Source organism: Schistocerca gregaria, chromosome 9, assembly GCF_023897955.1.
Source record: "Schistocerca gregaria isolate iqSchGreg1 chromosome 9, iqSchGreg1.2, whole genome shotgun sequence".
Taxonomy (NCBI): Eukaryota; Metazoa; Arthropoda; class Insecta; order Orthoptera; family Acrididae; genus Schistocerca; species Schistocerca gregaria.
In genome coordinates, this window is record NC_064928.1 from 239,146,841 (window position 1) to 239,278,232 (window position 131,392).

At 42.0% G+C, this 131,392-nt stretch overlaps 1 protein-coding gene across 1 annotated transcript; it reads left to right on the top strand.

Moving 5' to 3' along the window:
• The first annotated feature begins 8,133 nt into the window (after positions 1-8,133).
• LOC126291813 (delta-like protein 1) lies at positions 8,134-116,345 on the top strand. Its single transcript, XM_049985509.1, has 7 exons — positions 8,134-8,266; positions 76,844-77,021; positions 83,068-83,187; positions 92,723-92,914; positions 94,464-94,524; positions 99,457-99,587; positions 115,380-116,345. Exons 1-7 carry the CDS (start codon positions 8,165-8,167, stop codon positions 115,613-115,615), a joined length of 1,020 nt encoding a protein of 339 aa, XP_049841466.1. The 5' UTR covers positions 8,134-8,164; the 3' UTR covers positions 115,616-116,345.
• The last annotated feature ends 15,047 nt before the right edge of the window (positions 116,346-131,392 follow it).

Below are 131,392 nucleotides of genomic sequence, written 5' to 3' on the forward strand. Positions count from 1 at the left end.
GAAGGAATCCAGCGGCGTGAGGTCTGGAGAGCGTGTAGGAAACTCGATTCGTCCCCTGCATTCTATCCACTGGCCTAGCACATTGTGTTCCAGGTATGCTCGTACGTCCCTATGATAGTGCGGCAGGGCGCCATCTTGTTGGAGATTATCATTACCGTATAATGCACGAATGGCAGGGAGTATGGAGTCAGCAAGCATTGTTAGGTACGTTTCTCCAGTAACAGTACCTTCAAAGCGGAAAGGCCCAATGAGTCCCCTTGCAGACAAACCACACCACACATTTACACCAGCAAATTCACAGCCTTTTCAACTGTAATGTGAGGATTATCTTCAGCCCAGTACACACAATTGTGCCTATGGACAGTTCCATTGAGTTTCAATTGGGCTTCATCCGACCAAATTATGCTACCCACAAATCCCGGTTCACGTCTATCTCCTGAACCCATTCACAAAATTCGAACCTTCGATCTGGATCGTCGTCACTTGGCTGTTGCACCAGCCTTGCAATGTACACACGAAGCTTGCCTTTCTTCAGAATGCCTAGCACCCTACTAGCACTTACATTACTCTCACGTGCCGCTTGCCTTGAAGATTTTTGAGGCGAACGCTGAAACAGTTCCAAGACCGCAGTTGTGGAATCATCACTTGTAGCTGTACGAGGTCGCCCTGATCGACATTTAAGCACATCACACACTGTTCCATGAATTTCGAATTTGTCTCGTAGACGTGTAATTGTTAACCTTGAAGGGGGTTCTGTGCCATACTCACTTCTCCACTGTCTTCGAACCGCAGCTACATTCCCAAACTTCCAGTACCACTTAATTACCTGCTTCCGCTCTTCAAAGCTCAAACGCACATCCGCCATGTTGCACTTACTTCCTTGCCACCTGTTGAAGAAACATAACATTACTTTCTCACAGATATTTAAAAATGGTTCAAATGGCTCTGAGCACTATGGGACTTAACATCTATGGTCATCAGTCCCCTAGAAATTAGAACTACTTAAACCTAACTAACCTAAGGACATCACACAACACCCAGTCATCACGAGGCAGAGAAAATCCCTGGCCCCGCCGGACAGATAAATAACCTTGTAGAATGGGAAATAAATTGTCTATGACAGTTCAAAGTGTGTATACATTTTTTTTACGCACCCTGTATTTGTACTTAAAACATTATTTAAAACACTGAGATGCTTTTGCCTTAATGAAACATGCGTATTCAACAATATTTAGGCCTTCTCCTAAATTTTTTGCAAGCCCTGTAATTACTGACCGATTTCAAACACGAAAAATTCTCTTAAAACGTACCCATTAACAGGTATAATGCTATGTTAAGGATTTAACACAATAAGTATTACAGCTATCAACTGTGTATATTCAACTGGTATTTGATAACGCGATCACTTAAGGACTTTCAATGAATTCTATACATAATTTTAAACCTGTACGGAATTACAGACATAGACACGCACACGCACGCACACACAAACACACGCACAAATTAATGAAAGGAGAAAAGTTTATTACTCTTCATGCATAACGATTTGATTTATCAGTTCTTTCCCACTAATTTTATTCCCAAGACATTTTGCAGACGGAAACCACTCGTACCACTTAATGTGGCTACAAAATTATGTCACCATACAATACGTAGTTCAGAGGATGTGGCGTCATAAACATTGAGATGCGTGGAAAACTGGCATCTAAATGTGAGATGCTATTGATGTGTTTAATAAACGTTTTACGTAACTTTGCAACAGAACTGTTGCATTACTGAATAATTTAGCGTAGATATTATTTAATCGTCTGTAATGGTGTTCTGTTACTACGAGTCCATGCTGACTGGTAATAACTCTGAATTTTTTATGTGAAAACTGTTAAGATTTTCAGCAAAAAATTATCGTTATTAACATTATATATCTTTATTATTCGTGTTTACATATTTGTAGCCCTCTTCCGCTATACGGCTCTGAATTGTAGAGTGTAACAAGGCAATGTGTAATGTAGTTATTTCGATGCTTAAGAAATATGTAGAAATGAAAAACAAAGAAATAGATTATTAATAACGTTTGTTTTGTTTAAAAAACATTAAGAGTTTTCACATACAACATTCGGAGCAATTACTTTTCAGCCCGCAGATGTACAAGAACGAAGAGATGGCTAAGAGTGAAGTGCTGGTATTAAAAAGGGTATAAGACAGGGAAGCAACCTTTCACCCCTACTGTTCAATGTGTACAGCGAAGAAGAAATGAGGAAATAAAAGAAAGGTTCAAAGAATGGGATTAAAACTCATGGTGAAAGGATATAAATGATAAGATTCATTAGCGACATTGTTATCCTCACTGGAAGTTGCGAAGAATTGCAGGATCTGCGCCGGCCACTGTGACCGAGCGGTTCTAGGCGCTTCAGTCCGGAACCGCGCTGCTGCTGCGGTCGCAGATTCGAATTCTGCCTCCGTCATGGATGTATATGATGTCCTTAGGTTAGTTAGGTTTAAGTAGTTGTAAGTTCTAGGGGAATGATGACTTCAGATGTTAAGTCCCGTAGTGCTCAGAGCCATTTGAACAGGATCTGCTGAATGGAATGAACAGTCTAGTGGATACAAAATGTGGATTGAGAGTAAACCGGAAGATGGCAAAAGTAATGATAGGTAGCAGAACTAAGAATAGTGTGAAGCTTGATAGCGGAACTGGTGACCATGAAGTAGATGAAGTTAAGGAATTCTGCTACCTCGGAAACAAAACAGCCGCCCCTACACAGAGAAAAATACTTACGCCCTTCATTTCGGCATAAATGTACCACCAAGTAACTTAAATCTATCTGCTAATCGTAATAACAATAATAATAAATAGATGCATAGCGAACTCACGACACTCTGGCAGAGGTGTTTCTTTGCAGCAGATTCGTCGATCTCACCTTCTTTCTTAGTGTAGTTGCTGTCTTATGTCAGACAGGGCGGCGATCCTTCTAGAAAATCTGCACTTCTCAGCGAACTACATTTTACCTGGAAAAATCAGATTTTCATAAATATCAGGGAATTCTGCATTTTGAACATAGCACTGACACTGAATTAAATTGAGTTTTATAAATCACTAATTATAAAATACTTAATATTGCAAAGACTGTTAATTATATGTTATTCCATATAAATTACCGATTTTGAAAACTGCAGTTAAACGTCTATGGCTAGCGTATAGCTTAACTGAAAGGAGAGAAAAATCATTATTATCGTATGCTGCATCCCCCGCACACCATTAATTTTTTTTTTTATTTTTTTTATTTTTTTTTTTTTTTTTTTTTTTTTTTGGACGTTTGGGCAGCCAGCGTGGTCGGCGGAATTGATGGACAGGTCGGCAAGAATGTTGAATCGATGCAGGGGCATGGATGACCACAAATAATTGCTGAGTCTTTTGAGGAGAGTGAAACAGCGCTCGCCCGATCAGGCGGTTGCAGTGGTTGACAAAAATTATTCGTAGTGCAATCTCCAAATTAGGAAACAATTCTTGGACGCGGTTTCCACGCAACACTCTATACAAAGTACTTAGCGAGGAGGTTTCTACTTCGGTTTTATGTTATTCATATACATTTCATTGTGCTTTACGTTCACATTCTCTTTTCAAGAAACAAAACAATAATGGCTTATAAGCCACCTTCTAGAATCTGCGGCTGGTCGCAGTGGCGAAGCGGTTCTAGGCGCTTCAGTCTGGAACCGCGCGACCGCAACGGTCGCAGGTTCGAAACCTGCCTCGGCCATGGATGTGTGTGATGTCCGTAGGTTAGTTAGGTTTAAGTAGTTGTAAGTACTAGGCGACTGATGACCTCAGATGTTAAGTCCCATAGTGTTCAGAGCCATTATTTTTAAAATCTGCCGCCCCTTATTATCCGCCGCCGTAGGCAGTTGCGTAGTCTAAACACATGTCTGTATAAAGGATGAAGCAAGAAGGACGTAAACAGTGTACTGGCACGGGCAAAGAGGGCATTCAAGTTAGACAACAAAGTATATGGAGAGCAGCGACCTGGTGCTATATTTAGCTTAAAATCAACAGTCGAGATCGCAATAATGTTTGTTTATTTACCGGTTTCGGCTTACTTAAAGCCATCTTCAGAATTTTTGGCTGGTGCTAGGCAAGGGCCGTGCCGCAGTGGATACCCCAGTTCCCGTGAGATAAGCGAAGTTAAGCGCTGTCGGGCGTGGCCGACACTTGGCTGGGTGACCATCCAGGCCGCCATGCGTTGTTGCCATTTTTTGGGGTTCACTCATCCTCGTGATGCCAATTGAGGAGCTACTCGGCCGAATAGCAGCGGCTCCGGTCACAGAAAACCATCATAACGACCGGGAGAATGGTGTGCTGACCGCACTCCGCGCCTATTCTCTACTAAGGATGACACGGCGGTCGGACGGTCCCGATGGGCCACTTGCGGCCCGAAGACGGAGTATTTATGGCTGGTGCTGGCGCCCTCTCGGTGGTAGTACGACGAGAAAGCTTTAATTTGTTAAAAAAGGGCATTCCTGATAATACTACTCCACTGGTGTCAAACATAGGCCTTTTATTTATTTATTTATTTGTTTATTGTTCCGTGGGACCAAATTAAGGAGAAGTCTCCATAGTCATGGAACGAGTCAGTACATGAAATTATAACACAGTAGGAGAAACAGATAAAATGAAATATAAGTAAAATATTCAGGCGACAATTCGTAAGTTTACATAAAGAAAATCAACAATGTAACACTGGAATTTGTTTAATTTTTCAGCTCTGCCAGAAGCTCCTCGACAGAATAGAAGGAGTGAGCCACGTGGAAACTCTTCAGTTTAGACATAAAGGTGTTTGGGCTACTGCTAAGATTTTTGAGTTCTTGTGGTAGCTTATTGAAAATGGATGCAGCAGAGTACTGCACTCCTTTCTGCAGAAGAGTAAAGGATATGCATTCCACGTGCAGATTTGATTTGTGCCTAGTATTAACTGAGTGAGAGCTGCTAACTCTTGGGAATAAACTAATATTGCTAACAACAAACGGCATTAAATATATATATATACTCTGAGGGCAATGTCATAATTCCCAGACTATTGAATAGGGGTCGACAAGATGTTCTTGAACTTACACCACACAGAGCTCGAACATTCCGTTTTTGAGCCAAAAATACCGTTTTTGAATCAGAAGAATTACCCCAAAAAATAATACCATATGACATAAGCGTATGAAAATGTGCGAAGTAGACCACTTTTCGTGTTGAACTGTCGCTTATTTCAGATACTGTTCTAATGGTAATTAAAGCAGCACTTAGGTTCTGAACAAGATCCTGAACATGGGCTTTCCACAAAGCTTACTATCTATCCGAACGCCTAGGAACTTGAGCTGTTCCGTCTCGCTTATAATCTGCCGTTCTGTCTGATCAAAATATCGGTTCTTGTTGAATTGTGAGTTAGAAACTGTAAAAATTGATTCTTTCAGTGATTTAGCTACAAATTATTTTCCACAAGCCACGAGGTTGTTTCATGAACTACATTACTTGATACTGTTTCAGCATTACACACAAGATCCTTCACTACCAAGCTGGTGTCAAAAGCAAACAGAAATATTTTTGAATCACCTGTAGCACTAGAAGGCATATCATTTATATAAATAACAGCAGTGGCCCTAGCACCGACCCTTGGGGAATGCCCCACTTAATAGTGCCCCATTGGAACTGAACATCACTACCACTCTCAATCATATACAACCGCTCGCTCACCCGCAGATCTGTACCTACAGATTGGAAAATTGCGCAGGTCGGAACAGTGTTTAACAAGGGTAGTAGGAGTAATCCATCGAACTACAGACCTATATCATTGACGTCGGTTTGCAGTAGGGTTTCGGAGCATATACTGTATTCAAATATTATGAATCACCTCGAAGGGAACGATCTATTGATACGTAATCAGCATGGTTTCAGGAAACATCGTTCTTGTGCAACACAGCTACCTCTTTATTCGCACGAAGTAATGGCCGCTATCGACAGGGGATGTCAAGTTGATTCCGTATTTCTAGATTTCCTGAAAGCTTTTGACACCGTTCCTCACAAGGGACTTCTAATCAAGCTGCGGGCCTATGGGGTATCATCTCAGTTGTGCGACTAGATTCGTGATTTCGTGTCAGGAAGGTCGCAGTTCGTAGTAATAGACGGCAAATCATCGAGTAAAACTGAAGTGATATCAGGTGTTCCCCAGGGAAGGGTCCTGGGACCTCTGCTGTTCTTGATCTATATAAATGACCTGAGTGACAATCTGAGCAGTTCTCTTAGGTTGTCCGCAGATGATGCTGTAATTTACCGTCTAGTAAGGTCATCCGAAGACCATTATCAGTTGCAAAGCGAGTTAGAAGAGATTGCTGTATGGTGTGGCAGGTTGCAGTTGACGCTAAATAACGAAAAGTGTGAGGTGATCCACATGAGTTCCGAAAGAAATCCGTTGAAGTTCGATTACCCAATAAATAGTACAATTCTCAAGGCTGTAAATTCAACAATGTACCTGGGTGTTCAAATTACGAACACCTTCAGTTGGAAAGACCACATAGATAATATTGTGGGGAAGGCGAGCCAAAGGTTGCGTTTCATTGGCAGGACACTTGGAAGATTCAACAAGTCCACTAAAGAGACAGCTTACACTACACTCGTTCGTCCTCTGTTAGAATATTACTGCGCGATGTGGGATCCTTACCAGGTGGGATTGACGGAGGACATCGAAAGGGTGCAAAAAAGGGCAGCTCGTTTTGTATTATCACGGTAATAGGGGAGAGAGTGTGGCAGATATGATACGCCAGTTGCGATGGAAGTCATTAAAGCAAACACGTTTTTCGTCGCGGCGAGATCTATTTACGAAATTTCAGTCACCAACTTTGTCTCCCGAATGCCAAAATAGTTTGTTGAGCCCTACCTACATAGGTAGGAATGATCATCAAAATAAAATAAGAGAAATCAGTGCTCGAACAGAAAGGTTTAGGTGTTCGTTTTTTCCGCGGGAGTTGAATGGCAAAGAGATAGTATGATTGTGGTTCGATGAACCCTTTGCCAAGCACTTAAATGTGAATTGCAGAGTAATCATGTAGACGTAGATGTAGATGAACTTACACCACATATAACTCTAACAGCCAGTTTTGAGCCAAAAATACCCTTTTTCAATCAGAAGAATTACCCCAAAAATAATACCATATGAGATAAGCGTATGAAAATATGCGAAGTAGACTACTTTTCGTGTTGAACTGTCACTTATTTCAGATACTGTTCTAATGGTAAATAAAGCAGCATTTAGTTTCTGAACAAGATCCTGAACATGGGCTTTCCACAACAGCTTACTATCTATCCGAACTCTACCGTCTCGCTTATAATATGCCCATTCTGTCTGATCAAAATATCGGTTCTTGTTGAATTGTGAGTTAGAAACTGTAAAAACTGAGTCTTACTGTGATTTAGCATCAAATTATTTTCCACAAGCCACGAAGTTATTTCATGAACTACATTATTTGATACTGTTTCAATATTACACACAAGATCCTTCACTAGCAAGCTGGCGTCATCAGCAAACAGAAATATTTTTGAATCACCTGTAATACTAGAAGGCTACTGGCAAAACAGCACTGGCCCCAGCACCGACCCTTGGGGAACGCTCCACTTAACAGTGCCCCATTGGGACTGAACATCACTACCCCTCTCAATATTGCGGAAAATTACCTTCTGCTTTCTGTTCTTAAAGTAAGAGGCAGTCTTAATTCGAAAAAGAAATTTCTGAGAATAGTTGAGGAGGTAGGTCGCGAGTGCTGCTCTGAGATGAAAAGGTTAGCGTAGGAGAGGAATTGGCACCGGGTGTCTCCAGCCCATGCAAAAGCCTGGTGGAAAGCGTAAAAATATCTAAAATCTGACAAGAGCAACTCCGTATCAGTGGAGCACTAAGGATAAGGAAGTAGCTGAACGTATGTGAAAGCGCCGCTAATTACGCGCTGTTGTTCAGACTGGTGTAGCTTCGCCAGCCGCCCGTGTCCCTGCCCTAGGCTGCGTCCCAGTATTCTGGCCGACCCCGCCGGCGCTGCAGCCGGGACAGTGACCCCGCTAAGTGTGCCAGCCGCGAGGTACAGTTAGGCCGCGGGCGCGCAGTCGCCGGCTGGGGGGCAGCGACAGTCTCGCGCAGACATGCCGGCGAGTCGCAGCAGCTGCCTCCTGGTGCTCGCCCTCTTCTGGGCCACCGCCTGCCTCGCTGCCGCCGGCGGATACGTGCCCAAGTGGAAGAAGCAGGTACTGTCGCCACCGCCCCAAGAACACAGCGGAAGGTCGTAACATGCCGTACACTGTCACAAATAAGCGTAGACCACGCTAGCTTGCCTAGTAGCTATGGTCACTAAAGGCCTTAAGCCGTCGGCACACGGACCGTGGTGTCGAACGTGAACGTTGAGCGTGCCAAATTCAACGTGCTGCTGGACGCTCAGGAACGATGCGACTCGTGCATACGGTACGTGGGCCCCAAAGTGGTATACTCGATCGCAACGCACTCCAGCGGCAGTTGAGGGATGTTTCTACCTCATAAATCGCACTGTTTACTCAACGGGCGCGCCTACAACACCCACGTTAGCTCTACAAAAAACGCACGTTTCCTCCATTGTCCACATGCTAGTCACGTTGTACTGTACGTAATACACACAAATAAAAACTTCACTGTCCATGAACATGTTTTAAGACGAAAAGGAAGTGCCACGTCCAAACAATAAGAAGAAACACTTATAAACGTTCCACTACAAACAGTGCGGTACAAATTTGGAATACTTCTCCGCATAAGATAAACATTACTTCATCATTCCCACATTTTAGTAAAACTCCAAGGTCACATGATCACTGTTTCTACCCAGTAGCAGAGTCTTTGCAACATGTGAATTACGAAACGTAAAAGAAAAAGGAACAATATATATTTATACAAGCAACGCCAGCTGTCCTGTAGATTAAGCCAATCGAACGGACTCAGTCGTCGAAAAAAGGTGAACTTATATTTACATAACATCATATACTATAATATATACTTACATTAAATTAATAATAAAGTATCAGAAGCCAATAAAAAAGCAAATGTTAGGAAAAAACATTTAGATCTTGCGAGACGTGAACCACCGCCCTGTCATGCATCTCGAGACGGATCAGTGACGTTACTCACTACCCTAAACCAACAATATACTGTCGATCTCCAAACCCAGCATTTTGCCGCTTGCTAAAAGCTTTAATCGTAGCTATGTTACTAACTGAAATTTAATTTTATCAAATTGTACCACAATACGCAAGTTACAATAATATGATGCTCAAAAGCCCGCATCTCGTGGTCGCGCAGTAGCGTTCTCGCTTCCCGCGCCCGGGTTCCCGGATTCGATTCCCGGCGGGGTCACGGATTTTCTGTGCCTCGTGGTGGCTGGGTGTTGTGAGTTGTCCTTAGGTTAGTTAGGTTTAAGTAGTTCTAAGTTCTAGGGGACTGATGACCATAGATGTTAAGTCCCATAGTGCTCAGAGCCATTTGAACCATCTGAGTTTTGATGTTCAAAAAATGTTCGAATGTGTGTGAAATATTATGGGACCTAACTGCTAAAGTCATCAGTCCCCAAGCTTACACACTACATAACCTAAGTTATCCTAAGGACAAACAGACACACCCATGCCCGAGGGAGGACTCGAACCTCCTCCGGCACGAGCCACACAGTCCATGACTGTAGCGCCGTTGACCGAATATGATGGTTCTCAGTATTTTATTGTAACGCATCACACAGTTAACATCGGGCTTTCAAGTGATTCTCAGTTTTCCGGTGCTCAGAAACGACATATATACACATAGGCTAAACTGAATGCCAATATGGCATCTTCTAACTCTGTGCTGAAGATAGATGGCGTGCATGTGACGTAGGTGGCGTTGTGTCAACGCTCAGAATATCTGACATGCTAGATCTTGCTCTGTACGTACGGAAAGCGTGTTATTCCACGCTATGACGTTAGAAACTCGGAACGCTAGACGTTCGGATGCACGGTCCGTGTGCCCACGGCGTAAAGCCGTCGGCACACGGCCGTGCTGTCGAACGTGAACGTTGAGCGTGCCAAGTTCAGCGTGCTGCTGAACGCTCAGGAACGATGCGACTCGTGCATACGGTACGTGGGCCCCAACGTGGTATACTCGATCGCAACGCACTTCAGCGGCAGTTGAGGGATGTTTCTAGTTCGCACTGTTTACTCAACGGGTGCGTCTCAAATTCCCAAGTTAGCTCTATTAAAACGCACATTTCCTCCATCGTCACGAAAAGGAAAGTACCATGCTCAGTCAATAACGACACAGGGTTGTAAAAGTTCCATTACAAACAGTGCGGTACAAATTTAGAATACTTCTCCGCATAAGATAAACATTATTTCATGATTCCCACTTTTTAGTAAAATTCCAAGGTTACTCTTATTTCATCACTGTTCCTACCCAGTAGCAGAATCTTTGCAACATGTGATTTACGAAGCGTAAAAGAAAAAGGAGCAAAATATCTTTATACAAGTAGCGCAAGCTGTCCTGTAGATTAAGCCAATCGAACAAAGTCGCGCCTCAAAAAAAGGTGAACTTATATTTACGTAAGATCAAATATTATAACATATATTAAACTAATGACAAAGTGTCAGAACCTAATAAAAACTCGAATGTCAGGAAAAAAATTTTCGATGTGTTACGACGCGAGCCACCGCCCCAACCTCACTACGATGGTTCAAATGGCTCTGAGCACTATGGGACTTATCATTTTAGGTCATCAGTCCCCTAACTAACCTAAGGACTTCACACACGTCCATGCCTGAGGCAGGATTAGAACCTGCGACCGTAGCAGCCCTGCAGTTCCGGACTGCAGCGCCTAGAACCGCACGGCCACCGTGGCCGGCCAACCTCACTACAGGACAAAGACGCTACCCATTACGCTAAACCAACAACACGCTCTTTGGTCTTAGCCATATTGTGTTACACCAAGCTAAAAACGTTAATCGCAGATGATTATGTTGCTAGTTGAAATTTAATTATAACAAATTGTTCCGAGAACAATGCGTTTTGGGTGGATCTCCAGTGTGTTGCTGCCTTCAAATAGCACACTCTCATAATAACCAAGTTACAATAATTATTTTGCCACGAATGTGATCTTTCTCATTATTTTATTGGAATGAATAACACAACTAACAACGGGTTTTCCAGTGATTCTCAATTTTCTGGTGCCCAGAAACGGCATATATACATATAGGCTTGAAATGAATGCCAATATGGCGCCTCACAACTCTGTACTCAAGGGAAGCGGCGTGCGTGTGACGTAGGTGGCGTTGTGTCATCTCACTGGTCAACGCTCAGACGGACGCTCAGAATATCTGAAATGCCAGATATTGCTCTGCACGATCGGAAAGACTCCCGAAGGGGCTATTCCACGCTATGACGTCGTAAACTCGGCACGCCTAACGCTCAACGTTCGGATGCACGGTCCGTGTGCCGACGGCTTTACCAGCGGCACGTGTACGTTACGTGTGTTACATACCTGTCGGGTGTTACCTCATACATCACACCTTCTTTTCGCACGTAATAAGTGTGTTACTAGATTACTCTAAAAACCGGATATTTTGAACCGCGGCGGCCCCTGTGGGCGAGCGGTTCTACGAGCTTCAGTCTGGAACCGCGCGAACGCTACGGTCGCAGGTTCGAATCCTGCCTAGGGCATGGATGTGTGTGATGTCCTTAGGTTCTACACTACTGGCCATTAAAATTGCTACACCAAGAAGAAATGCATATGATAAACGGGTATTCATTGGACAAATATATTATACTGGAACTGACATGTGATTATATTTTCACGCAATTTGGGTGCATACATCCTGAGAAATCAGCATCCAGAACAACCACTTCTGGCCGTAATAACGGCCTTGGTACACCTGGGCATTGAGTCAAACAGAGCTTGGATGGCGTGTACAGGTACAGCTGCCCATGCAACTTCAACACGATACCACAGTTCATCAAGGGTAGTGACTGGCGTATGGTGACGAGCCAGTAGCTCTGCCACCATTGACCAGACGTTTTCAGTTGGTGAGACATCTGGATAATGTGCTGCCCAGGACAGTAGTCGAACATTTTCTGTATCCAGAAACGCCCGTACAGGACCTGCAACATGCGGTCGTGCATTAACCTGCTGAAATGTGGGGTTTTGCAGGGATCGAATGAAGGGTAGACCCGCGGGTCTAACACATCGAAATGTAACGTCCACTGTTCAAAGTGCTGTCAATGCGAACAAGAGGTGACCGAGACGTGTAACCAATGTCACCCCATACCATCACGCCGAGTGATACGCCAGTATGGAGATGACGAATACACGCTTCCAGTGTGCGTTCACTGCGATGTCGCCAAACACGGATGCGACCATTATGACGCTGTAAACAGAACCAGGATTCATCCGAAAAAATGACGTTTTGCCATTCGTGCACCAAGGTTCGTCGTTGAGTACACCATCGCAGGCGCTCCTGTCTGTGATGCAGCGTCAAAGCTAACAGCAGCCATGGTCTCTGAGCTGATAGTCCGTGCTGCTGATAACGTCGTCGAACTGTTCATGCAGATGGTTTTTGTCTTTCAAACGTCGGCATCTGTTGACTAAGGAATCGAGACGTGGCTGCACGATCCGTTACACGGCTACAGCCATGCGGATGATATGCCAGTCATCTCGACTGCTAGTGATTCGAGGCCGTTGAGATCCAACACGGCGTTCCGTATTTCCCTCGTGAACCCACTGATTCCATATTTTGCTAACAGTCATTCGATCTCGACCAACGCGAGCAGCAATGTCGCGATACGATAATCGCGATAGGCTACAATCCGAGCTTTCTCAAAGCGGGAAACGTGATGGTACGCATTTCTCCTCCTTACGCGAGGCATCACAACAACGTTTGACCAGGCAACGCCGGTCAACTGCTGTTTGTGTATGAGAAATCGGTTGGAAACTTTCCTCATGTCGGCACGTTGTAGGTGTCGCCACCGGCGCCAACCTTGTGCGAATGCTCTGAAAAGCTAATCATTTGCATATCACAGCATCGTCTTCCTGTCGGTTAAATTTCGCGTCTGTAGTATATCATCTTCGTGGCGTAGCAATGTTAATGGCCATAAGTGTAAGTTCTAGGGGACTGATGACCTCAGATGTTAAGGCCATAGTACTCAGAGCCATTTGAACCAGTTGAACCGTTGAACCGTTGAACCCTCAAGAAACAGTGAGGATATACTCTGAAGAACCAATAAACTGGTACACCTCCCCAATTTCGCACAGAGCCCCGGCGAGTACGCAGAAGTGCTGCAACACGACGTGACATGGACTCGACTAATGTCTGAAATAGTGCTGGAGGAACTGACACCATGAATCCTGCACGGCTGTCCATAAATCGGTAAGAGGGGGTAGGGGGGGGGGGGTGTAGAGATGTCTTCCGAACAGCACGTTGCAAGGTATCCCAGATATGCACAATAATGTTCATGTCTGGAGAGATTGTTGGCCATCGGAAGTGTTTAAACTCAGAAGAGCGTTCCTGGAGCCACTCTGTAGCAATCCCGGACGTGTGAGGTCTTGCATTCCCCTGCTGGAATTACCCACGTCCGTCGGAATACCCAAAGGACATAAATAGATGCAGGTGATCAGACAGGATGCTTACGTACGTGTCACTTGTCAGAGTCGTATACACGCATGTCAGGGCTTCCATATCGCTCCAACTGCACACGCCACACACCGTTACAGAGCCTCAACGAGCTTGAACAGTCTCTGCTATTTAATTAGAGAGAAGGTCAGCGTTGGCCGTAATATTGATGTTTTATTAATAGCAAAATCGATTTTCAATGACATAGTGATCATCTTCAGTGCTGTGGTGTACAAATTAAACTCATAGGCACTGGTGTCAAGTTATTAAGGCACTGGTGTCAAGTTATTATCAGTAACCAAAGCTTACGAAACGATGGTTTCATAAGCTTTGGTTACTGATAATAACTTGGCACCAGTGCCTTAGAGTTTAATTTGTACACCATAGCACTGAAGATGATCACTAAGTGATTGAAAATCGATTTTGCTATTAATAAACCATCAATATTACAGCCAACGCTGACCTCCTCTCTAATTCCACGTGTATGGTCGTAGCGCACACAGCACTCTATAGAGTCGCCAATCAATAAGTCTATGCTACATCCAGGGAACATGGATTGTGAGGTTATCTCCACACCAGTACACATCCATCTGCTCGATACAATTTCAAACAAGACTTGTCTGACTAGGCAATATGTTTCGAGCCATCAACAGTCCAATGTCAGCGTTGGCAGGTCCAGGTGAGGCGTGAAGCTTTGTGTCGTGCATTCATCAACGGTACGTAAGTGGGCCTTCGGCTACGAAAGTCGATATCCGTAACGTTTCGTTGAACGGTTCGCAGGCTGACACTTGTTCATGGTTCAAATGGTTCAAATGGCTCTGAGCACTACGCGACTTAACTTCTGAGGTCATCAGTCGCCTAGAACATAGAACTAATTAAACCTAACTAACCTAAGGACATCACACACACCCATGCCCGAGGCAGGATTCGAACCTGCGACCGTAGCGGTCGCTCGGCTCCATACTGTAGCGCCTAGAACCGCACGACCACTCCGGCCGGGTACTTGTTGATGGCCCAGCACTGAAATCTGCAGCAGTTTGCGGCAGGGTTGCACTTCTGTCACGTTGAACGATTCTCTTCAGTCGTCGTTGGTCCTGTTCTTGCAGGATCTTTTACCGGCTGCAGAAATGTCCGAGATTTGATGTTTTACCGCATTGCTGATAATCGCGGTGCATTCGTAAAATAGTCGTACGGGAAAATCCCCACTTCATCGCTACCTCGCAGATGCTGTGTCCCATCGCTCGTGAGCCGACTACAACCCACTTAAATCTTGATAACCTGCCATGTAGCAACAGTAATCGTTCTAACAACTGCGCCAAACACTTGTCGTCTTATATAGGCATTGCACACCGCAGCATCGTATTCTGCCTGTTTACATATCTCTGTATTTAAATATGTATCCCTATACCGGTTTCTTTGGCGCTTCACTGGATAAAGGGTCACGTAACCTACAGAACGTTTTTGTATAGTGATCCTCCTGTCTGTTACTTAAAAATAAGCAGTTTTTATAACAAAATGGATATTGTCAATTATTTATTCGAAAATTGTTGATTTGTAGTGTGTAACACACGGATGTTGTGGTAAAAGTAAAGAAATCACTACAGATTTGTCATATAGCGCTAGAAAACGCAATTTAGTCAATAAAAGGGAATGATGTCCGGCTCTAGATATATGGAATAAAAAAGCAGAGAAGTTTTGGTAGAGCGGAACTCTCTACTCAACACTAATCTAGAAACTGCGAGACGGCATTTCATTGGAACAGCGTAAAGTTGGGGTGCCTCAGAGATCTGTGCTGGGACCGATACTGTATCTCATACAAAGGGTGAGTCAGCTGCCCCTATCGTTTTATGCAACCCGCAATGTAATATCTCGCCTTCATAAACCACGTGCGAGATTTTCGTATTCTCTCGCTCACTACTCGCACTACAGAAAAAGCAAACGGGGACTTTTTCTAGGAAATTCAGTAGTCAAATTTTGTACAGGGATACGTTTTAGCTAGAGACCGTAGTTTTTGACTTATTTAAGAAAAACGTACCCCAAGTGACCTTCACACACACCTCCATTCCCACAATCAGACCCCACCATTTAGAATTTCTAGCCTGATTACGCAACCGACTTATTCGAGCACTTACAGATTGTAAACTGAGATTTTTGCAAATTTTACCTAACAATTTTGTAAATTTTAACAGCGTAAATTAACAATTACATAGTTGTAATCGTCTGCCCACCTGACTACTAAACTACTTTGCTTGTAAGCAATAATTTTGGACTGAGTAGTGTAACATCTACAAAAGTCGGTTTTCTGTCATTACAAACATGGGCACATGTTAGCGAAGTAGCTGGCTGTGCTGCTAGCGTAATAGCCCAGTCAGTGGAGTCCAAAGAAGGTCGAATATTGGGAAAGGTTCGTGCAGTCGGAAATATTTGTACTGTGGTAGGAGGGAGCGTCACGAACAACATACTAGTAATCCTAACCGGTGGGATCTGAGTGTGGAAGTAGGCGTGTGTGTGAAGATCACTTTTGTACGTTTTACTTGAATAGCTCGAAACCTATGGTCCCTAGCTAAAAGACACACCGGTCCAATATTTAACTATATTACATTTCATAGGAAAAAACCCTGCTTACTTTTCCTGTGTAATTAATAGTTCGCACTTATCGAGTGAGGGAATATGAAAATCTCGCTCGTGGTTCATGTAGCCCAGGTACAACATGGCGGGTTGCATAGAATGACAGCGGTGAGGGCAGCTAAATCAAATGGTTCAAATGGCTCTAAGCACTATTGGGCTTAACATCTGAGGTCATCAGTCCCCTAGACTTAGAACTACTTAAACCTGCCTAACCTAACGACATCACACACATCCATGCCCGAGGCAGTATTCGAACCTGCGACCGTAGCAGCAGCGCGGTTCCGGACTGAAGCGCCTAGAATCGCTCGGCCACAGCGGCAGCTAAATCACCTTGTATACAGTCTGTCCCATGAGGAATGGTTAATATTCAGCGATAGCACGGCAGAATTCGTTTGAACCAAAACACTTCGTACGAAAATATGCCCTATTACGAATTGTTGCCAAAGTAGGACTAATTTAATGTCACTTCTGTATGTTTCTCTTAAAATGCGGCAACCACGGGTTCTGGCAAAGAAGTGGCCCAGTAAAAAAATTAAACTACATTCAGTTAACTACCAAAAAGATTATATTTACTTTTTTTTCTCTGAGACTAGTAGTTTGCGTGAACAGAGCGATGTTGTTCTTGTGATCTTCAGTCCTGAGACTGGTTTGATGCAGCTCTCCATGCTACTCTATCCTGTGCTAGCTACTTCATCTCCCAGTACCTACTGCAGCCTACATCCTTCTGAATCTGCTTAGTTTATTCATCTCTTGGTCTCCCTCTACAATTTTTACCCTCCACGCTGCCCTCCAATACTAAATTGGTGATTCTTTGATGCCTCAGAACTTGTCCTACCAAGCGATCCCTTCTTCTAGTCAAGTTGTGCCAGAAACTCCTCTTCTCTCCAATTCTATTCAATACCTACTCATTAGTTACGTGATCTACACATCTAATCTTCAGCATTCTTCTGCAGCACCACATTTCGAAAGCTTCTATTCTCTTCTTGTATAAGCTATTTATCGTCTACGTTTCACTTCCATACATGGCTACACTTCATTCAAATACTTTCAGAAACGACTTCCTGACGTTTCAATCTATACTCGATGTTAACAAATTTTTCTTCTTCAGAAACGCTTTCCTTGCCATTGCCAGTCTACATTTTATATCTTCTCTACTTCGACCATCATCAGTTATTTTGCTCTCCAAGTAGCAACTCCTTTACTACTTTTTACTTCGACTACATTCCATTATCCTCGTTTTGCTTTTGTTGTAACAGAGCGATAGAATATCGAAAATCTCGCGCGACGTGCATGTGCTGTAGCTTAGGTGTTCTTATATGCCAGTTTGAGGTAGTTTCCCGACTTGGTAGGCTACAAGTGTCTTGTATCAGAATGTTCGATTCGACTTCCTCCTAGTGTGGTACGTTGCAAACAATTACAATGTGCCCAATAATAGAGAAAATATGTAACAATGTACACACGATAATTCCTGTCATATATCTGAATATTGACGATTCATCCTGGGGCACCCTGTATATGTGGATAATTGATCATTGCAGTTCACAAAATTTCATGTAAAATGTACAGTTTAGGTCATTCTCATCAGTATGGTCAATGGCTCTGCCTTGGAGTGTGACTGGAGCATTGTTCAGCGGGCGGGAGGGGGGGGGGGGTGGTGGAGGGGTGGCGTTCTTCCTCAGGGGTCATTGCTGGGACCGCTCCTGTTTCTTATATGTTATAAATTATTTTTTTTAATATGACAGGTGATTCTAAAATATTTAACCCGCCAGGGTAGCCGAGAGCGCTAACACGCTGCTTCCTGGACTCGGGTAGGCGCGCCGGCCCCAGATCGAATCCGTCCGGCGGATTAACGACCAGGGCCGGTGTGCTGGCCAGCCTGGATGTGCTTTTTAGGTCGTTTTCCACATCCCGCTAGGTGAATACTGGGCTGGTCCTCCACGTTCCGCCTCACTTACACGACTCGCAGACATCTGAACACACTCGCATTATTCCATTAATTACACTCGACGCAGACAGTTGGGGTACACTAATTCCGTCCCGGGGGGTACGAGGTGGCGATAGGAAGGGCATCCGGCCACCCCTTTCCAGTAACCTTGCCAAATCCGTTCCAGCATCAGCATGGGATATAGCACCAGTGAAAGAAAGTGATTCTAAAATATTTCTGTTTCCTTATGACAGTAGATTGGCAGAAGGGTGCTATGTAGAACATAGACAGTGCATCAAATATACTGGTATCCAAAATTAAGGTAACAAATGGAAATTTCGCAACGTTGCGTTTATTTTACCATACAACAGTACAAACAGGTGACAGTGAAGTAGAAATAATGTAAAGAATAGAGAATGTAAACTACTGCAACATGCATAACTGTACACAAAAATGTTCTTCGCTTCTTCTTTCTTAACGAATTTGAACAAACATTTCGACAACTGGTTAAAACGCACTGTATGGAGTGTGACCTCCTCTGGCAGCAATATAGGCCTGACAACGACCGTACACGCTGTCAGTGATGTCGTCAGCCTCACGTTGAGGCAATAACGGCCATTCCTCCTGCAGAGCTGCTCACAAGTCTTGGAGAGAGGACGGTGAATCCTGTCGTGATGGAAGCCCTCTCCCTAGTGCATTCCAGACATGCTCTGTGGGATTGAAATCGGGAGAGCGAGCAGGCCACGCCATGCGTGCAATATCTTCCGTTTCCATGAAAACATCAGCCACCTATGATGTCGAGCACTATCGTCTGGACCCACAGCACCTCGCAACAACTGAACACGAGGTCCCAAGATCTCGTCTGATACCGGACAGCAGTTAAACCTTGCCGATTCACCCCTACAAATTTCATGAAGAGGGGTTCGAGTGACAAACGTAGTCGCTGCCTATGCCATTAGGGATCCTGCTCGATATCGGTCTCTTTCCACAATGTTTGGGTCCCGAGATCGTGTTCCACGTTCCCTCCAGATGCGAATTCATCGAAAATCACTCTCCAGACTAAATCGACACTCATCTATGAAAACAACATTGACTCACTCTTCGACCGTCCAGGTGGCATGTTCGTCACGCCACTCTAGACGATCCCTTCTTTGAAGACGTGTCACAGGTAGACAAACAGCACTCTGCCAAAGCCTTCTGTAAACCGTTTGTCTGGATACAACACGACCAGTCGATGCTGCGACCTCATATGCCAGTTGCCGTGCAGTACTAAGGCGGTATTGTCGTGTCCTTACAGCCAAATAACGGTCTTCTCTTATGAAGTCACACTTGTTCGGCCCTGCCCTGGTCTTCGGGCTATAGTTTCGGCCTCTAGAATCTGTCATCAAAACCGAGAAACAAAAAAACGATTCACATTAAGCCATCAAGCCAAATCAGTTTGCGAGTCCTGCTTCCTTTCTTTTTATGGCCGTTCACCGCAGGGAGTCTGGTAGGTACTTCTCTGTGCCACACTACACCGTCTGTGACTGCGTGCACAGCAGTTGTGGATGTAGGACTACCTGGCAAACGCTACCTAGTTTCATAGGTGCGCTGGCGTCATCGTTGGCATGGTTGTCCGTTGTCCAGAATGGCATCTACCGTGCAGAAGACGATCGACGAAGATCTCGTTGACAGCTGACATTATTATATCGCGAATTAGTTACACGACGGGGAAATAGCGGCTTGTTGCTTTAATTTTGAACATCAGTGTAGTAAAGTTCAACAAATAACTTCATAACTTGTAGGAAGTAAATTCATGCTAAATTACAACAAGATTCAGTCTTTACGGATTCTAAGACGCAGTCCGACTAAAAGTGAGAGCATATGATTAGTGAGCCTAAACAATTAAAATTCCAAGGTGTCCAATTGGATAGAAAGCTGTCGCGAAGAGTCTGTGCTCAGGATCTTGTTCAAAAACCGAATGTTTCTGTATTTATTGTTAGAACTGTATGCGTTAGTGAAATTAGTCTACTTTGCATAGCTTGATTCGCTTATGACATACGGATTTACACTTTGGGGCATCTCTTTCCATTCACGAAGAGTATTTTCGGATCAGAAGCGGACAATTCGAGCAGCCTTCTCATCACAGAGTAGCAACCGCAATGCCTACATTATCTATTATTTGCTGTGCTGAAATATAGTTTTTACCCCTATTGTTCCCTGTAATAGCAAGGACGTTATTGCCTGATGTGTAAACAGATGTCCTATCATCCTGTCCCCTCTTTTTAGTGTTTTCCATATATTCCTTTTCTCGTCGATTCTACGGAGAATGCCCTCATTCACTACCTTATCAGTCAACCTAATTTTCAACGTCCTTCTCCCACATCTCAAATGCTAAGATTCTCTTCGGTTTTCCCACGTCCATGTTTCACAACCATTCAATGCTGTGCTCCAAACGTACACTTTCAGAAATTTCTTCCTCAAATTGATACTTATATTTGATACTAGTAGATTTCTATTGACCAAGGATACCTCCTCAGTACATATTTTCTTTAATTTCGTTTGTTGTTAACACCTTTCATTCAGCTAATAATAGGCAGAAATTGAATCTGCAGTTGGATCACACCTCCTTGACTCTTGTGCAGAATGGCGTGTAGTAGACTGCTGCATCCATTTTCGATAAGCTATAAGCAGTACGTAAAAAAATCTTAGCACTAATTCTCTCAATTTTATGTCTAAATTGAAGAATTTATTCATGACACTCTTTCACTGTTATGTCGGAGAACTCCGGGGGAAAAGATTAGCTAATTCTTGAGTCATATTGTTGATTTTTTAATATACATTCAACAGTTTGTCGTCTGCATGGGATTCGTAAAATTTTTATCTTATCTATTATTAACTTTTCTGATGTCAATTTCATGCACTAAATCGTTCGATGACCAGAAACATTTGCTCCTCAGTTTGATCTTATGCAAAGGGACGCTTGAAATAAAAATAAAATGAAATCAGAGCTCCAGAAATGGTCACCTGTTAACAGCGTCTCGTTGTTACCCGTCTGTCTCATGTGGTTTCAGCCAGTTGTCTTACAAAAGCAGACCTCCACTCTGCAAAGCATTGTGAAGCGAATGGCGTTGTAGCATTTATTACGGTTTCTTCCAGTTGCATTCACGCATGGAGCGCGGGAAGAATGATTAGTTAAGCGCCTCCTTACCGCTGTAATTAATGTAATCCTTTTCTCACGATCCCTACGGCAGCGATACGAACGCGGTCGTTTGAAGGCTCTTCGAAAAGTAAGTTACACAGTATTGTGGCAAGCCAAACTAAATTAATCGAATGCTCCGGAACATGAGTGGATATTGTTCAAAAGGCCATTTGCAAGTCTTGATTAAAACGATAGACTAGAACAATTTACTATTTATCCTGGTAGTCATCGATCTTCTGAAAGCATCTGACTACTGGACTTACAATTCTTGATAAAGAAACCATTGACTTACTACTGATAATGTACTGAATAATATATACATCATTTTTACATGTTCCATTAGACTTGACCAGGACAGTGAGATATATAGGACTGCTCGAAATCACACAGATATGTGACAATGCTTTTAAGCAGAGACTCTAAGTACCTGTGAACAACGGTAGGAGCGTTCTACCAGTCGTTCAGTTCCTCGACGACAGGGATGCGCTCCTCAGTCACGGAGCCATTCGAGAACTGCTGTGTGAAGGTCCTCATCATTGGGAAATCTCATTCCGCTCGGATGTTCTTTCAGGTCGCGAAAGATGGAAATCGTTTTCCGCAATATCTGGACTTCCCACTCAGCATCATTCACCCGCGTCTATGCGGCCTTGGCCAAATTGTCGGCACCATTTCACTGCGGCTGGGTGCGACTCTGCGTTAGGTCCACGTACCTCCAAAATCTCACGGTGAATATACGTGCAGTTTAGATGTTTTTCTCACAAGGATCACAGTGCTCCGAGTATAGCCCAACAGAATGCCACAGCCAGTAGAGGCGGCACGGCACGGCACGCGTGGGGAGAGCGGTAGTGGTGGGGGTTAAGGGCAGGCGCTGTAGGGGGAATGCTGAGTGCTGGAGGGGAAGTGCTGTTCTAAACCGAAGCCCACACTCACATTTTTTTGTTGTTGTAAATATTAAGTGGAACCCCACCGCATGGTGAACATTCAAAAAGTTCTACTGTCACCTCTGCTTTGATTACTATCTAAAAATAATTCCGCCGAAAATGTAGCGACTTATTTTCACCTGGATCATTATGCATTTGTAACTTTCAGAGAAGCCTCACGAGTGACAAGTTCTGAGTAAAACCTACACGTTTCTCTGGTTGCCATGTTACAATTTGCTTCCTTTGCCAAAACACAGTGGATTTCACAGTCTCAAATGGCTCTAAGCACTATGGGACATAACATCAGAGGTCATCAGTCCCCAAGACTTAGAACTACTTAAACCTAACTAACCTAAGGACATCACACCACATCCATGACTGAGGCAGCATTAGAATCTGCGGCCATAGCAGCAACGCGGTTCCGGACAGAAGCGCCTGGAACCGCTCGGCCACAGCGGCCGGTACAGACAGTCTCACCTCACAAACATGTCATGCAGATGCAACTCTGTGAGAGAGTTTTGAAACAGTGGTTTATTAAGTTCATGAAGTGGGGAACTGAGGAAAATTAACGTCAGTAGCTTATGAAAAAACGCGTCCTCGGTACAAAGAAAACGTGTAATGGCTTCACCTGTGTTATTCCAAAACACACGGTATTTCTCGTTTCAATAGCTATCGATGGCTCTTAAAAATTACATTTATCATCGAAAAAAGTGTGAAGGTAGTGGAATAACACGGTACATAATGAAGTTTTACATAATAACGATATGGCAAAATACTCTGCTCTTTGCCGGCTATCATTTGCCAAAATCTCATTTCGATATCTGAAACCGTTTCTGACACATGAGGAATGTTGTGGATTTTGTAGCTGGCGTTGCGCGATCGCAAATGAGTGTGCTACATTAGGTCAATTTTCTCAAGATTGGTCTACCCAAGTCTAAAGAAAAATTCAAACTGTTAGTTAAGTTAGATACGCAACAACATATTATGTAATATGCACCAAATGCAAAATCATACCGACCTCCATTTTTCGTAGCAAGCTCTTGAGAATTCCTTGTAGTGTCTTACTTTCACATAAATATCACTATAACTATGACCATTAACGAAATGATGGGCACATCTTCGGGAACCTGACATATAAAGCTATAAGTAAAGCAAAAATGAAATTTGTTGCCGATTAGTTTCTGCAGAAACGTTTGACAAAGATTTCAATGCATGCGGCTCAATTCTGACATCGAAGATCGGTCGGAAGGTGGAAGAGAATTGTCAGCCTCCTCTTCCAAACAAACAAATGAACTCGCCCACCGCTTTGCACGAAAACTGAGGTTGCCACGCCGTTTCATTCACACACTGCGGTGCACCTGTTATCCGCATCACAGAGAACTGTTTCTCCAGGAAACCCAGAACGTATAGTCTCTTATGAAAAGGTGACGCTCTTGTTGCAGAACGGTTTTAGTATGTCTAACTTACTTTGTGAAGTCCGTATGTAGTATATTCCTCGATTCATCACTTAATACTGCTTACTGAAGCTTTGTTATTGGCTATTGCTGAAAAGTGTGGGTCTAGCTTGAAATACCTGCCACTTCGCCCTAGACAATGAGCTAGCTCACCTTTGTCTGTCAGTTAAACCACACCTTGCAACTGATTCTTTTGTAGTAATGAATCTCCGTGTCAAGGGTACCAGCATAGGGAGGTTTGTTTAGGTTAGATCTGCATCTACATCTACACGCTGAACCCAAACTCCACCACCAAATTTTGAAGCTGTTTTCTGGATATTTTCTGCATATTTTGATGTCTAAGAACAGTGGCTTCTGATGACTCGTTACAGAGAAATAATTTACTTGTGGTTTATTCCATTTGATATCTCAATCGCCTGAAGGTACCTTGACTATCGTGAAAAATTGACCAAAAGTGAGTAGGTTAACCACTTTGAGGGTTCCATGCATACTTCATTTTGTGTATAGGTAGTTCATCCAACCCACGGATTGAGAGTCTCAACATTGTTTGCCTGTTTAGGTATTGACACTGGCAAGATGTCGGTCCTAGGAATTTCAAGATTTTTGTGCGATATAGTGACAAATTAACAATTTTCGGATTTTTTCCTTTACTTATACTGTAACACCTTGCTTCTTGCCAACTTTCATGATGGTAAGTCGGTGTCAAGCACCCTATAGGTTTTAATAAGCGAGTTTGCGAGTATCAAAATATGTGACATGAATGGCTGAATCTTTTGACTGAATTGGCGTAGAAGCTAAAGTTTTTACAATGACAAGGGTCCGCAAACCATAGTATGACGACATAAATATGAACTCGATTCGTCTATCCGTTCTTGAGAAAAAGACTTCCTAACAGTCGGACAGGCGGACGGCAAAGTCATCCTATAACGCTTCCATTTTTACCTACTAAGACACAGAACCCTAAAGTATCCTGTGATATGCAATCAGCAAAACGCACAACACAAATAAATGCAGCAAACCTGACATGGAAAAGTCAGACTGAATTTTCACTCTGCAGCGGCATTTTCGCTGACGTCAAACTTCCTAGAAAATTGAATACTGTGTGCTGAACTTGGTAACTTTGCCTTTCGTGAGCAAGTGCTCTGCCGACTGAACTATCCAAGTACGACTTAATATGCCCTAACGGTTTCGCTTTCTCCATTACCTCATCTCCCACCTGTTAAATTTCGCAGGAGATCCCTCACATATGGAAATTTGGGTCCTCGAACCGTCCTCTATTGCCGTAGTTGTAAAGTTGCGACGGAGGGGAAACCCGGTTTCGCGTCCTGTTGTAGCACGAATTTCCATGTGTTTCCAGTAAATTGTACAGCTGCTGTGGTACCGTATTGACAATCTGCGAATACATGTCGTGAAATACTAACAGACCACCGGGGACCAAGAGCTACTTATACCAAAATACCCAGAAAATATAGCTATTTCACCACAATTGCATCCGGCGCCCCTTGGACGTGTCACGCGATGGGAACGTCGTTGCATCCCCTCTCACCCACATTTCACGCCTTCTTTCGATGCTTCTATGATGAAAGTCAGAATTGTGACGCCCAGTGTGAAAATCACGCAGTTTACTTACAGGTGGCCGAGGAAAACATTTCTGACAAACTGCCGCTCAGAATCGACGCAGATAGGTTTTAGGGTGCGGCCTAAAGGGTGTCAATGAAGCACCCCTTCCCTTGGAGCGTTGTCGAAAACGACAGTTCGCAGGGCAATGAGCAACATGATGACATTCTTGACAACCTCTGACCCAGCTGACCCGCCCCCCCCCCCCCTCCCCGTACCAGACGAATCAAAAACTCAATTCAGACATTATGCGTCAGAAACCCCACTGAACGTGATCACGCCCCTTTGGAATGCAGTGTGACTGCAAGTTTTGCTCTTGTGTACGGGGTAGCTCTACTAGGAACCATTTAAAACAATTGGACACAATCTAAGCACTTTCAAAATGTACCTCTTAAGAGACAACCCGTGACGAGAGACCCAGGTTGCCCACAGGGAGGCTGCGGTGCAGCTCTTGGAGCTGCTAGCAACCATGTGGCATCGGAGGGGTGTCCAGGGGTAGCTAGTCTGCAAGTCGCTAGGACTCCGCTACATGTTGTATTTGTGATGGCACATTTTTTAAGTGGGTTGGAAAGAGGAGGTGGGATGCACCGAGGTTGCTTATGATGAAACGCACAAAGTTGTATTTCAGCTGGATTTGGACAAAATTGATTGGTAAGAGTAACAGAAACTCCACTTTCTCAATGCATCTGTCGGGTGGGCTTCAACGTCCTTAAAAAGATCTCTCCTGATTCGCTAATGCGATTCTCAGCATAAAGGAAAATCGCTGTGTTCACCAGAAGAGGTTGATTGTTGTTATAGATGGTAAATACAAGGTTATCATAAATGATCATAGCTGTTTCACAGTCTTGCCCGAGCTATATTACACTGAAGAGCCGAAGAAACTGGTACACCTGCCTAATATCGTGTAGGGCTCCCGTGAGCACGCAAAAGTGCCGCAACACGACACGGCATGGACTCGAATAATGTCTCAAGTAGTCCTGAAAGGAATTGACGCCATGAATCCTGCAGGGATGCCCGTAAATTCGTAAGAGTACGAAGGGGTCGAGATCACTTCTCGACAGCACGCTACAAGGCATCCCAGATGTGCTGAATGATGTTCACGTCTGGAGAGTGTGGTAGCCCACGGAAGTGTTTAAGCTCAGAAGAGTGTTCCTGGAGTCACTCTGTAGCAATTCTGGACGTGTGGCGTGTCGCATTGTCCTGCTGGAATTGCCCAAGTCCGTCGGAATGCACAATGGACGTGAATGGATGCAGGTGTTCAGGCAGAACGCTTACTTATGTGGCACCTGTCAGAATCGTATATACGTATCAGGGTTCCCATATGAGTCCAACTGCACACGCCCCACACAGTACCCCCAGCAACCTGAAGAGTCCCCTGCTGACATACAGGGTCCATGGACTCATGAGACTGTCTCCATACCCGTGCACGTCCATCCGCGCTTAATGCAATTTGAAACGAGACTCGTCCGATGAGGCCAGATATTTCCAGTCATCGATACACCAATGGCGGCGCTAACAGGCCCAGGCGAGGCTTACAGCTTTCTATCGTGCAGTCATCAGGAGTACACGAGTGAGCCGTTGGCTTCGAAAGTCTATATCGACGATGTTTAGTTGCAAGATTCGCACACTGACATTTGTTGATGGCCCAGCATTGAAACCTGCAGCAATATGCCGCAGGGTTGCACTTCCGTCACGTTGAACGACTTTCCTCAGTCGTCATTTTTCCCGTTCTTGGAGGATCATTTTCCTGCAACAGCGATGTCGAAGATTTGATGTTTTATCGGATTCTTGATATTTACGGTACACTCGTGAAGTGGTGGTACGAGTCCCCACTTCATCGCCACCTCGGAGATGTGTGCCATTTCTCGTGCGTCGACTATAACATCACGTTCAAACTCACTTAAATCTTGATAACCTGCCACTGTAAGCACCAGTAGCCAATCTAACAACTGCGCCAGACACTTGTCTTATATAGGCGTTGCCGACCGCAGCGCCGTGTTCTGCCTGTTTTAGATATCTCTCGATTTGAATATGCATCGCTACACCAGTTTCTTTGGCGCTTCCGTGTATTTGATATTTTGTCACATGGCTTTGCAAACATATGGAAAAACTAAACAAAAGTTCATTTTTGAGATATCAAAAGCACTCGATATGTCCTTCCCTACTGAGCCTGCAGATATATAGCCGATAATTAAGTTCTTCCCAGGCCCTGGGCAGCATGTTCCTATCAATCTGTTCAAAAACACTGTTGATGTCAGCTCACAGTTCTGGTAGGAATAGAGGAGTCTATCAACTAGCTCTCGTAGGTCGAGAAAGTGTGGTGACCATGACATCAATTGCTGATCATCAATCGTATTGTGACCGATCCACCCGTTTTTCAATTTCCTGGCTAAGAATTCACGAAGATCATGATGGAAGTGGGGTGGAACACCATCCTGTTGGAAGATAAAGTCCATACTGTCATTATCTAGCTGTGGCATGAGGCAATTTTCCAACATGTCCAGGTACATGTGCCCTGTAAATCTCTTTTCACAGAAGGGAATGGGACTGTAAAGTTTAAACCATGAGATTGTACAGAAGATATTAACTTTTGGATAATCTTGAATGTGCTGCATGATAGTCTGGGGATATTCTGTCCACCACGTTCGCAGATTGTGCCTCTTCACTGTCCCATTCACAAATAAAGTTGAGTTTCACACAAATCTGATCCTCTTCCATGAGCTGGTGCAACTGCACTGAAAATTGAAAGTGCTTGACTTCGTCATTAGGAGTCAGGGCTTGTAGCATGTGCTAACGCTTCAGATTCCATCGTTTCCTTAAGATTTTCAAAACGATCAGTTGTGGTATATTTGAGTCCTCTGCTTCTTCTGCTCGTGGACTTCTGTGGGCTAAGTGCGAAGCTCGCCCGCAAGCGGTTAACCGTTTCTTCACTCACTGCAGGCCAACCCGTTGACTTCCCTTTGCAGAGGCATTCTGAATCTCTGAACTGTGCTTACAATCGCCAAATCGTAGATATTTATCTAACTTCGGCCTGAAGTGTCGTTGCAGTGTTGAATGCATTTCAAGCACAACATACGCTTTCTCGGCGCCTGTCGGCATCAAGCCTACCTGCTCACTGCCGCGCCCTCATGGCAGAAATCTGAAGTGCGGCTACAACACTACAAAATTTTGAGTTTTTCCATAGAATGTTGAATTTTATGATAACCTGTCAATTAGCGTAGATACTGCGAATTTATGTTGGTTAAAGCCATCCTGTCAGCAATTTCTTTAAAGTCCGCATCGACTACACTGATTCAAGACGTAAACACAAACTCTCCAATTTTGGAGGGAACTTTGAATAAGTTTGGTGAGACCATGATCTTTTGTTAACCTGTGGATCTTCTGCTCGGTGACTGATAGTACCATAAGCTGCAGTCATGTCGATAAAAGCTACTCCTGTAACTTTCCGAATTTGAAAGCCTCAGTTCGAATGTAGACTTGAGCACATGATACAACAAAGATACTGGCCTGTAATTTTCGGACACAGCTGAAGATTTTTCAAATGTCAGTATAGAAAACACACGTGATCTTCTCCATGTTTGGAGAGAATTACATGCTCTTTTTTGCAGTTGACAACAGTAAGCACATTCAAGTTGGTGTAGGTTGCGACAGTTACGCAGAAATGAAGAGAATTGCACAGAATAGACTATCGCAGAGAGGTGGAGTCAGTGGACTGCAGCGAGAGCAAGTGCGAAGGAAGTATGGGGAGGGGTTCTGGGCGGTAAGGAGCGCCTGGTCCCCGGCTCGAATATGCCCGGCGGATTTGCGTCGAGGTACGGTGAACCGGCCAGTCTGTGGATGGTTTTTAGGCGGCTTTCCATCTGCCTCGGCGAATGCGGGCTGGTTCCCCTTATTCCGCCTCAACTACACTATGTCGGCGATTGCTGCGCACTTAAGTTCTCCACGTACGCGTACACCACCATTACTCTACCAAGCAAACATAGGGGTTACACTCGTCTGGTTGTGAGACGTTCCCTGGGAGTCCACCGGGATCCGAACCGCACAATAACCCTGGGTTCGGTGTGGGGCGGCGGAGGGGTGAAGTGAACTGCGGTAGTCGTCGTGGGGTTGTGGACCACTGCGGCTGCGGCGGGAACGGAGCCTAACCGTCGTTTCTAGAGCCCCTGTTAACATAGAATACAATACATAGTCAAATGGTTCTAATTGCTCTGAGCACTATGGGACTTAACATCTAAGGTCATCAGTCCCCTAGAATTTAGAACTACTTAAACATAACTAACCTAAGGACATCACATATATCCATCCCCGAGGCAGGATTCGAACCTGCGATCGTAGCAGCAGCGCGGTTCCGGACTGAAGCGCCTAGAACCGCTTGGCCACAACGGATGGCGGGAGGGGGGGGGGGGCACTTGTATAGGGGTTATTAACGGCGGGCTGCGAGAGGCGCCTCCGTTACGATAGGCTAGGCTAGGCCGGGCTTGCATCAGCAGTGACCGCGGCTGTGGGCCGTGGGCTGGCCTCAGGTAACGGCATCCTGGAAAGCAGGACCGGGAAGGCCGGCTACGTCGCGGCTGTGCAAAGCACCTCAGGCCCGTGGTTGCTTTGTTTCGTCGTAGGCGCTAGTGGTTGTTTTGTTTCACCGTAGACCCTAGTCGCGTTTTTAAAGCAAGTACCGTATTAAAATAAAAGTTGAAAAAGCAGCAACGAAAATAAAGGTATAAGACTGACCTGCTGACAGAAAAATAATTAGAGTCAACTGCCTGGCCTTTGGGATGACTGAGCGATACAGTTAGACCACGGACTTAAGCGATAGGTGAAACCTAGCGATAAATCGTGTAAGTCGAATTCGTTTAAGTCGGGGTCCAATTTTGCTTATAAATACATGCAAATTAGCCAACAAATTAGATTGCAGTACAGTATTATGCACAGCAAATATGTAAACCGACTTTATTGTGACGCAGAAGGCTTCATAAAATCTAACAATGTTGTCGAATCAGTTCCTTTTTCTTCTCTCGAAATATTTCCTCATAGCACGCTAGTAAAATTACGGTATATTGATAATGTTTGTTTTTTGGACCGTCTGACAGAAACTAAATGAAAAAATTTTCGTGCCATACGCGTTTCGCCTTTATTTTCTGCAAGCCATCTTCAGTGGCCTGGAATATGTACATATGTTTGCTATATAGTTTACATTTTGGTCACTGTACCTGTAGGTTATAAACAGTTTTGGTGGTTGGTTTTTGCTATTATGAAGTAATATTTTGAACTGTACTTACAGCTTACGTAAGTTTTTTATATATTACGCTCCTGTTACATTTTTGGTGTTGTTCTTCTTCTCATAAATGCCAATCTGTGGTCCATAGTGCTGCGAAATGTGGAAAAAAACACAAATTGGCATTAATAAAAAAGAAGAACAACACCAAAAATGCAACAGGACCGTAATATATAGAAAATCGTCCACGCAACCTGTAAGTACAGTTCAAAATATTACTTCATAATAGCAAAAACCAGCCACCAGAACTGTTTATAACCTATAGGTACAGCGACCAGAATGTTAACTCATTTTTACAGAAATGCGTATTTCGTTGGAGTCCATTTTTTCCTAAAATTGTAGCCCATTTTCAATTGAACTGAGGCGCTGCGTCAACTTTGCAATCGTCATTTGATCTTCTGAGTGAACTGGATGTAAACAATCAGGTTCGCCTCGGCCAATTGCCGCCCGAGTACAACCCCACCAGTGGCCGGACGACAACGAACAGAGGCCTGCTAGGGAGATAGGAGAGCAGTCCTCGCCCACTTGCTTGTAGATCATCGTCCAGAGCTGACTTAGACAGGGAATGTCGTTTACTCAACTCCTAGAAGTAAAACTGCTGTAAATTGCATTTGCTATCTGCTGTGATGTTTACCTACGATTATTAGCAGTTAGGCACTGAGGAACTTTTCTTGTGTTACATTACAAGCAGTGTTGCGGGCTGCATATTTCAGCTAGTCACAAAGACAAGTAAACCTTTTAATTCATTTGTGTGACTTTCATAGTAATTTGTTGGAATGTTGTAGAACCTCCGTTCTCCTATCCTGTTACGTGACCCTGGGGCATAGCTGCATAATAGTGGCAGGAAAAATTGACTTACCGGTGCACTGCACCAGAAGCCGTTTCACGAACCCACAAACTCGACCTACCGTAACAACAGTGCCAACTCGGTCTCCACAGCAGTAGAGACGAGGCCTTCACGAAACTGGGGTTGGGGTTGTTTTGAGGGGGGGGGGGGGGGGGGGGGGGGAGCTGACAGCAAGGTCATCGGTCTCATCGAATTGGGGAAGGAAGGCCGTGCCCTTTCAAAGTAACCACCCCGGCATTTCTCTGGAGAGATTTAGGGAAATCACGAAAAACCTAATTCAGGATGGCCGGACGCGGGATTGAACCGTCGTCCTCCCGAATGCGAGTCCAGCGTGCTAACCACTGCGCCACCTCGCTCGGTGCAAAACTAGCAACGAGGGTTTATTAAAGTGCGAATTCACTATTTCTTTAACGTCATAATCATCCACCTCCAAATTTGTCTTGCAAGATGGATCACTTCTTCATTCATAGTATCTGGCGCTGATTTCCCCTGAGTTTCAGTGAGATTACATTCCAAGATTGTCCAATGACTTGCACAGTATGTAAAACATCGAATTGGTTCCAAAAATCTTTAACAGAGCTCGTTGTTTAGTTTCAGAGCTTCATGTAGACGCGCAAAAATAATCTCGTATAGTAAGCTTAAAACAATCTAATAACTCCCTGGTCCATTGGTTGAAGCAAACAGAGTAACGGGAGCATGATTTGGTGCATTGTCGATAAATAGCATCACTTTAAATGAAATTTGTTTTAAGTTGGAATAACATTCCAACTTCATGTATGACGTGATGACCAAACCTGTCCTCAAAAGGGGAAGCTGCCACCGAAGCTTTAGCATTCCACTTGCAAATCAAGGGCAGCCAGCTTTAGATGTATTTTTTTATTAAATCTCTTGGATTTTCTCAGAGAAAAATTACGAGGTATGAGCTGCATTCGGCCAACCACTATTTGCAATCTATCTTTGGCGGCTTAAAGTCCTGGTAAGCTTCTCTCTTCACGAGCAATTAAAGTTCTTTTCACGCGTTATGCCAGAACAGACCAGTTTCATCTACGTTGAAAATGGTTTACCTGGCATAGCAGTCTCCTTCTATCATTGCCTTGAGTTTCTCTGGATAGAGCGACGCAGTAAAAAGAGGGAGATTGTACTACAGACTTACGTTACGCTGTACATTGTTTTGAAGCCAGAGTGGACAGGACCTACCGCCATCTTAAACAGCTCAAAACATTAGTAGACTACTATTTACAATTGCTTCTTGTTCATTATTTCTGTCATATACACTCGGCAGCTATCTTACACAGTAAAAATTACAGTGCTTTCGTGAATAAATAGTGCCAGGGAGGCAACTTCGAACGTTTTTTCTGTTCTTGACTGCGTACTTACTCTAGTGGTACGACACATTTGGCTTCGTTAATGTATCGTGTTTTTTCTTGATGTATTTCGAATAACCAAGAAAGTGAAAAGGATGCTTTCGTAATCAATGTAATTCCACTTTTACGGTATTTGTATCGGTAACAAATGAAGCTTCAACTCCTAAAACCAATGCGTGTTTGCTGAGTGGTACTGCTTCTTACATTTTCATCTTTCAGCTCGTATGCACAACATTTTTTATGTTCATATTTGCAAAAAGCGTACATTCACCGACACGCAAGTCGCCTAGTGTGGCGTCAGCTGAAACAAGACTTGCGACTCGGTGGTCAAACTCCCCCAGAAGGGGCCTCCTGGCCAACAATGCCACACTATCCTCCTCATTACCTACAAGTTCTTTGTTAGCTCACACGTTGAGGAACGGATCAAGGCATGTTGTAGTACCGGGTGATCTAAAAGTCAGTAGAAATTTGAAAACTGAATAAATCACGGAATAATGTAGATAGACAGGTACAAATTGACACACATGCTTGGAATGACATGGGGTTTTATTAGAACAAAAAAAAATACAAATGTTCAAAAAATGTCTGACAGATGGCGCTTCATCTGATCAGAATAGCAATAATTAGCATAACAAAGTAAGACAAAGCAAAGACGATGTTCTTTACAGGAAATGCTCATTATGTCCACCATCGTTCCTCAACAATAGCTGTAGTCGAGGAATAATGTTGCGAACAGCACTGTAAAGCATGTCCGGAGTTACGGTGAGGCATCGACGTCGGATGTTGTCTTTCAGCATCCATAGAGATGTCGGTCGATCATGATACACTTGCGACTTCAGGTAACCCCAAAGCCAATAACCCCACGGACTGAGGTCTGGGGACCTGTGAGGCCAAGCATGACGAAAGTGGCGGCTGAGCACACGACCATCACCGAACGACGCGCGCAAGAGATCTTCCACGCGTCTAGCAATATGGGGTGGAGCGCCATCCTGCATAAACATCGTACGTTCCAGCAGGTGTTTATCATCCAGGCTGGCGATGATGCGATTCTGTAACATATCGGCGTACCTCTCACCCGTCACAGTAGCAGTTACAAAACCAGAATCACGCATTTCCTCGAAGAAAAACGGCCTGATAACGGTAGTGGTGGTAAATCCAACCCATGCCATGACTTTCTCGTCGTGCAATGGAGTTTCCACGACAGTTATAGGATTTTCGATAGCCCAAATTCTGCAGTTTTGGGCGTTGTCAGACCCTCGGAACGTGAAATGAGCTTCGTCGGTCCACAACACACTACTCAACCAATCGTCATCTTCCGCCATCTTTTGAAACGTCCAAACCGCAAATGCCCTCCGCTTCACTAAATCGCCAGGTAACAGTTCATGGATTTTGTACGGATAGCATCGGAGGGTACGCATAAGTGCCAACCAAACAGTAGTGCATGGAATGCCCGTGCGACGTGCGACTGCACGAGCGCTGACTTTCCCGTGCATAGACGAACCCGCTACAGTCTCCATTTCTTCCTGAAATGTCTCAGCACCATTACGCCTTGTGATGGTCGGCCACTACGGGGTCTATCGTCTAAACAACCCGTGGCTTCGAACTTCGAAATCATTCTCGCCACAGCTGCATTTGTCAACGGACCTTTACCCGCTCGAATACCCTTCCTATGGCAATAGGATCGTAACGCTGAACTAGCACATTCCGCATTCTGATAATACAGCTCCACTAAAAGCGCCTTTTCAGGTAACGTCAAAACGCTGCGACTGCTGGCGCATCTGATTTTCTCTCTCTCTCTCATTACAGCTCCTTTTATACACGACTGTCATGCGCTGTCACTGACGTTTTGCTGTCCAGCGCCATCTGTCGGACATTTTGTGAACTTTGTTTTTTGTCGGTTCTAATAAAACCCTATGTCATTCCAAGCATGTGTGTCAATTTTTACCTCTCTATCTACATTATTCCGTGGTTTATTAAGTTTTAAAACCTATACTGACTTTTTGATCACCCGGTATATTGTGCAGGTCAGGAGGAAGTATCACCGCTGTGAGCCATGGATGTATACATGCGGTGAGTCTAATGTTTTTTGGACTACATAAGATGGCGGACGTCGGCATCACGTTTGTGACGTAATGACAACCCCCTTCTTTTTTTACCTCCATGTCTTGCTAACTCTCCACTTTCTGCGATGCTATGCCAATTACAAAGCCTTTTAAATCACCGAAACCAACCGTTAGTAGCTTTTAAACATTTCATCTTTGGCCGCCTTCCCAACTCTTTTCAATCGATCAACTTGAGAGAGCGCACCGTCTTCCAATCAACAGGACAATGTTTCATTCTTACGTGATTGCACACCATAATTTTAACATTGTTTCCATATGAGCGAACTTTGGGATCAGGCAAAGTATGCAGATCGCAAAGCTCCAACTGCCATATTTCAAAACGGTACCTACTTACAAACGCGCCTCGTACATCCATACTCTGCAAACCATTGTGAAATAGATGGAACAGTCTTATTCTCAGTGCACCACGCGTTACGCAATCTTCCCATTCAGTTCCGTATGCAGTGTGTGAAGATGATTGCCTGAAATCGTCTGTACGATTTGCAATTAATTTAAGCTTGTGTTTCCGTTCCTTGCTTGAGTAAGAAGCAACACGTTGGGGCTTGCAAAGTATTCCTCTCTTAACACTAGTTGTTAACAATTTATAGGAAGGTGTGCTGGAAAGTAATGTCCCCGACTTTTATATGTGAAAAGTCTTAAAGCTTTTAAAATAAAACGAACATTATTACTATTCTACATCGTTATTCTTCAGGTCTAAGTATTTATTTCTCAACACAGTCATTCTGATGACGAACTTGTTTCTTCCAACGAGAGACCAGTTTGTTGATACAGTCACTGTAGAACGTTTGACTATTGATGGAACCACAACTTCATCTCTGATTGCACCGCTTCATAACTGTCAAAGTTAAGTTGTCTAAGGTTTGGAAACGGATGGGGCCAAGTCGGGTCTGTATGGAGGATGAGCGATGACAGTGAATCCAAGCCTCGGGTTGTTGCTGATGGCGCAGCGGTCGTTTGTTGTCTGACGTTGTCTTGCTCAAGGAGCGGGTGCTCCATGGGTGGGAGAACTCTTTGAAGTCGAAACTCGATTAGAGCACGTTGTTTCACACGCAGCGAACTCTACACACCGCCATGTCACACGCTCCAATCCTGAGCCCTCTAGCAAAGCGGGAAAGTCGACAGAGTAATGTGAGTGCATGTAATACCTCAGCCGATACTGAGAGCAGAATAAAAGATTCAGAGGCATTACTTTTCAGCATGCTTCTGTAAATTCTCTTTCGAGGGAGTGTTGCCGTCTACTAAATCAGATTGTGACGCTGTCGCTTGTGTCAAGCCAACCTGAGACCATTTGTGCTGCCCATCCCCTGTTACGGCTATTCGGTTAGTGTGAGAACACTTTACCAGTGTTCCATGATTGGTCAGTGGTATGCTTTGTAAGGAGTCTGCTCTGCACGGTAATTGCGTACCCCAGTATCCTGCCAACGAATCGTAGTCAGCCCTTGTTTTACAAGAGAGCCTGTTTGATGATCCAAATTCGTCTCGCTACAAACTGTGAAATGCATGTATTTGTATGAGATGACTATTTCCAAATGTGACATTGATATTGGAGTCATAGGATACTATGTTTCTCCATTTTGTGAAGTCGACAATTTTACATTTCTGAACATTTAAAGTAAATTGCCTCTCTCTGCCCCAGTTTTAAACTATCGGCGTCTGTGCCACTGTGGCAATTTTCATATTTCATAACAGATAACTGCACCATATGTGAAAAGTGCGAGTTTACTATTGATACCGCCATGTGTTTATACGACATGACCAGTAACCGTCCCAACACACTTTCTTGGGGCACATCTGAACTTACTTGCACTGTACGTCCTTTGATGAGTCCTCTGAGAAATTCTCAATTGAGTAACGAATTTCGCCTCATACCCCCTATGATCTTACTTTTGTTCACAAGCGTTAGCACGTTTCTGGGTGAAATGCTTCCCGGAAGTGAAGAAATGCTGTATAAAGACCCTAACACCCTCTTTCCTATCTATACTAATAACAAATCTGTAAGAGCGTCGGCCGGCCGATGTGGCCGAGCGGTTCTAGGCGCTACAGTCGCAGTTTCGAATCCTGCCTCGGGCATGGATGTTTGTGATGTCCTTAGGTTAGTTAGGTTTAAGTAGTTCTAAGTTATAGGGGCCTAATGACCTCCAATGTTAAGTGCCATAGTGTTCAGAACTACTTGAGCCAATATGTAAGAGCGTCGTGTTTTCTGTTTATCTTTGAACACGCTAATCTCCAGAACTATTAAGGTTTTTTTTTTTTTTTTTTTTTTTTTTTTTTTTTTTTTTTTTTTTTTTTTTTTTTTGCAGGGATCTTGTGCATGGCTCGGGGCACCGTGTAGTTCATCAAAAACAGATCACAGAAAGAGCACGACGTTGGGATTGTGGATTTACTTCAAACTTTTTACACCTTTACTGCACCATTGAAACAACATGATGTGCACCTAGTAAGTTGCACTATTCTGACAAATGGCTCTGAGCACTGAGGGACTTAACATCTCTGGTCATCAGTCCCCTAGAACTTAGAACTACTTAAACCAAACTAACCTAAGGACATCACACACATCCATGCCCGAGGCAGGATTCGAACCTGCGACCGTAGCAGTCGCGTGTTTCCGGTTAGAGCGCCTAGAACACTATTCTGACAATTCCAAAAAAAATTGCAAGAGAAGTTTTATGCGTCAATTATGACCTGCATGTATTGTGCGAAGGCACCAGTTGTCAGAAGTCGCTGTGATTGAGTGGTTAGCTTTCGTAATTTGGTGGAGTGTCGTGAACGAGGAGACGGTGCGAATCCTGCAGACACTTACCTTATAGTCTATACGTTTTTTCATCACTGGCCGCATTACTTAATTTATATGACATTTGAGAGGTAACACAATGAAGAAGAAAACGACTCGCAGTTTCATGAAGTTGTGGTGAAATTCACGTTATTTGACTATTTATCTATAATTACATTTTCAAGGTCGAATCACAGGCTTGGAAAGCCCATGTCAAACCTCGATAAATAATTATGCGAATGACATTATTCACGTTCAGTAATATAGTAAGTCACAATGTGCCAGACCACAACAATAATGCTCTATTATTTGTCGGATGTGCTCCCCACATCACACTTTGCAAGATCGCATTTGCCATTGGACATGCAAAATATAAATTGAAACTTCATTCAGATACACGTGGCCTTTTTAATTATATTACCTCTAAAAGGTCATAAATTAAATAAGATGATCAGTGATGAAAAAACAGATTAATAATTAAATTTGAGCGCGTGTCTAACCGTAATGAAAGCATCGTCTGCAAACGGTGTAAGATGGTTGCTCAGATTGCCTCTTTTATATAGACGAGTAACAGCAGAGGGCTTACAGCACAATCTTGGAGGACGCCAGCAATTACTTCTGTGTTGCTCAATGACTTACCGTCAGTTACTCCCAACTGTGATCTGTCTCACAGGAAATCACGAATCCAGTCGTCCAACTGAGACGATACTCACTAGGCACGCAATTTGATTAGAAGTCTCTTCTGAGGAACGCTGCGAAAATTCTTCTGCAAATCTAAAAATATGGAATCAGTTGCAGCGTTCTGTATTTCACTCAACTCGCAGCGACGCGTCGTTGTTCTTGTTACGTACTGGACGGGAGAACCTTTGCGTACACTCTTCTCTTCTTCAAAACATCTGGCCGGCGTCTTGACTACTTGATTTAGAGATATTGGACATTGCCATTTGCGACACAGTAAGGTTGCCATAGTAGGGCCGCACGTCCACCGCCTAACACTGCCTGCTCGCAAGTGACTCGTCGAAAGCATGCAGGTGTTCGGAAGTTCCCGTTGCAAAGTTATTGGATTGGTATAGGCGAGTGAGTAGATAATATTTTAAATTAGAACCCATGTCCGTAAAAATACCATTTCCGTGCTACAACGATTTGCAAACGTGCACTCCAGCATGACACGTGAATGAAGTTCGAACCAGCTCAGAGAGGTAGAGCAGACGTCAAATGACATCAGTCAATCCGATTTAAGCACCCCACCATGAATACCCCATTGAATACCAACCTACCAAACAGGTTTTCAAATGGCTGTAGCACGGAAACGGTACCGGTTTTCGGTTATATCGGTTTTTTTTTTTCACGCCAGTTTAACGTGAATGTTAAAATCGCTCAAAATAACCGATTGCTCAAATAATTGATTTTAGTTTTTTTATTCCTATTATTTCCTGTAATAAACGCATAAATCGAACAAAGACTAAAAAATTTGGCTCTTTCAGTTTCAAGATGCATAGAATCAAAGTATGAAATCAAATAGGCTAATAAAAGAAGAGTTAGTCCGTCCATAGTTCGCAGCTATTCTCGAAATGTGATAAGTGGCTGAATACTACCAAAAATCACTAGTATTGTGTTGATCCTAAATTTTTGAAACTCTGCTCTAAATCATGTCATAGTCGGTGAAAGTTGTGATGGGGACCTGTATGTTTCTTCAGTGAAATACTTAGTGTCCGTTAAAATCGAATGTGTTCTGGGTGGTGATAAGGAAAATGTAGTTCCCAGCAATGAATGTCAATTTGACAGACTTTCTTTTTGTACCTATCGGGTGAAACTTTTATGCTCAAATTTAAACCCTGGAATTTAAATTTATTTGGAAATTTATTTCCTACAGAGATTATATAATTTATCAGGAGGTAAAATTCAGTAGTCAAACAGATCATTTACCTGTACTATTTCAAAGAACCACACAAATTAAGTGCTTTTGTGTGATAATTAGTAAAATGCTGCAGGCTTTGTTTATTGCTATAAAATAAACTGGAAGCATTTAAAAACACTTAAATAATGGTAAAAATAAATGTTACATAGCATAAATTAAAAATTTCGTATGATTTTTGCCTTAAATCTCGGTTTAAACATAAGGGTCTCAGAAACCCTACCCTGTGGTATACCTTACAGAAAAGTCACCTCACTAGTTAAGGGTTAAACAAGGTCTATTTAAAAACGAAGCATTTTAGCACTGCTGCTACGGCTAATTGATATTTCGTATTTTCTTCTCGATTACTATACTCTGATTAAATTACTTAATAGTTGAAACTTCATGTCTTCTTCCAATCACAGAGCTCAACGCCATGTCAGAACTGTTCGCCGTTGCCAAAATGCTAAAAGAAATTATCAGCTGATTTCCAGTTCCTTGTCTGGCTTCTTTTCTTGTGTTTGGATCCCGAATCCGGAATCTTGAGTCCTGATCTTTTATTTCGCATTTCATCACACATGATAAACACACCCTAAAACAGCACACAAGAAACGACGGTAACGAAATATGCACATTTCGTAGACTATTGGATTCTTTCGAACAGGATGCGATTCGGGTTACATATTCAGATATTATCATCACACAGATCGGGCTACAGTAGGTAAACTTCATACGACATGGCGTAAAACCGAACTTTTCGTAGGCTGTGATGTACAATATTTTTTGTTCGCTTTGAATACCTAAATCATTTAAATGTGAAATTTATCAAATATGTGTTAATTAACTCATACTTAACCATCATTTTTTCAAGAAAAGTGCCCGTTTTTACGTTCCAATTACATACCACACACAGAATTCTGGTTTCATTGTAAATACACATTCTTAGTTATCGATATATTATAAAAAATTGTTAAAGATTTTGAAGTTAAGAACACATTTCACAATTAAAATTTTTTGGAGAAAAATAAAAATCACACACTCTGTGCTTAAATACGGCCACTGTTTTATAGGACAGGTGTGGTCTCACACGAGCCATGGTGATAAGCGTCGTAGAAACAGTTTTCACGGCGTGGAGCACACTGTTCACTGTACAAATGATGCATTTTTACAGTTGTCACCTTAACAGTGCAATCTGAACCCAACAGAAGTGATCTGGGGCCAAGTTAATAGATATGTCGTGAAAAATAACACGACATTTAAGCTGCCAAACTTAGTGGAACGAATGCACGAAGCTTTATGACACATCACGGCCGAATGGTGGCGAAATGCGGAAGAGCCCGTCATAGAAGAGCAGGTGCAGGAAATGTGGACTTCTTGGTGGCTTGGGATTCTGTTGCTGATCGCCTCGTTATCAACGTTCCGGTACTGAAACATACCGCATTCCTCGGAGTCCGATATGGAAGAAGTTCCGAGATTACCAGACGATTGACTGTAATACGTTCAGTGGCTTCAATATTTAACTACATGGTGAAATCCCAGCAGTGCGTTCTTACGCCGCACACAGTTCATACAGAAAAATTGCCCTTGTTAAAGTGAGGAATTTTCATCTCTCTCAATTTATTTAAAGCACTATGTTAGCTAAGATCGAGAGCATGTTATATTTCCGTCAGGTCACCTAAGAAGCGTATCGCTTGAGTTTTGCCGTTATTTCCTTCTCTTCAAAAATTAAATAACATTCAAGGCTATATTGTTCACTACTTGTCTCTTTTTACGCCTTTACTACAACTGATCACATCACTGCAAATTAGTTGGACAAGTTGGCTCGTCAGTGCTTTCCAAGTTAAATGCGTCGGTAAAGCTGTTGCACCTTAATAGCACTGAGTCGGATGTGCGGCCAGCCGCTGTGGCCGAGCGGTTCTAGGCGCTCAGTCCGGAGCCGCGCGACTGCTACGGTCGCAGGTTCGAATCCTGCCTCGGACATGGATGTGTGTGATGTCCTTAGGTTAGGTTTGAGTAGTTCTAAGTTCTAGGGGACTGATGACCGCAGATCTTATGTCCCACAGTGCTCAGAGCCATTTGAACCATTTGAATCGGATATGCGATTGACGCACAGCATCAAACTCGAGACAGCTTGGCTCCTGCTTAACTTGAACCGCTCAAGAATACATATTATAATATTTACATTAGGTTTATTCTTACAATGAATGGAGTATAGTCCTGCCGCGTGTTGCCGACCGCCGTTTTCTTGGATACGTTGCACATCAAGATGTTGTGGTTAGTTTAGGGCACGAGTGTACACTACTGGCCATTAAAATTGTTACATCACGAAGATGACGTGCAACAGATGCGAAATTTAACGTACAGGAAGAAGATGCTGTGATATGCAATGCAGAACATTCACACAAGTTTGGCGCCGGCGGATCTCAACGGCCTCGTATCACTAGCAGTCGAGGTGACAGGCATGTAATTCCCATGGCTGTAACGGATCGTGCAGCCACGTCTCTATCCCTGAGTCAACAGATAGCTGCGGTTGCAAGACAACAACCATCTGCACGAACAGTTCGAAGACGTTTGCAGCAGCATGGACTATCAGCTCGGAGACCGTGGCTGCAGTTACCCTTGACGCTGCATCACTGACAGGAGCGCCTGCGATGGTGTACTCTACGACGAACCTGGGTGCACGAATGGCAAAACGTCATTTTTTCGGATGAATCCTGGTTCTGTTTACAGCATCATGATGGTCGCATCCGTGTTTGGCGACATCGCGGTGCACGCACATTAGAAGCGTGTATTCAACATCGCCATACTGGCGTATCACCTGGCGTGATGGTATGGGGTGCCATTGATTACACATCTCGGTCACCTCTTGTTCGCATTGACGGCACTTTGAACAGTGGACGTTACATTTCAGATGTGTCACGACCCGTGGCTCTACCCTTCATTCGATCCCTGCGAAACCCTACATTTCAGGAGGATAATGCACGACCGCATGTTGCAGGTCCTGTATGGGCCTTTCTGGATACAGAAAATGTTCGCTAGCTGCCCTGGCCAGCACATTCTCCAGATCTCTCACCAACTGAGAACGTCTGGTCAATGGTGGCCGAGCAACTGGCTCGTCACAATACGCCAGTCACTACTCTTGATGATCTGTGGTATAGCGTTGAAGCTGCATGGGCAGCCTTACCTGTACAGGCCATACAAGCTCTGTTTGCCTGACTGCCCAGGTGTATCAAGGCCGTTATTACGGCCAGAGGGGGTTGTTCTGGGAACTGATTTCTCAGAATCTACGCACCCAAATTGCGTGAAAATGTAATCACATGTCATTTCTAGTATAATATATTTGTCCAATGAATACCCGATTATTATCTGCATTTCTTCTTGATGCAGCAATTTTAATGGCCAATAGTGTAAATTAAGGACTACGAAACGCGTTGTCTGCCGCAGTTCAGTCATTGGCCATTTAAAATCAGATGTGGACAGAGCACCTTCCGTTTCCTTCATACCTATGGTAGCAGCGTACGACATTGCTCTGCGTTACAGGAACAACATTTCAGCACTTTTCCAGTTGATCTTCTGGTGTATACGTGTCGCCTTTAACCGAACGGCAACCGTGTGGCGCCAAGTGACAAACCTCAACTATCAACTACTTTAATCGGACTACAGTAAAAAAATAAAAAATACATCTGTCACAACCGAGGCCAAACAAACACCTAAAAATACCAGTTATTCAGAACTAAAACACCAGTATCAGTTTGAACCGGTCGCCTTTTCCCATACATAGGCCGGACACAAAACCAGTCTCGGAACTTCTTGGATGGACGGTGTATATGGGTTGTGCTGCCTTGACCCGCCTCGATAGACGGGGTGTTCCACTGTTGCCGTGGCCAACACCTCTCCAAATGTCTCACGCACTAGAAACATGTGGTCATGGGTCGCCGGGAGTGCAGCACTTCTCCACTCGCCAGACACCACGACTGACGAACTCTGGCACGCAGCCGAAGCAGCACCGAATGTCGTTCTGGTATATGCCACACGAGCTGAGTTAAGCTGTCCTCTCACGCGACGTGAAAGCGCACGTGGCCGAGGAGCTGTGACGTCACAGCGTGGAATTCCACGTTCCATTACACTGCAGAGCGTGGAATGAAGAACCTGGCGTGCCAGATTTTTTTGTCTCTTGGAAAGGAACGTGGCTAGTGAGATGCTACACGGTTTTACGTCACAAACAGAACATTGGAGCCACGATATTGTGTGGCGTTAAACGTCATATTTGTTTTTTTTTTTCTTTTTTCCTTATAGAGTAACTGGTATGAATATAAGCTGTTTTAAAGCATCACCAAACTGAGTTTGCCACGAAAATGTGTCATTTTGGTAGATTTGTTATAATAAAATGATATTAAATTACCTATCGGTAGGTAAAGGCTTCCTGTAGTCAGTGTTTTTAGTGTTATAACTTGTGCGCTACGAATGTATACCGTTTCGATGCTACAGCACAATTACGGTTCAGATGGCTCTGAGCACTGTGGGACTTAACATCTGAGGTCATCAATCCCCTAGAACTTAGAACTACTCAAACCTAACTAACCTAAGGACATCACACACATCCATGCCCGAGGTAGGATTCGAACCTGCGACCGTAGCGGTCGCGCGGTTCTAGGCTGAACCGCCTAGAACAGCTCGGCCACACCGGCCCGCGGCATAGTTATGATCAAACAAAAGTGCATCTTTTTGGTACAATTTATATGTTAAACATTAAACTACGACATTTTTAGTTACAGTCGTTAGACAGTCTTTGCCGTATCTGGAGGGCCGTTTGTTATGTGGAAGTCGTAGCGCAGTTGGTAGTGTCGTATGCTCGTGAGATAGGTAACGTGTTCGCCTTACAAATATTTTTTCCATCTTTTGTTTTCTAAAAGCTTCTGCGTCTTTCTTATTCTTTTTTATAATTATTACCTCAAACGTCGATTTATTGCAAGTAACGTATTTGTTGTAATTCTTGATGCAAAAAGGGGCGATTCTAGGAGTTGGTCAAGGGGGTGGGTAGCTTATGGGGGGGAGGGAGTTTGGGGGAATGCAATATAGCTTAACAAAAAGGAGAGTTGGGGTCCTCCACCGACCAACTGGTAAAATTTTGTGTTGCTTAAAATAGATTTTGGTAACTATTTTCGAGTTCAGGGTAAAAACGTGTCTACAGAATGTGTGTGCCCAGGAAAATAATACGATTTGACCCAGATTTCGAAGTTTTCCTCTGGGGTCAGCAGTTTAATTGTTGGTAGGCGTACACGGCATATTTAGCTTCCCTGATTATTGTAAGTGGTACTCGTACATTAGTACACATAAAATGTATATAAATAAATAATAAGACGCCCATTTTAAGTTAAATGATATTTATTGGTTTAGATACTAAGCTATTTTCCGCTCTTATTCATTTGTTAAAATGTGTTTGAAATATACTGCAGCCTATATTGCTACATAATTATAAAAAAAATGATTGGATCTGTTGTAATATTTTTACTGATTTCTGAAGTCATTTTATCCAGTGTAACATAATACTCGATTTGGGGGGGGGGAGGGGATGTAGCCCTCATAGACACCCCGCCCCCCCCCCCCCCCCCCCCCGCCACGTTGCCTCCGCCCCTGTTGCAAAGAGCAACGATTGGGATGTTTTGTTAGTGATCAGAAATCTTAATGTGACTGACAGTGTGTCAGAAAGAAAACATAGTCACACGCTGTAAGTTTATGCTATTGTGACACTTTGTGTGAAATACGCTTTACTATCCCTGGGTTTATGTACTGTCTCCTGTTTGCATCTTGCCGTTAAATATCTTTTTCAATGATAGTGAGCAGCTGCAAAAAATTTCTCCTCTTGCATTCGAATGAAATTACGAAACAAGTCCCGATCATGAAATCTATGTGACGAATAACGGTATTTGAGAGGGTTGGTACTCAATCCAACACAGAGAACATGGATATTATGCATGCGCAAACTCATACTACTACATTTCGACTACAATCGTAAAACTGAAAATGAGACGAACATTCAAGTGAGTTAATAAGTAGCTTTCACTGGTCTCTCTCTCCAAATATTTATACAGCCTAGGCGGCCCTTACCCAGAAGCAAGGGCGGTCGGCGGTTACCCCCCCCCCCCCCCCTCACCCAACTCTAAAAACGGTTCAAATGGCTCTGAGCACTATGCGACTTAACTTATGAGGTCATCAGTCGGCTAGAACTTAGAACTAATTAAACCTAACTAACCTAAGGACATCACACACATCCATGCCCGAGGCAGGATTCGAACCTGCAACCGTAGCGGTCGCTCGGCTCCAGACTGTAGTGCCTAGAACCGCACGGCCACTCATCCTGGCCTCAACTCTCAGTTAAGGGAAAAAATATAATGTAGTCAACTGTCTTCTTTGAAGAAAATGAATTAAAGGTCTGTATTACGCATGTTTTTAACTGGATCGGAACTGGAACTTTTTATGGCTTTTTACAAGTAGCCATTTGAGTTCAAAAATTTTGAAAAGTCTCCATATCGCAGTTCTTACTCCTCCCCCTAAAAACTGTAGCATGGGGGCCTGTGTGTACAGCAATTCTCCGTTCAAGCCGCCAACGAGTCCAGAATCTTCTTCGCGGCCTTCTCCGCTGTTCTTCGACAATCGCAGCTACTTTGCACCCGTCCATTTCCACATAAAAATCTGTGTGGTTTGCGAACCAAATAGAGCTGACAACGGCCGCTGGGGAGCGCTGACACTGAGAGCGCAAACCGCGTTAGCCAACTCGTCCCGTGTGTCGACGGCGGTGTATCTCGTTAGCTCGGACGTCCCTACCAGACGTGGTCCCGTGTGAGGGACTCGATGACCAGCGGACTAACAGCCATTATTGCTGCCATAGCTGTATGCTGAGAGTAAAAATTTCCGCACCCAGTACGCCCCCTACTTCGTTACTTGCTATCGTTGCTATTTTATTGGCCAGCAGTGCTCATGTTCATGCGACGGGAAGATCGAGCTTAAGCCCTGCCACCCTTATACGGTACCTGGCAGCTCGTTAGACACGGCAGATGTACGCAAAGTAACAGGCCGCAGCTGCAACAAGCCTTAGCGCAGACGGAGCTCGTGCCGGAACGCGGTTGGTGGAACTAAGTGGGTCGCGGAACTGTGCCGTGGGGGCTTTTCCTCTGCACTCCCACTCACCGTGACCTCAACCTTCCACGTAGCGTTCAAGAACACGCTTGTTAGTACCCATCACGATGTCGGGCGCAAGTCCTACTACAAACTGCAGCAAATCGTCTCTTTCACTTAGAGTAGAGCTGCACTGGTGGGCTGCTAGCATATCAGTGGTTCGTTACATTGATCCTAATGTAGTAGCGCGTTAGAATCGCATTTCAGCTACTGAGAAGTACGAGGGACACTCCAAAAGAAATGCACACTATTTTTGTAAAAATACAGTTTTCATTCTGCATGTGTGAAAGTTTTACAGTGTGTAGACACAACCTTCTCGTTTGTTTTCAAACTTAGTTCAACCTGCCCCCGTGAGTGGCGCCGTCACCGCATGTCTTCAAGATGGCTGCTACACTTGACGTTCGCCAGAAGCAACGTGCTGTCATAGAATTCCTGTGCTGTGAAAACGAGACAGAGGGAAACATCCACAGAGGTTGAAAAAGGTGTATGGAGATGCTGGTGTCGATCGCAGTACAGTTAGTCGGTGGGCAAGTAGGTTACGTGATGAAACCGGGCACGGCAATATTGAGGATTGTCCTCGCAGCAGCAGGCCTCGTACTGCACACACTCCAGACAGTGTGCATAGTGTTAACGAATTGGTGACTGCTGACAGACGCATCACAGTGAACGAATTGTCACGCTACTTTGGGATAGGGGAAATAAGTGTTTGTAGAATACTGAAAGTGTTGGCGTTAAAAAAGCTTTGTGCCAGGTGGGTTCTCAATATGTTGACAGTGGCTCACAAAGAAACAAGAAAAACGGTATGCAGCTTTTGGAACAGTACGAGAAAGGTGAAGATGAATTTCTTGGAAGGATTGCGACAGATGATGAAACATGGCTCCATCATTTTTCACCAGAGATGAAGAGGCAATCAATGGAGTGGCATCATGCAAATTCACTTAAGAGAAAAAAAAAGTCGAAACCACACCTTCTGCTGGAAAAGTTATGGCTACGGTGTTTATCAATCCTGAAGGACTCTTGCATGTGGACATCATGCCACATGGAACCACCATAAATTCTGATGCATATGTGACGTCACTGAAGAAACTTCAAGCTCGACTGAGTCGTGTTCGACCACATCGGCCAAAGTAGGGTGTTTTGCTATTGCAGGACGATGCACGGCCACATGTATGTCAAAAAGCCATGGAAGCGATCACAAAACTCGGATGGACAACACTGAAACACCCGCCTTACAGTCCTGACATGGCTCCATGTGACTCTCTCTATGTGTAACAAGGTTTGAAGGTGACGACTCCCTTTCTCACGGTGCCAAACAGTGGCTCCAACAGGTTGGTCCAGAATTTTACCGTGCGGGTATACAGGCGCTGGTTCCAACATCGCGTAAGGCAGTTGAGAGGGATGGAAATTATGTGGAGAAATGAAAACATTGTTCCTAAAGGATGTATCTATAAAACTTTCAAACATGTAGAATAAAATATGGATATTACAAAAATAGTGTACATTTCTTTTGGAGTGACCCTCGTATGTTCAGTCATTTCGTACATGCGTTCTCAGGTATGCCCATTGACACCAAGCAGTTCGAATTACAGCTGTTCGGCAGGAAATGTGTTTGAGTACAGTTTGTCTTTTCGGATATCTCAGGTGCGTAAATCACTGTTATATCTTTATTACGATACGAAAATTGAAAAATTAGACAAGCTAGGCTGTGATTTTCTACACTTACTCGCGATGGGGTTGAGAACTGAATGGTCCCCTTAAATGGGTCAAGTGTGCACTATACATCAGTTATCCACATAGCTGACTGTGTGTAGGGTTCACACAAGGGTTATTTCGTTCAGGTGACTCTCCACCCAGTCCAGATAACGACAGCTGTAGGAGACGAGAAGTATTACTGTAAGATCCAAAGGCGGGCCCCACAGGTGAGAGTATTAAAATCCTAATAGTTAACTGCAGAAACGTTCTCAACCAAATGGCCAGAATCTGAAGCGCTACTAAAAAGCAGTGAAGCTCACGTAATACGGAAAGCTTTGTAAAACCCAAAGTTGACAGTGGTCAGTTGTCGGCTAAAGTTAAATACCTACCGAAAGGATAGGCTAACGGGAAATGGAGGTGTGCAAAAGAAGCAAAAATTCACCAATGTTTAAGCTGTAGCTGCATGCGAGATTGATTGTTTGGGCAAGACTCGGTATCAAGCGTGCTCATAAAATTATAACTGGATCCTTTTATCGATCACCAGACTCACCTCCTGGTGTAAACGAAAACTTTAGAGAAAACCTCAGTACGCTTCTACGAAAGTTCTCTAATCATATTATAATCATTGGACGAGACGTTAGTCAACAGACAATCATCTGAGGTAATTACAGTTCTGTTGGCGGTAGGTGTGACAAGACATCCTGTGAAACATTACTAAACTCTTTCGCTGGAAACTACCTACAACAGATGGTTCAGGAACCCACTCGTGGTGAGTATACATCAGACCTAATGTTAAGTAGACCTGACTTCTTTGAGGACGGATGTATCGAAACTGGTATCACTAACCATAAATCACTTTTGGCAACAATATATATCAAGGTACAAAGGGCAACTAAAACAGCCAGAAGAATTTGTAGGTTCAACAAACTGGACAAAGAAGCAGTACTGTCGTATCGCAATGAGAAACTTGAAACCTTTAGCATAGGACACGAAAATATAGAAGAGCTGTGACTCAAGTTTAAAGGAATAGATGACCACGCGTTGGATGGATTTGTGCCCCGTAGAACAGTTTATGATGGCAGGGACCTTCCATGTATCTAAGGAAACGGAGATGACTGCACAGTAGACGTAAAACAAAGCGTAGGGCTGTAGATAGAGAGATGATGAATGAAACACGTTTGGCTGTCAACAGAGCAATGCGTGAAGCTTCCAATGACTACTGTATTAGAATACTGTCGAAAGATCTTTCACAAAACCCAAAAAAATTCTGGTCGAATTAAAAGGTTGTTATTGGCCAAAAGTTAGTATCCAGTCACTCAAGAGCAAGACGGGGATTGAAATTGATAGCAGCGGAGAAAACGCAGAAATGCTTCTCTGTTTTCAAACATACCTTTACAAAGGAAAACCAAGTGGCATTGCCCCAATATAATGCTCGTAACACTGAATAAATGAATGAGATAGATATAAGTGTCAGTGGCGTTGAGAAAGAGCGGCAATCGTTAAAATTAAACAAAACCACATAGCCCAGTGGAATGCCTGTCAGATTCATTTCCCTATTTGCGGTTGAGTTAGTCCCTTTCTAATTATAATCTAGCGTAGATCTCTCGAACAAAAAACTACGCCTAGTTAGTGGAAAAAGGCAGAGGTCACACCCATCTACACACAGGTTAGCAGAAGTGACCCGCGAAGCTGCTGCTCAATGTCTCTGACATGCATTTGTTGTAGAATCTATGAACATCTTCTGAGCTCAAACATAATGAAGTATCTGAAAGAGAGCAACCTCTTCCATGCCACCCAGCACGGATTTCTAAAATATCGAACGTGTGAACCCCAAATTGCATATTTCTTCCACGGCGTAGTGAAAGCTTTTGGCCGAGGCAGTCAAGTAGATGCAGTATTCCTCGATTTCCGGAAACCATTCGACTCAGTACCACACCCAAGCTTATTACCGAAAGTACGATATGTGGGGTATCAAGCGATATTTCTCACCGAATTGAGGATTTCTTGGTAGGAAGGATGCACCAAATTATCTTAGAAGGAGAGTCACCGACAGAGTTAGAAGTAACTTCGGAAGTACCCAGGGAAGTATAGTGGACGTCTTCCTTTTCATGTTGTATGTTAATGACGTCGCGGACAATATTAATAGTAAACGCAGACTTTCTGTAGGTGATACAGTTATCTATAATGAAGTGCAGTCTGAAAACAAACTTCACAGACATTCAGTGAGGTCTTGATAACATTCCAAAGTGGTGCAAAAATTGTCAGTTTCGTTTAAATATTCATTAATATAATATTGCGCACTTCACAAAACGAAAAGACGCAATATCCTATGACTGTAGTATCAGTGAGTCAGAGGTGGAATCGGACAACTCATACTAATAACTGGATGCAACACTTCGTAGGGAAATGAAATAAACGATCTCATGAGTAATGTAGGTAGCAGACTTCCGTTTATTGGTGTAATACTAGGGAAATACAATCTAGGGAAATGCAATCAGTCTACAAAGGAGATTGCTTACGAGTCACTCGTGCATATCATCCTAGAATACTGCTCAAGTGTGTGGACCTCTACCTAACAGAACTATAACAAGGGATATCTAACGTATGCAGAGAAGGGCAGCAAGAATGATTTGATGTTTGTTTGACCCGTGGGATAGTGTCACAGAGATATGAACTAGCAGAATCTTGAAGATGTAAACCATGCCGAGAAAATCTGCAAAGTTTTAAGGACCGTCTATAAATGATGACTCTAAGAATGTACTAAAAGTCCCTACATTTCGCTCCCATGGGGATCGGATGGATAAGTTTAGACGGAGTATAGCACTCACACAGGTATTCAAGCAGTCAATCTTCCCGAGCTCCGTCTGTGAACGGAAGGGGAAGAAGCCCCAATAACTGGTACAGTAGGACTTACCCTCTGCCCATCAGTGTGAGAGTACAGCATAAGTCTGAAACTTAATCCATTTGAAACGCTAGCAATCTTTGTCGCTCACCAAAAAATTACCACCACTCATTTCAGAGAATGTCTTCCACCGTTAATCCTAAACGGCACGGAATCAGCCTTTCTTCGTCTGCAAAGAATTTGGTGATAATTCTGGACCATCAGTCAGACCGGACTGTACAGCGCCTGTAATCAGATGTCAGCATCAGTTTTCTCACATTCCAAAATATAAGAAAGCATTCCCTTTAGAGCTTCAAACGAAGCTCATAGAGACTAATACTCCCCACACTTAACCATGGTGTTGCCATCCTCCAAGGACTTTCGTACGAAAACTCATGCAGGCCGAAACTGTCCGATGAATGCTTGTGCACCATAAATTAATGATGTACCGTTCTTCGACCATATCACATCAGCCTACGAACAATTATCATGGCTATGTGCCGATAAGCGTAGAGGCTATCATACTCTATGTTTCCTCTATCGTCTTCCAAATCACTGCTCGCCCTCTTATTTGTCTTTAACTCTTACTCTACTATCTGAACACTACAGCAGAAATACTCGTTTTCAAAGTAAAATTGTCTCTGTTCCATCACATAGCACTGCCATGTTTTCTAAATCATGGGTTCCCAACAAAATTTTCTCGAGGACCCCCTCATCGAGCATGATTGGTATCTTGTCGTATCACATTATCAAGTACCTAAAAAAGCCAAATTAAGAGTCTTTTTATACGTTTTCTACTTTCGGTACTTAGAAAAAACATTGACATATTCATTATTGAAAAAAAATGTTGAGCTTAAAACTTTTTCAATTTAGCCATCATTGTCATTGTTAAATTTTTGATTATTACTCAAAATCTTACAAACACTACAGTTTTAATACAGGATATTGAATATGTAAACAACACGGTCTGTGAAAGCATTGGCAGTAAATTAACAACGACCGTTTGTCGTCTGAAATGCGAGTTCCTGTGCAAAGTGACTGTCAGTTGTCAGCTGCAAAGAGGCAGAGAGCGCAGTCTAACGGCATACAGCAGAACTATTTGCTTCTATCTAATTCTAGTTTCGCGCTAGAGTGTGCTAGAGTCAGTTGGCTCTAGGAAGACGCTAGACGCAGAAGTTAGCGTTCGTTAAAGCTCTGCTCATGCAAGAAGCGGCCAAAACAAAAGATCTGTTATCCTACGAAATATATTTAATATTTTTTTAATTCTAATAGCATCTTGCGGACACCTTTGTCATAGCTCGCGGACCCCTGGGGGTCCGCGGACCACCTGTTGGGAACCACTTTCTTAATCATTTTCTGTGTCAGGAATTCGACTTTGGAACACTCTTCCTCAAAAATCAGATAAATTCAATTCCTTCCAAATTTCAAAAGACAGCTAACAGCCGACCTATCACAATGGCCATCTCTCCTACGCGCTGCGCAGCTCATAAGGGAAACTCGCCATCGCACCTCACTCAGATTTAATTACAATAAAATCAATACCATTAGCTGCTGAAGGGCTGATATACATCAACGGGGACAGTTGAAAATGTGTGTCCCGATCGGGACTCGAACCCGGGATCTCCTGCTCTGTTCTCTCCGTGTCTCAAATGGATAGAGCGTCTACCATGTAAGCAGGAGGTCCCGGGTTCGAGTCCCGGTCGGGGCACACATTTTCAACTGTCCCCGTTGATGTATATCAGCCCGTCAGCAGCTAATGGTATTGATTTTATTGTAATTTCATTGTAGAGAGCTGCACGGTCACCAATCGCATCTGTTCTTTCGGCCATGCCATCTTCTTATCACTCAGGTTTAGTGGTAAAATTTCCCAGTGGATAGCCCGTCAAAAACTGGGCACAGATCAAGCATGAAAACAGGGAGAACATATACTGAAGTAAGAAGAAAAAAGTCAAATAGAAACAATGAACGCTCCAAGCTTAACAAGTGCAATCTCGAGGGAACTTGTAGAGTCGTGTCTTGGTGGGTGAGTGGTCACGGTGTTGGAAGCTAAGGCCGACGAGCTGTGTTCAAAGTTCCTTCGTGCCCTTTTTTTCGGTATCATGAACTGTCTGTCCGGTCACTGAAATGTTTGTTCTCTTTTTGTAGTCTTAGCAGTTGTTGTAATGTACATTCGTTGTAGAATATGAGTCATGTGGTAAGAATAAGTTTCCGTCGCGAGTAAATGTGATAGACAGTAAAAGCATGCGAGATAGAACAAAGACGTCTCTGAGAAATGAAAACAACGGATGAACGAAAAATGGTTCAAATGGCTCTGAGCACTATGGAACTTAACTTACGAAGTCATCAGTCCTCTAGAACTTAGAACTACTTAAATCTAACTAACCTAAGGACATCACACACATCCATGCCCGAGGCAGTATTCGAACCTGCGGTCGTGCTGTTCCAGACTGTAGCGCCTAGAACCGCTCGGCCACCCCGGCCGGCAAGGTTGAAAGGGTGTGAACTATTTTACTGCAAAGAAATTCAAGAGTCAGTACTTCCCAAACGGAATGCAACTCCAAAACTGTTAAAACATATGTTTTGGCGCAGCACAGAGAAACTTTGTGGTTGTGAAACTGTTTCGATCATTTGTTGCAGCTTATTTGGCAAACTATAATGTTTTCGTAATTTTCTTCGGAGTGATCACATCGGGCAAGGGGGCATATCTCACTCACTTACCAGGCACACAAGTGAGGTGCGTCGATAAGAGATTCCTATCACATGACACACGTACTGTCACTAATACCGTGTATGACACAACCGACGTGGCTTCCGGTGGTGGATTCGGTTGATTTGTCGCCTTGTCATCGAACGTTTGCGGTTCCCATTCGAAAGCCACTTCCTTCGGCTGCTAACAGAGCAGACTTAACACCTCGCTGTTGCAAACGAACGTTACACCACAAATTTGAATACAGTGAACAGCGGGAAAAAAATTGGCTCGAGAGAAGTTTGAACGAGGTTCGCCGAATTGCAAGTCCAGCACTTTTTTTTTTAATCTCATTTTGTTCGTTTTCGTTCGTTGTAGCTGCTAGTGGCGGACGCCGCAAGACACCCGTTTCAGTTCGTCGTTAATCCATTAACTCAGATTTTTTACTACAGAGGGCTGCTAACTCTCTGACCGAACACCTTTTTCTTTATCTCATTTTGTTCGTTATTGTTCGTTTCAATTGTTCGTGGCGGACGTCACCTGACGCCCATTGAAGTTCGTTATTGATCCATTCACTCAGTTTTTTTTTTATTACAGAGGGCAGCTAACCCCCTGACCGAACACGCTGAGCTACCGTGCCGGCATCCGGCTACACTGTTTCTATTTTGCTTTTTATTCACAGTTCAGCATACCTTCTTCCCGTTTTCATGCTTGATCTGTGTTCAGTTTTTGAAGGGGCATCCACTGGGCCTTCTTACCACTAAATCTGAGGGGGTTGCGATGAGAAATTTCTTTTGTCAGTCCCTATTCTCCACAATTTTTCCTCCCTCTTGTCGACAGAGGTCGTTATTTATATTCTGTCCTTTCCTAACAGCCACTGTCACCGCCATTTAGTAAAGATAGCTTGAAACGAGGTAAGGTAATCTATTTCAATCTAAATGCCCTTTATTATTATTATCATTGTTAATAGAGCGGGTTATTATTATTACTTATTATTGCGAAAGTTTTGTAATATCGTTGATATGTTTTGCTTCTGGTCAGACGTAAGGGAGGACCTTAAGATCCTAATCTTGTCAGGATAAATAAGCAATAAATAAATAAATCAATTAACAAATATTTCATGTAATTATTGATCGAATCTAAAAATTTAAAATGCTGTCATAACGTATTCATTAAGTGGTAACATATTATGTTAAAGATTTAGCACAGTAGAACAAATACACAACTGGCAATTAAAATTGCTACACCAAGAAAAAATGCAGATGATAAACGGCAAGAAGAAATGCAGACGATAAACGGGTATTCACTGGACAAATATATTATACTAGAAATGACATGTGATTACATTTTCACGCAATTTGGGTGCATAGATCCTGAGAAACCAGCACCCAGAAAAACCACCTCTGGTCGTAATAACGGCCTTGATACGCCTGGACATTGAGTCAAACAGAGCTTGGATGGCGTGAACAGGTACAGCTGCCCATGCAGCTTCAACACGATACGACAGTTCATCAAGAGTAGTGACTGGCGTATTGTGACGAGCCAGTTCCTCGGTCACCATTGACCAGACGTTTTCAATTGGTGAGAGATCTGGAGAATGTGCTGGCCAGGGCAGCTAGCGAACATTTTCTGTATGCAGAAAGGCCTGTACAAGACCTGCAACATGCGGTCGTGCATTATCCTGCTGAAATGTAGGGTTTTGCAGGGATCGAATAAAGGGTAGAGCCACGGGTCGTAACACATCTGAAATGTAACGTCCACAGTTCAAAGTGCCGTCAATGCGTGGAAAAGGTGACCGAGACGTGTATCCAATGGCTCCCCATACAATCACGCCGGGTGATACACCAGTATGGCGAACACGAATACACGCTTCCAATGTGCGTTCACCGCGATGTCGCCAAACACGGGTGCCACCATCATGATGCTGTAGGCAGAACCTGGATTCATCCGAAAAAATGACGTTTTGCCATTCGTGCACCCAGGTTCGTCGTTGAGTACACCATCGCAGGTGCTCCTGTCTGTGATGCAGCGTCGAGGGTAGCCGCAGCCATGGTCTCCGAGCTGATAGTCCATGCTGCTGCAAACGTCGTCGAACTGTTCGTGCACATGGTTGTTGTCTTGCAAACGTCCCCTTTTGTTGATTCAGGGATCGAGACGTGGCTGCACGATCCGTTACAGCCATGTGGATAAGATGCCTGTCATCTCGACTGCTAGTGATACGAGGCCGTTGGGATCCAGCACGACGTTCCGTGTTACCCTCCTGAACCCACCGATTCCATATTCCGCTAACAGCCATTGGATTTCGACCAACGCGAGCAGCAATGTCGCGATACTATAAACCACGATCACGATAGGCTACAATCGACCTTTATCAAAGTCGGAATCGTGATGGTACGCATTTCTCCTCCTTACACGAGGCATCAGAACAACGTTCCACCAGGCAAGCCGGTCAACTGCTATTTGTGTATGAGAAATGGGTTGGAAACTTTCCTCACGTGAGCACGTTGTAGGTGTCGCCACCGGCGCCAACCTTGTGTGAATGCTCTGAAAAGCTAATCATTTGCATATCACAGCATCTTCTTCCTATCGGCTAAATTTCGCGTCTGTAGCACGTCATCTTCGTGGTGTAGCAATTTTAATGGCCATTAGTGTATTAAAGTTAGAAACTGTACATATGTCTCGAGGCAACATAGCTGACAACGTGCAGATCACCCAGACTATAATCGTCTAGTATTTGAGACTGAGAGCACTTGACAGCTTGCAACAAAGTTTAATCGTAATTTCAAACCTTTACGAATCGTTTCCTCGCTGGCAACCTCCACGAAACGACGAAGTGAAAAAAAATTTATCGATTACTTTAGCAAGTAAAACTTAAGCATCAGGCATCACGTTTTGTTAGTTCTTTACTACTAACTCTTTTCGCAACACGTTTCGCAGACAGTATCCGCATATACCACGAAATGTATCTGCGACAATATTTCGTTGTATGACACAGTTTAGGAGATGTCACGTCATGAACACTGAGATGTGTCAAAAACTACACTACTGGCCATTAAAATTGCTACACCACGAAGATGACGTTCACGTTCTACAGACGCGAAATTTAACCGACAGGAAGAAGATGCTGTGATATGCAAATGACTAGCTTTTCAGAGCATTCACAGAAGGTTGGCACCGGTGGCAACGCCTACAACGTGCTCACGTGAGGAAAGTTTCCAACCGATTTCTCATACACAAACAGCTGTTGACCGGCGTTGCCTGGTGAAACGACGTTGTGATGACTCGTGTAAGGATGAGAAATGCGTGCCATCACGTTTCCGACTTTGATAAAGGTCGCATTGTAGCCTATCGCGATTGCGGTTTATCGTATCGCGACAATGCTGCTCGCGTTGGTCGAGATCCAGTTACTGTTAGCAGAATGTGGAATCGGTTGGTTCACGAGGGTAATACGAATCGTGCTGGATTCCAAGGGCCTGGTATCACTAGCAGTCGAGATGACAGGCATCTTATCCGCACGGATGTAACGGATCATGCAGCCACGTCTCGATCCCTGCGTCTACAGATAGGGGCGTTTGCAAGACAACAACCATATGTACTAACAGTTCGACGACGTTTGCAGCATCATGGACTATCAGCTCGGAGACCGTGGCTGCGGTTACCGCTGACGCTGCTTCACAGACAGGAGCGCTTGCGATGGTGTACTCAACGACGAACCTGGGTGCGCGACTGACAAAACGTCATTTTTTTCGGATGAGTCCAGGTTCTGTTTACTGCATCTGTGTTTGGTGACATCGCGCTGAACGTCACATTGGAAGCGTGTATTCGTCATCACCATCCTGGTGTATCACCTGTCGTGATGGTATGGGGTGCCATTGGTTACACGTCTCGGTCAGCTCTTCTTCACATTGACGGCAATTTGAACAGTGGACGTTACATTTCAGATGTGTTACGACCCGTGGCTGTACCCTTCATTCGATCCCTGCGAAACCCTACATTTCAGCAGGATAATGCACGACCGCATGTTGCAGGTCCTGTACGGGTGTTTCTAGATACAGAAAATGTTCGACTGCTGCCCTGGCCAGCACATTCTCCAGATCTCTCACCAACTGAAAACGTTTGGTCAATGGTGGCCGAGTAACTGGCTCGTCACAATACGCCAGTCACTACTCTTGATGAACTGTGGTATCGTGTTGAAGCTGCATGGGCAGCTGCACCTGTACATGCCATACCAGCTCTGTTTGACTCAATGCCGCCGGCTGCGGTGGTCTAACGGTTCCAGGCGCTCAGTCCGGAACCGCGCGACTGCTACGGTCCCAGTTTCGAATCCTGCGTCGGGCATGGATGTGTGTGATGTCCTTAGGTTAGTTAGGTTTAAGTAGTTCTAAGTTCTAGGGGACTTATGACCACAGATGTTGAGTCCCATAGTGCTCAGAGCCATTTGAACCATTTTGACTCAATGCCCAGGCGTATCAAGGTCGTTGTTACGGCCAGAGGTGGTTGTTCTGTGTACTGATTTCTCAGGATCTATGCAACCAAATTGCGTGAAAATGTATTCACATGTCAGTTCTAGTATAATATATTTGTCTAATTAATACCCATTTATCATCTGCATTTCTTCTTGGTGTAGCAATTTTAATGGTCAGTAGTGTAGCTTTTGCTTAAAACGGAGCGCTAATTATCCAAAGCACAGTCGACTAGTGTTTTATAGTGAGACCACTGATCAATTTTCCACAAACATTAAAAATAAATTCTAACATTTTGTTAACACTTTCTCTGTTACATGTTTAACGTCAAGTATTTAACACATTGACGCTTCTTGGTTCTCCTTAAGGTGGTTCACCCAGCTGTTGCGCAATCCCTCCGGGTGAGTGTAGTTGTGCCAGAGACGACCTACACAATACTGCTGTAGGCGGGACGTATTGTCTGCGTTCGGCGGACTCGCGTCGCTCCTGTGTGAGTCTCGGTCAGTCCGTGAGTCCCGTTAGGAGACGTCGGATATTCCGGACGCGGGTGAAGGGCAGACGACTGCGGCACACGCAGACCCGGGCGCCAGGGCAGAGAAAGCTGCCCGACACACGTCTGATGACGCATTCGGCACAACCCGCTGCGGTGCCCGCACTTTGGTTTCCCGCAGGAAGCGACGGCCCGGACCCCGTCTGGCACGAAGCTCTCTGGAACTTGACGCCTATGACGTGCCCGAGCATATGACACAGATCTTGTACTCGTTCCTCGGGGGAATAACTTTCTACGCTCACACGAGCAGAGCCGGCAGTAGTGGAAAATCCGTAGACGCCGGATGTCCCAGGATTCTGTGCTTGGGCCGGTTCAGTAACTACAGTACACAAGTGACATTCCTAAGGATGATATTACACATCAAATATTCTTCAAATTTCTTTCACAAAGATCCTAGACGTGGCGCTAAAAAGGGGTATTACACTGTCATCATATTTTCATCAGATTTCAAGATGGCTGACAACTTGATATTATCCGCTGTAGTTGCTAGTACCACAATTGCACTGTGTCTATATTTGGAAGAAAAGCGGTGGAAAAAAGGAAACATACTTGGATGAAGCCATATGTATTACGTTGAGACAGTAAAAACATTCAGCAACATTTGTTTCGTGAGCTGCTAGTGGAGGACGTCAAGTCTTATATATAAATTACTTACGAATGGATGAGAACTATTTTTATTTTTGAACAATTTAATTAATGCAATTAGTGTTCCAACAACTACAAAAGTAATAAAAAGTACGAAACAGATGAAGAGGTTTTTAACTTGTTGGCATTCAGAGTTCAAATATAAACAAAGTAGAATCGAAAGCTAAGAAAGAATTTTTCGGTTTAGAGTGTGACCACATCCTATATTCCGGCTAGCTGAATAGCTGCCTGGATGTTTCCAGATGTAGAGGTGGATGGCTGTAGTTGTGATTGTGGACGTGAAGTCGCCTGCAGCATATTCCACCTGCCCATCAACACACAATTAATAGCATGCACTGTGCCCCTTGCTCACCTCCTACACCCCCCACCCCCCGAGTCGAAGCAAGTTTATTAAAAAAAAAAAGGGTCGAAGGAACACACCTTTGAAGCCATATTTACAAACACACTACAGAGACGTCATGTAGCTGTAGCGACGCCAGCGCTCCAAGCGGTTATATTTCACATTGCAGTGAACAGAAGACGAACGAATTTTATGATAAAATCTACGGCGAAGCCCTAGATTTGCTCCTATTTATTTGACGACAGGTGATATTTGACAAAGTTCCCTATTACAACATTAAATTTCTTTCGTATATCGACAAAGAAATATGATAGTGCAATACCGGCCTAAATACCAAGGAGATGAAATTGCGCTGCACGGTAATTATTCAGCAATATATAGATCCGACACAAACTTTAATTATATCACGATGACACTTCAATGATAGCTTTGAGCAAATTACTCAGTGGTGCATGCTTTGGAAAATCAAAATTAATCCCACCAAATGCCAAGTAATAATGTTCGCTTCCAAGAGACGTCCTCCACACTGCTGTTTAACCTGAATGGCACAGACGTCCCTTGGATGAATTCGGTAAAATATTTAGGCCTTGTAATTGACAGTAGATTAAGCACAAAAGCCCACTATATTTTTTTTTTAATCATCAGTCTTCTGACTGCGTTGATGCGACCCACCACGAATTTCTCTGGTGTGCCAAGCTCTTCATCTCAGAGAAGCATTTGCAACCTATGTCCTCAATTATCTGCTTGATGTATTCAATTCTCTTTATTCCCCTACAGTATTTGCGTCTGCAGCTCCCTATAGTACCATGGAAGTCAGTCCCTGATGTTTCAAGATGTCCTATCATCCTGTACCTTCTCCTTGTCAGTGTTTTCCACATAGTCCTTTCCTCTCGGAGTCTCCACAATACATCCTCATTCCTTACGTTATCAGTCCACCTAATTTTCAACATTCGTCTGTAGCACCACATCACAAATTCTTAATTCTCTTCCGTTCCGGTTTTCCCGCAGTCAGTGTTTCACTACCATACAATGCTGTGCTCCAAACATATATTCTCAGAAATTCCTTCCTCAAATTAAGGCCTATGTTTGATACTAGTAGACTTCTCTTGGCCAGAAATGCCCTTTTTGCCATAGCGAGTCTGCTTTTGATGTCCTCCTTGCTCCACCCGTAATTGGTTATTTTTCTGCCAAAGTAGCAGAATTCCTTAACTTCATCTACTTTTTGACCATCAATCCTGATGTTAAGTTTCTCGCTGTTCTCATTTCTGCTACTTCTCATTTCTTTCGTCTTTTTTGGATTTCATCTCAATCCACATTCTGTACTTGTTAGACTGTTCATTCCATTCAGCAGATCATGTAATTCTTCTTCACTGTCACTCGGAACAGCAATGTCATCAGCGAATCCTATCATTGATATCCTTCTACCTTGAATTTTGATTCCACTCGATGAATCTTCCTTTTATTTCTATCATTGCTTCTTAGATGTACAGATTGAACAATAGGGGCGAAAGACTAAATCCCTGCCTTGCACCCTTTTTAATCCGAGCACTTCGTTCTTGGTCATCCATTCTCATTATTCCCTGTTGGCTCTTGTACACATTGTATATTACTCGTCTCTCCCTACAGCTTACCCCTATTTTTCTCAGATTTTCGAAGATCTTGCACCATTTTACACTGTTGAACGCTTTTTTAAGGTCTATGAGCGTGTCTTGATTTTTCTTTAGTCTTGCTTCCATTATCAACCGTGACGTCAGAATTGCTCCTCTGGTACCTTTACCTTTCCTGAAGCCAAGCTGCTCGTCATTTAACACATCCTCAATCTTCTTCTCCATTCTTCTGTATATTATTCTTGTCAGCAATTTGGATGCATGAGCTGTTAAGCTGATTGTGCGATAATCCTCGCACTTGTCAGCTCTCTCAGTCTTCGGTGGATAATATTTTTCCGAAAGTCAGACGGTGTATAACCAGACTCACGCATTCTACAGACCAGCGTGAATAGTCGATTTGTTAACACTTCCCACAACGATTTTAGAAACTGATGGAATGTTATCGATCCCTTCTGCCTTATTTGATCTTAAGTCCTCCAAAGCTCTCTTAATTTCTGATTCTAATACTGAATCCCCGGTCACTTCTAAACCGAGCCCTGTTTCTTCTTTATCACATCAGACAAATCTTCCCCCTCATAGAGGCCTTCAGTGTACTGCTCCACCACATTACTAACGCATGTAATAAAGGTAAAGCCAGAATCCTACAACGCCGGGTCTCACGATCAGCGTTAAGCTCCTCTACAAGACATGTCTGCGTCGCAAGTTTGGAGGATGACTTCTAATATACACCTCAAAAAGATCTAGAGTTTGCTAACCGGATTCCCACGATCATAACGGACGCACCAAGTTACGTGCTGAGCACACTGCGACCTTATCATGCAGAAAAGATAATTAGTCATCCAAAATAGAGCCACTACTTTCTATGAAAAATTCCAACTATCCCATTTCGCACTCACTCACTGATACGACACATGGACTTTCGACAAACATAATATCGAACACAAAATTCAGCAACACAAACGACACCTATATCCGACGCACAGAGTTTAGTCATTCGTCACACACAAAGCCATCTCATCACAAATCCCTACGCCAGACAGGAGGCGGGGGTTGAATTTCCTGATCCTTCAGATACAGTAGGGTGAAATACCCAATCCGATTAGCGACAGTATGTTCTCAGCAGACAAGCAGTAACAACAGAATGTGTAGATAAATGGAAATGCCGTGTGGCGAGGGCTTCCCGTCGGGTAGAACTGTCACCTGGTGCAAGTCTGTCGAGTTGACGCCATTTCGGCGACTTGCGAGTCGATGGGGATTAAATGATGATGATAAGGACAACACAACACCCAGTCCCTGAGCGGAGAAATCTCCGACCCAGGCGGAAATCGAGCCCGGGACATTAAATATGACATCCGTCGCGCTGACCACTCAGCTACCGGGGGCGGACAGAATGTGTAGGTCAGGAGAGGTCAATAGCTTCGAACGTGGACTAGTCATTGTACCTCACCTGAATTACAAATTCATCAGAGACACTTTCAACAGTTCTACAACAGCCCGAGTCGACTGTTGACAATGAGATCGTTCAGCGGAAACGCGAAAGAACAACCACAAGTGAACAGAGACCAGGCAGACCTCATGTACTGACCGACAGGGTCCGTCGACCATTACGAAGGGTGACTGTTAAATTTTTTTGATGTCAGTGGAAGAATCACTCGTGGGTTCCAAACTCCTCCCAGTAGTCCAGGTATCACAATGACTGTGTGTAGGGAGTTACAATGTTGAGCAGCACCTTACAAGCTACACATTTCTGTTTGTTGTGGTATTCAGTCCAGAGACTGGTTTGCTGCAGCTCTCCACGCTACTCCACCCTGTGCACGTTTGTTCATCGCCCAGTACCTATTGCAACCTACATCCTTCTGAATCTGTTTAGTGTATTTATCTCTTGGCCTTTCTCTACTATCTTTACCCTCTGCGCTGTTCTCCAAAACTAAATTGGTGATCCCTTGAAGCCTCAGAATATGTCCTACCAACCGATCCCTTCTTCGAGCCAAGTTGTGTCACAAATTTCTCATTCCCCAATTCTATTCAATACCTCCTCATTAGTTATGTGATGTACCCATCTCATCTTCAACATTCTTCTGTAGCACCACATTTCGAAAGCTTCTACTCTCTTCTTGTCCAAACTATTTATCGTCCATGTTTCACTTCCATACATGGCGACACTCCATACAAATACTTTCAGAAAAGACTTCCTGACACTTAAATCTATACTCGATGTTAACAAATTTCTCTTCTTCAGAAACGCTTTCCTTGCCATTGCCAGCCTACATCTTATATCCTCTACTTCGACCATCATCATTTATTTTGCTCCGCAAATAGCAAAACTCATTTCTTACTTTAAGCGCATCATTCCCTAATCTAATACCCAGGTCCTTTTCTGTCTCTGATAGATTTACAAAGTCATCGACGAACCTCGAAGATTTAATTTCTTCTCCATGGATTTTAATTCCTACTCCGAATTTTCCTTTTGTTTCCTTTACTGCTTGCTCAATATACAGATTGAATAAAATCGGAGATAGGCTACAACCCTGTCTCACTTCCTTCCCAACCACTGCTTCCCTTTCATGTCCCTCGACTCTTATAACTGCCATCTGGTTTCTGTACAAATTGTAAATAGCCTTTCACTCCCTGTATTTTACCCCTGCCACATTCAGAATTTGATAGAGAGTATTCCAGTCAACATTGTCAAAAGCATTCTCTAACTCTACAAATGCTAGAAACTTAGGTTTGCCTTTTCTTAATCTATTTACAAAGATAAATCGTAGGGTCAGTATTGCATCACGTATTCCAACATTTCTACGTAATCCAAACTGATCTTCCCCGAGGTCGGCTTCTACCAGTTTTTCCATTCGTCTGTAAGGAAGTCGTGTTAGTATTTTGACACATTTCTGTAGTCAATGGTAAATAACGCTTGAGGTGGTGTGACTAGGGCCTCCCATCGGGTAGACTGTTCGCCGGGCGCAAGTCTTGAGATTTGACGCCACTTCGGCGACTTGCGCTTCGATGAGGATAAAATTGTAATGATTAGAAAATCTCCGACCCGGCCGGGAATCGAACCTGGGCCCTTAGGATTGACTTATATTGTGTTGGCCATTCTGCCACCGCGGGCGGACTTGGAAGAGGTGTAAACAGGGATGCCACTGGTAACGACTGATTTGGAGAGATGAATCCTGCTATACCCTGTAGTAATACGATGGAAGCCTTTCGGTATGAAAAAAAAGTCACCTCTCATCGTGTGTATTGCCAACGTAAGGAAGTTTATGAACACTTTTTGCAGCATTGTGTACCCGGTACAGTAGAGGAACGGTTCGGAGATGATGCTTGTTTTTATCACCATAGCAGCAGCTGTGAGCTAACGTTTGTGGACAACATTCCTGAAATGGACTCGCCTACCTAGATTCCCTACCTAAAAGCAATGGAACACATATGGGATGAATTGGAATATCGCACCAGATCCCAACTTTCTTTGCATTAGGTTCTTGACGAAGAATAGGCTATAATTCCTCCACAGACACCTGATTGAAAGTGTCGCTAGCAGAGTTCAAACCGTCGTAGGCGAAGGGTGGAGTCACATTATATTAGCGTCCACTGATAGGTGCCCAGATACTTATGATCAAATAGTGTATCAATTTAAAGGCGAGTATTTTGAGAAACATAAAACGCTCTGCACCAAAACAGTGTTTTCTTTGATTTGTTTTGAACCAGCCCTCGCAAATAGTTGCTGGCCGGTGCTAAGAACTCGTTCGCATGGCATTGTTGGCGGCAGCTAGACAATGCTCCATTAATGAAGACGCGTATACAGTGTTGAAGCTGCTAGCAAATTAGATGTGCTGATGCTTAAGGCTACTATTCTAAATGTTTAGGAGGACATCACTATCCTTCCAGTGCGACGATCGAAGCTGTGAATATGATGAACTATTTCTCAGCGAACGAATGTTGTAAGGTACAGTTTAGTATATAAGCCTTCATTTCATCAGTTTCCGTTTCTATGACTTGTTTTCGCAGTTCGTCATGTAAGATCTTACATTTGAATTAGTAGAACTGAACCAAACTGCTTACACTTGTTATGATTCAGAAGTTCGTTTAGCTTTTGTTTATTGGCAAGGATTCTGTTTGAATTTACCAAGCAGCCTACACTGTAGCAATCCCGTGGGGAGGGGGGGGGGGGGGGGGGGGGGAGGATGCAAGATGGTTTACTAAACGCTCCACCCTGAAATCTGGAGTTAAGATATGCCTACATCACAGAACTCTCACACGCCTCTAATGGTTAACCATTAGTTCTTTGGGATATGATACGTTTGTTGTGTCACCTATAAAATATACTTAATGTGGCATGTCACGTCTCGAAAATGACAGGCTGATTTATAACAAAAATGGCAATTTTAGTTTTTGGCCACCCTCCCTCTCGTCGCCAATAAATTTGTTTGTGCCCTATCAAGTAACCATAATATAGATAGAAATAAGAAAATAAAATCAGGGTAGTGATTCTTCTGGAAAACCAGTAATTCTCAGGGTATTACATTTTACCTGGAAAAATCAAGGAATTTCTTGCGTTTCATAAAATCTCAGGTAACTGCCTTTTTAACTTAAATAATTGAAATGAAATTTTATTGAGTTTTATAATTCACTTTTTTTTTCATTTGGCCAGCTATGGACCGCATACAACTTAAGACTTACGGTGTTTCTTTTTCTTCCGTTCTTCCCAGTACTTCTTCATTTTCTAGCCAACTGCTCGTCTGCTCCTATCCATCCTACAGTTTTTTTCAGCTTACTAACGTAATTAAAAATTTTCTTTGTAATCCGTGTTTCTCTACATCTACATCTACATCCGTACTCCGCAAGCCACCTGACGGTGTGTGGCGGAGGGTACCCTGAGTACCTCTATCGGTTCTCCCTTCTATTCCAGTCTCGTATTGTACGTGGAAAGAAGGATTGTCGGTATGCTTCTGTGTGGGCTCTAATCTCTCTGATTTTATCCTCATGGTCTCTTCGCGAGATATACGTAGGAGGGAGCAATATACTGCTTGACTCTTCGGTGAAGGTATGTTCTCGAAACTTCAACAAAAGCCCGTACCGAGCTACTGAGCGTCTCTCCTGCAGAGTCTTCCACTGGAGTTTATCTATCATCTCCGTAACGCTTTCGCAATTACTAAATGATCCTGTAACGAAGCGCGCTGCTCTCCGTTGGATCTTCTCTATCTCTTCTATCAACCCTACCTGGTGCGGATCCCACACTGCTGAGCAGTATTCAAGCATTGGGCGAACAAGCGTACTGTAACCTACTTCCTTTGTTGTCGGATTGCATTTCCTTAGGATTCTTCCAATGAATCTCAGTCTGGCATCTGCTTTACCGACGATCAACTTTATATGATCATTCCATTTTAAATCACTCCTAATGCGTACTCCCAGATAATTTATGGAATTAACTGCTTCCAGTTGCTGACCTGCTATTTTGTAGCTAAATGATAAGGGACCTATCTTTCTATGTATTCGCATCACATTACACTTCGCTACATTGAGATTCAATTGCCATTCCGTGCACCATGCGTCAATTCGCTGCAGATCCTCCTGCATTTCAGTACAATTTTCCATTGTTGCAACCTCTCGATACACCACAGCATCATCTGCAAAAAGCCTCAGTGAACTTCCGATGTCATCCACCAGGTCATTTATGTATATTGTGAATAGCAACGGTCCTATGACACTCCCCTGCGGCACACCTGAAATCACTCTTACTTCGGAAGACTTCTCTCCATTGAGAATGACGTGCTGCGTTCTGTTATCTAGGAACTCCTCAATCCAATCACACAATTGATCTGATAGTCCGTATGCTCTTACTTTGTTCATTAAACGACTATGGGGAACTGTGTCAAACGCCTTGCGGAAGTCAAGAAACACGGCATCTACCTGTGAACCCGTGTCTAAGGCCCTCTGAGTCTCGTGGACGAATAGCGCGAGCTGGGTTTCACACGATCGTCTTTTTCGAAACCCATGCTGATTCCTACAGAGTAGATTTCTAGTCTCCAGAAAAGACATTATACTCGAACATAATACGTGTTCCAAAATTCTACAACTGATCGACGTTAGAGATATAGGTCTATAGTTCTGCACATCTGTTCGACGTCCCTTCTTGAGAACGGGGATGACCTGTGCCCTTTTCCAATCCTTTGGAACGCTTCGCTCTTCTAGAGACCTACGGTACACCGCTGCAAGAAGGGGGGCAAGTTCCTTCGCGTACTCTGTGTAAAATCGAACTGGTATCCCATCAGGACCAGCGGCCTTTCCTCTTTTGAGCGATTTTAATTGTTTCTCTATCCCTCTGTCGTCTACTTCGATATCTACCATTTTGTCAACTGTGCGACAATCTAGAGAAGGAAGCACAGTGCAGTCTTCCATTCTTTTTAAATGTCCATAGAATTTTAGCCATCTCTTCCTCATCGTATCTGTGATCTTTTCTGTATTTTTATATAAGTCCTCATTTCGCCTTTTCATCCACCTATTTTCCTTATTTTTCTCAGGAGCTACAATTTTTCTTAGTATTTTTCACCCTCTTTTTTCTAGTTCTCTTAATTCGCCTTTCTTATTCAATGTTAGGTACTCTGATACATACTTGGCTTGTGCCTGAATGACTGAATTATAATGTCTTGTATGGATAATGATTTTGTATTGTAGTAGTTTTATGTTGATTTATATGCAAATTCTAACTTCTTTTCTTTCTTTATTTGTTGTGTTATCCAGTCCATTGGCTTGGATCCACTCTCCCAGGTATTTGAATTTATCAACTCTTAATTTTTCCATACTTTGTTTTCATAAACTTTCCTGTTTTTTTTGTGTGTTCTATATACTCGGTTTTTTCATAGCATATTTTTAGCCCAGTCTTTGCAGCAATCTTGTGTAACAGATCAAGCATAACAGTTGTGTCACAAATTTTATAATACTTAATATTTCAAAGTACGTTAATTATGTGAGTAATAACTCCATGTAAATTATCAGTGTTTAAAAAACTGCAGTTAAACTCCTACTTATGTTTAAAATACAGCCCAACTGAGAAAAGAGAAGTTATTATTGTGGTATGCTGCCTCCTCACCTCCTCTCACCATTAATTTATATTAATTTAACAGGAGCTTCTTGACACCACCTTCCTTCTCAAACTTGGAATTCTCAGGGAACTTTTTTTCCAAGTTTGTGTAGCCACACTGAAAATAAATCTGAAATTTCCTAGAAATGTGTCTAAATATGATAGTTGCTACTAACCATATAAATGGACGAGCTGAGATGCAGATTGAGTGTGGCTTCAATTGCCTGAAGTTCCAGTCGTGTGTGTGTGTGTGTGTGTGTGTGTGTGTGTGTGTGTATGTGTGTGTGTCTTTGGCAAAGGCCTTTCTGGCTGAAAGCTTTGTTGTGCCCATCTGCGGCTCAGCATCTCCGTTATATGTTGAGTAGCAACTTTCCTTTTCATAATATTGTTACATTCCATCCTGGATTTTCCATAAGCTAAATATGATTGGTTTCATACATTTTGACAAAATCACCACAGTCACTTTTAATATTGCTAAAGTTGTGGGACCCATACCAAGTAGGACTAAAAGAGTATGCTAAACATATATAAAGAAGATTTCTGTGGTTGATCAGTGGTTTGTTCACTAGCAGGAGAGCATCTACATCTATATTCTGCAAACCACAATGAGGTGCATGACACAGGGTATGTCCCACTGTACCAGTTATTAGGAATTCTTCCTGTTCCTTTGATAACGGAGGGCAGAAAGATTGATGGTTTGAATGCCTCTGTGTGTGCAGTAATTATTCTAATCTTATCCTGACAATCCCTATGTGAGTGATATGTTGGGAACTATAATGTAAAGCTGATCCTTGAAACTCTGTTAACGGAGTTTCTCAGGCTAGTTTACATCTATCATCAAGAGCCTTTCAGTTCAGTTCCTTCAGTATCTCTGTCCCACTCCCCCATGGATTAAACAAATCTGTGACAATTCGTGCTCCCCTCCCATGTATACATTCAGTATCTCCTGTCAGTCCTATCTGGTATGGGGTCCACACATTCGAGCAATATTCTAGAACTGGTCACACAAGTGATTTCTAAGTCGTCTCCTTTGTAGACCAATAAACCACAGTCTACCACCTGCTTTCCTCATTACTAAACCTATGTGATCATTCCATTGCATATCTCCACAAAGTGTTACACTCAGGTGTTGTACGAGTTGGCTGATTCCAATACTGACTCATTGATATTATAGTAATGTTTTTACATTTTGTGAAGTGTAAAAGTTTACATAGGTAATTACATCATTTGTAAAAAGTCTATTGTTAATATTGTCTGCAAATTCATTAATATACAACATGAACAGTAACGATCCCAACATACTTTTCTGGGGCACACCAAAAGTTAATTCTGCATCTGACAATGACCCTCCATCAAGATAACATGCTCCATCCTCCCTAACAATAACTTCTCAGGCCAGTCACAAATTTCATTTCATACCTATATGATTGTATTTTTGACAATAAGTGTAGGTGTGGTACTGAGTCAAATACTTTTCAGAAATCAGAAAATACTGCATATACCTGATAGCCTTGATCCATAGCTTTCAGTATGTCATGTGAGTAAAGTGGAAGTTTGGTTTCAAATGATCGATGTTTTCGAAATCCATGCTTATGGCATTGTGGAGGTAGTTCAGCTGAAGATGCCTCATTATGTTTGAGCTCAGAATATGTTCTAAGATTATAAGACAAATCAATGTCAAGGGTATTGGATGGTAGTTTTGTGGATCACTTCTGCTACCCTTCTTGTAGATAGGTGTGACCTGTGCCTTCTTCCAAGAAATGGGCTCTGTTTTCTGTTTGTGGGATCTACAATAAATTATAGTTAGAAGAGGGGCTAACTCAGCTGCAAATTCAGTATAGAATCTGACAGTGATTCCATCAGATCCTGGAGCTTTGTTCAAGTATAACAATTTCAGCTGTTTCCCAACACCACAGGAACTAATACTTGTTTCATTCATCTTGTCAGTGGTATGAGGATTAAACTGGTTTTTTCCTTTGTAAAGGAACATTTTAAAATGGAGTTCAATATTTCAGCATTTGCTTTGCTACCCTCAATTTCAGTTCCTGTCTCATTCGCTAGAGTCTGGACACTAACTTTGGTTCCACTAATAGCCTTTACATGTGACCAGAATTTCTTTGGGTTCTGTGAAAGATCACTTGACAGTATTCTGCTATGGTTGTCATAGAAGGCATAATACATTGCTCGCTTGACCACCAAATGGATTTCATTGAGCATCTGTCTACCTATAGCCCTATGCTTTGTTTTCACCTCTTATGCCATAATCTCACAATTTTGATGGTTCTTCTCAAAACGGTCTTCTTTGGATGTCATGCACTTGTTCCAGCTTCTCTCTTAATCTGAAGAGACAAACTGGTAACCATCTTTTGATAGGATAGGTCCTTTAGAATCACCTCCACAGCCTTCATTACTGCTTCTGATGCTGGAAAATGTCTGCTACGAATGTGTGTTTCTTCAGGTTAGGGAATAGGAAAAAGTCACATGGTGTTAAATTCAGGCTACAGGGATTGTGAGGGATGCACTTCACATTGATTTTTGCAAGATATTCGAGTAACAACATTTTCAAGATGCAGCTGTGCATTATCTTAGTGTAGCATACAGCCTGTTTTACAGATATGTGGTCTTTTGCACCTGATATGGATTTGCAAAGTTTTCAGAACATCCCTGTAGCGTTGTTGTTCTGTCAATAATGTGTGTGCAGATAGAACAAGCTGATAAACCATTCCATGAATATAAAAAAGAGATGACTGTATAGATTTTCCAGGAGAAGCAACCACTTTCGCTATTTGTGGCTTGATTCTGAGTGAGATTTGAACACTGAGCTTTGATGTTCGCTGTTAGGATCAAAATAAGGTAGGCAAACAGTGGCCCTTATTTACTCTGAAAGAAACTCTGGAATTCCTCTACCGCCAGCTTCAACTGCATGCAAACCTACAATTGAGTGTCTTTTTGTTTGGAAATCAGTAGTCTTGAACCAACCATGCACAAACGTGTCTCACATGTAAATTTTCTGTCACCAGCTTGTCAGTGGCACATAATGAAATTTTCAGTATTTCAGAAAGTGTTCGTAAGGCTATTAATTGATTTTGCCTCACTATGATAGCAGCGGTGTTGAAGTTCCCTTCCATTAGAGCAGTGAATGGAATGGAATGCTGGGTCCACCTTCTTTGAAAAACTGTGTCATCTCTTTAAACGATTTAAACAAACTTTGAGCTGTGCTGTAGGGAAGAACAGACTGCCCAATGGCCTTTATCATTGCATAGACCTCAACTGAAGATTTTCTGAGAAGAAAGCAGAATTTCAAAGGTGTGTGTTGTTCATCAAGTGTCACCTCCATTGTTGCAGCAGGTGATAACTCAAAATGTCTCAGCATACTCACCTCTCACAGGTGGGAATCAGATATAGTAACAATGAAACTAGTATGGTGTGTTTGTTACACATCAAACTAATAATAATAATCGTAAGACCAAATTCTAGTGTGATAAATTGTGATTATAAAAACCTATGATCATTCTTTATTAAACAGTCCCCCTCTATTTCCCCTCCATGTCTTTGTGTTCATACTGCTGCATCAAAAGCAATCAGATCTCCAGCATGCATCTCCAGTAATTTCTCAGTATTTTTCTGCTGTGTTTTCAAATTAAGCTCTATGCAGTACCACTTACCTTTTTGTTATGAAACAAAGGCTACAGTTTCAACCATACTGCTGTAAAGACAGATAATTGTTAGAACCAAACATATTTTTCCAATTAGCCTGATTGCTGTGGGGTTATGGAATTCATCCTTCCAAAATATTCTTAAAGCAGGTTGACGCAAAAGCACATATAAAAGTTCCTAACAAAGCATGCCATTCTATAAAGCTTTTTTTTTCTGTTACCAGTTATCAGCTGATAAATTAGCAGAATCGTATAAGTAGTCTTGGGAGGAAGCAAACTCACCTTCATAAGGTCTAATCGTTCCTGTGGCAATGTTTCCCAGTGCATGACTGTACAATTGGAAAATTCTGAAATATTCAACCTGAATGAGGTTCATACGATCAAACTATTAACACAGAGGTTTTTTCCCCTCTCGTGGCCACTCATTATATGATGCTGTCTGTATACAAAAGTACTAGTAAATTGTCACAGAAAATCCTGTGAAATGGTTCATGTCATCACTGGCGTAAAGAAAACTAAGAGAATCAATAGGAAACAGCCACATATTGTACTATCAGTCTTCATTGAAGTGGGAACAAAGTGTTGTGCCGTGCAAGCTTCCTACTTAGAACTGTAACTTTATCTTGTATATATTCTTGAACTTTAAAAAGTGCCATTACTGGATAACACTGTTTTTTTTTAATTCTCAGGAAGTGCAAACACATCAATAAATCACACAAGTCTCATGAGTTCCACGGAAGGATGCAATGAGCTCTGACGTCATGTCCAATCAAATCTCACATGTGCTCGATTTGTTTCAGATCTCATGAGTTGAGGGGGTGGGGGGGGGGGGGGGCAGCACCTCAATTGGAACTCAGCACTGTCTTCCCCAGACCACTCCATCACACTCCTGGCCTTGTGACATGGTGCATTATCTTGCTGAAAATGCACTACCATCTGGAAACATGATCATTATGAAAGTTTGTATGTGGTCTGCAGCCAGTGTACAATATTTCTTGATCATCATGGCGCCTTTCATGAGCTCCAATGGACCCATGGATGCCCACATGTTTGTTCACCAGAGTGTAATATTCTGCCACCAGCTTGTGGTTGTCCTCCAGCACAGATGGCAAGGAGGTGTTCCCCTGGAAGATGACAGATTCACACCCTCTCATTGGCATGATGAAGAAGGTATCAGGATTCATCAGATCATGCAACACTATGCCACTACGCCAACATCTGGTGCCAATGGTCATGTGCCCATTGCAGTCATAGTTGCCGATGTTTTGGTGTTAACACTGGCATATGCAGATGTCACTGGCTATGGACACCTGTCGCTAGGAGTGTTCAGTGCACTGTGTGTTGACATACACTTGTACTCTGTACAGCATTAAAGTATGTTTTAGTTCCACTGCAGTTTACCAACTGTGCTGTTTTACCAGTCTGTCCAGGTTACAACATCGACATCTGTAATGAGTGGTGGCTGCCCAACCCTAAGACGTCTGGATGCGATTTCACCTTGGTTTCGCTGCATGTTGAAGAAACTCACCACAGCACTCTTCGAACACTCTACAGGCTGTGCAGTTTCTAAAATGCTTGTGCCCTTGGTCAAATAAATTGCATGCCTTACCCATCCTACACACGGGCAGCATGCACACTGATACTACATGCACCATGCGTGTGTCTGACAAGCAGTCATTCCTCGCCAGATGACACTGCAATCATCTGGATGTCAATCATAGTGTGCTGGCTGATCAGTGTACTTTTTCCACATCCTTGAGAATCATCTTGCTTAGGCTTAGCAGAAGTAACATAAACATGTCAGTTCCTGTGTCAATGTATTATGTATTTTGGTTTTTTGACATGCTCCAACCCCCCCCCCCCCCCCCCTTGAGCAGTGATAGTTAGCCTGGTCCCTGTCACCCACTAGTGGGAGTTCCTGCTTCCATGGTAGGCAATAGGCGGTAGTGATTTTTGTTTTTCTTTTTAAGTTTCATTGCATAAATAATAATATGAACAACAGTGGAGACAGGTTGCAGCCTTGTCTTACCCCTGAAACAATAGACTGGCTGGGTGAGATCAAGATATGTGAACACAAAATAAGCAGTCTTGCATATGCGGATGACTTAGTTGCGATGGCAGATTCCATTGAAAGTTTGCAAAATAATATTTCAGAGCTAGTTCAGAAATGTAAGGACTATGGTATGAAGATTAGCATCTCCAAAATGAAAGTAATGTCAGTGGGAAAGAAATATAAATGGATTGAGTGACAAATAGGAGGAAAAAAGTTAGAACAGGTGGACAGTATCAAGTACTTAGGATGCATATTCTCACAGGATGGCAACATAGTGAAAGAACTGGAAGCGAGGTATAGCAAAGCTAATGCAGTGAGCGCTCAGTTATGATGTACTCTCTTCTGCAAGAAGGAAGTCAGTACTGAGACTAAGTTATCTGTGCACCGTTCAATCTTTCGACCAACTTTGTTGTATGGGAGCGAAAGCTGGGTGGATTCAGGTTACCTTATCAACAAGGTTGAGATTACGGATATTAAAGTAGCTAGGATGATTGCAGTTACTGGTAGATGGGAACAATGGCAGGAGGGTGTCCACAATGAGGAAATCAAAGAAAAACTGGGAATGAACTCTATAGATGTAGCAGTGAGGATGAACAGGCTTAGATGGTGGGGTCATGTTACACGCATGGGAGAAGCAAGGTTACCCAAGAGACTCATGGGTTCAGCAGTAGAGGGTAGGAGGAATCGGGGCAGACCAAGGAGAAGGTACCTGGATTCGGTTAAGAATGATTTTGAAGTAATAGGTTTAACATCAGAAGAGGCACCAATGTTAGCACTGAATAGGGGATCATGGAGGAATTTTATAAGGGGGCTATGCTCCAGACTGAACGCTGAAAGGCATAATCTGTCTTAAATGATGATGATGATGATGATGATGAAAGTTTCATTGCATTTTCATAAAATTTTGATATAAAGTATTTGCTAAGGAATTGTAATTAAATGCTTTAATCTGCTGTAACTCTGCACTATATATATTTCATTAAGTAAAGTTAATTCCCTAGTTTATAAACCACTATTACTGTGGAATCGGGCAGTTAAAAAATTTCACTACCAACAGAGCTATGAAAGTGGGCAGTAGATAAAAAATACTCACTACCTTCACCCATGAGGTTTTCCTCAGTATGAATGTGCAGAACAAACAGTGTGTCTGATCTAGTCTAATATAATATGATGCTGCTCTGATAGACTTCTCGCAGTCATCCATCTCTCCAAATCTTCTGCACCTCTAGCATGTAATCTGTAATATTTCCCAATTTCACCTATGTTGGATGCACTTAGGTCTTGAGCCACCATAAGAATTTGTCAAGAACAACTAAGTTACACATCTGGCTAAATATATAATGTTCACTTACTCCTCGTTACAGCACACTGTAAATCAGGATGCCATGAATGGCAAATCACAGCTTTTTGTCTGTGTGGCATTTGCATATCTTTCTGGATAATTTTCATGAAACTTCACAATACTTTGAAATGGTTGTTGTGATGTATTATGGCAGGACTTTGTAACCTAAGATAGTACACTGATAAGCACTGTGCCAGCTTCAGCTCTAAGGTGAAATAAGGACAGATTGAGGAACAAGAAGTGGATAGAGGAAGGGAAATTAGAGGTCAAATATTAGTGTGACTAACATCTGAAAAGAAGACGGGAGAAAACATAGAGCAAGAAGGGTGGGGGTAGTGGAGAGGATGAGGTAGATATATGAGGACTGAGGGAATAATTAAGTATATGAATAACATATATCATAAGAAGAATAACATTTTGGGGGTGTTTTATGCCATCCGATGTTAGCCTAAGGCCAGAGCAGAAGGATGTGAGGATACGAGGGAGAACTGGTTCCTGTCTCCAGAGTTCCAGGAACATCTCACTTGATACATGCTTCTCTGGCAGCCTGGTACATCTTTATGTCATATATATGTGGGTTATATGCACGACTATTAACTGGTCTGGCCCCATCCCCCCATGCCTTGATGTACTATGTGATACATAGCATCCAATGATGGAGCAACACTCTGCAAAAGAGTTGTGCTATTAAAATGTCATTTGCATCTGGAGCAGATTTCTCTGTCTCATCAATATGATACTCAGTTGTGGTTGTTCTTCAAATCAACTTTGTGTCTCACTGGGAAGACTGAGTGACTTGCCACTTCATTCTAATTTTTCACATCCTTTCACTCCTTCCTCCCGTGGGAAGGAACTAATATGTGAGATATTGCAGCAATTGTGGACAAGTCCAGTTTTGTTCCACAAACCATCTTCCCCTGAGGTGCTCATCTGATTTCTCTTTGTATATTCTTGTGTACCTTTATGATTTTTCTGTGTGCATCACAAGTGATCACTGCGTCGGTTCGGCAGGCATGCGAGGTTCCGGCAAGCCAGAGCGAGCACAGCCACTACACGTGCAGCGACTCTGGGGAGCTGAGCTGTCAGCCGGGCTGGACAGGCGACGTGTGCGATGTGCCTATCTGCCGCAAGGGCTGTGACCCACTGCAGGGCTACTGCAAGCGGCCGGGGGAATGCCGCTGCAAGATGGGTGAGTCAGTCTAGTAGAGGGACAGTCTGGCCGGTGTCTGGCTGCAGCGGGAGAGGGCAGGCAGGCAAGCAGTAACTTAATTGGAGTAGCATATCTGCACTTTGCTAAAGAAAAAATTGTGATAGACTCCTGCAAAAGTACACAGTTCTACGTATTTCAGTCCCACTAACAAAGGCAAAAAGTTAGCTTTATGATTAGAAAGATATAAAATGAAAAGCAATGCATCTATGGGAGGTACTGTGTGCTGAGGAAGCTGGAATGCAGGAATCAGCATAATGTCTCTCATAAATATCTAGGAAATTACTGGATGTGCCTTATGTTTCACCAACTACATAACTGATTGACCATTCATGCAGAGTAACACAGGTGTTTACATACGGTGTTAAAAACATTTAAAATATAAAACGGAATGCAAATTCTAGTAGCCCACAATAGCTGTATTTGTTGGAGTCGATTGGAGACTCCCACTTTGTGGGTTGTAAGTAATCCACATACAGTTTCCTAACTAGATGCATAATATTCTCTGCTTAAATCTATTCATTCAGTAAATATCTTAGAAAACTTCAAGGTATTAATTTATAAAAATTTCTGTACAGTTATACACCAGAAGACACAATTTAGAAGTTGTGAAACGAGTTAAAAATAGTAAGTAATTGACTACAACAAATTCAGTTATTGGAGACTATTAGACTCTTTATTCAGTTTCATGTTATAAATGTTTTAACAACTGTATGTAAACAACTATGTTATACTGTAAGAATGGTCAATCAATTATGTAAAGTTACTTTAGCTGTGGCTGCCCTTGTTCTATAAACCATCTGTTCACAAAATGCCCTCAAGGAAATAAAAATTAAAAAAAAATAATAGAAACATTATTATTTACCATCCTTATTAATAGCTGAGGAATAATTCATGTGTATGATGAAGTTACAAGTGTGTGATACTCAAGATTACAATTTTTAGTGCTCTCTATCTATCTTCCCCTCAAGCTCTCTCTCTCTCTCTCTCTCTCTCTCTCTCTCTCTCTCTCTCTCTCTCTCTCTCTCTCTCTCTATCTCTCTGTGTGTGTGTGTGTGTGTGTTTAAAAATTGAGAAGTATCAATGAAATTTATCAGAACATAGAAAATGTATCAGAAACAGTATGGAAGAGAATATTACTAGTTTCTGGACATATTTACAGAATTTATGAGAAAAGCAACTCAAAAGAATTTTCAGATTGCAAAAGCAAGGCTTATGTATTTTTTGGTATCCCGAGAGGCTTGCTGTACATGGCTAGATACTTAGAATCTGTTCTATGCCACATTAAGACCACCGAGCGAGGTGGCGCAGTGGTTAGACACTGGACTCGCATTCGGGAGGACGGCGGTTCAATCCCGCGTCCGGCCATCCTGATTTAGGTTTTCCGTGATTTTCCTAAATCACTCCAGGCAAATGCCGGGATGGTTCCTTCCAAAGGGCACGGCCGACTTCGTTCCCCATCCTTCCCTAATCCGATGAGACCGATGACCTCACTGTCTGGTCTCCTTCCCCAAACCAACCAACCAACCACACTAAGACTGAGGTATGGATGGTGTAAATCATTTCTCCTTCACGTATTATATTTGTGAATGCTACTTCCATTTCCAAGCTGTGATTGATTGTTGACAAGAAGATTCATATGGGTATAGTATATACCACACCAAGAAAGTCAAGTGGAGGTGTGTTCACCGTCAGTGACACTTTTGACTGGAATAGACAATCTGATCAGCTTTGGTGTCACTATGACTACCTTTCTCTTCTTTCTTCCCTAGGGACTTCTGGGGATCATGATCCAATTAAAATACTTCCACCTTTGGTGTTCCTTCCCTTTGTGCTAGTATTTCTTCATTTTTTCACTGTATTTCTTTTCCTTTTCTCCCTTGAAAACTTACTTTTAAAAATTTCCTCAAATGTTTCTCTTCCATAAATTCTTCTTCTCTTATGTTGTTTCTTCATAAATATTTCATGACCTCCTTATTCCAGGTGACTGTTGCGTTTTCCCAAGAATATTTGAAAATTCTTTTGCATAGTATGTTGTCATCAATTCTGTAAATATGTCCAAAAATAGCAATCTTCTCCTCAATGTTATTTCTGATAAATTTTCTGTGTTCTCATAAATTTCATTGTTATTTCTTAGTTTGCAGAATTCTGAAGTTTTCAGAGGGCCTCATATTTCCTTATTCTTCTGTCTGATTTTTCTAATTTTCAAGCTTATAATTAAGTACTTTGAATTCTGGTATTGTTACTATATTGTGGTGCTTTATTGTAAGGTTTAGGTAAGCACACATCCCCTCCCCCCTTTCCCCTTTCCACCCCACCGGCACACACACACACACACACACACACACACACACACACACAGAGAGAGAGAGAGAGAGAGAGAGAGAGAGAGAGTGTGTGTGTGTGAGAGAGAGAGAGAGAGAGAGAGAGAGAGAGAGAGAGAGAGAGAGAAATTAGAATTATATATTAATACCTTGAGTCGCTGATGGATGCTGTTATATATCAATGAGGACAGGTGAAAGTATCCATACAAGAAGAGAGGGAGAGAGAGAGAGCACTAACAATTATAATTTGATTGTGACTTTATCATATACAAAAATTATTACCACATTTTTTAAGAAATGAGGTAATTAATAAAGTGATAAAATGTGGTGTTATTTCTTTCTTAATTTTTTATGTGCTTATGAGTATTGGTAAAACAAGCCATGTCCATGAACTACCTAGATATTTCTGCTGACATCAGCACCAGTATAAAATGTGCAGCTAAGACACATACGTTGATTTCTGCATTCTGGCTTCCTCGGTGGATCGTACCTCTCACAGACATGCTGCTTTTAATTTTGTGTTCATCTGTTGACAATCAGTTCTACACTCCTGGAAATTGAAATAAGAACACCGTGAATTCATTGTCCCAGGAAGGGGAAACTTTATTGACACATTCCTCGGGTCAGATAAATCACATGATCACACTGACAGAACCACAGGCACATAGACACAGGCAACAGAGCATGCACAATGTCAGCACTAGTACAGTGTATATTCACCTTTCGCAGCAATGCAGGCTGCTATTCTCCTATGGAGACGATCATAGAGATGCTGGATGTAGTCCTGTGGAACGGCTTGCCATGCCATTTCCACCTGGCGCCTCAGTTGGACCAGCGTTCGTGCTGGACGTGCAGACCGCGTGAGACAACGCTTCATCCAGTCCCTAACATGCTCGATGGGGACAGATCCGGAGATCTTGCTGGTCAGGGTAGTTGACTTACACCTTCTAGAGCATGTTGGGTGGCATGGGATACATGCGGACGTGCATTGTCCTGTTGGAACAGCAAGTTCCCTTGCCGGTCTAGGAATGGTAGAACGATGGGTTCAATAACGGTTTGGATGTACCATGCACTATTCAGTGTCCCCTCGACGATCACCAGAGGTGTACGGCCAGTGTAGGAGATCGCTCCCCACACCATGATGCCGGGTGTTGGCCCTGTGTGCCTCGGTCGTATGCAGTCCTGATGTGTGGCACTCACCTGCACGGCACCAAACACGCATACGACCATCATTGGCACCAAGGCAGAAGCCACTCTCATTGCTGAAGACGACACGTCTCCATTCGTTCCTCCATTCAAGCCTGTCGCGACACCACTGGAGGCGGGCTGCACGATGTTGGGGCATGAGCGGAAGACGGTCTAACGGTGTGCGGGACCGTAGCCCAGCTTCATGGAGACGGTTGCGAATGGTCCTCGCCGATACCCCAGGAGCAACAGTGTCCCTAATTTGCTGGGAAGTGGCGGTGCGGTCCCCTACGGCACTGCGTAGGATCCTACGGTCTTGGCGTGCATCCGTGCGTCGCTGCGGTCCGGTCCTAGGTCGACGGGCACGTGCACTTTCCGCCTACCACTGGCAACAACATCGATGTACTGTGGAGACCTCACGCCCCACGTGTTGAGCAATTTGGCGATACGTGCACCCGGCCACCCGCATGCCCACTATACGCCCTCGTTCAAAGTCCGTCAACTGCACATACGGTTCACGTCCACGCTGTGGCGGCATGCTACCAGTGTTAAAGACTGCGATGGAGCTCTGTATGCCACATCGAACTGGCTGACACTGATGGCGGCGGTGCACAAATGCTGCGCAGCTAGCGCCATTCGACGGCCAACACCACGGTTCCTGGTGTGTCCGCTGTGCCGTGCATGTGATCATTGCTTGTACAGCCCTCTCGCAGTGTCCGGAGCAAGTATGGTGGGTCTGACACATCGGTGTCAATGTGTTCTTTTTTCCATTTCCAGGGGGCGGTAGTTTCCCCACCATAGATTTTGGAGAAGAATTGCACACAGTCAAATCAATACAGCTCTATAAACAACTTTTTTTGATTGTACTGTTTGCCCCTGACAACTGCTGGAGAAAGATGTGTATTGCCATTTGTTGCTAAATTGTCTACCGAAATAGGCAATATTCCAAAGAAAAACAGTTTTTGAGGGGCCTAATGACAATAGAGATGATAGGCAGAGATTTGTTTAACCTACAAGATTATTTGCAAAGTGTGTAGTTCATACCAGACAAGAAAAACTGGTAGATCAGTGTGCTCCAGGGTTGAATAACACATTAGAAGCTGAAAGCTGCAGAAACATAACAGCTTTGTGCGCCATTGTGTGGAAAGCAGACCCAGTCATGTAGTAGGTGCAGAAGCAATGCATTCTGCATGTGAGGGCTGGAAACTGACTGCTTGAAATACTGGAGACCAAGAGGCACTGGAAGAGCCAACCTGAATAAAATACTGAAGAAAGGGACAGACTTCAGTTAGTCTACACTTCTTGATACTGCTAAACTGAACTGACTGCATACTCCATCTTTGTTAAATCCCTGCTAGAAAGGAAGTAAAATCCGTCTTTGTTAAATTGTGCCATACTATAGTTAAGTTTTGCCCTATTACAAAGGGATTTCCCAATACTTTATTTTAGTATTCTCTGATTCTCAATGTATCCATCATTGGTTTTGTGCCTTTGTCTCACTTCAATCCGGGGTCAGCCTTGCTACTATCGATTTGGTGATGTTAGTGTCAGAGTCTGGGTGGATGACCTTCCTTTTGCCACCCTGTAGCCCCTGTTGTGTAATTAGTGTACTCCAGCTGTCTGTATCGAGTGTAAACAATGAAATAGTGTGAATTTTCTGCAAATGTCTGCATGTTGGGTAACTGAGGCGGGAAATGGGGACCAGCCTGGTATTCATCTAGTGGGATTTGGAAAACTGCCTAAAAACCACATCCAGGCTGGCCAGCACACTCGCCCTCATCGTTAATCCGCCAGGTGGATTTGACCCAGGGCCAGTGCACCTAACCTAGTCCAAGAAGCAGTGCATTAGCTCCCTTGGCTAACCTGGCAGGTGATACTCAATGTATTAAGTTGTGTATTTAATATTAGCAGTTAATTTCTTTCATAGTTGTAAATTATTTCTCATTTTTCACTTTTGTAGTCCTGACTTCCTCAGTTGCTTGTAATGCTACGGTATACTGACAATTTTTACTTTTTAGACTGTCTGACTACAACTGAATGAAACACAATTTTCATGCCATATACTTTTGCCTTTATTCTCTGCAAGGCATCTTCAGTGGCAGGTTGCACAGACAATTTTCTACATATTACGCTTCTGTCACAGGTTTGGTGCCATTCCTCTTCTGATAAATGCCACTTGTGCTTTTTCTCCCACATTTCACTGTTGTAGTCAGACAATCCAAAAAGTAAAAATTATCAATATACTGTAATATTTCTCATTTTTGTTATTATCATTATGCACAACAGTATCTTTGTGAGTAATGCTAGACAATGTGCTTAACAACCTGAAACTTAGGTCAAAAAATAAATATTTAGTGTAATAGATGGCAAATGATAATGCATTTTACATACAATAATGGATTACTAGCAGGATTGCATCATTTACTTGATGTATCTGTGAAAGAAATGTGTGTGTCTCTTTCTTCTTGGGTCACAGTACCTGTTTCTTTGGTCGCAAAGTGAAGTGAAATATTTTCCAGGTTTCTACGGTGAGCTATGCAACAAGTGCATAACGATGTTTGGCTGCCAGCACGGCTACTGCAACAACAGCTTTGAGTGCCTATGTGAGGAAGGCTGGGATGGGCTCTTCTGCTCTGAACGTAAGTACACAAATAGACTTTTCTGTTCCCCTAATGGAGTTCATGAGAAATGTCTCAGATATTTGTTTGTGTTATGTTCATAGTTATTTGTAATGTACTTTTTTTGCTAAGAAGGCAAACCCAGTGTTTGACATGTGCACATTCCTTTTTATTCTTCATTTAACAACATCTACAAAAATTGTTAAATTTGAGTCCAGGTTTACATAATCCTTTCAGTTCACTTTTGTAAAAATGTGAAAGGGTCTTTCTGACAATTAGGCCTTCATCTGGAGTTATATAATAACTGACTGAATATAAACCACACATTTAATTTTGGGGGAGGGGGGAAGAAGAGACAGAGTCAGTGGAGAAAATGTTTTGTCACATCACCCATTTTTGATTTATCAGAGTCACTGTTTTCACCACTCTCCTCCTTGTCCTCACTACCTTCCGGGGCAGCTCTTCTTGAGCCCTTCAATGATAGTGTGTGGTATTATTGTATACCATGAAGAGAGAATCCACCAACACATATTGCTGATTGATGGATTTGTGGTTGTAATAGATGGACCAAACAAACACCGTTTAAAAGCCAGTCTGGATAATGTTTTCAGGGACTGTCTTTAAATGGCTAGTTTGTGATTATATAAAGTTTCTGCAGATTTTAATTCATACCTCCAGGTGGCGACCTAGATTTAGCTTGAATGTAGCTTCAGGTGTGAGACAACCTTTGAAGGCGTTCAGCACTAGCATAGCTCTCTTACCGAGTGGCTCATGAGGTCTGCAATTCCAAACATTACCTGGCCTGTCCATCATTAATTCTGTTGCCACCCTGACTTTTTGTTGACAACGAGTCACTGACATCATAGGAAAGTTTTCCTTGGGCTTCTCAATAATGTGGGGGGAGTGGGACAACTTTTGTACGTCATGTCACTTCTCACCCTTTTATAGTTCACTGTCATACTCCTCAGTATGTCTCAATTTTTGTATCCCGCCTGGAAGGCAGCGAGTGGGTAGAAGCAGGAGCATGAAAAATACGTTGGCACTGCACGTAAGTAAAAGTGGTTTACTGTGCAAAAAACAGGTTAATACATGGTTACATAACTTGTAATGAGGTGTGATGCTGAGACCCCTTGTATGTAGAGCAAAGCTGAAGCAAAGTGTCCCGGCCGTCTGCTCTCGATCAAAATGGGGAGAATCAGGAGTGCAGCTCGTAGATCTCTCCCGCTCTGGCTAGAGTGCGCTGTCATCAGTGTTTCATAGAAGTACCAACTTAACTTAACGCTGTGGCATTGTATCTATCAATGCCACATCCCTCCCCCCTGAAACAACGCACCGTCATTGAGTATGGCTTCTGACGGCGGGTGGAGGGACCTGGGGTGGTGCAGCTGATGGGGCGGACAGCAGAACTGCCAGGGAAACACACAGGGTGCGCTGTCCACATGTGCAATTAAAGTCACACTCAGAAGTTTGCCCCTGAAGGTCCACTAACCAAGATTTATTGGACTGAGTAGGGCCATGCCGGAGGCAGAAAAATTTGTAGCGTGCAGCTACCACATTTACACTGTCATGGAAGTGGGAGCTCAAAGCATCAATCTCTTCATCATAAGTTTTAGTGTCGAGGCGGGTGTTGGGAAACAATTTTACGAGCACATGGTACAACACAACACCCGCGTTGGCAATGAAAAAACCAAGCCGCTCTGTACCTGGTAGTTTGTAAGCTGCGAAGTGTGCGTCGAGCTGGGCGATGTATTCCGGCCAGCGTTCAATGTCAGGATTGAAGGTACGAAATGACGGCGCCGTCGGCGATGGCATCACTTCAGGTGGTGGCATTGGAGACACCAAAGTAGCTGCAGTTTGTAGTGTGACCAGTCCATTTATGGCAGCAAGCAGCTGTGTCATTTGCTGAGCCTGAAAACGTACAAGATCAGACAGCAATGCGTGTTCCTGTGGCGAAGCCATGGTTTACACAAATGAAAGTGTTAAAACTGAAGCTAGCATGAAAAGAAAGCAGTACCGAGCAAAAAAGGAAATGATAGGGGAAACCGTCGTTGCCAACTTTGTATCCCGCCTGGAAGACGGTGCGTGGCTAGGAGCAGGAGCAGAAAAAATACGTCGGTACTGCATGTAAGTGAAAGTGGTTTACTGGTGCCAAAAACAAGTTAATACATGGTTACATAACGTGCAATGAGGTGCGATGCTGAGACCTGTCGTATGTAGAGCAAAGCTGAAGTGAAGTGTCCCGGCCATCTGCTCTTGATCAAAATGGGGAGAATCGGGAGTGGAGCTCATAGATCCCTCCCACTCCAGCTAGAGTGCGCTGTCATCGGTGTCTCGTAGTAGTGCCAACTTAACTTACGCCGTGGCATCGTAGCTATCGATACAACATCAATAATGGCTGTTTTGTTGGCATTACATCTGGTGTAAAGCGTAAGAGTGCCTCTGCAATTCTGGGATTACATGCTTCTGAGAGTTGACAAGCATGTGAATAAATCTTATGGTAGTCTCTGTGCTAGTGTAGTACTTTGTCATATAGAGATGACTCTTCTTTGCATAAACCTAAAACAGCTGACACTCCCATACAATTCAATCTGTGATGTATTTTAGGTCCTCATAATTTGTTGAGAGATAGGTATTCCAACTGTACTAAATTCAAGTTTAGAATATTCCCTAGCTGACAGCACTCTGTATGAGTTCCTTGATTCAGCAGAATGTAGCTTATTCTACAATGTTTTCTGATGCCACACATTGGATTTGACCAACCTGTATTTTTGACAGCTTCATCATTACATTTATTTCTCACATAATGAATAAACTGAATATGAAGTTTGCCTCATAACCCCACAACATTCCAAAATTTGTTGATTTTCTTGTGACTTCCATTCTCTAGTGGAGACTAAATTTTAAGTATGATATATAGAAAAAGCTGCACGTATCCTGTCATGTATATTAATGGAACAGTTAGCATGATAACAGCCACTACCAAAACGAAACATCATTGATTAAGATGGTTACATTGTTACTCCGTATACAGTGATTAAGTTAATTTTCCAAACCTAGTGATGCTGTTGCTCCATTTCAAATAAAGGATGAGGCACTACAGTTGAAGTTGCTGTCACTCAAAAATGTATCATGATTAGTAGTCACACTGATAAGTTGAACCTTAAGTTCTGCTTATATTCTACATCTATATACATACTCTGCCAATAACCATTTAGGGCATGGCAGAGGGCAAGTCCCATTGTACCAATTATTAGGGTTTCTTCCATTCCATTTATGTATGTAGCACAGGAAGAATAATTGTTTGAATGCCTCTGTTTGTGCTGTAATTATTCTAAACTTGTTGTCATAATACCTATCTGAGCAATATGTAAAAGGGCACAGTCTGTTCATAGAATCATCATTTAAAGTTGGTGCTTGAAATTTTGTTAGTAGACATTCTTGGGATATGAAACTTTCTTGCAGATTAAAACTGTGTGCCCGACCGAGACTCGAACTCGGGACCTTTGCCTTTCGCGGGCAAGTGCTCTACCATCTGAGCTACCGAAGCACGACTCACGGCTGGTACTCACAGATTTACTTCTGCCAGTATCCGTCTCCTACCTTCCAAACTTCACAGAAGCTCTCCTGCGAACCTTGCAGAACTAGCACTCCTGAAAGAAAGGATATTGCGGAGACATGGCTTAACCACAGCCTGGGGGATGTTTCCAGAATGAGAGCTACATCCCCCAGGCTGTGGTTAAGCCATGTCTCTGCAATATCCTTTCTTTCAGGAGTGCTAGTTCTGCAAAGTTCGCAGGAGAGCTTCTGTGAAGTTTGAAAGGTAGGAGACGGATACTGGCAGAAGTAAAGCTGTGAGTACCGGCCGTGGGTCGCGCTTTGGTAGCTCAGATGGTAGAGCACTTGCCCGCGAAAGGCAAAGGTCCCGAGTTCGAGTCTCAGTCGGGCACACAGTTTTAATCTGCCAGGAAGTTTCATATCAGCGCACACTCCGCTGCAGAGTGAAAATCTCATTCTGGATTCTTGGGATAGTTTACATTTATCTTTAAGAGTCTGTCAGTTCAGTTTTTTCAGCATCCCTGTAACACTCTTCCACAGGTCAAACAAACCTGTGATCATTCGTGCTGCCTTTCGCTGTATACGTTCAATATTCCCTGTTAGTTCTATTTGGTACAGGTCCCACACACTTGAACAATATTCTAGAATGCATCACACAAGTGATTTTTAAGCAGTCACCTTTGTAGATTGAGTGTACTTTCCGAATATTATACCAATCATTCCTTTTCATAACCCTATGAAGTGTTACACCAAAGTAATTGTATGAGTTCCCAATTCCAGCTGTGACTCACAGACATTACATTCAGACAAATATGATGACTTGCATTAGCTGCTTGCCCTGCATACTGAGATTACTTGTTCATCTCATTCTAATGTTAGATAGTCAAATGAATGTAATATATCTATAGTGTAAACCAAAAATGGTTTATTTACATCCTTTTAAAAGTGCAAATGCAGGTGCAAATTATAAAATAAAATCTTTTACCAACTAATTCTAACCTTAATTCAACAAAAATCCTCATTATACATAAAATGCTTTTAATTTCTCCTCCAGGTACATGAATAAATAAATTATTGGGTGAAACCGCTCTTGAACAGACAACATACATAGCAGTTAAATATGATAATGACTATGACCATTCAGCCTAGCAGTGCTGATGACTGGATTTCATACTATACTTTCTGATTTTGATTACTGTTGCATCTCCACACACGCATGCAACAGCTAAAGATGCGATGGGTGTTTTACTCCAGTAGTAGTATTTTTTCCAAACTGTAACACATGTGGTTACCAAGTTTGACTGAAATTGCTCAAGTCATTCCAGAGTTTTACAGGAACAAATCCACCCACCTCCCTTTTCCCCTTTTTCATATATACAGACACATACTTGTGTGTGTGTGCGTGTGTGTGTGTATATGTGTGTGTGTGTGTGTGTGTGTGTGTGTGTGTGAGAGAGAGAGAGAGAGAGAGAGAGAGAGAGAGAGAGAGAGAGAGAGAGAGAGAGAGAGACAGACAGAGATAGAGAGAGAGAGAGAGAGAGAGAGAGAGAGAGAGAGAGAGAGAGAGAAACTTCTTCATTCATTTTTCCATAAAGGATCTTCAAGTTTCAACCAGAGATGTGTGTTGGAACCCTTGTTGTTCATGTTTATGTTGCTGTGTTTATGTTACTGACCTAGCAGACAATATTAATAGTAACCTCTAGCTTTTCACAGATTAGGCTGTTATCTATAATGAAGTTATGCTAGGAAAGGTGGACAACTATTTAGTCAGATCTTGATAAGATTTCAAAGTTCAATGATTGTCAACTTGCTTTAAGCATTCAGTAATATAGAATAGTGTACTTCACAAAATCAAGAAGATATAAAACTTCCTGGCAGATTAAAACTGTGTGCCCGACCAAGACTCGAACTCGGGACCTTTGCCTTTCGCGGGCTAGTGCTCTACCATCTGAGCTACCGAAGCTTCGGTAGCTCAGATGGTAGAGCACTTGCCCGCGAAAGGCAAAGGTCCCGAGTTCGAGTCTCGGTCAGGCACACAGTTTTAATCTGCCAGGAAGTTTCATATCAGCGCACCCTCCGCTCCAGAGTGGAAATCTCATTCTGGTAAGAAGATATAGTTTCCTATGCCCAGTATAAGTGAGTCAAAATTGGAATCACCAAATTCTTGTGATTACCTGGGAGTAAAAATTTGTTTATGGATCTGAAATGGAATGATCACATAAATTCAGTCATAGGTAAAGCAAATGGCAGATTTTGATTTATAGGTAGGAAACTAGGAAAGTGCAGTCAGTCTAGCAAAAACTCATGGAATCCATTCCAGAACATTGCTTGAATATGTGGGACTTGTACCACATTGGGATAACAGAGGTTATTGAACACACACAGAGAAGGGCAGCATGAATGGTCACAGGTTTCTTTCTCCATCACAGAGATGTTGCAGTAACTGGCAGGTGCTTGGAGAAAAACACAAATTTACCCACCAACAAATATGTACAAAGTTTCAAGAATTGTCTATATCTGCATTACTTCTTACTCCAAAGGTCACTTAATGGTTGCGGCAGAGAGTACTTTTAGTATTACTAATTGGTCCTCCCTTCCCTGTTCCACTGGCAAATGATGTGTGAGAAGAATAATTGTTGATGAACCTCTGTAATAGCACTAATTTCTCAAATTCTCTCGTCTGGGTCGTCTAATGAGATGTATATGAGAGGAAGTAATATGTTGTTCAACTATTCCTGGAAAGTGCGCTCTCAAAATTTCATTAGTAAACGTCTCTGTGATGTAGAATTCTCTCTTGCAACTTCTGCCACTGGAGTATTATGAGCATCTCTGTAATGCTCTCATGCCAACTAAATGATTTCATTATGAAACTCACCACTCTTCATTATGTCTTCTCTGTTTATTCTACCAGTCCTACTTGGCAAGGATCCCATATTGATAAACAGTACTTAAGAATTGGTTGAAAAGTGCCTTGTAATCCCTGTCCTTCATGGATGACTTACATTTCCTTAAGAATCTTCCTTTGAATCTCAATGTGGCATCAGTTTTTCCTACAGTTTGCTTTATTTGATCATTAAGTAGATACTGTTTCCAGCAATTTATCATCAATAATGTAGTTGTACTACAGTGGATTTCTTTTCCTATGTACGCACAGTATCTCATATTTATTTAAATTCAGGGTCAACTACCAGAGCCTGCGCCATTCATCAATCTTCTGGAAATTGGTACTGTCTGTTGGCATTGGTGCTTTCTTATGGACAAACACATCGTCTGAGCAGTCTCAAAGAGCTTCTGACATTTTCTAGTGAATCATTTATATACATTGTAAACAGTAACAGACATCTCACACTTCCTTGGGGTAGCTCTGGAATTATCTTTTAATCTCTTGATTTTGTTCCTTTTGGAACAATGTGTTGAGTTCTATCTGCAATGACATTTCAAACCCAGTCATGAATCTTGTCCAACACTCTGTAACCTCAAATTTCATTCACTAAATAACAGTCTGGGATGAGTTTCGAATGTCCTCCTGAAGTTAGGAACACACCAGCAACCTCTGTAAGTGAGGAGTCTAGTAATGTTCTGAAACCTACTACATATTGCTCCCATAGGGATTGCAAAGATCAGATTTGAATTATTATAGGATTTACAGAGGTAATTAAGTAAATACCCTTTTCACAGCCCGTATGTGAATGGAATTGGAAGAAGCCCTGATAAAGTTAAGAATGTGATGTGCCAACTGCCATACATTTCACTGTGGTTTATAGAATATTGATGTAGATCTGGACATGGATATCAAAATTGGCCTTAACTGTTACAGTTGTTATTGAGTTGATCACACCTGTAAACCTGATTGACACTTCCATTGCCAGTGATGTTTTCCTCCTACGATCTCTGAACAATAAAATGGAAGTTCTCTCCCTGAGTATGTGGAACAGAATAGCAACACTGCACGAATGGACTGTTGCTACATGTGTGTAACACAGCTGAATTGAATTCACTGAAATGAAATGATTGGAGTCAGTGGAGATGTAGTAAATGAAGATTCAATGAGACAAAATCTTATAAGTGAAAACTGTTGAGTAATTCTGAACCAGCAGTGGACTTTACAAGGAGGGATCCATAAGTAATGTGACCAAATTTTTCCTGACAACGATACACCACAACACGTTCTAAACTGCTGGGTAAAGTAGGGGAGGGTGTTAACTTCAAAATGCACTCAAAATCCATCACCTCCTACTGGAGGGTCGGGATGTGGATTCTTGTGAACCCATTATGAAGTTACATAACATGGCACAATAGATCATTCTGTGAAGCAATGTTATGTGATCAAGTTTTACTATAAACTTAAGAAGTTTGCCAGTGAAACATTTCCATTAATTCAACAGGCCATTGGGAGTGATTTCTTGACAAATTGACAAGTTCTTTGATGGCACAAGTGATTCATTGAGGATCAAGTGGACTTTACTAATGAACCTTGCAGTGAAGATCCATCGATCTTCTGAATCCGGAGAAATGTGACATATGTGTATGACTTTGAATTCTGACTGATTGTAAAGCCTTTAATGGATAGCAGAAACTCTAAACAAGGTCAAATATCGGTTTATCTCATTCTAGCTGAAGATCTGAACATGAAAAATATATGCACCAATTTGGTTCCATAAGTCTTCACCAAAGGACATGTGAATGTTTTGGTGCTAAGAACTCTTGGAAGTGTGTTAAAATTATCCTAATTTTTTTAAACTTAGTTTTCACTGGTGATGAATCATGGATTTATGAATATGACTTGGGGATAAAAGGTCAAACTTCTGAGGAGTGGCACATTCCAACATTGCCCCATCCTATGCATGAGCAAGCCCATTACAAAAACCATGCTCATTGCCTTCCTTGACCCTGGAGGCGAATTGTTGACAAGAATTTATACCCATCAAAACTGCTGTGAATGTAGTTTTCTACTGAAAATGCTCAAAAGACTGAAAAGGAGGGTTGTCTGCAGCCAAAGTGACATCAAGGATGAGTGGAAACTGCATAATGACAGTGCATCAAGCCATAGCATCTTTGTTGTCAATTAATGTCTGGCCAGAACCCACATGCTACTACTTCCCCATCTTCTCTACAGCCCTAACCTGGCTCCCCCATATTTTTGTTTCCTTGCTTATAAGTGGGCCTTAAAGGGAACAGAGGTACACTATTGAAAACATACAGACTCATGTTACACAGGCTGTAAATATGATCCCAGAGGAGGCCTTCCAGAATGCCCTCTAGGCCCAGAAAAACCTTTTCTAGAACTTTATCAATACAGGAGAGAGCTACTTCGAAATATTTTCATTGATTGTTTGCATGTGTTCACTAAATGCATTTTTTTATATATAAATTTGGTTGCAGTAGTTGCGAAACCTACCTTGTATGTCTTGACAAATGAAAATTTTGTGACAAACCGGAGTTTTAATCAACGATAAGTGCAGGATCCAGGGTTGGTCCTAGTCAGCATAATTTCCATTTCTCTTAACTTATTCATTGCATTGGTGTTTAACATTTGCCTGGTCTAGTTCACTTAAATCATATCAAAATGCTGCAGTTCATTCAATTCATCACCACTGGTTTCGTCTGACTGAATGTAATATCATTTTTATTCATCAATAGCTTGCAGAATTTATCCATCATGTATTACTGTCATCTGTATGACAGTTGTTATCATCAATCAACGTGAAAATGCATGCATTATTCCTTGCTTTTTTGTTTAAGTGTGTATGGTAAGACCTGCAGAATGTACCATCCCTGCCCACTCCACTCTCTCCCTCTCCCTCCACCCTTCTCTTTCTCTTTGTCTCTCTTTGTTTCTCTCTCCTGTCTTTCTCCCCAACACCCACCCCCTCCTAAATATATATCTCTGTGTGTTGCAAATGTGCATGAGACCGCAATTTGTGTGTGTGTGTGTGTGTGTGTGTGTTTGTGTGTGTGTGTGTGTGTGTGTGTGTAATGCCGTGGTATCGGTGTCCCACAGCTATCTGCCGGAAGGACTGCCACGCAACCCGGGGCTACTGCGATGCGCCGGGCGAGTGCCGGTGTCGGCTCGGCTGGGCGGGCGAGACGTGCCACGAGTGCCAGCCATTGCCCGGCTGCCAGCACGGCACCTGCACCCGCCCACTGGAGTGCCGCTGCCACGCAGGGTGGACTGGTCTGCTGTGCCAGACGCGTGAGTTGGACACACCTCAGTAATGGTAGTAGCAGTAGCAATACTGATAGTAGAAGTAATAATAATGTTCCACTTCATTTTAACTGCAGCTTCTGTATTACTAAATGGGTAAACTGGTTGATGGTGCAAAGGCCCAGTTGCAGATTACCTACCTAACGGCTTCCAATGGCAAGAAAAATTTGATTTTTAGCATTTTGTTTAATTTTTGAGTGAATTTAAATATTTAAAATGCTGCTGTAATCTGCTCATTCAGAGGTGTAATGTTATGCCAAAGATTTAACACAATAAGAGCAGTGTTGCAGTTAGAAACTTTGTAAATGACTTGGGGCAGTGTAACCCATGGAGCACAAACTACCCAGACTATATTCATCCAGCTTTTGAGAATAATTTCAACAAACTTTTCACATGATTTCAAGTGTTGATGAAACTTTTTCTTGCTGACCCCTCCCTCCCCCTCCCCAAACACACACACAAAATAATGAAGGATAAATTTAATTTATTACTTCTTTATGACCTACTATATTCCCAACACCTATTACAAACAGTATCTACATATACCACTGAATGTATGTGCAAAATTATGTCATTGTAAAACACATTGTACATGAAACATAATATCATAAACATTGAGACATGTGAGAAACTAGCTTTGATTAAAACTGAGTGCAGATCATCCCAACTATATCCATCTGGAGCACTTACTGACTACCAACAACCTTAAACATAATATCAGATATTTTTGAAAATTACTTACTTGTCTGTTTAATGTCAGATATTTAAGACATTAACTTATTTGCAAAGTAATCAGATGTTTGAGGCTTTTTTACATATCTGACTTCAGATCTTTACAGAACAGGACATGAGGAGGTTTATTGATGATTACAATTCAACAGTGCCAATGGATAAATGTATTTCTACATAGAAAATGTGGCCCATCTTAGGATACAAAGTAAGGCCTATAATATGAAACATATAAACAAGAAATAGTCCAGTGCCTAGGTAAAATGCATGTCTAGGTTTATTAGGAATTCTGTGATAACAGAGTGTACAGGATCTAACCGAGAAGATCACCTGGCCATAATGTTTAATATGAAGTGCTGAATGGTGTATAAGATTGTAAAAATTAGCGAAAACTGCTGAAACCCTGTAATTCTCATTACTTTTATTGTAACTAGCCAATATTTCCTACTTAATAAAAATATAAACAGGATTAGGAAAATGCAATAGGTCTACAAGCTTGTGCAACTCATTCACAATAAGCAATCACGTCTCACATCATTCTGTTCTTTGTGAGTAACCACTCACATGGTACACTGAGTATACAGTAACATTTTGTGCACTTCCTTCATAGTTGGTATTGTTATTTGGTTTAAAAGTTATAAACTGACGAATGCTAGAAACATTTACACAATAACAGACCCTTTAACTGTGTTAGGTTTGGTTTTAAGGGAAATACTTCAGATAAATAGCATAACAACTGACCATAAGTTTGCTACCTTGAAATAATAGCAGTTTTACATGATTTACTAAGTAGATATTGTTCTTGCAGCCATCTGTGCTGAGACCTGCCATAAGGAGAGAGGCTATTGCAGAAAACCTGGAGAATGCAGGTAAGATTCAATGCAAGGAAGAAAACAGAAATCCATATCTCAGATTGTAAGTGCACTTTTTTCTTACAAACACTAGTTCACCAACAAAAATTGTTACACAGACAGTGAAAGCAATTATTAGAATGGTGTGTAAGTGAATGAAATATAATAAGAGAACAAAATATTTATATGTTATGATAAGGGGGAGAAAGAGCACCTGTCATTTCATTCCTTAACAGGTTTTGAAATGCTGACAGTATGTTAATAAAATAACCTGACATTCTTTCCTGTTTCCTGAAAAGGAAACAAAATTCCTTAAATAAAACACAAGAGAATAAGAGGAATGCAACATAAATTACAAAATCAAAGAACTGATTGAGAAGATCCTTACAAAAACTAAGTCAAAAGTAATCTTCTATGGGGAAGTATCAGAACCTTTTGAGATAGAGACGAAAGTGACTTAGGTCAACAGGTTCTGGCCAGTGCTATCTAATGAAATTTTTACAAAATAATCTGGGAATTGTAAGAACAATGCCAGAAAGATGGCACAACAAGCATAAAGTTGAGATCCAAGGACAATCTGAATGTATTCACTGATGGTACAGTAATGCTAAGAAGAACAGACAGCTAGGAAAATATGATGCTGCAAAAGCTACATGAGATGGTCCAGAAAACAGGCCTGAAAATATCACATGGAAAGCCAAAAAAAGTGATGAATCTGATTTTTTTTTTTTTTTTTTTTAGGAGGGGGGGGGGGGGGGGGGGGAGTTCAGCACACCTAATAATCAAGGAGAACAAGTTCAGATACCTGAGAGAATGGATATAGCCAACTGGACAAGGCAAAGAAGTCAATAAATGTAGTATTAGGAGGCTTGCAAGACTATGCAACATATTTACAACAAGCAATCAAACCTATCAAAACTAAACACAGGTAGGACAACATGTTGATAAAATGAGGAGCACTGTATGCATATGAATGTCTGTTCACAGCAGATAAACAGAGACAAAGGAGATGAGAAAGACAGAGAGAAGATATTAGGCCACAGAAAGGAAGGTGACATTTGTGAGGAAAGAAGAAATCAGGAGCTGTACTCACAGAGCAGTGAAGTGATAGACAAAAAGAAGAAAGGATGGTCAAACTTTGCCAAGCATATCTGTAGAATGAGAAAATTGCCCAAGAGGATATGTGAATACAGTTAGTGATGCAAGACCACCCCAATATGGTGGAAAGAACTTAACAAAAGACTTGATGTATCTACACCTGACCACAGAAGACACAACAGATAAATGTGTGTACAGAAGAGTAAGAGAGATGTACTAAAAGTTCAGGAAAACTGAGGAATGGCAGAAGACCCTAACTCATCAAAGGACAAGTTTTGTAAATGGAAGGGGATGGAGATGAAACTGAAAAGCTCAAGCTAAACATGGCCCAAACAAGGCCAAAGAGAAACAAAAAAAAAAATCTAGAGAAGTTATTTCCATTTAGAGACACTTCGTATTTTTCCTTTAGCCTTGCCATTGGTGTAGCATCTCTGCTAGAGTTTCAGAAGTTTTGAAAGTAGCAAATATATTTTATTTATATGCATTTTGTGGTTTTGTTTGTCTGGCATAAGCTGTAAATTTTCCCCATTTGCAGAGGTATGTGTAAGATTATTTATTATATGATAATCTTCCCGTCAAAATTCTACAGTTAGTAACTTGTAGCCCTGATTTTTCTGATTCCAGGATAACAATTTAGTTAAAAATAATGATAATGTAAATAAAATAGAAAGAAACTTCCACATGGGAAAAATATATTAAAAACAAAGATTCCAAGACTTACCAAGCGGGAAAACGCCGGACGACAGGCACAACAAAACACACAAACACACACACAGAATTACTAGCTTTCCCGCTTGGTAAGTCTTGGAATCTTTGTTTTTAATATAATTTAGTTAAAAAGATATTCAAATTACAAAATATAACTTTCCAGAAAATTCTTGGCAGCTTTTTGAAACCCTGGTATACATTGAAATGTCAACATCATATAAGAGTACCCAATGCTGTGTCATTTTTTGATTATACAAATTATAGTTAATCAACATAGGTTTGCTGCCTCATATGGTTTTGTATTTTTTACTTTTGCTGTCTTAATATCTAAAACATATTACCATGTTGTCATTTCTGTGTATGTATATGCCCACCTCCATAGCTGATGTCACTAACACACAGCTGTGCAGTGATGCTCAACTCGGAGGTGAGATTCTTTGAATCCCAGTGGTGGGGAATTTTCACTGCCAGTAATGGCCAGTGAGTAGAGGAGGGGTGGTGGTGCAAAGTTTCTCATCATCCGACTTTGTACCAATATCCTGGATTAAATTTCAAACATGTCCGCAGTGTCTCATGAAGTGAGGGTATGTGTCATTGTTTCCGGTGGTCCACCCATCAGATGGCGACGTTAGGTTTGGCAGACCCATTGAGGCTTTTGGAGAGAAGTAGGCTGTGTGCTGGCAGTGGGTTTCACTCTTCCTTCCCTTCATTCATAATGACACACCCCTTATACTCTACTGTACCAGAACGCATCACAGTTATCCACACGGAGTAGGTACACTCTTGACATAAGGGGTCTTACTAAGGCATAGGCAAACCATCTCCACTAGGGTTCTGCTGTGAGTGGCACTGCAGGCTTCATTCATCTACTTCCATGCTGATTTTCCTGAGAATGGGACCACTTTCACTATTGATGCCTTTACGTAGGCATCACATGCATCAGATGCAGTCTGGAGTGAGCGTTCAATCAGTATCATCTCCACCTTTTCCGCTCAGTGTGTAGTAAGTATTCAACATATGTGGTTCCAAAGCAGTCTACGGTGAGCACCCAGTTGGTGCAAAACTACGTCGCTCAGTTTGTTAGCCAGTAGTGTTAGGGCAGTTGGGATGTTAGTTAACTGGGCTGCTTCTTGTGAATTGTTGCTAGAACACTCCCAGACCCTGTAAGTTGTTAACATTTGTTGTGTACCTGTAAAAATTACTATTTCAAAGCTGATTATGTGTTTAAATGAATTAAAAAGTAAATTCATCAATCTTCTGATGAACTATAATCTATTGTGTAATTCATTCAATAACTATCAGTGGAAGACTGACAAACATTAATATCTATGAGATATGTGAAACATAAAAGCAGGTCAGTAACTTTACAAGGACAGATTATCATAGAGAGCTGCATCAAATCAATCTCTGGACTGAAGGCCACAGCAACAATAAATTTAAAGAATTACAACTTAATAAAGAATTTTGGTACTTTATGTGTATGTGGTATATGTACTTGAGTAGTATGGTAAGAAAAGTTCTGACAGAATGCAAATAATTTAGCAGTAAAGGCAAGAAATCATGAGACAGTAGAAGTGCTGATTCATTGATAGGTGCACAAAAAAGAATGAGAACTTCACTAGCTTTCAGACAGATCTTTTAAATGGGCTAGAGTACACATACACGGGCATTGTCAAAAGTAATGCTTCTGAATTTTTATGTGAAACCACTTAAAAGCTTTTTAAATAAAACGGATGTTATTAACATTCTTCATGTCTATGTATTTACATAGTCCCCCTGCTGACAAACAAATTTCCCTCATTTAGAAACCAGTTTCTTGATACCATCACTGTAGAGTGTTTGCCCTTGTAGGCAGAGCCACAACCTCACCTCTACTGGCATCACTTCATCACAATCAAAATAAAGCTCTCAAAGGTGTTCTTTAAGTTCTGTAAACAAATGAAAATCAGATGGGGCCAAATCAGGACTCTGTGGAGGATGATCACTGTCAGCGAACCCGAGGTATCGGATTGTTGCAGATGCCACAGCACTTGTGTGTGGTCTGGCATAGTCATATTGAAGGAGAGAGTTCTCCATGTGTAGTCAAACTCTTCCAGTTCGAAATTCGATTACAGCACATTTCTCACACACGGGCATTGTTGTATTACACATCGGCATGTTACATACTACAGCAGCAGAGGGCTGCAAATATGTAGACATGAAGAATGAATATCTAGAATGTTAGTATGTTTTATTCAGAAGACTTTATAAGTTTTCACAAAAAAAAACAAAAAAAAAAAAAAAAATGTAGATGTTACTTTTCAGCACACCTTTGTATACACACAGGAATTTGCTCCCTCCCTCCTCAGTCTCCCCTCCCTCCTCCCTCCCCTTACACTAAAAGATAGGAAAGCAGCATACAGGTACTGAAGTCGATGAGGTCTGCGATGATAACGACACAGTGGCAGGAGAGACTACAGGGCAGAGGGTATGAGTGTAGGTAATTAGCACAAATTGAAGCCAGGAAGGTTACAGGAATGAAGGACATATTGCAAGGGTTACTCCTTTCTACATAGCTTAGAAAAGTTGGTGCAGGGCAGAATTCAGATGGCATAGGTTGTGAAGGAGCTGTCAAAGTTAAGCATGATGGGCTCACCAGCGTACTCCATCACTGGTGGCCAACGCTGCTCTTGGCCACAGTTTGACATTAACCGTTCATTCTGCTGGACAGCCAGTCGGTGGTCGTTCCGACACAAACTGCTTAGCAGAAATTTATGCAGAACTGGGCAGTGTCATAGCTGGTTTCACAGGTGGAGACAGGATAAACCTGTGATATGGATGTGGTAGGATTTACTCAGTGGATGAATCAAGCCGGTCTTGCACATGGATCTTCCACAGGGATATGACCCCTGTGACAAGGAGAAGGGAGTGGTAGTGGTATAGGAATGGACCAGGATGTTTTGTAGGCTGGGTGGGCAGTGGATATCAGGTACACAAAAGAAATAAGGAAAGAAAAAATAGTATTTATGTTGGGAGTGGTGCCAAATCAAGTGGCATTATTCCACCTTTCTATGTTTTACCTAAACTGAAGAGTGCTGTCCAGCCACGTCTGGTTGCAAACACCAGCCCAGCACACCCTCTAACACAGGCCCATCTCCTTCACAGGTGTAAGACCGGCTGGATGGGCGACAGGTGTGATCAGTGCCACCCGTACCCTGGCTGTGTCCACGGATCCTGTCGCCGTCCATGGGAGTGCAACTGTGAACCCGGATGGGGAGGAATGTTGTGTGATCAAGGTAAGTAAAAGTTATGACAGTTATTTGGAAAGTAAGGAGCAATTCCTTATAAGACATACAGCATCACAGATTTTTTTCAAAAAATGTTTTTATTTAATTTCATACATGTTTCTCTATTTTTCTACGTAGTTTCCATGTTTGTTTAAACATTTGACATAACACTCCACAAGCTTTTGTACCTTAAGTCATAGATGTCTGCTGCCTGTAAAGGTAACTGGTCTTTAACTTCTTTTTCACATTATCACCTTTTGCAAAGCACTTGCCATGTAGAAACTTCTTTAGGCAGTGGAATGAGTGAAAACCGCTTGGCACAAACTCTGGACCATACAACTGGTGGATAGTCTGTTCCAATCCAAAAAATCTGATAAGATTTTGGGCGCAAATGGCACAATGGAATCCAGCATTGCCATGCAGCAACAAAACTCTATGCATCAGAAGACCACGTCGATTACTTTGTATTGTACGTCAAAGTTCAGTCATGGTAGTGCAGTAAGCAGCTGCATTTATTGTTGGCTCCAATTTGGAAGAACAGACAGTCTTGGTTACAAAACTGGATTTTTTATTTTATTGATCTTCCAATGACATATTCCACCTTACACAAGGCATCTTCATATTGGCCTACGAGAAAAAATACAAACTTTCATATAATGGCATGACCCCAATTTAGCAAAACTGGACTAGCAAGAAAAAATGAAACATTTTGCTGACAAAATATGGTGTTCCATATGTAGAATGCCATGTATACAAATTTTAAAATTGCCAAAATTTGAAAAATATGGTGCTGCATCCCATAAGATAAGAGCAAAATGAGTTAGAAAATGGCCAATAAAATGGTCAGAAGCCAGTAAACAGTCTAATGTACTAAAAGTCCAAAACACACTAAAACAAAATTTAAAAAACAACATAGTGATACAGAAGTTGTTAAGTACATGGGAAACTGCACCTAAAATCACATGAAAGGTGCAGTTCATTTTTTTTACCACACGGTGTCCTACAAATCATATCACCTTGAGAACAGTTAAGAAGTATACAGAAGCAAATAAGTGGCTTAGTCTAATAAGAAGTATGTATATCTGTATAAATTGGCAGAAGATTATCTTGTCAGATATGCAGCGCCCTTCAAATCCACTAAAATAGAATCAAGTGTACATAGATGCATCACACAGTAAATATGTAGGAGATTCAAATTCTCATGCTCCCACTCAATTTTGTTGACCTTCGTGGCAAGCAATCTTGGGCTTACATTTCACCAAGATAATAGCCACCTGCACATGGTTGTGTTTGTGCTTGCCAAAAATCTACATTGGTGTGCAAGGTTGCCAGATCTCTCCACAACTGACAATGTTTCCAGCATTACGGGCATGGCCCTCCAACCATCTTGCAATTTTCATTATCTAACATGCCAAATGGACACAATTTTGCATGGTATTCCTCATGAAGACATCCAACAGCTCTGTCAAGCAATGCAAGACCAAATAATTGGTCACATAAGGCCGGAGGTGCACCAATGCATTATTGACGTACTTGATTTGTGAAACACTTTCTCTTGAATGAATCATGTAATATTTCTGAAATTATACTCATTTGTTTTTCTGTACATTTACACACTTCTACTGATTCCTGTCCCATTTGGACAATTTTGACCTTCAAAGTAGTCACCAGCATTGTGTATAACCCATTGCCAGCGATGTAGAAGTCGTAGGATACTCTTGGCAGTGCCAGTTGTGTTGACAGTTCAAACGGCACAGTTTATTGCCCGACAAATTTGTAGCAGTTCTGAAGTGAATGCCGTGAAGTGTTTCCTTCAGTTTAGAAATTGAGTTGAACTTATGAGGGCTTAAGTCAGGGGAGTGCAGTAGGTGGTATAGCACTTAGCAGCCCCATCAGTCAAACAAATCAGTAACAGCTTGTACTGTGCGTGCTTGAGCATTGTCCTGCAAAATGTTGGTCAGGTCCTGCAGAAAAGTCATCACTTCTGTCTCTAAGCTGGTCATAGGTTGTGGAACAAATTTGTCTGGCAGTGCCACATCACTGGCAACGGGTTATAAACAATGCTGGTGATTGCTTTGATGGTCAGTAAAACTTTGAAACATGTATCTATTTTGTATGAGCTGTAAATAAATAGTTGCCACTATTAAAGTTCCAACCCTCATAGTAATTCAGGGAAATACAAAAGATCATTGAACCATATAATAAATCTGTGGTGGGAATTACCTGTATATGAATACTGATGCCATCTTTAGATTTATAATCAATAGTGTAAATTTCAGCAAATTCTGAGCTGCCAGTTTAATTAATTAGTGAAATTATGGCAACTAAAATATAGTGGTAATATCTGCAGTCTAACAGAATTAATGGTGCAAACAATGAAAGTAATTTTGGGTGTATCCAAATCTTGATTACAACTATTTCTGAAGTTAGTTTTGCAGATATTAAAATACATTACTCCAAGCACAGAATGCCAGTACTTGTAATGAGTGTTGTCAACATGCCCACTTGAGTGATTAGCTCTATTAGAATTCCCTGTCTCATACTGTGGTAATAACTTGTAATTAACACAAAATAAGTTACATTAATGAAATCAGAGTACTGAACAGAAAAGCCTGAATAATATGTTTGAGTGAGGCAAAGCTTGATTAAAGTTTTGATAAATGCAGGTTATACTACACAAGTATTTTGCACATACTCTACTCAAATGAAAAGTTAAAAAATTAGTTATTAGTAGTGTGTACATCTACATCTATACTCTTCAAATGACCATGAGGTGCACAGCACAGTGTACATCCCATTGTACCAGTTATTAGAGTTTCTTTCTGTTCCATTCATGTATGGAGCTTGGGAAGAATAATTGTTTCAGTGCTTCTGTGTATGCAGTAATTATTGTAATCTTATCTTCATGATCCCTATGCGAGCGATACATAGGGGGTTGTAGTATATTCCTAGAGTAATAATTTGAAGCCAGTTCTTGAAACTGTGTTATAGACTTTCTCAGTATAGTTTGTGACTCTCTTCAAGAGTCTTCCAGTTCAGTTCCTTCAATATATTTGTGACACTCTCCCATGAAACCTGTGACCGCACTGCCCTTCTCTGTATACGTTCAGTATCCCCTGTTAGTCCTCTCTGGTATGGATCCCAGACACTTGAACAATATTTTGGAACTGGTCACATGAGCGATTGTAACCAATCTCCTTTCTAGATTGATTGCACTCCCCCAGTATTCTACCAATAAACTGAAGTCTATTACCTGCTTTACTCATGACTGAACCTATGTGATCATTCCTTTTTATATCCCTACAAGGTGTTACACCCAGGTATTTATATGAGTTGATCAACTTTAACAGTGACTCATTGCTATTACAGTCATAGGACACTACGTTTTCTTGTTTTGCAAAGTGAAAAATTTTACATTTCTGAACATTTAAAGCAAGCTGCCAATCTTTGCACCACTTTGAAATCTTATCAATATCTGACTGAATATTTTTGCAGCTTCTTTCATATAGTTCTTCATTATAGATAACTGCACCATCTGCAAAAAGCCCTGTTTTGCTGTTAATGTTGTGTGCTAGGTCATTAAAATATGACATGAACAGCAAGGATGCTAACACACTTCCCTGGGGCATGCCTGAAGTTACTTCTACATCTGAGGGTGACTCTCCATCCAAGATAACATGTTGCATCCTCTCTACCAAAAAGTCCTGATTCCAGTCACAAATTCCACTTGATACCACATATGTTCATGTTTTTGAAAATGAATCTAGGTGTGGTACTGAGTCAAATGGGAGGCTACAGCTTGCCCTGCTGGAGCTTTACACCTTGTTCTTACTTTTGACTTCTCCAGAACAAACACTTTATTTACTTTAGGTGCACTGCCCTAGAAGATAATCCCATAAGGCAACAGGAAGTGAAAATATGCAAAATAATCCAACAGTCTTGTCTTGAGGTCCACGCTATGAGAGCTGTTTTAAAGGCATAATACACTGAACTGAGTTTCTTGATTAGTTTCTCCATTTGTTGACTTCATGTTACCTCATTATGCAACTGAGTTATCAAGGAATTTACATGCAGTGATTCATTCTGTGTACAACCATTAATGTCTATTCCTGGTGCTAGACGGTCATTATTGCTTGTTTAAAACTGGCTATTATGTGTCTCTGTGGGCTTAAGATATATGCACTTAGCTGTGAAACTCCATTCGCCTATTATCTGACCTTTGTCTGTTGGAACATATAAGTTTCCCATGTAGGCAACTGCAGCTTAATCTATGCATACTTAAAACATTTCTTAAAAATTTTCATGGTAAAATCTTCTAAAAAATTGTTGAATCCACCTGTAGCTGCTAATCCTTGTTTACTGTGGAATCAAGGTACAGCCAGTTGCGCAATAGTGAACTGCACCTTCAGGATAAAATTGGCTGGATTACATTAAGCCATTAAACAACATGATGTCCCAACATTCTTTAAGGCACATATCCTGGCATTGCCAAATGCAATGCCTGTTGAAAGATTGATCAATAATCTTTGACAGTTGTGGGTCATCTATGACATACTGGCAGCTATATCTGTACATTGTGTTATCATTTCTTCATCACTAATGGGATAGCTGTTTTTCGAAATACTATTACAGGTTGCATAGTACCCCGAACAACCGGGAGATCTGGGAAAAACCCAGGAATTTTTTCATGCAGAAGAAAACTGGGAAAAGCCCGGAAATTTTTTAGAATTCTAGGAATTTTCCATTGTTTTCGTTTTCAGTTAAATTTTTGTAATTTTGACTGGTAAGAGCCGATACTCTAACCAAGGATATTACTGTATCCCACTACTGCAGAATACCGCAGCAATAAAACATGAATGAGAGAACAAATGAAAATAAACTAAAATTGCAAAAGAAATGTGCCGCATATAATAAACTAAATGCAGTGCTCGTACAACATTTGCCAACAGCAAAATGTGTCAAAGGCTTTAGGAAGACTTTGCGATGCTTTGTAACAACAAATTGCCTCTGATGAGCATGACATGACAACTGTTTGCATTAGATTTGTTTTAGCAGTTACGAGCGGGATCATGCACATGTGCCACTAATCAACTGCACTTCTGGCTACAGAAATGCGGCTGTTGGCTGTGAAACCAGTCGCAGCAAGCAGCTAGATCCTATTAGGAAACTTTTACTGGCACACTCAAGCTGCCAGATTCATGCATGCCCAGCAGGCCCGGATCTAGGAGATGGGGGGCAAATTCATATTCTTGAGGGAAAAAATCTCGTTACACAAAGTGCCAAGCATCCAGCGCATGTTGCTCTATCAATTATTCATATGACTTTGAAACACATTCTAAATTGATTTCTGAATGATTTGTGAATGTGTGCATAGTGTATGTGATGTCTCTGTCAGGGAAATCCTCATCGCAACTAGAAATAAACTTTGCTGCACACAAAAGGGACTATACAAGCTGAGTGCAGTAAAACCGAACAGATGAATGTCAACTGCTATCTGATTACGTGGTCGATTCGGTTTGTCAATGATGAGCGTTCTTATAATTACAAGTGAAATCCATAGATTCAGACTCCCAGAGTGGAAATAAACAACTAACAGGAAAAACAGGTAAGAAATATTATGTATTATCTTCTTGGTGTAGCGAATAAAATGAAATTTTGGCAGAAAATGTTTAGCCAGATCGCTATACTAGTAGTGGCCAGTTGTATAGTCCCTCCAGCTAGAAGACACTTTAAGTTCTGTTCTGGAAGTAGTGTGGAAAACGCATTGTACGAACATGTAACAAAGCCCAACTGGAGAATAAAAAAAATGGTTCAAATAGCTCTGAGCACTATGGGACTTAACTTCTGAGGTCATCAGACCTTAAAACTTAGAACTACTTAAACCTAACTAACCTAAGTACATCATACGCATCCCTGCCCGAGGCAGGATTCGAACCTACGACCGTAACAGTCGTGCGGTTCCAGACTGTGGCACCTAGAACTGTTCGGCCACCCAGCCGGCAGCTGGAGAATAATTGCAAGATAACTCAACCGGTGATTCTGGCAGTGTTAGTGAAGTTAAATGGTGAACAAGCTTTGACATTGGCAGTAGTAGTTACAGAATTAGTAATGACAAGACTGTTTATTAGAATGAGGAAGGAGAAGAACCAAGGACATTACACAAATTATGGAAGAAAAAAATATGATGATTCCAAATTTGTATAAAAATTTTGTACTACTACTTTTCGATCTCATATTTGAGAAACTGGAGCACATGAATGAATTGTGAAATTATTTCCTAACAAAGATTTTTGCTGGTTGTCAGCTGACTAGAAGTAGGAGAGGCAACATTGCAGGGCATTTTAATTTCCACTGTCCTGAGTATAGTTTGATGACCATAGATCCGGGACTAATGCACAGGGCAGTCTGAGTTATAGTGGGGAAGTGGGTAGTATCCACATGACCCATGTTTACATTTAGTGATTTTCCTATTTCTTCTTCGTTTACTGCTCTCGCGTCAAATGAAAAAATGGATTTTTGTGGCCAGGAACTATCAAGTGAATTAAAATACATTCACATAATTATGGAAGGAAAAATATGTTATTAGCTTCAGATTTTTTTTTATTTTCGCTTTTGTAATGCTCAAGCATTAATTCCCTTGCAGAACAATGAAGTATTTTTGTCGGTTTGTTAAGGAAATTTTATTTTATTAATCTTTTCCACCGGGGCAGTCAATATATTTGGAACTAAATGTATAATTCCACACTATTGGCTAGTTTCAACTGTTCGCTGCATGTTTTCATCTTCTAGCACATATGATAAAGAACCAAACATGAGATAACATAGTACTGGTGCTCCAAGAAAATTTCCATCTTGAAAACCACAATGAAAAGTTTAATATTAGGTCAAGGCCTACTTCATTGGGAATCTGGACATACGAATGTGCACTTTAAATGTGCACATTTTAGTATGAGTCATGAAATTCCAATGCTCTTGTAGTATTCTCTGATGCCTTGTTTCTTTTATGAAATAATATAAGATCTTTTTATGTTTTACGCATACTAACATATGGGCCTCCTATGTCATCGTAGCTGTGCAAGCTGTTATCTGTCACTCTCTGGCAACTGCTGAAACTGACATGTTTCTAACAGGTTGCAGGAAAATACTGCGAATGGTGGTTTGAAAAGCATTACTTTCAAAGTAAATTTCCTTTTACACAAGTTGAACTATGTGTGAGAATGTATGATGAATTTCTTAAATCACAGAGCATTTGACTCATTTAAAAATCAACTCATTGATGACAAGCCATTTAGAAGAATTTTGAGCCCAGAAGGTCAGACATTTATGTCATTATTAAAAATTTTACTGGCACATTTGTGTGATACGCGCACAAAAGACCAACATTATATGTGAAAGGTAAACTTCTCTTGCAGCATATTAACCTTAGAGATCAATATTGAATGTGAGAGCTTTGCTTTTCTTGTAGCAACACTGTGTATATTAATTTAAACCATTAACTTTTCCTGTTTGTGTGTTCTTGCTACTTAACAGTGATGTTGCTATTGGCTGACTACATCATGTGTTCTAAGCTCTGAATATCCGTTGTCATCAGCTGGCAACATCACATGCCATGACCTATGACTGTCTTATGAAAGTACATGTTAATCTCGATTTCATGCTTTGGAAAGTAACATTCCCCGTTTGGTGGAATTCAAATTTATGCTTTAGTAATGCAAAAATATGCAGCATACATGTTGGTGCACATCAAAGATCTTTCCAAAATGTGTTTTTCCCCCTGAATTTCATTTTCTAAAGTGCCAGAAATTATGCCCATCTATAAAACCATAACCATTCAAAGGATTGATGAGTTATATAGTTCTGAGAGAAAATATACTTTCAGTTAACAGGGAAAAACTGTGTTTTCACCCAGGAGAAAGTGTATTTATAACTGGGAAATCCAGGAATTTTTTTCCTTGTGTGCGTATACATCCTGTATTAGAAGTTCAACACTGGTACAAACTAGAATGTCCATCAGTGATGACCTTTAATTATTTAAGGTTATTGATGGATTTTTCAACATCCATTGCATTTGATGATGTTAGGATATGTGCCTTATAGAATTCTGAAAGATAATATTGGTTTAATGGCTTAACATAATGCAGTCAAATTTAATCTCAAGATGCGAGTCATTATCATAAAAACCAATTGTATCTTCGTTCCACAACAAACAAGTATAAGCAGCTACAAGCAGACCCTACAATTTTTAGATTTTACCAGAAAAATTAAAAATAAAGTAACTGTGTCTGCTGGGATTGAGTTTGGGCCCATGATTAGTAGACTTGTGCCATCTACAAACATTAAAGTTTTTGAGCTGCCATTTAAAAGTCACTGAAGGATCATTTATGAATGTTAGAAACAAATTGGCCCAGTACTGATAGTTGCGGCATTTTACAGGCTATGTCCCCCCATCCTGAGGCTACTTTCATGCCTTAGGTACAGTCTGAGACCCTCTGATTTCTGTTAGGGAGGTAAGATTCCATCCATCAAAATGGATGCCATTGATGCTATAAGAATTTAATTTCATTAGTAGAATTTTCCAATCCACAATATCAAAGGCTTTGGCAAGGTTACGGAATATACAAGGCAGGATATTTTTTTCTTGTTTAGCTGTGCTAGTACTGCATTTTTTATATTTTGTATCACTCTCTGTATGGAGAATCTTTCAAGAAAGCCTAACTGAGGAGAAGTTAACAAGTTCTGATCAATTAAATAAGTCTGTATTCAATCATAGACCACAGCCATTTCTCAAAAGACTGGAAGGAGTGGTGTATGTTTGCAATAAGAGGTGGTTTGCTACCTTCAGATGTGTAGGTGGGTGTTACTACATCATATTCAACTCTGTCAGGAAATATGCCATGAGTGACTGCCTGATTAGAAAGATAGCTTAGTGATAATAATGTTAAGTCAGCACAAGATTTTAATATTGTGCTAGAAACACCATTACAGCCATCAAAATTACTAATTTTTGATGAATTCTGTACATCCTTAAGGGTTGTACTTTTGAAACTTATGATCTTTGGTGGTGCCTGCAGTGTCTGCACACATAAATCCATCACATCCATATATGTTTGTTCATTACTGGTAGCAGTACTTGCAGCCATTGTGAGTTTAATCTGATGGTCAATGATTTGAAAGTGTCACCTTCCCTTCCAGAGCTATTTCATAGAGGATCAGTTTCATTTGATCAGTATTTATGTTTGTGTTAATAAAGTTCCAAATAGTTTTTGCCTTAACCTTGGCGTGTTCTAGGTTTTGAGCCAAGTTTATGGGTTTTAAATTTTTGAAATTCACAGTGTTTGGTACTCAGTGTGATAATTATTTGATGCATATGTCACTGATAACTGAGAATATTTACAACATTTCATGTAAGAAAGAATTCTGCATAATATGTTGGTACACTATGCTCCTGTTACTGATGTGTTTGAATTAGAATCTCCCAAGAGTCCTAACCTTCAATTGTCAATTGCTTGGAGTTTTAACTAATTATTAAATAACTTTATACAATATTATCAATGTATAATTTCATTTCTAGGTATTTATGTCCATAGCCCAAGTTGAAGGTGAGCAGCTTTTTATACAAGGGGTGTTCAATATATAATGCAATACATTTTTTTTCTTGGCCAGTTTCAGTTGGAAAACTATGACATTTGCTGTGGGACATTGTGGGTATTTCTGGTTCAGCCCCTGTAGTTTCATGAAATTTTGATAGGTGGCAGCATGTAACGGAGGCACATTCTAAGCAGAGAGCTGTCATTGAGATTCTTTGTCTGAAAACCAGAGCATCACAGATATTCATAGGTACTTGCATAATGTCTGTGGAGGCCTGGCAGTGAACAAAAGCATGGTGAGTTGTTGGGTGAGATGTGTGTCTTCACTGTAACAAGGTCACCAGACCTGTTGTATCTTCCGCATCCCAAGTGCACACAGCTGTGACTTCTGCAATGTTGGAATGTGTGGACACTCATTTGAGTTGTTAGACAAATCACAATCAAACAGCTCACTGGTCAACTGGACATCTCTGTTGGTAGTGCTGACACATCCCTCCACTAGTTGGGGTACTCAAATGTGTGTGTCCACTGGGTTCTTCATCGCCTAATAAAAGACCATAAAGAGTAAAGGAGGACCACCTTTGTGGAATTTCTTATGTGTTAGGAGGCTGGTTGTGACAATTTTCAGTTGAACGTTGTTGTTGTTGTGGTCTTCAGTCCTGAGACTGGTTTGCTGCTGCTCTCCATGATAATCTATCCTGTGCAAGCTCCTTCATCTCCCAGTACCTACTGCAACCTACATCCTTCTGAATCTGCTTAGTGTATTTATCTCTTGGACTCCGTCTATGATTTTTACCCTCCACGCTGCCCTCCAATGCTAAATTTGTGATCCCTTGATGCCTCAGGACACGTCCTACCAACCAACCCCTTATTCTAGTCAAGTTGTGCCACAAAGTTTTCTTCTCCCCAATCCTATTCAATACCTTCTCATTAGTTACGTGATCCACCCACCTAATCTTCAACATTCTTCTGTAGCACCACATTTCAAAAGCTTCTATTCTCTTCTTGTCCAAACTATTTATTGTCCATGTTTCACTTCCATACATGGTTACACATCATACAAATACTTTCAGAAATGACTTCCTGACACTTAAATCTATACTCGATGGTAACAAATTTCTCTTCTTCAGAAATGCTTTCCTTGCCATTGCCAGTCTACATTTTATATCCTCTCTACTTTGACCATCATCAGTTATTTTGCTCCCCAAATAGCAAAAATCATTTACTATTTTAAGTGTCTCATTTCCTAATCTAATTCTGTCAGCATCACCCGAGTTAACTTGACCACATTCCATTATCCTCGTTTTGCTTTTGTTGATGTTCATTGTATACCCTCCTTTAATGACACTATCCTTCCAAGTCCTTTGCTGTCTCTGACAGAATTACAATGTCATTGGTGAACCTCAAAGTTTTTATTTCTTCTCCATGGGTTTTAATACATACTATGAATTTTTCTTTTGTTTCCTTTACTGCTTGCTCAATATACAGCTTGAATAACATCTGGGAGAGGCTACTACTCTGTCTCACTCCCTTCCCAACCACTTCTTCCCTTTCATGTCCCTCGGCTCTTATAACTGCCATCTGGTTTCTGTACAAATTGTAAATAGCATTTCGCTTACTGTATTTTACCCCTGTCACCTTTGGAATTTGAAAGAGCGTATTCCAGTCAACATTGTCAAAAGCTTTCTCTAAGTCTATCAAATGCTAGAAACATAGGTTTGCCTTTCCTTAATCTTTCTTCTAAGATAAGTCGTAAGGTCAGTAATGCCTCACATGTTCCAACATTTCTACAGAATCCAAACTGATCTTCCCCGAGGTCGGCTTCTACTAGTTTTTCCATTCGTCTGTAAAGAATTTGCGTTAGTATTTTGCAGCTGTGGCTTATTAAACTGATAGTTCGGTAATTTTCACATCTGTCAACACCTGCTTTCTTTGGCATTGGAATTATTATATTCTTCTTGAAGTCTGAGGGTATTTTGCCTGTGTCATACATCTTGTTCACCAGTTGGTAGACTTTTGTCAGGACTGGCTCTCCCAAGGCCGTCAGTAGTTCTAATGGAATGTTGTCTACTCCTGGGGCCCTGGTTTTGACTCAGGTCTTTCAGTGCTCTGTCAAACTCTTCACGCAGTATCGTATCTCCCATTTCATCTTCATCTACTTCCTCTTCCATTTCCATAACATTGTCCTCAAGTACATCGCCCTTGTATAGACCCTCTATGGGACTCAACGTCATTACAGGTGATGAAACATGGGTTCATCACTCTGAACCGGAAGCTATGTGGCATTTTCCTTTGAAGAAAAAGTTCAAAGCAACACCCTTGGCTGGTACAGTCATGGTGACAGTCCTCTGGGACTCTGAAGGGAATATTCTGTTTGATGTCCTTCCTCATGGTACAAATGATTCAAATGGCTCTGAGCACTATGGGACTTAACATCTGAGGTCATCAGTCCCCTAGAACTTAGAACTACTTAAATCTAACTAACCTAAGGACATCACACACATCCATGCCCAAGGCAGGATTTGAACCTGCGACCGTAGCAGTCGTGGGTTCCAGACTGTAGCATATAGAACCACTCGGCCACCCTGGCCGGCCTCATGATAGAACCATCAGCTTTGAAGTGTTTCTTCCTACCCTCAGGAAATTAAAGAAACGACTTCAGGGTGTTCAACACTGAGATGTTATGTTGGAAAATGGGGTTTTGTAGCTGAAAGAGTGGAGAGTAATGTGGTGCATTGGAAGCCTGAATAAAATCAACTTGCTTTCAAAAAAAAAAAAAGGGTTACAGTACTTGTGGAACCTCCTTTGTAGTAAATTTCATAATTGTAACATGACATATCAGTAAACCACATAGGCTTTGAAGAAACTAACTAAATTTTTACAGTTGATCAAAATACCTTGTCCATGTTCAATAAATTTTCAGTTGAATATTTATGCAAGTGACTGTATGTGGTGCTATCTTGAAACTTTACTTTGAAACAACTCAGTTGTATATGTCTGATTGTGTTCTATAGTGGCTCACTGTGGTCTGACAGAGCGATTGCCAACTACACACATTTGGTGACAGTTATTGAACTACGTGAAAAAAAAATGTAAATTACTTACAAACTACGGCGTGCGCACACTTTATTCTATATGTAAACTTGGCTACAAATATTCAGATTTACGTTATGACCTGTTCGATATGCCTGCCCAATTGACAATGGTATGGTGCAGACAAATAGCGAAGTACTGCATATCTGCTTGAAGTGTCAGAACATCGATGCTGTTGATGACCCCCTGAATGGCTGTTTTCAGCTCAGAACTGGTTTTGGGGTTATTGCTGTGCAGCTTGTCTTTAATATAGCCCCACAAAAAGGAGTCGCATGTGTCCAGATCCGGAGAATATGACAGCCAGTTGAGGCCTAAGCCAGTGGCCTATGGGTACCCAAGTCTCAGAACACAGTGCCCAGAGAGCTCCTCCAGGACATGAGACACTCTCTTGCTTTGATGGGGTTGAGGTCCATCTTGCATGAAGCACATCTTGTTGAAATCAGGGTCACTTTGGATAATGGAGATGAAATCATCTTCCGAAACCTTCACATACTATTCGGTAGTCACCTTGCCATCACAGAAGATCCCACCAATTATTCTGCGACTGGACAGTGCACACCACACAGTCAGCTGTTAAGGGTGAAAAGGCTTCTTGATCATGAAATGCGGATTCTCAGTTCGCCAAATGCGCCAAATCTGCTTATTTATGAACCCATCCAGACAAAGAGGGCTTTATTGCTAAGCCAAACAATAACGTGCTTACTAATTCCCATTGTGTCCTCCGGCCAACCATGCAGCTTGAACATTGTAATGCACACCATTTAGAAGTTATGACAGTTTTATTTCATATAGTTCAATAATTGACAGCCTGTAAATATGCATGTAGGTCGAGTCCACAAAATTTTAAAATATAGTCATTACTTTTTCAAATGTAACATAAACGACTGAACGAGAATTGATACAAATAACCATTAGGTAATGAAGTTACCAAATGTTCTTCAAATGGTCTAAATCAGTGGTAGTCAAATTTTTTTATCTACTGTTCACTTTTTATCAGTGTCATAAAATTTTCAAACCATCCCCAGTTTCTGAGTAATGGTGATTTATAAAGTAGAACTTACCAATTACATTTTCTCAAAATTTTATGAAAACCTATTAAAATGTTTGTAAAACCCCTACTATCTACCTGCTAATGGGCAGTAGGGACCAGATTGACTACTGCTCATCTAAATGATGGTTTCTATTTCATATAGCAATATTCCAAATGTGGATTATATCCAGGATTAGCAAAACACGTGGAAAATTTTCTGGAAATTTAAATTCTCTGACTGAAATATTTCATTAATCTACAAGTTATTTTAGTAAAAGTATACATTTTTGGAAACAGAGGAATTTGCACTACAGGGTAATAACACCGTATTTCAAAAGGATTATATTCGATGATCCAAGCATCCCTGAATTCTTATGATGACAATTTTCAATAAAGATATTCTCATGACCACACCATCTCCAGAATATATATGCCAAAAGATAGCAATGAGGGCTTGTTGTCAGCAGGCTGCAAACTATGTGATTTGAGTCTTCTTTAGTCTGAAGACTGGATTGATGCAGATCATCTTGCTAGTGTATCCTGCACAAGCCTGTTAGTTCCTGTGTAACCACAGCAACATACATCCATACAGACCTGCTTATTTTATTCATGTTTTGATGTCCTACAATTTTTATAGCCCACACTTCCCTCCACAATGAAACTGGCAAGTCCATGGTGCATCAGGATATGTCCTACCAATCTGTTCATGTAATCAAGTCATGCCACAAATTTCTTTTTTCCTTAATTTGATTCACTATCTCCTCACTAGTTAATCTACCTGTATAATCTTCAGCATTCGTATGCAGCACCACATTTCAAAAGCTCCTTTTTCCTTGAGACTGAACTGCTTATTGTCCACATGTTACTTTTACATAAAAGTTTGCTTCATATAAATAGTTTCAGAAAACACTTGGTAACAATTAATTTTATATTTTTGTTAACAAATTACTTTTTCCCAGAATGTTTTTCTCGTTATAGTTTGTCTACATTTTATATCATCTACTAATCTCTCTCTCCCTCCCTTTCCTCCTTACTCTTCCTCTGCTCAGGGACTGAGTGTTACATTGTCCTCATCACCATTGACATGCAAGTCACTTAAGTGGCTTCAGATAAAAAGACTATCACCAGGTGGCTAAACTCCCAGAAGGTGACTCCTCACCAAAATAGGGCATACACACATTTCATTTCACTGAAAACGTTTTGTTAAAAATTTTGAGATCCCAGTCTACCTGATATATATGTATATATTTATTATTGAAGAGAGGAGTTAAAAAAAACAGTATTTATGCCAGTATTAGCATTATAGCAGTGGAGCTATTCCACTTAGTATATTAATGTGGTATGTACTGTAGGAAGTAAATTTTAACATGGAAATAAAGTTTCTTAAGACTCATCCAAACTTAACATACTTCCTGTATGAGGTGTGAATAAAAATTAACAGGAACTTTTGTTTTTCTTAAAGAGTCTTTATTTATTTATCAACGTTAACTTTGTCACTTCAAAGTAGTCCTCCTCAGATACAACACACTTGTGCCAGAGATTTTTCTAATCTTGGAAGCACTTCTGGAACTCACTTTTCATTATGGTGTTCAGCTCCTTCAGTAATACTGTTTTATCTCATCAATGGCAGCAAAACGACATTGTTTCAGTTCTCTTCAACCTTGGGAATAGGAATAAGTCACAGGGAGCCATGACTGGTAAATACAATGGCTGAGGCAGAGGCAACATAATGGTTTTACTTTTTTCCAAAAAAATCAGGAACAAGCATTGAGATGTGAGCAGAGGAATTACCATGATGCAATTTCCATGTGTGGTTTTGTCACATTTCTGGTCATTTTCTTCTGATTGCTTCATAAACCTTTATGACTGTCAACAATAACAAAATAACATTAAAAACATCTGAAAATGCAAACGCATATGAGGAGCAAGTGTACCACCAACATATTTTAAAATCAGATGCATAAGGCTCGTGAAATATAAAAATTCTCATTACTTTTTTGATCACATCTTGTATGTGAACAGTGTGTTCAAAATAAAATCAGTGTAAAGGGAAAGTGTCATCTTATATTTTCAATTCTCTCTCCCTTTTAGAGCTCACCTACTGTGAACAAAACGAAGATCTGTGTGAAAATGGTGCAACATGTATCAGCCTGACAGAGGAAGATGGAAACTACCGCTGCATATGTGCCGAGGGATTCACTGGCCGTAACTGTGAAGTGGCCAAGTTCACCACAGCAATGTCCATGGTTAACATGACTACCACCATGAAGCCACCTACATCCCTGCTTCCTGGTGAACCACCTGAGGAAGAAAATGAAGCTGCTTAAGAAATATCACAATTTCTTGTCAGAAATGTAATACTGTTTTTGCTGAAAACCATTATTTTAATATATAAATTGTAAGTCATTTGAAACATAAAAAAGAACATTAAATTTGATGGGGCTTTGGAATGAAATATGGTATCCTGAAAAGGCTGACACAATATTTCTGTGGGATAAGTGCTCAGTAATACAGAAAGCAATTTTTTTTGGTGGCAATCAAATAATGAGTACCCATTCATTTTGGAATATGCAAAATTTTGATCTTGTGGCCTTAATGTGATTATTTGTATATTATTCTTTTTTTCTATCTATTGGCAAAGTACTTGTCTAAGAAGCCTGCATAACTGTGTGTGTACAGCTTAATCATATGTTTACAGTTGTGTCACTGATGTTTTTTAGTATTATGAAACAAATTTTATGAGCTTCAAATATTGTAACAGTAAACTGTTGTTCTTCAAAAGCAGACATTTCTTTCCAGTAGTTTTAATTTTCCAACAATCTTGGTTGGAATATCAGCCCTTGCAGTTTTTGTTACACTGTGCACATGATTGTTTGTTGATCAGTTGTTATTTATTTGTGTAGATGCTTTTGTTTAGCTTATGTATTGTAATTAATTTATCAGTTTATTTATTTAATTTAATTTATTTATATTTATTTATTAATGTATAAATTTGATTAATTTATTAATTTGTTTCAAATTATTTATTTTGTTATTTATTTTTATATTGTTGCAAGACTTCATCTTATGACTGTAAGAATTTGAGAAAATTAAAATATTAATTGAAATGAGATTTATAATTTGAGGAGTGAATAAATAATTTGAATAAAATGGATTGGAAACAATGAAACCTGAAAAAGACATCAAAGCCTATCCCTCTCTCTCAGCATGCTACTCGTAACAACAAAAATTACAAAAGGAAAATATTTCCTCTTGGCACAATATTGTTGATTATGTTTAGCATGGTTAAGGAAATACATTCCATTCTTTGTACTCTGCATAACAAATCAGCATCTCATCACATAAAGAAGTTTTGTGCTTGCAACCAGTCATCATTCACTGCACTGCATGATATTTTAAATGGGCACTTGCCAGTTATCTTCAGATAGCAACGGAATGCTGACAGTGATGTAGCCTATCTCACAGTTTATTAGCAAGCTGCATATATTCAGCGCATTAATTAAGGTTGTGGTGATAGACCAACCATGCTATGTGGCAGCAGTGTTGTCACTGGTGGAGTTCTGGAACTCAGCTCTCTCCAGAGTAGCCACTCACTGGGGCCATTGGCTTACTCTGTCTCCTTGTTTGAACCAAATCATGGAAATGATGGTGCTCCATACAGTATCTCTCTGGCATCCACTATCACAGTTCATCAGACTTTCTGTTCTGTGTATGTCCATTGATTCTTTAATAGAGGAGCCAAAAAATAAAGTTTTTGCAGAGATTCACATGGCATGGAGCTTGTTTTGAGTTGGGTACTTCAGTGCTCTATGAAATTCTTCTTAAAAAATGGAATATCAGGGTGGAATAATGAGAGTATTATGAAGGGTGGATTGGTACTCTCCATATAGAGAGATATTGAGTCACACCCAAGCACTACAAAAAGCCTACAAGACATTGATCTTTCAGCCCAAACACCTAAAGTAACACGCACACATATTCAAGCAAGCTCAGCTCACACATGTGACTATTGTCTCTATCCAATGTGGCCATACTGTGAGCAACTGCCCATGATGAGAGAAGTAACGTGGGTACTGGGGACAAGGAGCAGGCTAGGATGGGGAGAGAAGGGATAATGGGGGAGGGGTGAGAGACAGTAAAAGTAAAGTTCTCCTTGTGAGAGCATGCAGGGATATGGTGGTGAGAGGTTATGGCAGCCAGGTGCAGTCGGGAGGTTAGACAGGTTAGGGGGCATGGAAAAGGAGAGAAACAGAGGTAATGGGCATTGGTGGGATAGAAGGCTGTGTAGTGCTTTGTGTTGGGTAGCATGCTCAGTAACTGGGCGGTCCTACCAATGAATCTGAACCAGATGAGGCCTTTGGGATTCTGGATGGTTAGGAAGGACTCGTCCAGATGGCCCGGGAATAGATTGGTACAGGATGACGCCAGGGCAGTGACCATTGCCTTTCCACAGATTCATTTGTAGATGATGCCTTCAAAGGTGCAATAATTTTGGTTGAGAATGTAGCTGGTCATGGTGACCAGGAAGGAGGTTGTTGGTTCGGAGTCAGTTGGGCATTCAGAAAGGTAGTGTTCAATAGTGGAAAGGCAGTGGACATTAGGGGTGTTAAGCCGTTGGCACATGGGACGGGGCAGTTAATATTGATGTGCAAGAAGACTGGATATCCCACGTCACAAGAGACAGCACTGTTGGCAGACGGCATGAGCTGGTTGATGTGATTTTGTGCTCTCCGCACTCTCCAATTTCAGATTTATTTGGCTCTAAAACCTTACAGTTTGTTCACAAAAATGATGGACGTGACTACAATTCCTACGTTACCTCTATCAAAACGAACATTTCCTTTCCTGACCATATGCTTGTCAAGTTGTTCTGTCTGTGGTATACATAAATAAAACTTCAATATTCGTGAACGTGTAATAAGACAAGAATGGAAGATATATCCACTCAGAAAAGACATCAGCATATTAGATCACCAAATCAAACAAACTCACTGCTGACAGAGAGCGCACTTATATTTACATATTATCAAATATTACAGAATATTCGATGTTATATCGCTCAGAGCCCTGTAGGGGAAACGCCAACTCTGGAGGGGAAGTGCCGTTACAAACTGAAGCCTACGTTTACATTTTTTGTAAATATTAAGTAGGGATTCTCCACGCCCACAACTGCTTGGAGCCCATTCAAAAAGATTTACTGTAACCTCTGCTTTCATTAGTATTTAAAAAGAACTTCGTCAAAAATACAACGATTTATTTTCGCCGGGCTTGTTAACCATTTGTAACGTTCAGAGATGTGTCATGAGTGGCGAATCTTGAGTAAAACCTACACATTTCTCTGGTTTCCATGTCAAAATTTGCTTCTTTTGTCGAAACACAGCACCGGCCGCTGTGACCGAGCGGTTTTAGGCGCTTCAGTCCGGAACCACGCTGCTGTTACGGTCGCAGATTCGAATCCTGCCTCAGGCATGGATGTGTGTGATGTCCTTAGGTTAGTTAGGTTTAAGTAGTTCTAAGTCTAGGGAACTGATGAGCTCAGATGTTAAGTCCCATAGTGCTTAGAGCCTTTTAAACCAAAACACAGCGGAGTTTGTCTCACCGCACTAACATTTTGTGCAGACACGATTGCGAGAGAATTCTGAAACAGTGGAAAATTTGTAAATTTCTGGTACGTTCCTGTGGGACCAAACTGCTGAGCTCAGCAGTCCCTAGGCTTACCCACTATTTAATCTAATTTAAACTCACTTACGCCAAAGTCAGCACATACACACGTGCGCGCGCGTGCACACATACACACACACACACACACACACACACACATGCCCGAGAGAGGACTCGAACCTCCGACTTGGGGAGCCGCGCGAACCGTGGCAAGGCCCCCAAGACCGCGCGGCTCTGAAACAGTGGTTTATTAAGTTTGTTAAGTGAGAAACCGAGGGAAAAAGTCAGTAGCTTACTAAAAAGCACATCCTTGGTGCAGAAAAGTGCAATGTCTTCACATATGTTGTTCCGAAGTCCGTAGCATTTCTCGTTTTACCAGCTATCGAAGCCCTTAAAAATTACATTGTTTCACCGAAAAAGTCTAGAGTTATTTTAACACGGTAGATAATGAACGATGTGGTGAAGTGAGTGTTATCATTTGCCAAAATCTCATTTCGATATCTGAAAGCACTTATGAAATATGAGGAATGTTGTGGATATTTCACTCTGGCTTTATAGCTGGTGCGGCGCGATCGCAAATGAGTGTGCTACACCAGGTCAATTTTATTGAGATTGGTGACAGATAGATACATCTACCCAAATCTAAAGAAACATTTAACACGTTAGCACAACTTCATAAGCAACAACATATTATGTAATATGCACCAAACACAAAAACATAGCGACCTGTATTTTTCATTGCACACTTCTCCGAATGTAGCGCGGCGTGTTATTTTTACGTAAATGTCACAATAACTATGACCATTAACGAAATGATGGGCACATCATTATGAACCTGACATTAAGCTAAAAGTAAAGCAAAAACGAATTTTTTTTACCAAATAGTTTGTGTAAAATAGTTTGAGAAAGAATGCAGGGTGCGCGCCACGAGACTGTCGCCGCTGACTGGCCGAAAGGTGGGAAACACTTACGGCCTCTCCTTCCGAACAAACGAATCAACCTGCCCAGCGTTATGAAGCGATGACCCAGCAGTTTCGTCCATTAGGCACTCACACAGATTTGAACATTTTTGCCCAGCGCTTTGGACGAAAACTGGTCACTGCGCATCGACCACCGTATCGTGCGCGAGCTATATACAGGGTGGTCCATTGATCATGACCGGGCCAAATATCTCACGAAGTAAGAGTCAAACGAAAAAACTACAAAGAACGAACCTTGTCTAGCTTGAAGGGGGAAACCAGATGCCGCTTTGGTTGGCCCGATAGATGGCGCTGCCATAGGTCAAACGGATATTAACTGCGTTTTCTAAAATAGGAACCCTCATTTTTTATTACCTATTCGTGTAGTACGTAAAGAGATATGAATGTTTTAGTGGGACCACTTTTTTCGCTTTGTGATAGACGGCGCTATAATAGTCACAAACATATAGCTCATAATTGTAGACGGACAGTTGGTAACAGCTAGGTTTTTTAAATTAAAATACAGAAAGTAGGTACGTTTGAACATTTTTTTTCGATTGTTCCAGTGTGATACATGTACCTTTGTGAACTTATCATTTCTGAGAACGCGTGCTGTTACAGCGTGATACCACATTAATGCAGTAAATGCTCAAAATGATGTCCGTCAATCTCAATGCATTTGTCCATACGTGCAACGACATTCCTCTCAACAGCGAGTAGTTCGCCTTCCGTAATGCTCGCACATGCATTGACAATGCGCTGACGTATGTTGTCAGGCGTTGTCGGTGGATGACGAAGCAAATATCCTTCAACTTTCCCCACAGAAAGAAATGCGGGAACGTCAGATCCGGTGGACGTGCGGGCCATGGTATGGTGCTTCGACGACCAATCCGCCTGTCATGAAATAGCGCTTCAACCGACGCGAGCTATGTGCCGGAGATCCATCATGTTGGAACTACATCGCCATTCTGTCATGTAGTGAAACATCTTGTAGCAGCATCGGTAGAACATTACGTAGGAAATCAGCATACATTGCACCATTTAGATTGCCATCGATAAAATGGGGGCCAATTATCCTTCCTCCCATAACGCCGCACCATACATCAAACCGCCAAGGTCGCCGATGTTCCACTTGTAGCAGCCATCGTGTATTTTCCGTTGCTCAATAATGGATATTATGCCGGTTTACGTTACCGCTGTTGGTGAATGACGCTTCGTCGTTAAATAGAACGCGTGCAAAAAATCTGTTATCATCCCGTAATTTCTGTTGTGCCCAGTTGCAGAATTGTACACGGCGTTCAAAGCCGTCGCCATGCAATTCCTGGTGTATAGAAATATGGTACAGGTGCAATCGATGTTGGTGTAGCATTCTCAACACTGACGTTCTTCAGATTCCCGATTCTCGTGCAATTTGTCTGCTACTGATGTGCGGATTAGTCGCGACAACAGATAAAACACCTACTTGGGCATCATCATTTGTTGCAGGTCGTGGTTGACGTTTCATGTGTGGCTGAACACTTCCTGTTTCCTTAAATATCGTAAATATCCGGCGACAGTCCGGACACTTGGATGATGTCGTCCAGGATACATAACACACGCCCGTCGGGCATTTTGAACACAATAGCCATACGTCAACACGATATCTAGCTTTTCCGCAATTGGTAAACGGTCCATTTTAAAACGGGTAATGTATCACGAAGCAAATACCGCCCGCACTGGCGGAACGTTACGTGATACCACGTACTTCTACGTTTGTGACTATTACAGCGCCATATATCACAAAGCGAAAATAGTGATCCAACTAAAACATTCGTGTTTCTTTACGTATTACACGAATATGTAATAGAAATGGGGGTTCCTATTTAAAGAACCACAGTTGATATCCGTTTGACCTATGGCAGCGATCTGGTTTCCCTCTTCAAGCTAGACGAGTTTCGTTCCTTGTAGTGTTTTCGTTTGATGCTTAATCCGTGAGATATTTGGCCCGGTCATTATCAATGGACCAACCTGTATATAACAGCACGACATCGGCTGCAGCACCTCTCCTGTGCTGGTGACCATATCGGTTGGGTAGATGAGCCCCGAATAATGTTGTTAAGAGCTGATGGCATGATTCGAGTGTGGCGCAGACCTCTAGAAGTCATTGATCCAAGCTGTGAACAATGCACTGTGTAAGCTGGTGGTAACACCATGATAGCGTGGGCTATGTTTTAATGGAATGGAATGGGTCCTCTGGTCCAACTGAACCGATTGTTGGCTGGCGATGGTTATGTTCAGCTACTTCGAGACTATTTTCAGCTATTCACGGACTCTGCTGTTCTTAATATATATAAATGACTTGCCATCCTTTATTCACGAAGATGCAAAGCTGGTACGTTTTGCCGATGATACAAGTAGAGCTATCACACCCAGCAGACGAGAATAAACGGGTGAAATTGTAAACGATGTTTTTCAGAAAATCTTTAAGTGGTTCTCTGCAAATGGACCCTCACTAAACTTTGACGAAACACAATATATACAGTTCCACACAGTAAATGGAATGACACCATTAATAGCTAAGCTAGAATACTGAAAACTTGTAGGTGTATGCATTGATGAGGTTTGGAGATAAAAAACCTCAGTAAATTAGCTTACCACGCCTATTTTCATTCTCTGCTTTCGTATGGCATCATATTCTGGGGTAACTCATCATTGAGTAAAAGAGTGTTCATTGCACAAAAGCGTGTAATCAGAATAATTGCTGGAGCTCATCCAAGATCATCCAGCAGACACTTATTTACAGAGCTAGAGATCTTCACTGTGATCTCACAATACATATATTCACTTATGAAATTTTTTATTAACGATCCGAACAAATTCAAAAGTAATAGCAGTATACATGGCTACAACACTAGGAGAAAGGATGATCTTCACTACTCAAGGTTAAATCTAACTTTGGCTCAGAAGGGGGTAAATTATGCTGCCATAAAAAGTCTTTGGTCACTTACCTAATAGCATAATAAGTCTGACAGATTCTAACATTCATGGTGGTGTCTGCTTGTTCTATATCGTGTCTCCCTACCACTTTCGCGCAACGACGCTCTGAGGGAACTGACTAGTTTGAACCTGGGACCTGTTGCTGGTAAGGAGACGCCAGACCACACATGACATGTAGTATTCAGAAGAGTTCAGTGAGACTAGCGATGATATAACCAAATACTTAATGATCTCAGCGTCAGCTCCACTGCACTCCATGTAAAACAATCTTAATTCTAACTAAATTTAGTGGAAGGGGATCAAGGCTTTCCTATTTTTAGTTAGCTGGTAAAGTAACGTCGAAAAAGCAGTTAAGATTACCATTGGAAATTTTATTCTACTCACAAAACATTGTTTATAAGTTGCGCTATTGAGAAAAGGAAGTGTTTTAATACACGATGGTAAAAACCAACTGCGTTCAACAAAAATGTGAACGAATATGCGCTGAATGGGTTTCCAAGTTCTACAATGGATCGAAGGATGACCTATGCTATATCACACCTATAATCTAGGTTTAAACTAAGTTTCACAAAAGAGAAAACTAACAAAATGGTCTACAGTGACCCTCAATTATCTTTAATTACTTATCTAACTTGTCGTAAATTACAGTGGCTGATGTGGCTTCTCAATAATTATATAACAGAGAAATCATCGCTTTTCAGATTTTTACTTCAAGCGGCAAATGTGAACACCATGAGCTTTAATTTACGATCGACACTAGTATTACGCAAAAAGGGGGTGTAACAGATGACACTTCTGCAGTTCTGAGTGAAGCCTTATGCGCTGTTATGCGGCATTGTGTGCGTTCATTACCTTGTCGTTGGTTATGCAGCTTCAGGGGGGCAGAGGCCGGCGTAGCAGCGATCCAGCTCGCCGTCTCGGAACTAACTTCTCCTAACTTCTCCTTACTACCATGTACCGAAGATGGTTTAAAAAAAAAACTATCTGGCTGTGTTTTCATCTGACCAGTCTGGGTCTCAATGTTAACCTTAAGCTCCGCCTACAAAAATTCTGTCTATCCAGAAACATTATGCTTTTCGTGGTGGGGCAATGTTTGTAAAGTTTGCAATGTAACAGAGATGCGAAAAAGTCCCACGCTAAGACTTGCAGCTGGTGTGGTTCTTTTAGCGTTATCGTAAGATCTATACTGTTCTTCTGGAAGGCTCTATCTTTTAAGATGGGCTGGGGGGTGGTCCTAACGTAACAAAGACGCGAAAAAGTCTCAGCTAAAACTTGCGGGTGGTATGGCCCTAGTGGTTAGCTGGCGACATGGGTGTCCAGTCCGTCCCTTATCGTAGGGCCTTCTGGCTTAACACGGTTCTGCTCTCGGCTTCTGTTCTCGTTCCTCCCCTCGGAACTGCGTCTGTCTCACGGTGGGAAGGTATGACATGCATTTAGGTATTCTAGTATTAGTCTGTGGTATTCCATTTGCTCACTCGTTACTCGTATTACTTTGGTTAATTTAATGTCACGATTTATTCGGAGCTATGTGACATACTACTGGATTTGCTTATCATGTCAGGGTTTTCATGGAAGGTGTTGGATTTTCCTGACACCTTACAAGATAACCACATGGCATTAAAAAGTAAATTAAAAGAAATTCTTAATGGCAACTCCGTCTACTCATTAGGTGAAATTTTGGGTATAGTAAGTGGGTAATTTCCCCAACCCCAACAAATAAAAATAAAAATATTAAGTGTCATGTAATGTTTTGTATAATGTAATATCTTGTATAGCCACCTTTTATTAACCTGACACGTTACACATTATTACAAAGTGTCGTATTCATGATATATGGAGCAAGTACTAATCTAATCTAATCTAAATTTACATTCCGAATCAACGATATTGAATTTTATGTATGACAGTGTGCTATGCCACCAAGCCATAGTTGTTCGCAATTGGTTTGAAGAACATTCTGGACAATTTGAGCGAATAATTTGGTCACCTAAATTACTCGACATTAATTCCATCGAACATCTATGGGACATAATCTAGAAGTCAGTTCGTGCACATCATCCTGCACCGGCAACCCTATTGTAATTATTTGGGACGGCTACAGAGGCAGCGTGGCTAACTATTTCTGCAGGTGGCTCACAATGAATTGTTGAAACCTTGCCAGATCGGGTTGCTGCTTTACGCCAGACAAAAGGAGGTCCGACACGATATTAGGAGGTATTCCACGACTTCTGTGACCTGAGCGTACGAGTCGAAAGGCATGACAGGGAAATAGTGGTTGAGAAGGAAGATAGTGTCGTAGCCTATTCCCTGTGTTATTCAGTATGTACGTTGAGCAAGCACTAAAGGAAACGAAAGGTAAATTTGGAGAAGGAATTAAAGTTCAGGAAGAATTAATAAAAATTGTTTACCAATGAGAGTGGGGACCGATACTGAATGGATTCATTAGTATAAAGTTTGATTTTTATTTTTTCACTTGACGTTCGTCAGTGCCTTCTGCCTGGCGGTAAGTTGCAGTGTCTCAGTCACGTTGCCCAAAACAGGATAGAATCATCAGCAGCTAAACTGACGTCTTGCTGACGAGGTAACGCGTGCGTTAGGATCTGACCAACCAATAGGGAGGCTTGTAGGTGGTCACGTTCGCTCTCTTCTGCTGGTAGCTTTCAAACCGATCAGACGCCCTCCTCGCCTGCTCTCCTGGGCGGCTGCCCATTCAGTCTAGCGGTGCTGTTCGGCGTGCAGTGATTTACGTCGTTCGTGGGATCTTAGTTGCTAATGTCATTCAGTTGACTTTGTGTACTCACTGATATACTTCAGTATCCGGAAGTGATGTATAATCTTTCTGCATTGCAAGAAAATGTGCAGCTTAGGAAGGAGATCTTTGTGGAGTAACGAGCGTTCGATCGTCTGTAACGTTATTGCAGCCTGTGTTAAGGAGGCGACACAAAAAGGAATGTTGGCTAATATTACCAGTCCCAATCAAAGGTTGGGTTTCTATCTGAGCTCTTGATATTCATACAAGTGATTCTCTTTCTCCCAAAGGTCTCTTTAATTTTCCTGTAGGCAGCATCTATCTTACCCCTAATGAGATAAGCCTCTACATCCTTACATTTGTCATCTAGCCATCCCTGCTTAGCCATTTTGCACTTTCTGTCGATCTCATATTTGAGACGTTTGTATACCGTTTTGCCTGCTTCATTAACTGCATTTTTGTATTTTCTCCTTTCATCAACTAAATTCAATATTTCTTCTGTTATTCAAGGGTTTCTAATAGCCCTCGTCTTTTTACCTACTTGATCCTCTGCTGCCTTCACTACTTCATCCCTGAAAGCTACCCATTCTTCTTCTACTGTATTTCTTTCCCCCATTCTTGTCCATTGTTCCCTTATGCTCTCCCTGAAACTCTGTACAACCTCTGGTCGTTTCAGTTTATCCAGGTCCCATCTCCTTAAATTCCCACCATTTTGCAGTTTCTTCAGTTTTAATCTACAGTTCATAACCAATAGATTGTGGTCAGAGTCCACATTTGCCCCTGGAACTGTCTTATAGTTTAAAAACTGGTTCCTAAATCTTTGTCTTACTATTATATAATCTATCTGAAACCTGTCAGTATCTCCAGGTTTCTTCCATGTATACAACCTTCTTTTATGATTCTTGTACCAAGTGGTAGCTATGATTAAGTTATGCTCTGTGGAAAATTCTACCAGGCGGCTACCTCTTACATTTCTTAACCCCAGTCCATATTCACCTACTATGTTTCCTTTTCTTTCTTTCCCTACTATCGAATTCCAGTCACCCACGACTATTAAATGTTCGTCTTTCTTCACTATCTGAATAATTTATTTTATCTCATCATACATTTCTTCAAGTTCTTAGTCATCTGCAGAGCTAGTTGGCATATAAACTTGTACTACTGTAGTAGGTGTGGGCTTCGTGTCTATCTCGGCCACAGTAATGCGTTCACTATGCTGTTTGTAGTAGCTTACCCGCACTCCTATTTTTTTATTCATTATTAAACCTACTCCTGCATTACCCCTATTTCATTTTGTATTTATAACCCTGTATGCACCTGACTAAAAGTCTTGTTCCTCCTGCCACCGAACTTCACTAATTCCCACTATATCTAACTTTAACCTGTCCATTTCCCTTTTTAAATTTTCTAACCTACCTGCCCGATTAAGGGATCTGACATTCCACGCTCCGATCCGTAGAACGCCAGTTTTCTTTCTGCTGATAATGACATCCTCTTGAGTAGTCCCCGCCCGGAGATCCGAATGGGGGACTATTTTACCTCCGGAATATTTCACCCAAGAGGGCGCCATCATCATTTAACCATGCCGTAGTTTCCCCTTGCTTTCAGCCGTTCGCAGTACCAGCACAGCAAGGGCGTTTTGGTTAGTGTTACAAGGCTAGATCAGTCAATCATCCAGACTGTTGCCCTTGCAACTACTGAAGAGGCAGCTGCCCCTCTTCAGGAACCACACGTTTGTCTGGCCTCTCAACAGATACCCCTCCGTTTGGTTGCACCTACGGTACGGCTATCTGTGTCGCTGAGGCACGGAAGCCTTCCCATCAACGGCAAGGTCCATTGTTCATATTATTATATGTTAACATTATTTACTGTATAATATTTTGTTACGAAGAAACTATCGTCTTTTGTTTTCCTTATACTCCTAAGACATTTGTCTAAAAATAAACGCAGCCGGGACGTCGCCACAGATTCAAAGCGCGCGCCGCTGCAGGGATTGTACTACGTTGTGAAACAGCCTGTAGAAGCGCCCTGTGACGTGCAGAGTACGCAGAGTGGGGACTACTTAAACCTAAGTAACCTAAGGACATCAGACACATCCATGCCCGAGGCAGGATTCGGACCTGCGACCGTAGCAGTCGCGAGGTTGCAGACTGAAGCGCCTAGAACCGCTCCGCTACCACGCCCGGCTATTCTAGAATTGGTCACCCTAGTATTCTACACGCTGTCTCCTTTACAGATGAAACACACTTTCCTAGAAATTTCCCGATAAACCGAAGTCACGTGTTCATTCCGCCTAAGTATTTAATCGACATGACTGTCAATAAGCACGCCACTAATACTGTAATCGAATACTGTACGTTTATTTTAGTTCTTGTTCGCATTACATCTTTCCACGTACGAAGCCATTTATCACACCAAATAGAAGTTTCATCCAAGTCATCCTGTGTCGTCTAATAGTGATTTAAAGACATTTTTCCATACTCTTCATTGTAGTCGGTGAATACACTACGTATCGCCGGCGGGTGTGGCCGTGCGGTTCTAGGCGCTTCAGTCTGGAACCACGCGACCGCTACGGTCTCAGGTTGGAATCCTGCCTCGGGCATGGATGTGTGTGATGTCCTTAGGTTAGTTAGGTTTAAGTAGTTCTGAGTTCTAGGGAGCCATTTGAACCATTTGAACATTGACATGTACGTGAATAGAACGGCAAGGAGTCCCTCTAAGACCATTCACTTCGGTAACAACCTCGACGCCAGCCGCCTATCTTCATTCACCACTTTCAAAATGTACCTGTACACAGACAGCTCGTTACGAACTCCTCGGCGTCTGAATACAGGCAACCCGCTGATATTCCCTCTAATTCCGAGTGCCTGCTAGCTGGACCAAAAGCAGAAGCGTAGACTGTTTTGGTCATGAAATTTGGTGCGAATCCTTACATCATCCACTCACCTGACACTTCACATGATTTTCGAGCTATGGAGTTTTTTTCTTATAGAATTATCGGCCAGTCCGAGGTAACGCCTCATGTCGCCACACATTTGCACCATTACAGAGGATGGCTGCAGATATCTTTGAGTTAGTTCTCAAATTCTTTCGTCGAAGTGGGAGACAATTACAGGGTTTCAAAGAAGTGGCATTTTAATTGTGCTGAACAATGTAGACGCTAATTGCTACTCATCCTGTCTATCAAATCATTTATGTACACAGAGAACAAGAGCGATCCTATCACACGTCCTGGGACACTCCTGTCGATGTCTGTATCCCCAATGATAGGGATCTATGTAATATGATAAATAAATGGAAATGCCGTGTGGCTAGGGCCTCCCGTAGGGTAGACCGTTCTCCGGGAGCAAGTCTTTCCAGTTGACGCCACTTCGGTGACTTGCGTGTCGATGGGGATGAAATGATGATGATTAGGACAACACAACACTCAGTCCTTGAGCGGAGAAAATCTCCGACCCAGTCGGGAATCGAGCCCGGGCTGTTAGGTATGACATTCCGTCGCTCTGACCATTCAGCTACCAGGGGTGGACGATAAATAAATGAATGACTGGAAGAAGGAAAACAAATTATAAAAATTCCGACTAGAATAAAGTCATTACCTTTGTAACACAAGCTCGGATTGGAAAATGATGGCGCAACGAAACAGTCGTGAGGGTTTGAATGGAAGCGTCACAGAATTCGCTTTAGGCGACTTGGGAAACCATCGTAAACCTTAGACTAGGTGATCGAATAGGGAATTCCAGCCGTCGTCCTAAAGAATCAGACTAGGAGAGCACGTCAACTTGTCATCGATTGCGTCCAAATTTATGGCAGGGCTTCGCCACAAACGCAAGTGACACAAGCTCCAACTGCAGATGGCCAACCGTTTAACAAAAATAGCTTTTTTTGGTACTGGCCTTTTGGCTGATATGATGAAGCCTTAAGTGTAGAACAATTTTTTTCTATTACCTGATTTGTGGCAGCCCCGGATCTACGATATTACCGAATCTGGGCCAAAACTTTACAGTGGCGCCCACGCCTCCTCCCCGCCCCCCTCCCCCCTCCCCACCTCCGAGAATCTGTGATAGGATGTAAAAAATTAAAAAAGAAATCGATTTTCCTAAAATTCACACATAAAAAAAAGTTTAGCATCAGCTCGGTTCCGAAATTTCCGGAACCTGTACAGAAAATTGGAATAGAGTTTAGCATAAACATCATTTCCTCCCTTTTTATTGCTCACGAAAACCACACATTGCATGTTCTACCACCGTACAGAGAGACCTTCGGAGGCGGTGGTCCAAACAGCTGTACACACCGGTACCTCTCATACCCAGTAGCAGTGCTCTTCCATTGATGCATGCCTGTATTCGTCGTGGCATACTATCCACAAGTTCATCAAGGCACTGTTGGTCCAAATTGTCCCAATCATCAACGGCGATTCGGCGTAGATCTCTCAGAGTGATTGGTGGGTCACGTCGTCCATAGACAGCCCTTTTCAATTTATCGCAGGCATGTTCAATAGGGTTCATGTCTGGAGAACATGCTGGCCACTCTAGTCAAACGATGTCGTTGTCATGAAGGAAGTCATGCACAAGTAGTGGCACGATGGGGGCGCGAATTGTCGCCCATGAAGACGGATGCCTGGCCATTACGCTGCCGATATGTTTGCCCTATCGATCATTCACTTGTCGTACAGCCGATACGGCGTCTTCCGTGACCACCAGCGACGTACGTCGGCCACCCCGAAACAGCAGAGAACCTCTACCTTGCTGCACTCGATGGACAGTGTGTCTAAGGCGTTCAGCGTGAACGGGTTGCTTAACAAACACGCCTCCGACCGTTGTCTGGTTGAAGGCTGATGCGACACTCACCCGTGAAGAGAACGTGATGCCAGTCCTGAGCGGTCCATTCGACATGTTGTTGGGCCCACCTGTACCGCCCTGCATGGTGTCGTGGTGGCAAAGATGGACCTCGCCATGGACGTCGCGAGTGAAGTTGCGGACAACTTAAGTCGGAACACGACGTCCTGCGGCTGCACGAAAAGCATTCTTCAACATGGTGGCGTTGCTGTAATGGTTCCTCCGAGATATCCGTAGGTATCGGTTATCCACTGCAGTAATCGGCCTTGGGCGGCCTGAGCGAGTTATGTCTCTCTGTATCTCCTCCATGTCCGAACAACACCGCTTTGGTTCACTCCGAGACACCTGGACACTTCCGTTCTTGAGAGACCTTCCTGGCACAAAGTGACAATGCGGATGCGATCGAACTACAATACTGACCGTCTAGGCATGGCTGAACTACAGACAACACGAGCCGTGTGCCTCTTCCCTGGTGGAATGACTGGAGCCCGCATATTGTGGTTGTGCGGTAGCGTTCTCGCTTCCCACGCCCGGGTTCCCGGGTTCGATTCCCGGCGGGGTCAGGGATTTTCTCTGCCTCGTGATGGCTGGGTGCTGTGTGCTGTCCTTAGGTTAGTTAGGTTTAAGTAGTTCTAAGTTCTAGGGGACTGATGGCCATAGATGTTAAGTCCCATAGTGCTCAGAGCCATTTGAACCATTTTTTTTTTTTTTTTTTGAATGACTGGAACTGATCAGCTGTCGGACCCCCTCAGTCTAATAGGCGCCGCTCATGCTTGGTTTTCTACATCTTTGGGCGGATTTGGTGACAATTCTGAACAGTCAAACGGACTGTGTCTGTGATACAATATCCACAGTCAACATCTATCTTCAGGAGTTCTGGGAATCGGGGTGATGCAAAACTTTTTTTGATGTGTGTAAGTT

Coding starts and splice junctions, on each gene's coding strand:
- LOC126291813 (XM_049985509.1), top strand. CDS start 8,165: ATGCCGGCGAGTCGCAGCAGCTGCCTCCTGGTGCTCGCCCTCTTCTGG. Junction 92,915..94,463: donor TGGTCTGCTGTGCCAGACGC/GTGAGTTGGACA, acceptor TTGTTCTTGCAG/CCATCTGTGCTGAGACCTGC. Junction 94,525..99,456: donor AGAAAACCTGGAGAATGCAG/GTAAGATTCAAT, acceptor TCTCCTTCACAG/GTGTAAGACCGGCTGGATGG.